The sequence below is a fragment of the Corythoichthys intestinalis genome, chromosome 14, assembly GCF_030265065.1.
Source record: "Corythoichthys intestinalis isolate RoL2023-P3 chromosome 14, ASM3026506v1, whole genome shotgun sequence".
Lineage (NCBI taxonomy): Eukaryota > Metazoa > Chordata > Actinopteri > Syngnathiformes > Syngnathidae > Corythoichthys > Corythoichthys intestinalis.
Genome location: NC_080408.1, coordinates 23120361 through 23247500, shown reverse-complemented (window position 1 = coordinate 23247500; position 127140 = coordinate 23120361). Strand labels below are relative to the sequence as shown.

Genomic DNA, 127140 nt, shown 5'->3' with positions numbered 1-127140 from the left:
CTTGTAACAGAAAAGACTTAAAGCGCATCAATTTGCCTGAATTAAAAAATAAAAGTCACATCCAAACCGTAAAATTACACTCAAGGTACATTTTTTGACCATTTCATACTGAAAAATAAAATTTTATAAACTCAAGAAATAACTATAACTTCAGTTGTTTAGCAACATTACCTCATGAGGACAAGGGACTGTTTTTTTGCTGAAAGCTGTTTCAGCGTCTTTGCTATGGTGTGGGGTTATTTTGCATTGAGCAACTTGGCATGCCACCTTATATGATGCTAACAGTGGTCACTGGTTTACTGATGTAACACTGACAAAGCAGGACGATTGTTAGCAATATTGGGATAGTTTTCACTGAGAAAAATCAATCTTATCCAAGGGCGTAGGTTTGGTCTCAACATTGGTAGGGATAATGTAACAGCATAACCGTCATGTACACTTTTTGCTCGGGATGGGACATAAATAAGACCAAACAGACTAGGTGAACCGGGGTCAGGGCTACATTTCTCACGAATATGAACCAATTTAATTGATAGGATAAATCAGCTGTGCTCATTACGTCGATCACGATCGACCAGTCAATCGCAACTCCAATGTGGGTAGCTCGTGACATCAAGATTTTATTTTTATTTTTTAATGTACATAGGTAATTATGATTATGTTGTGTGTAAGTTTTGCAGGTTAGCGAGTTCACACAGTTTAATGTTATGCTAACTCTGACGCATGTTGGTGTAAGATATGCTTGATTGTATGACCATTATACTCTGCGGGTTACACAAGTTTGCTCTAAAGGTTGGACTTTCAGTAGTTTTGTGTTTCCCACCTTCACAACATTGGCGTCTTCTGAAATTACCGTATTGGCCCGAATATAAGACGGCCCTGATTAAAAAATGACTCCCTCTTTTTCAAGACTAAAGTTTGAAAAAAAACTTTTTGAACACCAAATTAATTTTTATACAGAAAATTACAGTACATCTGAAACAAATGATTATCACAATATATTTGAGAGAAAAAACATGTTATTTTGCCTCATTCAAATCTTAATATCTGAACATTTAAATATATAAACTAAAGTGCAATCACATTTGTAAATGAATGGTTTCTGGTTTTTGAAATGTAAATAAACCAATCTATTGTGATAAAACAAAAAAATTGCAATAACTGCATTAACCATCAAAGTGAAGTCTAACTGTAACTGTAGTCTTGAAACAAATCTGAATAAGGAAAACATTGCAATAAAATAATGCAAACTGCTGAGATCTGTCATGACAGAACATGGCTTCATTGATATCTGGCGCCATCTGGCGTCGTGAATGGGTATAATGTCTAGACCGCGAATATAAGACGACCCCCCCCCCCCCTACTTTTTCAGTCTTATTTCAATGCAAAAAAACAGTCTTATATTCGGGCCAATACGGCACTTACAATGGGTGCTGCTGGCTGAAAAAAAACTTCTAATTTCCCTCCTCTTTGAAGGGGCTGGGGCCGCATGTTGTCGACATAGGGGCTGTGCGAGTGCGAGCGTGCATGTGTGTCGGGGGCTGGTGAAGCCAATCAAACGTGTGTTTGGGGGGGGGCGGTGGACAGGCGCATTCAGCAAGTTAAAAGAGGTAAATGTAAGTTTTAACAAAATTAAAATAATTCACTTAATCATGGTAGGGTCCATTCTTTTCTTGCAACATATGGAATGACAATCTAAATTACCTTTATAACTGAACCCATTATATAATGCATATAGGTTTGCTTAAAAGTTGTTGGGGACAATTTGAGCATCCTGAAAAGTTGGTAGTTTTATTTCCCTACCATCCCACTGCAAACCTACGCCCTTGGGCTTATCAATGGATTGGGGTGTAATGTCTTTTAAGTTATGTCTTTAAATTACAGTTGTGTTCAAAAGTTTACATACACTTGTGAAGAACAATGTCATGGCTCTCTTGAGTTTCCAGTTATTGAAGGTAATCCTCCTTCTTCATTATCCCATTTACTCTCTGTAAAGCACCAGTTCCATTGGCAACAAAACAGCCCCACAGCATAATACTACCACCACCGTGCTCGACAGTAGGCATGGTGTACTTGGGGTTAAAGGCCTCACCTTTTCTCTTCCAAACATATTGCTGGGCATTGTGGCCAAACAGCTCGATTTTTGTTTCGTCTGACCACAGAACTTTCCTCCAGAAGGTCTTATCTTTGTCCATGTGATCAGCAGCAAACTTCAGTCGAGCCTTAAGGTGCCGCTTTTGGAGCAAGGGCTTCCTTCTTGCACGGCAGCCTCTCAGTCCATGGAGATGCAAAACACGCTTGACTGTGGACACTGACACCTGTGTTCCAGCAGCTTCTAATTCTTGGCAGATCTGCTTTTTGGTGATTCTCGGTTGAATCTTCACCCTTCTGACCAATTTTCTCTCAGCAGCAGGAGATAGCTTGCGTTTTCTTCCTGATCGTGGCAGTGACAAAACAGTGCCATGCACTTTATACTTACAATTGTTTGCACTGTTGCTCTTGGGACCTGCAGCTGCTTTGAAATGGCTCCAAGTGACTTTCCTGACTTGTTCAAGTCAATGATTGTTCAAGTCAATAATCACTCACAAGAAATTGCTAATTCATGTATTTTTGACCCAGCAGATTTGATCACTTTTTGTGTCAACCCATAATAAAGTCATAAAAGAACCAAACTTCATGAATGTTTTTTGTGACAAAGAAGTATCTGTTCCAATCACTCTATCGGAGAAAAATCAGAGTTCTGTAGACTGGCTAGGTCACTCCAGGACCTTGAAATGCTTCTTACGAAGCCACTCCTTTGTTGCCCTGGCTGTGTGTTTTGGATCATTGTCATGCTGAAAGACCCAGCCACGTCTCATCTTCAATGCCCTTGCTGATAGAAGGTTTTCACTCAAAATCTCTCGATTCAATGGATTCTTTCCTTTACACAGATCAGTCGTCCTGGTCCCTTTACAAAAAAACAGCCCCAAAGCATGATGTTTCCACCCCCATGCTTCACAGTGGGTATGGTGTTCTTCGAATGCACTTCAGTATGTGTTTCGACCAAAAAGTTCTATTTTGGTTTCATCTGACCATAACACATTCTCCCAGTCCTCTTCTGGATCATCCAAATGCTCTCCAGCGAACTGCAGACGGGCTTGGACGTGTACTTTCTTCAGCAGGGGGACACGTCTGGCAGTGCAGGATTTGAGTCCCTGGCGGCGCATCGTGTTACTGATAGTAGCCTTTGTTACTGTGGTCCCAGCTCTCTGTAGGTCATTCACTAGGTCCCTCCGTGTGGTTCTGGGATTTTTGCGCACTGTTCTTGTTATCATTTTTACGCCACGGGGTGAGATCTTGCATGGAGCCCCAGATCGAGGGAGATTATCAGTGGTCTTGTACGTCCTCCATTTTCTAATAATTGCTCCCACAGTTGATTTCTTTTCACCAAGCGTTTTACCTATTGCAGATTCATTCTTCCCAGCCTGGTGCAGGTCTACAATTTTGTCTCTGGTGTCCTTCGACAGCTCTGTGGTCTTGGCCATAGTGGAGTTTGGAGTGTGACTCACTCCAGCCTGGTGCAGGTCTACAATTTTGTCTCTGGTGTCCTTTGACAGCTCTTTGGTCTTGGCCATAGAGGAGTTTTGAGTTTGACATACTGAGGTTGTGGACAGGTGTCTTTTATACCGATAATGAGTTAAAACAGGTGCCATTAACACAGGTAACGAGTGGAGCCTCGTTAGACCTCGTTAGAAGAAGTTAGACCTCTTTGAGATCCAGAAATCTTGCTTGTTTGTAGGTGACCAAATACTTATTTTCCACTCTAATTTGGAAACAAATTCTTTAAAAATCAAACGATGTGATTTTCTGTTTTTTTTTTTTTTCAGATTCTGTCTCTCATGGTTGAGGTTTAGCCATGTTGACAATTACAGGCCTCTCTAATCTTTTCAAGTAGATGTTTAAAATTTTAATGGATTTGTATTTTAATGAGATAATCACACATTTAATGACACTTTTATTTAACCATTCTGTCCTATTTAGTCCTCCACAGTTGCTTCTCCTTTTGACACTTATCAATGGAAATATTTTACCAAGAATGCACTTCGAATCGACTCTGGAAACTATTGACAAACATGTATTTTTAGTGTTTAATCATGAACGAATATACTGTTACTGATTCATTATTGTGTTTGTTGAAATGAAAACAATGCAATAGTTTGAACATTTTCTAAGAAGAACTACATCTCCCATGATGCTTATCAATGAAACCGCATTATTTCTGCAGTGTGTGTCCCACTGTTGATTTTTTTTCTGGTCATTTCAAATATAGATTGGGTTGTAAGAGGGGAAACATCTTTAACACGAGGTTGTAATTTGCACAGAAGTAGAAGAGCTCTGACCTTGAAAGTCCCATTTAACAGATGTCTTCTTATAACTGTACTTAAGTGCGTTGGCACACTCCAGCCTAAAGTGATACGGGCCGACGTCCTTTGACGACTTTGGTTCCATGATGGTGCTACAGTTTTTTTCCTGGGAAGAGAGAGGACAAAAAGCACAAAATTTGCTTCAAAGCTTTTTGGTGCACTATTTCATAAAATAAAATTTTCTTACCAGCACGTTCCCAACAACATTTCCCTGCAGTAAGTTTAACCTGGCATTCTCCGTCTTCGTGCGCCTAGAGTCGAACACTTTAGGTCCGGCTTTGGGATACCAAATGACTGCGCAGGTGTCGTCCAGTTTTTTGTCCATATCCAGTTGTATAGTGAATGTGCACGGAACATAAACGCATGAGCCGGTCAGGATCTGCACGGACGAAGGCATGCTCGCCCAATTTTGCTGGCAAAAGATGCCTGGAAAAAGGAAATAAAAAGCATTCCAAAACTAAAATATAAGCAGCTATATTAACATAAATAATAATTATCTGGGTCTTTGCCTAGGCAAAGGCCAGATAGTGTTGTTCTTGTCTGCAACTTTATTCTTCTTCTTAAACATCTTATTCTCCGTGTTTTTCCACGCGCCGCACAGCCCGAACCGTTTGACCGATCGGCACTGTTTGAATATCGAAACGACCAAAAAATTAGCGCAACGCAGGCTTTTTTTCAAACAGCCACGAAAAGTTTTCCGTTCGCCCGTTAACACGGATTTTTTATACATTTATTATGCGCGTTTGGCGCGCCACGCAGCCCGAACCGTTTGACCGATTGGCACCGTTCAAGAACTTTCACACGACGATGGGGTTTTTTTCAAACGGACCCAAAAAAATTTTTCGTTCGTCCATTAACGGCAATTTTTTGAAAAATTCTAAAATGTATCTAGTCCTACAATTTTTGACCAAATCACATAATTTGGGCATCGAAAATTCCGAGACTGTGATGGGCATAAAAGTTGTATACAGAATTTGGGGGAAAAAATTACGGTATCCCGGAAATTTGCCATAAACTTTCCCATTCATTTTAAATGGGAAATATCCCATTCACTTCCAATGGAATTTCCAATGGGAGTTTGAATTGCATTGATGCCATTGACGGCCATGTATGTCGAATCTATTGATGCCAATGTACTTGGATTAAGTCGATGCCATTGACGGCCATGGACGTCCAAATTTTTCCCCATTCATTTTCAATGGGAAAAAAACTGTCCCCAAATCAACAAGAAATGACCAGATATCAATGGGACGTGTCCCCCAAACGTCCCCAATTCCACTGACACATATGGAGGGTTCTGCCATTGACAGCCATGGACATCCAAATTTCTGCATCATTTCTAATGGCATTTAATTTGTTTAATGCCATTGACTGGCATGTTTGTCCATTCTATTGATAGCGTTGGGCGGGGATAAGAGCTGTATAGCCACACAGCAAAGACCCAGAGTAATTTCTCCAGAAATGGCAGTTTCTAGTTACTACAAGACCTAATAGATATAGATTATAGGGAAAAAAATGGGATGCCATCTTTGATGCAACTTTTGTTTGAAAATCCCTATCCTCCGCACAAGGAACGAAAATATTTTTTTGAAATACTTACAGTGCCAGAGGCGGAACAAACCTAGGGGGATGCTGGGAGTGCGACCCCTCCTGGGCCTCTAAGGAGTTTGGTTTGCGGGTGTAAAGGGAGCTTGGTTGTACGAGGGGAGGGTCAAACAAAAAGGTAAGATGACGTGTGGAGCTGTAATACTGTGTTAAAATATCTCTGCCAGCCGCTTGGCCGGTTGTCATTTGGGGCACGCAAAAACATTTCCATTCGCACCCTACACACACACAAACCAAGGACAAAAATTCTCAGAAAAAACGTTTAACCCTTGTGGGAAAAACGTCCCATTTTGGGACTTTTGTGTTTTAGCAAGATTTACATCAAAGAGTGAGCACATGAAAAAGCCATTGAGAATCGCTGTAATGGTATCCATTTGTCCAAAACATGTTAAAAGTTTTTTCAAGCATGTCAAAATGTCAAAATTATTGTCATAATTATATGTGGGAATACATTTTATAATCACGCACAGGAAAAACAGTCCCTTTCATGGACTCTATAAACACCCATTATAAATGCTAATTTTCCATGTATTTTTGATGCACTGTACCCCTGATGTGTTACAGTGCATTTCCCGCAATTACCCAATGCATACCTTCACAGGCGGTTGAACTACATGTGAAAATTTTTTGAGTTATAAACGCCATAATACACCAGATGGCGCTAGAGACCATTTTCCCATAAACACCCATTATAAACACTAATTTTACATGTATTTTTGATGCACTGTACTTCTGATGTGTTACAGCGCATTTCCCGCAATTACCCAATCCATCCCTTCACAGGCGGTTGAACGACATGTGAAAACTATTTTTTTTTTACTTGAGTCATAAATGCCATAATACACTAGATGCCGCTAGAGAGCTATTTATCATTTTTGATTGCGCTGACGTATGTGCTGTAATATGACACCATTCTGATACCAAAGCAATAAAGCATGGTTGGATCGAAAGGTCAGGCCTGCTGGCGTGCGTGAACGCAATACCAGTGACGTGCATGTGAGTATGAGTATGTGATGAGTGTACGCGCATGTATGCGAGAAAGATTTGACAATAGGTCTTTTACTAAGATAGTAATACTATGTGTTTGTGTGTGGGTATGACCATATTCAGGGTGTCCGCGCGTGCATTTGTGTCTGCCAGAGCGCGCGCGTATCTGAGTGATCAATCATAAATCTTTTGGAGTGTGCGCGCAACTTCAATAGGCACATCAAAGCAGCGGTTTGGGAGATATCCTCAGGATGGCTTTCGGAACTCATTTTGAGGAGTGCGCACAAACCAAATGTCCCAGAGCCAAATTTCAAAATGTAATTACTACAATATGGCACAATTCAACATTTAGCAAAGTTTGGCTCACTTCTGCGCAGCGGTTTTGGAGATATCATCAAAATTAAATTTCTCTTCCAAAGTGCACTGATCTCATGCTAAAGAGGTGAGTATGGCATTTGGAACTCATTTTGAGGAATGCGCACAAACCAAATGTCCTGGAACCAAATTTCCAAATGTAATTACTAGAATTTGACATAATTCAACATTTGGTGAGCTATGGTTCAATTCTGCGTAGCGGTTTGGGAGATATCATCAAAAAAAAATTCCTACATGTCCCAAAGAATTTGAAAATGCCATTGTTAAAAATGTTGTGTTCCCAAAAAAAATTGTTATGATTTATTAACATATTGAAGGCTCTAACTTCTCCATATTGAATAATCCAATTTGAATGTGTTTTTTATATTTATGCAGATGACAGTTACTTTTACCCATAACACAATACTGCTTTTTATTGCTTTTATTGTCCATAGAGGGCATCAAAAATAAATAAAAACTATATGTATGGATAGGTCTGATGCCACTGAACATTTTGAGTGGTCGCATGTAAAACAAATATTCAGAAATGACTTAAATAATACACGTCAAAGCAACGTCCCATTTTGGAGCCTTTTTTCCTACGTGTCGCAAACAATATGATAATGCCATTGTAAAAAAATTGTGTTCCAAAAAAATTTTTATGTTATGATTTATTAACATATTGAAGGCTCTAACTTGTCCATATTGAATATTCCAATTTGAATGTGTTTATATATATGCAGATAACAGTTACTTTTGCTCTTAGCACAATATTGATTTTCTATAGAGGGCATAAAAAAATAAAAAAATAAATAAAAACTATATAGGTATGGATAGGTCTGATGCCACTGAACATTTTGAGTGGTCGCAAGTAAAAAAAATCAGAAATGACTTTGATATTACACTTCAAAGCAACGTTCCAAAATGGAACGTTTTTTTCCTGTGTGTTGCAAAAAATTATATGTTGCGTTCCAAAAAAATTCTAATGTTATGATTTATTAACATATCGAAGGCTCTAATTTGTGCATATTGAATATTCCAATTTGAATGTGTTTTTTATATATATGCAGATGAGAGTTACTTTTGATCTTAGCACAATATTGATTTTCTATAGAGGGCATAAAAAAATAAATAAATAAATAAAAACTATATAGGTATGGATAGGTCTGATGCCACTGAACATTTTGAGTGGTCGCAAGTAAAAAAATATTCGAAAATTACTTTGATATTAACACTTCAAAGCAACGTTCCAAAATGGAAAGTTTTTTTCCTATGTGTCGCAAAAAAGTTAAAAATGTTGCGTTCCAAAAAAATTTTTATGATTTATTCACATATCAAAGGCTCTAATTTGTCCATATTGAATATTCCAATTTGAATGTGTTTTTTATATATATGCAGATAACAGTTACTTTTGCTCTTAGCACAATATTGCTTTTATTATCCATAGAGGGCATCAAAAATAAATAAATAAAAACATATATGTATGGATAGGTCTGATGCCACTGAACATTTTGAGTGGTCGCAAGTAAAAAAATATTCAGAAATGACTTTGATATTACACTTCAAAGCAACGTTCCAAAATGGAACATTTTTTTCTATGTGAAATATAGTGATAAAGAAAAAATCAGCACACAAGGGTTAGTAAGCCATGTAACTTATTATGATCCAGGGTTTGAACAGGCATGTGTGCCCAAGGGTACACATCTGATGTTGCTCACCGTGGTCCGCAGTGTGCTCAGGGAGCTTGTGTGTCTGGTCAGACACATGAAAAATTAGAGGGAACATTGGTTGACACCAACAGCACAACCTTAAAGAGAAAGTAAAATCTCTCCCGCACTTTTCTGTCACATCAGCCCCGCGGTGCGTTCAGGTACAGCACGCAAAACACGTCCAGCACATTAGTACGTACTAGCACTCAAGAAAAACAAAACCATGACAACAACACATTTGAATCAAATATTGAAAAAAAATATTTAGGACTCCCATCTTTTTTGTTAAAATTTATTTTTGAAAAATTATAAACTCACCTTGAGCCAGACCATAAAGCAGAAAAATCTTCATAGCCCAGTGTGTCATTTTTCACTTTTTGTCGGCACGGCTCAACAAAAAGCAGAAATTCTCTTGAAAACTGAAAAAAATAACACTCTGACATTAAACCACAATAATATTTGGATATTTCTTTGTGTGTAAAACTTACCTTCAAGTGGACAACGACGCATAAGATGTGGATGGTTTGAAATCCTAAAAAGAAATGAGCGTTCAGCTGTGAGGAAGTGAGGAACATCGTTTTTTGGGGCTTTGATATTCAGTCTTTGAAACTTAAACCTTTTCAGGGATAGTGGTCACTACATTGGCTATCTTTATAAAAGCTCTCATTAGCTTAACTCATTCACTGCCAGGCACCAGCCCAGTTCACAGTATGAGTATGTTTGGTGGTATTTAAGAGGGGAATTAATATTGAAAGCACCTATTGACCGAAATAGACGTCCAATCCATTTCCGCCTCTCTTCTTTTTAGACGGTTTAACGACTAAAGACACTTTTAGGAAAGGGGCTAGCTCAATGTTGTATCATATATTAAAGTGCCACTCTCCTGAAAATTCAAAGGACAAAATGAGGGCATGGATTCATAATTTGGATTGCGATACACCAGAAAGGGAATGGGGAAAGTTGTGTGTAAACGCCAAGGGCGTAGGATTGGTCTCAACATTGGTAGGGACGATATTACAGCATAACCTGCATGTACACTTCTTGCTGAGGACGGCACATTCATAAGAACAAATAAATTGGGTGAACGGGGGTCATGGCTACATTTCTTACGAATATGAATTCGAATATCTAATTATTTGATAGGTTAAATGATCAATGCAAAATAAATCTCCATTGAATTATGTTAACTTTCATGTGTATTGGTTCAGGTGATACAACGTTCGATTCAAACCTTTGTTTACAAAAACTACTTAAACATTTTGAACTGCAAGTCCCTTTATTAAAAACCAGGGAGCTATCGAAAAATGGGTCCGATTCTGGGAGACGCTGGAGTACCCCTAAACTCAAACTAAACAATAGTAATGTTAAAGTGATTTGGAAAAAAATAATGAAAAAAATGTCTGAGATAACCAAGGACTGATCTACATCTGAGGCATACTACCAAGACTCAAAACAAAGTACTCTCATGTAATTCTGATGCAAACAATGATCCAAATGACGGACGCCTAGCTTGACTTCATTGTTCCTTGTGGACGCTGTTCCGTTGTAGTTTTGCTGGTTAGCAAGTTAACACAGACTAATGCTATGCTAACTCTGATGCAGGTTGGACTTTTAGTCGCAAAATAAGTGGTGTTTCCCCCACTTCCACAACATTGATGTCTTTTGACATTACTAACAGTGGCTTGTGCTGGCCAAAAAAAACAAAAAAAACTTCTAATATCCCTCTTCTTCGAAGGGGGTGGAGGAGGGGGCATGTTTTATTTCTGTCAGCGGGGTTGTGTGAGTGTGAGTGTGCGTCCGTGTGGCGGGAGGTCAAGCCATCAGCCAATCAAACGTGGGTTTGAGGGGGGATGGACCAGCACATTCAGTATGTGAAAAGGGATAAATGTAAGTCTGAACATAATGAAAATAATTGACTTTATAATGGTAGGGTCTATTCTATACTTACAGCATATGGGAAGACAATCTAAATTACCCATATAACTGAAGTCATAATATAATGCAAATAAGGGGGCTTAAAAGTTGGTGGGGACAATTTGAGCATCCTGAAAAGTTGGAAAAATCTACTTGGTTTCATTGTGTATGGCAATGTGGAGAAGTAAAGAAGTTTTGGGATGAGGCAGTGCCACGTAAAAAGAGAGTTAGGGTTTAGGTTTAGGGTTTACAATCCCGTAGAGATCCATCATACGATTTTATTTCCGGGTAATGGCGCCTCGAATAGTTACAAACATCTCTTCGACAAGGGTGGACCCCATTCATTTTAATGGCTGGCTGTCAAGTATATTTGTATGGAGGACCAAAGCTGCCAAAATTAAAAAATAAATAAATAAAAGTGAAAATAACAACTATTTACTTCCATATTTATTTTTGTATTTATTTTCAAGTTTTGTATCTTATTTCTTAGTTTTGTATATATAGTCGCTTTTATTTTGCCTTTTATTGATTTATTTAATTTTATTATTACTTTTATTTTTAATTTTGGCAGCTTTGGTCCTCAGTCAATGGTAGCCAATGAGATAAATGAGTCACCTGTAAGCAGTGTTGTTTTCATCAACGATGACGATAGCGAGCGAAAATATTTCATCGACAAAACATTTTTTTCATGACAATGACATGACGAGCTAAAAAAACGTGTCTTGGGAGACTAAAACATAACAAGATGAAGGCCAGTTTTTGTCTGACACGACGAGAATGAGTTGAAAATTCGCACACACAATATATGACATTTTCTTATCGTATGTGTAGTTAGCACGACATAGCAGACAGTGTTTGGTTGTGTCACTCATGTGCCGTGCTGCCCCCCCCCCCCCCCCCACTCCGCCCCACACACATGCTGACTCACCGGTGTCCTCTCGAGGCTCCAGACTTGTCTTTTGTGAAAAACATGACAGGTGCCGCTTGGTAAGTTTTGTTTTCTTATCTTGGCTGGATTTGCCATGTTACTAAAGCCAATAAAGATCTGTGCTGAGTGATCATCGCACACTAAATGAAACTTGTAGCGTTAGCATAGCGTTCGCTTTAGCATTAGCATTTAGCGTGGTGAGTGTCGTCGTAAACGCTTGAAAACTTTCTATGTACAGTTCATGGCAAGCAGATGAGTTTAATCCATTGAAAGTAATGTACTGTTTTCCTGCTGAGTGTGTATTATCACCAAGTTGGCATTGTACTCCTTGTAGACGCTACAATATGTGCTTGTTTGTCAATTCGAAATTGCTGGAAACCTTTGATTGATTGATTGATTGATTGATTGATTGATTGATTGATTGATTGATTGATTGATTGATTGATTGATTGATTGATTGATTTTTTAATTCATGGACTAAAACTAAACAAAATTTGTCTGACTTTTCATAGACTAAAATTACATCAGTGCTTCTCAGTTATTTTCTGCTTACCATTGAAATGAAGATGGAAACCATAGGAAAATTTCAGCGTGGTGTCGGCGTCCATGAACTAGCTAGGCAATACAGCCATAGAATGCCTACGATGTCTTTGACTCCATTTACTCATGTTAAACCGTAATAAAATTACTTTTTTTATTTTGGAATGGTATTTCTTCAGAGGGCCGCACATCCCAAACCGTTTGACCGACCGTCACCGTTCAAATATCAAAATGACCGGAATTTTCACACGATGCAGGGAATTTTTTGAATGAACCTCAAAAAAATTATGTTCGCTCATAAACGTGGATTTTTGAAAAAAATTTCTAAACGCTACTTGTCCTACAATTTTTGACAAAATCGCACAACTTACACATAAAAAATTCCAGGACGGTAAGAGGCATAAAAGTTGTTTACAGAAATTAACAAAAATGTACAGTTCCCCCAAAATTCGCCAAAACTGTTATATTCATTTCTAATGGGATGCCATTGACAGCCATGTATGTCCAAATTTCCCATTCATTTTCAATAGCAGGAAAACATAGTTTCATGTGATTTTTGCCCATTTACCATGATAGCCCATTGACATTTTGTGACCTGATATCAACAGGACGTGTCCCCCAAATGTCTGTAAATTTAAAGAAAGTGACCTAATATCAACAGGACGTGTCCCCGAAATGTCCCCAAATCAACAGGAAGTGATCTGATATCAAGAGAACGTGTCCCATAGATATCTCCAAATCAACAGGAAGTTACCTGATAGATCTGTATCACCACAGCAAAGCCTTGTCGTAATTTCTTCAGAAATTGCAGTTTCTAGTTAAATATACTGCACAGAAAGTAATTTTGGAGCATTTTTGGTTTGTGGTGTGCCGCGAGATTTTTTTTCCAATGTAAAAACGTGCCGTGACTCAGAAAAAGTTTGAAAAACACTGATAAAGATCACGTAGACGTGTTATGAGCAGGGGTGAAAGTGGGCCAGAACGGTCAGGAACTCAGTTCCGGTATAATTTTCAAGGCCGGAATTCTGTTCCGGTACACGGTGCTTTGATTCTGAAAATATGACAGCAACTGTTAAAACGCTATGTAGAAAAACAAATGCTAAGCTGCCACACATGCACACCTGTCAAGTTGTACGGATTCGGCGTAATTTGTACAAGTGAGCGCTGATTTTTAAATGTGTACGCCGTACGTCCAAAATCTGTACGTTTTTCGTGCATTACGTTTTTTTTTCTCTGTTCGTATTTTGTCACCGTTTCGGCAACAAGACAATGTGCATTACTATGTTGGTTGAATGACGCGAGAAAAGTCAGAAACGGAGAGAGAGCAGGAGTGGGAAGGAGGGAAGAGTGTTGTGACGCTGTTGCAAATGCGATGCTAGGCTAGGTGGCTCCAATATTTCCTGACTGTAGCTGACGGCCTACGATCTACGCCCACTTGATGCTACACTAGATATCACATGTACTTGCGAAATGACAGACTTGGCGGCGTTAGTAAACAGCCGCCATTTTAAAGGAGTAGACTTCTCAGAAAGGCTCTTGTAGTGAACCTTTCTAGCGAACCTAAGTAACTTATCTAAAATACTCCTAAATCGGCAAAATCTTGACTTGAATCTATCTTTAGATGATGAAACAATTTTAAAACTTTCACATGTCGAAGGTAGACAGAAGGGAAATAATGCAACGACTGGAGCAATTTTAACAACTTTAACAGTTGATTCACAACATTAAATGACTTCCAAACATTGCAAAGGTTACTATGATTTTTTTTTTTTTTTTAACTTCTTCTTTTAACTAATTACTCTTACAATCCGATACCTGAGCTTCTAACTCAATTACTTTTTGGGAGAAGTAATTAGTAATTAGTTACTTTATAAAAGTAAGATTAACAACACTGGTCATTAAAATGAAGTCTGCAGAATGAAAAGTGATGAAAGCGGAGATTTTATTCTGCCAATTTGTCGCCGAACACAATTTGCCTATTGCTGATCGCTTCTCAGAATTAGCTAAAGAAATGTTCCCCGACTCAAAGATTGCATCGGTAAGTTTATTTTATCAATTGACCTTTTTAATTTATAATTGGACACACTAACGAACTACCTTCAAGTCAAACTGAATTACGAAGTGCCACGAAGTGCAGCCCTCAAAAGACATGATAGAAATTGCTACATAAAATTATAAAAAGTCCTGTTAAATTTTAGTAATCATGATGCAGCTGAAGATATTGATTCTTCTTTGATTGCACCAGGTTATATGTTACAACATTACCAATAAATTCATATTATTTTAAAATTTTAGTTTTATTTTTGTTTCATATTGCACGCTATATACAATGTTGTAAGATTAGTCACCAATTTGTAAGGACATACGTCACTATTTGTAAGATTGCCACTTTCACCCCTGGTTATGGGTGGTGAACAGTTCGATTCTACGTCTTGTATATCTATGTGCTGGCGGCCGTGGAGCTTTCTGCGTCACTTGCGCATTCAAAAACTTTATTGCTCAAACACGGAAGACAAAAACGGGAGACGTGTCAGGCTCCATCTTAAATGGGCGACAGCAAGCTAGCATAAGTTGACGCTTTATTAGATTCGTACATTTTACGTGCAATAAGAGTGATAGTTTACTTAAAATATATAGTTAAAAGAGAATCGTACGCAGATTCGCGTTGGACATGTTGACAAAGTTTGAAACCAAGTCGGCCCGTGTTAAAGGTAAGTGTTGGTCAGTTGTAGCTAGCTTGAGAGGCTACTGTTAAGAACAGTCCAGTGAAGTGATGCAGAATCTATCTGTCTCTAGAATGTATACTGATAAACATTGTTTAATCATGTGTTTTTTGTTGTTGTTGTTTTAAAATCAATTAGGTATTTTCATGTATTGATTGCTTCAAAGAGCGATACATTTTAAGTATACAATTCATGTCGTGATACCCCAAAGCTAATGGCTACCCTACTTTTAACATAGATCGTCAAGAGTAATACGATCTGCTCGTCTCATTCCTTGTCTGCATTTTTTCCACTTTCTATAATGGTTATTTCATTATACGTGTTACGTTTCAGGCCTCAGTTTCCACCCGAAAAGGCCGTGGGTTCTTGCGAGTTTGCATAATGGGGTCATCCAGCTGTGGGACTATCGCATGTGCACGCTCATTGACAAGTTTGATGAGCATGATGGTGAGAAAAAATAATTTATAATTCTGTCCTCAACACCCCCACAATGGACTTGAAGGTTGTCCGCATTCATGCCTAATGCTTAGCAGTCCAATTCAGCCTAGAATACGTACATCACCGGATGCGTGAAACTCTTGTAAATACATTCTGCTGTTTTACGACTGCCAGAGATTCTAAATGCAAATAGCACACTTTTCTCCTTGTTTGCACATTTAAAATGAGCACAAAACTCCTGAATTGCACATTCAAAATGAGCACAAAACTCCTAAACTGTTCACTTTAATTGTCTATAAAATCTTCTGTATTTTATTACGCCAATAATAATTAACAAACATGACTGTAGACAGAAAGAGGGGGCTGAATGTGTAACTAGAATGGTTATTTCACACAATAGACAAGTTTCCTGAGCAAAACATGGGCGATGCAGATCTTTGACATTTTCTGCCACCGTTTTAGACAGAAATACATGAAGTGCGGTTGAAGTAAGCAGTGTGTAGACAAAGGGGCCGTTTACATTGTGAGTCTCCGAGAAGACAAAAAATTTCATGTTTGCATCTATACGGTTCCGTCTCCATTCGACCAATGTCGCAAATTCATGCCAGGCCCTATGGGGCAGTGCGGATCTACAATGCGACAGCGAAAGATGAACTTTGACCCCAACAACCTCCTCAGCCCGGAAGACCACATGTTGCCCACTCCAAGCAATGGCTTTTTTTTGTTTTTTTTTGTTTTTTTTTTGTTTTTGTTTTTTTGTTGCTCCAAAAGGCAAAAAAATGGAAACATTGAACATATTTAAATTAAAAATATTATTTGTTTGTGCGAGTGCTGACGTTATCGGCACGGGAGCTTGCCATTGATATGGATGCAGAGCAAGCCCCCTCAAGCCCCCGCAATCGAATCCTTCCACTTTGGAGGCAGGATTCCAAGGTTTTCGTCTTTGCCTTCCGTCGACACCTTATGAACGCGAGGCTACTCCGCAACACAGTCATTGCATCTTTGCGTCCTAGAGTCACCATGTAAACTGCCCCAAAGTTAAAACTGCAAAATCAAACCAGAGGAACCCACGGAATTCAGCACGACCTAGATGAAGCTCCGGTACTGTCTGTGTCGTGCGTTTGTTCTTATCACTTCATTGATCAATCGTGGACAAAATTCTAACAATCTATGCAGCCTGTGTTAACAGGTGGTGTAGATTGATATACCGGTCACTTGAGTGACCAAAATGAGGCAAAATATACAAATAATAAAGTTGCTAAATTCAGAAGGGCTGACGCGGATTTTGTTGTCACAAGGAAATACTACAAGGTATTGTTCATCTGGTTAGATTATATACATGACAACACAAATGTAATATGTCAATAATAAAGTATGTAATTCTTTTGTATTGCAGATATGGATCGCAATAAAACTGTTGGACAACATAATTCCATTTCTTATTTAAAATTATTGGTGCGTGTGAAAACAGGCCAATAAATCACAATTTATAAAATTATTAGACAAATATTAATAAAGGTGGAGCATATGTCGAGCCTTCCATCATCAAAGTGGAATGCACGTAGTCTCAATATATGTCCATCAACGTACAGTAAGTGTTGGTGTGTGGCACATCAAGTTCTCTTCCCTTACCTAACAGCGATTTTCACCTGTAAACAAACGAACAAAAGCTTGTAACACTTGCATTTATGCATTTAGGGTAAGAAGCCCATGTATGACTTGTAGTAGATATGTGTTTTCCATTTCTTTATCGTTGTATAACTAGATTCAGCAAAGCTAATGATGTCTCAGCTGTGACGCAAAACACAGAATTGTAGTCAAATTGAACATAATTGTTCCTTCCTACACGTACTGATTAGCAACAGGTTAGTAGTAGATAGCATCTGTTGCAGCCACAGCAGTACAGTAGTTGTGGTAAATAATATTAAACATACAGTAATTACAATCGTCATCGTAATAACAATATCAAAGACAAGTCGTAGTCCAATGTGCAAGATTTTAGCTTTAGTATTATTGAAGTACTGGACACATGAAAATGCAGGGATAGGAAGACCATACCTTCCATAACGGTGGTCATGGTGAGTTTACCAAAGTCTCCCAAAACTTATGTATTCAAATTCTTCTAGTTTTAATATGGCAATATAACACATCGCAATATATCGGAAACCCCTCCAAAATCGTAATGATAGTTTTTTCCAGTATCAATCAGGCCTACTATATAAACACCCGGTCTTTTTAGTGGCACGGACTTGGTTCCACATCTGCCTTCATGAACATGTTGTCCTCCCATGTCGTGATGATGGCAGATGGATGCGGTTTTCCAAATTGCCTTTTTTTGAGGGATTTTGATGAGTGATGCCACTTCGACTGCACTGTTGTTTAGTTCGAGAAAGTGTAAAACGGAAATCGCGAGCAGAAATGCAGGAGTAAAGCAGATGTACCTCGGAAACTTGTCGATATCTGAAGTCAAAATTATAGAGCTCAGTACATGTTAGTCTGTGCATTGTGTTGTATATGTTGATCCACAGGTCCTGTTCGAGGAATTGATTTCCACAAACAGCAGCCACTGTTTGTGTCCGGAGGAGATGACTACAAAATCAAGGTAAATCTTTGTGTTTCATTATGTTGTGGTACTTTCTTCAAACTTGTTAACATATTATAGCTTTAAAAATATTTTTGTTTATTTAACAAGGTGTGGAACTACAAGCTGAGACGCTGCCTTTTCACATTACTAGGACACCTGGATTACATCAGGACCACCTTCTTTCATCATGTGAGTTCTAAGGCAGCTACTAGCAAACATCTGAAAGGCACCAGTAATTGAAATTTCCTATATACAATGTGTGAAAGCACCTTAATAACAATTAGTGCTTCCTGCTATTTTACGTGGCAAAAACAAAACAAGACATGTTTCCACAACCTATCTATTCATTTTCTTTTTCTTCCCAGGAGTACCCTTGGATCCTGAGCGCCTCCGACGACCAGACCATTCGCATCTGGAACTGGCAGTCCAGAACTTGTGTCTGGTAAATCAGATAACAGGCTCAACATGTAACAACAGTCTTCAAATGTGAAATCGTCATTGATTTTCTCACCGCTCCTTCAGTGTGCTGACGGGCCACAACCACTACGTCATGTGTGCCCAGTTCCATCCCTCAGAGGACCTGGTGGTGTCGGCCAGCCTGGACCAGACTGTGCGAGTGTGGGATATCTCCGGTGAGGGCTTTTAGGAGACGGCGGAGCGCAGGATGTTGGGCGAGAGTTAGAGGGTGGAGAGTGGGTATAGAAAGTGAACACATCACTGTTGAAGTGGATGGTTTTTCCCCTTGAAAAGCCTTTCTTATATATATAAATTGTGCTCCTTATCTGTACAGCAGAACTTATATATATACACACAAAGATGGTCACTATTCGGTCTTTTTGCAAAGTTGACCAGTAATCCTCAGAGAAGCAGAGATTCCAACTCCCAATTAAAAATATTTTTGAAGGATAAGCATAAATTGATCTAAATTAAAAAAAGAAAAATCCCCCAAAAACAGTATAGATGAGTAATCCGCATATATTAAGGAAATTACAAATATATATGATGGAAAAATAGTAGAATACTGAATGTATTCTATCAAAAAAATATTTGGATGATTAAAAATAGGGAAAAATATTTGTAAATACAATAATGAAGACAAATCCAAATAAATGGGACAAAATTTTTCATTTTACAAAATTAATGGGAAAAAAAACAAATTACAAAAAGAAAATGCTTATGGAAAAAAATGACGTAAAAGGAAGAAAATGCAAAATTAAAGAAATATGTACAAATATAAAACTTTGTAAACAGCTGAAAAATAATTTATGATGGCCTGATTTGATTTAAAAAAAAATACATGAGAAGACTCAATTCGACAAACTTGTGTTCATTTTCTATCTGACGAGAACGAGGCTGTGAAACTGGGCGTAAAATTCACGTGCCGAGCCTGCCTCTTCCTCGCCAACGTGTATAGACAAACTCTGCGGGCTGAATGCGCAAACACCTCTCCTTACTCATATGAATTGATCATTCTGACAATCATATGTGAGGGTCAAGGAGGTATTTGCGTGCCTCTGCATGCTTCTTGATATCAATACTGTCTGCTTGTCCCTTTTGGAACTCTCCATGAATCCCTCCCCCTCACTCATTGAATCCTCTTCTTTTGGACATTGTTTGCATTGTCATTGCTTTACTGCCCACTCACACATTCATACTCGCATGAAAGAATACTATAATTTTGTCTGAAGAGACCTCTCATTTGCAAACACGCAACCTCTGGGATTACTTCCTTTTCCGCAATACCTCCTGTCTGAAATTTTATGGCTTTTAGCATAATGTATACAGTATATCACATAAGGTTTATACCAACCTAACATTTTATTTTTGTGTTATTAACAGGTACATGCTAACCTGTAAATTTTAAAGTTTCACGTAACTAATCAAGCACGCAATGAGCAACTAAGTGAATTAACTTTACATTCTTCACATCCAAAGCCCCATCAAAGCACGTCTGTACAACGCCAACCACCACCAGCACCCACGCCCTCCCACTCCATGTGCCCCCTTATCCAATGCCCTTCCTGGAAACATCCACCCTTGCAAACGGGTTCCTAGTTCATCCCATTTTCCGTTCATTTCCTCTCACTGCTGAACGGGCGCTCGCCACGTTGTTTATTCAGGTGGGAATCATCATTACGCTAGCTTCACTTTCCAACCTAATCCTTACTTCCCTTCTAAGCCAATCAGACGCCGTGAAAAAGGAAAGCAAACGTTTGATTTTTCCAACCTGAGTGTGTGTCCGCCAGTCCAGCAGTCATCCAGATTAAGCTGTCGCTTCTTGTTGCCTCTTTATCAATTGTATTGGATTTTTTCACTTACTATTTTCTTTCCCCCCAAACAATATGCTCGCCCCGCTGTCGCACACGCGCCTCGGAATATCGGTTGCAGGTTTGCGAAAGAAGAACTTGTCGCCTGGCGCCGTGGAGACCGAGGTCCGCGGCATCTCCGGCGTCGACCTGTTTGGCGCCTCCGACGCAGTCGTCAAGCACGTGCTTGAGGTGAAATGCACTACATTAAGAAAACTTCGAAAAAGCTATGCCTAGTCTTAATTTAAGCAAGCACAACTAAAATTTTTGTCAGTAACGAATTTTCGGTATTCATAACCAAGGCTCCCGTGGGTCCTTAAGAGTCCTAAAATGTCTTAAATTCCAAGTCCAGATAATCAAGGTCTGAAATTTAATGGAAAATTGGTACTAAATTTCCAGACAATGTGTTTAATGCCACGGAAATCAGTGTAGTCCGCTGTAAAACTTCTAATGATGTTTATTTGTTTTATTCATGGCCATGCACTTAATCTGAGAGTTTGGGAACAATATATGTTATCCGGTATATTGTCCGCAATCTCAGCAACTTGAGTTATCACCATGACGCCATTTCCTGGTTATTCGCACTTGTAGAGGTGAGCAGGAAAATGAAGTGTAAATTTAATAAAAAATGGATGGAAGATTGTTTATTTAAGAGGTGGTTGACCTCTGGTGATAAATAACAGTGCCATGTGTGCAATGTCTTTCAAAAAGACTTTTTCGTTAGGGACAATGGGGACAGGGTCAAAGCCGTCGAGTCGCACATGAAGAGAAAAACACCAGCGGTCTGTGCTAGCAGTTCTTTGTTTACACTTTACAGTGAATTTTTTTTTTTTTTTTTAATAGAAATTTTTGCGACATGTTTTCGTCCCATTTTACATATTTTTTTAAGTTCTTAAAAATGTCTTAAAAAGCATAAAATTTGACTTAAATAGTGCAAGAGCCCTGGCTCATCTCATTAAGTTAACTACAATGGAGGAAGCCGTGCGTAAGTTAAGCCTGTCGCGACATGCAATAAGTACAATTATCGCACAGTAAATAAAAATGAGGGCGGTAATTTTCCCGACTGCGATTTATTGCAGCGTGCTTGCGTGCATACATATGTGCGTGCTTGTGCTGCGTGCACTCGGCACACGTGCGTGTTGATTACATATTAGATTCCAGTAGCTTTCACAGATTCTTATTGGCCATCAACACGCCGTGGAATTAAAGTTCAGACAACATAAGGAAACACTTCTATATTAAACATTGTAAAACGTTAGCATTGCTACATTGAGGCTAATGGAAAAAAGAAAATGTACTTACCACTTTAGGCTGCTATAAAACATCGAGTCTTCTCCACAATGCAAAATTGCGGGTAAAAGGTGACACATCAAACATGAATACTCGCTGGATTAAAGAATTTGCAAGCGATGCTAACAAAAGGAAAAAAATGTATTACTGATACGACATGCATGACGAAAGAGAAGTGCATTTTGTTTTTGTTTCTTTTTACTGAGTGTAAAGCTTGCGGTTAGTGGTTTAGCAAATGTACTTCCGGTGAACATTTCAAAATAAAAGCATGTCATGTTCAGATTTCTGGAAGCAATCGCATATACTTCAGATTCTACACTAAGAATAGATTTAAAATGACACCCGTTATGAAAAATCTGATTGGCAATGATAATATGATGTAATAAATTATAATAATTGGACTTCAGATTTCTTGCATGTGCACTTTGCAGGACCAGATGACAGTCATTTTGGATCATATTAACACTTTTAATGGGCTCTAATTGGCAGACAACAAAAATGACAGTGGGTTTCTCACCTATTTCATATTCTGCACGTTACTAGCTTTAAAATGACTCATTATGCATTGTTGTTTTTTTTTTTTTTATTTATACATTTTAAATTGTTTCATTTAAGAATGACAATTTATTGCATTTTAATAGGTGATTTATTAGGATGTATTGTCACCTTGTTCGTGGTTGAATAGGTGTTAGGTCTAAACTTAATACTTGAACTAAGAAAACAACAAAGACCTAGGAAAGGATGGAGGAAAGATCAGACTTGAGACGAAGATAATTTTTCACTGGCGGCCACCAGGGAGAGGGTCGAAAGCGCAGCACGCTTGCTCGCAGTGAGCCTCTCTCAGCCCCCTCCCTGAGGCTGCGTCTTTTATTGACAAGTGGGAGAGCATTCATTGCACATGCGTAAGTTTCGTTTAGCTGTTATGGTATCGTTTACTGAGAACAGAAACCAGAATGAAACATTATGGTGACGTTTACTGAAAACAGAAACCTTACTCTTTTCATTGTGTAAGCACTAAAGCACAAGCGAATAGACTGTTACATGAGAAAACATAATCATAACACCTAGTTTTAAACACACATAATTGGTTTAATTATTGTAAATACTGTTAGTGTGCAAAAGCATTAAAGCACATCTTACAAAAGGTTAAAAAAAAAAAAAAAAAAAAAAAGGCAATATCGCAATAATTTATGAGACAATATTTCGCCTCCCAAAATTTGTTATTGCGACAGGCCTAGCGTAAGTATAGATGAGTGAACGCCTGTGGTACGTTTTTTTTCCTCATTACACATTCAAGTTAAATTGATTACAGATCCCCTTTATTAAATAGAATATATTTTTGTCATTATCAAAGACCAAACAATCCTTCTGGGCCACTGATAGTCTGAAAGATGGAGATCGCATCAGTGGTAGTAAATTATGTACCTTAAAGTTGGGACAACACTAAAGGAATGAAACGTACATATAGTCTCTGTTGTGAGTAGCCATCCAAATGTTAACCGAAACAGCCAAGTAAATCTGTGTAAGCTGCCAATTTATGAATGTGAGTGAACAGTTTGGAATATTAAATGTGATGTCTCAATTATTTTCATTTTACATAATACCAGCCTTATGCCAAGTCACTCCACACACGACTCAACAGCTAGGCTGGACACCATTTTGAAGTAACTGCCAGACCGCATAACGTGCTACCAAAGAAAGAACATTCTGTTGAAACAGATTACCATTGGCTAACTGCATTTGATTTCACCCTCTCTGCCAGTGTTGCACTAATGGAATAAGTGTCTTTCACTAGCTTGGTAATAAAGTGCTACCTCCAAAATACAACCCACAGTTCTATTGTCTTTATGAGTGCTCACCGCTCATCACTGTGAAAGCTGCACAAAAGATTGGTAGTATTGGCTCAGTTGCATGAGACGGAACAGTCCCCTCACTGAGACCTGTGTCTTTTATCCAGGGTCATGACCGAGGGGTCAACTGGGCCGCTTTTCACCCCAGCATGCCTCTCATCGTGTCGGGCGCTGACGACAGGCAGGTCAAGATCTGGAGGATGAATGGTGAGAATGCAATAGAATATATTAGCTTCATTTCTATATGTACAAATACAGGGAAGAACGGACTCATCAACTTTAGGTAAAGTGCCTTGAGACAACTCCTATTCTCAAGGCATTGTGTTGGCTTATTTTCAGGGAAGAGAACGCGCTCACTTTGTTTTTAGAAGAAAAAGGCTTTCAGTCCAGAAGTCTTTTAAAAGTTTACTTATGATCACAAGGGGAACATCAATCACATTTTTAGAATAATGAAGCTTAAACTATACTCTGATCCCTCGTTTTTCGCGGTTAATGGGGACAAGAACACGCCGCGATAAGTGGAAAAACCGTGAAGTACCCCCCCCCCCCCCCCCCCACTCCCCAATTCAATGCATTTATTCAGATTTAGCATTGGAAAGGGATACATACATGTATAAGACAATGTTTTTAACTTATTTTCCCAAAGGATATTTAAAAAAAAAAAAAAAAAACTGTGTGTGTGTGTGTATATTTTTTTAATGAATGGTTTTTAAGCACTTCAAATGTAATAATTATGATAAGTTGTAAACATATTACTGTCCCACCGAATTGTTTTCAAATAAGAGTAGAAAAACTCTTGTCTTTATCAAATTCTTCACTGAGTGAGTCTGCTCAAGCTACTTACTTACACACAGAGTTGCCACAGCAACTGTTTAACAATTTAAACGATGAATGACGCATGCAGTGCGTTAAAGTTTTGGCTTCCAGGCATCTGTGGCAAGATCGAACTTTAATGTGTGTCGATCATCGTTAACTTTAATAAGCAACTCCAGTTCACTGCCTGACCAACAAAGAGCAGCAGGAAGCAAAGTGAGACTACGTGATCGGCTTGGGACATTTCATCAGAATTTTTTTTTTTTTTTTTTTTTTTTTTTTTTTTTAATTTAATTGAAAAAAATCCGCGATGTACTGAGGGCGTGAAGTTTGAAGCTTGAAGTAGCAAGGGATCACCGTATATCAACAACTGAGAAGCACATGTTGGGAAGCAATTCCTTGACACTTATTTTTAGAAGATATGCTTTTAGAGTTGGCATTTTTATGCACTACTGCATCACAAAAGGTGAATAATAGTTCTCCTTCCTCTTCCAGAGTCCAAAGCATGGGAGCTTGACACTTGCCGTGGCCACTACAACAACGTCTCCTGTGCCGTGTTCCACCCACGCCAGGAGCTCATCCTGTCCAACTCTGAGGACAAGAGTATTAGAGTGTGGGACATGTCCAAAAGGACCGGTGTGCAGACTTTCCGTCGGGACCACGACCGCTTCTGGGTGCTTGGTGCACACCCCAACCTCAACCTCTTTGCTGCGGGTATGTAGTCGACCTATTTGGAGCACAGTGTTGATGGGTTAATGTGTCACATATCTTCCAGGACATGACAGCGGCATGATTGTGTTCAAACTGGAGCGCGAGCGTCCTGCATACGCGGTCCATGGTAACATGCTCTATTATGTCAAGGAGCGCTTCCTGCGCCAGCTGGACTTTAACAGCAGCAAGGACACTGCCGTCATGCAGCTGCGCAGGTAGCCGATTTGAAGTGTCTTGTGCAAAATGGATATACGTAATGCCTTTTTCCCACAATAGCCTTTTTATTTTATAATGTCATTTTTCAGCACAATTTTAGATTTAAGACAAGATTTTACAAGATAAAGCTTTTTGTATAAAGTAATTTATTTCATAATGTGTTTTTCAACAATGGCCTTTTTATTTCATTGTGTCGTTTTTCAGGACAATGAATAGTCTTCTGACAATCAAATACATAAGGCGGAGTCAGGTAAGTGATTGGCTGGATCGTGGCGTCTGGTTAGCTCCGTTAGCATTTGTTAGCGTTACTTTTAGAGTTACTCAGAGAAGTTGCGAATCTGTGATAAAGTAATAAAAGACCTCAGCCTGAGTGTGGATATCAGCAGCAGTGTGTTTTTGATGAGATGCTTTCTGGGAGTTAACCTAGCAGTTCATTGACGCTACCAAATGCTAACCAGACTCCACGATCCAGCCAATCAATTAATTGACTCCACCTTATAAATTTGATGGACAGAAGACAATTCATTGAGCTGAAAAACTACATTATGAAAGAAAAAGGCCATTGTGGAAAAAGACTTTACAAAAAAATTGCGAAAAAACTTGTAAAATCTTTTTTTATAATATTACCTTATTTTACAATTTAAGGGCCATATCACACAATTAGTCTGTTATTTATCAAAAAGGTATTTATTTCAAAATGTTTTTATTTAATGTTGACCCTTTTGGGGTTTCATAGTGCAAGAGCTATTTTTGATAGTATATGAAAAAAAAAAAATCATAAATACCTGGCGTCCACATACGTAGTCATTACATTTTAAATCACGCAGGGCACAATATTAAATTTGGTATAAGAGAATGGCCTGCAAACACCAAAATTGAATTTCCACCCATGTAAACGACAGGTCTCGATCATAATTATATATACTGTGTATATGCTTAATAATAATTTTAATTTTTGTTAATAAATATATCAATTAACAAAATATAAATAAAAACAATTAATACAGATACAATTAATAAAAAAATACCTTTTTTTTCTTTAATACAACAGATGGATAAACATCCAATATTTAAACTGTGAGGAATGGCTATGAATTAAGCTGAATGATATTAGAAAAAACTGACATTGCGACTTTTGGAGGGGTTTGCGATATATATTGACATATTAAAACTAGAATTCTCACCAGATGACTTGAATAGTTCTGTTTGGGAAGAATCTGGTTGACTCACCATGACTACGCAGTACTCATATACCGTATTTGCCCGAATATAAGACGGTGTTTTTTGCACAATAGACTGAAAAAGAGGGGGTCTTCTTATATTCGCGGTCCAGACATTAACCCATTCACGACGCTAGATGGCACCAGATATAATTGAAGCGATGTTCTCTCATGACAGATCTCAGCTACTCTCAAGTTTAACCAGTTTGCATTAGTTTAGTTTATTGCAATGTTTTTCCTTATTCACATTCGTTTCAAGACTACAGTTACAGTTAGACTTCACTTTGATGGTTAATGCACTTATTGCAATTTTGTTGTTTTATCACAATAGATTGGTTTGTTTACATTTAAAAAACCAGAAGCCATTCATATTTAAATGTTCAGATATTAAGATTTGAATCAGACAAAATAACATGCTTTTTCTCTCAAATATATTGTTATAATCATTTGTTTCAGATGTACTGTAGTTATTTTCTGTATAAAAATTAATTTGGTGTTCAGAAAGTCTTTTTTTCAAACTTGAGTTTTGAAAAAGAGGGGGGTCGTCTTATAATCAGGGCCGTCTTATATTCGGGCCAATACGGTAATACTATTCAATCCAGGCTATGTGAATGATGAATGAAGATTACTGCATATATAAGGGATCCAGGGGCCATGTCTTTGCACACCTGCTGCTTTTATGATGCATAACAGAAGTTGACGTGTTTAAAAAAACGGTGTATCGGTGCCATTTACGTCCCTCGACATCCGATCCATTTTGGCTGGGAGATTGCAGCCAGCCTCTCAAAGTCAAAATGGATTGGACCTCCCGAACACTCAGTGGCAGCCAATGAGCTAAATGAGTGCCCATTAGGCATCATTAGGCCTCATATCGTGCACTTAAGCCTGAAAATGTCTTCTTCTTACAGTGGTTCCAAGTTTCCAGTGTTCAGCATGTCGTACAACCCCGCTGAGAATGCAGTGCTGCTCTGCACTGTGAGTATCATCACAAAATCTGGGGATGAAAAACAAAAGAGAAAAAGTAATGAAATGAAGAATAAATTAAGCAATGGCATTTGCTAATATGACAGGAAAATTTGACTTTGCAAGAAAGAACAAGGCGTATTTTGCACTCCTTGATTTCACTATAGTTTTTGCAGTGTAGTCTCTCACTTTGTGATTTGTCTTTCCCTTCTGTAGAGGGCGACCAACCTCGAGAACAGCACTTATGACCTGTATTCCATTCCCAAAGAGAGCGACTCTCAGAACCCTGATGGTATGGAAACCAGTGCGTGGAGTGACTCTTATTTCAAATAATGTAATGATCATTCTGTCCATTCCAGCGCCCGAAGGGAAGAGGTCCTCTGGTTTGACAGCCGTGTGGGTGGCAAGAAACAGATTTGCCGTCCTGGATCGCATGCACTCTGTAAGTACTCTAGTAATTTTACTTGGGAAAGCGAAAAAAGCTGCCAAGCTGAATTTACGTTATAGGGTGTTTTGTTTTGGTTTATTCTGCAATAGTGTTGCAACGATTAATCGATTAACTCGCGTGTTCGATAACAAAAAAAGATTCAAATTAAATTTTGCTGCTTCAAGTACTCTAATTAAAGTGGTGTTGTAATGGTTTGTTTTGAAAGTGTTTGCATTTAGTTGTATTGATTTGGGTGGATACACCGCCCTCTAGTCGGCCTCATTTCACATGGCTGAATCCAGCTGCTCCCTATTCAGACCAACATAAGCCAAGTTTTTGTTTGACCTAATGTTTTTTTTTTTTTTTTTTTTTTTTTACTGCATTTGTAATTTAGTTTATAGGTATATTTAGCCGTTTTTTGTGGGCATATGTGTTTGAACCATTTGTTAAGAGTATGAAGAAAAAAGTTAGCATTTTTATAGCATTTGAGCTAGCGGACTTTTGCTATGTAAGTTAGCCAATTGTTCTTTTGTTGTACATAGATCCTCATTCATTAATTTTTGTATACCGTTTGAGGCTCAGCTCAGGTATTTTAATATTTTATGTTCCTTATCGGATTCCTCGATTATTCGAACTAAGGAGTTCATCGATTAATCGACTTCTAAAATAATTGATAGCTGCAGCCCTATTTTGTATTGCTGCAGCAAATATGTATTTAGTCACTATTTTTGGCTTCAGGTTAATATTGTTGATGCCGGACTGATGAAAGCCCAACATACCCAATCAAGAATTCGAGTTTCAAATTCACTTCTCTAATTCATTCTCGTGTGTTTTGAATCTAAACTATAGCTAGATTTTGCACATCCCGGTGTGAATACAGTTATGGGGTTTAAATCCTAACTGACAACTTTTTTCAGCTAAATTGTATTCCCATTCACATCTTGTCTCCCACAGCTGCTGATTAAGAACCTGAAGAATGAGATTGTGAAGAAAGTGCAGGTGCCAAGCTGCGAGGAGATCTTTTACGCCGGCACTGGCTCGCTGCTGCTACGCGACGCCGACGGTGTGACGCTGTTCGACGTACAGCAGAAGCGCTCGCTGGCCACCGTCAAGATTGCTAAGGTCAAATATGTGGTGTGGAGTGCCGACACCAGTCACGTGGCGCTGTTGGCCAAGCACGGTAAGAATGCTGACTGCCGACGGACTTGGTATGTCTGTGAATGAGGATGCTAAAGTTTTCTCCCACCTGTTTGCTTTACAGCCATTATGATCTGCAACCGCAAGCTCGAGAGCCTCTGCAATATTCACGAGAACATCAGAGTAAAGAGCGGCGCCTGGGATGAGAGCGGCGTCTTCATTTACACCACATCCAACCACATCAAATACGCCCTCACCTCAGGGTACATGGACACACATCTGCTCGGTTTCTAAAGTATTTACTTAAGTGGTAAACGGGTTTCCTTCGTTACATTGTAATTCGTTGGCTCCCCTGCTGTATGGCACACGCGTTATACGAATTGTCAACACAACAACTTGCTCCATTACTGTGTCCAGTTTGGTCAAAATTTTGTCTACCAGACAAATTAGGATTTGCTATTGTAGATGACAATTAGAATTTTTAGCCACGGTTATTTTACAAGCAGATTGGGAAAGTTAAATTCTTCCGAATTTACCGCACTCCACACAATGATCACTTGTATTTTAATCATGCTTTTGCCACCTGTCATCAAAAGATTGGGGGAAAAAAAGATCGAAATATAGCCCAACTATGGGTACGTGATGTTTGCACAGCGTTGGCGGAATTGATATTCAACATGTATTTCTCCACATAGCGATCACGGCATCATCAGGACGCTGGATCTGCCCATTTACGTGACCCGTGTGCGAGGCAACAGCGTGTACTGTTTGGACAGAGAGTGCCGACCCCGCGTTCTCACCATCGATCCCACTGAGTACCGTTTTAAATTGGCCCTGGTTAACCGCAAATACGACGAGGTGCGTTTCCCAAGTGATTTCATGTGACCGCTGGTCATGCCAAAGCCAAACTCGTGGTCATGTTGTTGCATGCGCAACTTCAAATCCTTGGTTTAAATGGTTACGAATGGATTGTGTTAATGTTTCTCATTCGTAGCATGAGAAAGTATGTCAAAACCTTTGACTGGTCGTGCTACATGCTTAAATACTATTAATGTTGACCCTTTTTAGGTGCTTCACATGGTCCGTAACGCCAAGTTAGTGGGCCAGTCCATCATTGCCTATCTTCAGAAGAAGGGCTACCCCGAGGTGGCACTGCACTTTGTTAAAGACGAGAAGACTCGCTTTAGTTTGGCTTTAGAGTGTGGAAACATTGAGGTAATGTTCACACTCACAGAGTAGCTCCTCCCTTACGAATGGCTATGTTCATTACAGTGACTCGCTTGTCTTTTTCAAGGTGGCGCTTGAGGCGGCCAAGGCACTGGACGAGCGCAGCTGCTGGGAGCGTCTGGGCGAAGCGGCGCTGCTGCAGGGCCACCATCAGGTGGTGGAGATGTGCTACCAGAGGACCAAGAATTTTGACAAGCTCACATTCCTTTACCTTATCACCGGCAATCTAGCTAAGCTACGCAAGATGATGAAAATTGGTGGGAAGATCTTTTCAATTTGTGTGATTGGTATTCACCAGTGGCAAAATTGTGACTTCTTTCTCTGTAGCTGAGATTAGGAAAGACATGAGCGGCCATTACCAGGCAGCTCTCTACTTGGGAGATGTCAGCGAGAGAGTTCGCATCCTAAAGAACTGTGGGCAGAGTAAGTTAAAATGGCCCCTAAACCACATTTTGACTGAATGTACCAGGATAGAAAAAACATTGCTGTCTATTACGCCAGGGTGATAAAACTTAATTAACTTAAAAAAAACTAAACTTAAACTTAAAAAACTTAAATCGAGGATGTTTTTTTTAAATTATTAGTTTTTGTTGTTTTTTGCCAAAAAGAAAATATAGCAACAAGTTATTCAATAGATTATTCCGTGAATAAGACGATATTTAAATTTAATTGTAACCTTTTATAATGGAGCTGACCTTTTTAGTTATTAAAAAAAATAACCCAATAAAGACCTGGAGTCCACATATGTGGACATTTTGCATAATGTAGGCAACAACATTTGGTATACAATGGCTTGAATGAATGATTAAATATTATTTTTACATATTTTTTTTTAACTCATTCCCTCCCAGCCATTTTCACCGGAGCAGCCCCCTTCACTCCTGGCTGTTTTACTGAATTTCGACTGATTTTGCAAGGCCCACAGAAAATTCTGTTCTATTGCTATATAAACATGGAACCCACCAAAAGAAAGATTACACTCTTCTTTCAGCAGGGAAAAAAAGTTGGTTCATATCTTTTTCCATTCTTTAGTAATCAGCATTAGAAAATAGCTTAGTTTGAGCAATTTTCCAATTTCTGATGAAAAAACTGAAATTGAGCTTTTTGTAAAAGCATACATTTCAAACATAACTTTGACTTCAACACGGCTATTTTTTGCTTTTGTGACATCCCAAACATCTCAATAATGTTTTCCTTCTACAAAATAACATAAACAACAAGACAAATAGAGCTTTTGATTGCAAAGTAACAATTTCTTTACACATAACTAAACTATTGAACAGAGATGACCCTGTTGTGGCCGCTGCTGTATCGGCAGACGGGGTAAATTTTTCCCTCATCACTGCCTGTCCTCTCTCATCAAGATAGATTTTTTTTTAATCTTTTGTAGTGATCACTACCTCATAACAGAATTCACCTAGGGAACTTGTATGGGGCATGTGCCTTGTGTTTACATCGTTCTCCACATTTTTCTCACGCTTCTTACTTCTTCCTACTTCCGTTTCCTGAGTATTTCTCTTCATTCATTTCCTTTCATTGTCAGAGTTCTTACCAAATTCGCTACTTCCCTCCAGTCGCCAGTTTTATTGCTTTAAAATAGATTTTGAGCGTTGTGCTTTGGAGATAAGTTGCATCAGAACCTAGAGATGTCTCTTGGGGGGGGGGGGGGGGGGGGGGGTACGTAAAAGACATATAAATACTTTTTGGGGACACTGAAACAATTAAAAATGCTACGTTTTTGTTTTTTTAGGAGCAGATGAGTTAATGAATAAAATATACATTGATGAAAATGTCATTAAAAATTAAAACAGATATTTACTGTTTGTCACCTAATAACACTATTCTTTTATTATATAGTACAGTATTTAAGTAATTCCCTGCCATTGACAACAATAGATGTCCAATTCATTTGAACTGTAAGGACTGGCTGTAAATTCTCATCTGTCAACGCTATTGACAGCGCCAGATGTTCATTTTGACAGGGAGGTCTAGCAGTGATAATTCACTGCCAGCCTCTCCCAGTCCAACTGGATTGGATATCTAGAGCCGTCAATGTGTTAAATGAGTAGTTTTAAGCTTTCTCTCTTTTGTTCGTTCTTTTCTCTCTAAAAAAGTAGGTAGAAGAAAAAATATTTAGTTCCAACATTTTTATTTTCTCCCTCCACCCCAGAGTCCTTAGCATACCTCACTGCTGCCACACACGGACTGGATGAAGAAGCAGAGGCCCTCAAAGAGACGTTTGATCCGGAGAAGGAGACTGTAAGTTTTCAAAAGAACTCCGCATAGTCACATATCACCACTGTACTGTTTGGCAGTAAGACTTATAATTTCCTCTTACAGTTACCTGAAGTGGATGCCAATGCCCAGCTCCTGCAGCCACCACCACCCATCAACCCCCTTGACACTAACTGGCCCCTGCTCACTGTGTCTAAGGGCTTCTTTGAGGGAGCAATTGCAGCTAAAGGTAAAGGGGATCACGGGAGAAGGCTAGTCAAAGTTATTCACACGATGTCAAAATCAGTCACATGAAGTCAATGTGTGTGGCTTTTGTTTTTTCTTTTGTTAGGAAAGGCAGGTCAAATGGCCGCTGACCTGGATATGGACGCCACCGGAGCGGAGGGTTGGGGCGATGACGCCGAGCTTCAACTTGATGAGGGTAAGTAGTGTGAGACACACCAAGGTTCTCGACTGAATCTTAAAGTACAGTGGTGCCTCAACATGCTATCGCATCGACATAGGATCCTTTCGACGTCCGAAGTCAAATTTGACTCGTCATTTGTCTCGACACATGACGACATTCTCAAAATACGAGTATTTATGACAGTCGCAATTTCATTGTTTTCCCGCAAGACGGACGCACAGCGGATTATCTTGTGAGAAAAATCAACACGGGTCCCAAGAAGGTTAGTGCAGGTGGTGAAAAAAGGAAAAGGTGATGCTTACTATTAAAATTAAGAAGGAAGTGATAAAAAAATATGAGCGTGGTGTGCATGTGAGTGAACTGCCTATACAACGTGGCTCATCCTCACCCACTATACACATTTGTTAAATTAGAACACAGCCCAACGTATCCACATGCACCCGCCGTCTCCTCCGACCTCCAATAACCAGTCTCTATAAGTTAAGGTGACAGTATTTATTTATTTTTAATTTCCATTTATTATTCGATTTGTGTTTACAATTTTTGCTTTGCTATGTGTAATTGCTATTAGTAACTGTACCTGCAGTATTAAAGATTTAGTGTAGGTTTTTGGGCTGTGGAACGAATTCATAGAATCATAATGTATTTTTATGGTTAAAATCCTGCTGGACATACGACCATTTCGACTTACAAACTAGGTCCTGGAATGAATTCCGTTCATAAGTAGAGGTATCACTGTATTTACAGTTGGCCCACTTCTTTTTTCTAAATTGCCAACAAACAAAACAAATACAGGTAGTCCCCTGGTTACGAACGAGTTCAGTTTCTTGGCTGGCAATATAACCCGAATTTCCGCATAAGTCAACATTAACTCTTTAACCCTTAAATACAGTGGGGAGAGCAAGTATTTGATACATTGCCAAACCCATTGGCAGTGTATCAAATACTTGTTCTCCCCACTGTACCCGCAACATGAAGCAATAATCAGAGAATCCCAAAATTTGAAAAATAAGGTCCTAATTAGGGATGGGAATCGAAATCGGATTCCAATTCGGAACCGGTTCCGAGTGTTTCGAGGCCTCGACATCACAATGAAAAAGCCTTAACGATCCCTTTAACGATTCCTAAAGACGCGTATTGCGTCGTGACATGTCTTGTTGTCCAGACGCATCAAACTAGCATGGCGCCAAGAACCACTCGCTCCAAAGTTTGACTACACTTCACCAGGAAAGAGTGTGAAAATGAAAGGTTACGACGGGTAAGCACGAGCATTGCAGCCATAAACGTAACAATGACAGCACGTAGGTTCAAACGCTCGAAAGTGTGTCTTCACTTCACGAGGAAAAATTACAACAAAGCGACTTGCAGTCATTGCAAGGTGGAGGTAACTGCATCGGGAGGGAATACGACTGCGCTGTCCTCACAGAGAGGCTAAAGCTCAGTTCTGGCTATACAGCTAGCTAAACTCCCAAATGACGATGTAGAAGACGTTGGTATAATTTGCTGACTTTATTCAACCATCACTTGAAGAGTGAAACTAAGAATAGAAATGAAACAAATCAATTTCGTCCCCAATAACAAACAGGTTTGCATCAACGTAAATCAGCGATGATTAGCTGCTAATAACAGTATGGTTAGCATTCGTTCGCTAGCATTAGCACATCGTTCAAACCACTACACAACTGGATTTAAGTGTCCGATCGCGAGTGGAAACACAACAACAACACAAAAGATGATACATACAGGCGTTGCCTCTGTAGATATTAACATTAACAAAGAACGTAGGCTCGTAGAAGTGTTTCCCTCTCTCACTTCGCTCGCTCACTCGCTTGGATGCGGCATTTCTTCGGGTGCCCAAACTGCGGCCCGCGGCCCAAATACGGCCCCCTCCACATTTGGTCCAGCCATTTTGAATTTTTTTTTTTTTCCTCAATCGTGTTATTTATTTCCTGGCCTTTTTCCTTGAAGAATTCAGAGAGTGTTATTTGGTTATTATCTATTTAATTAATAGTGTGTTTATTATTAATTATTATTATTATATTATTATTTTTATTTTATTTACTTTCATTCCGTGAAGAATCCAGAAAGGGTTATTTGATTGTGGCTTTCTGAAACACAATAATTTTTTACATTTATGCACTTCTGCAATCGTCACACTTTTTCTGTAACAAACTGACCCCGGCCCCTCATCAGAGAAGGGAAAAGTTATGTGGCCCTCACAGGAAAAAGTTTGGGGACCCCTGCTTTAACACATATTGCCAAAGGCAGAACAACAACCTATCTGCCAATATATACCAATATTTTTTATTTCTATTAGATAAATGTTTCAGTAAAATGTTACACATTCTTGTGTATTTGCCACTTATTGCCACAGTTAACATTGAGGCTTTGGGCCTCTTTTGATTTCGTTGTGAGTTTGTAAGGTTGTGAGTTCTGATTAAACAAACTCGATGCCAATCAAAACGTTTGTTCTTTTTCCCTAAATTAGAATCGATAAGAGAATCGATAAAGAATCGAATCGTTCAGCAATATCGATAATGGAATCGTAATCGTAAAAATCTTATCAATTCCCATCCCTAGTCCTAATGAAACCTTTTTTTCAAATTTTTAAAAAGAAAAGTCAAAATGAATATGTGTAATAAGTGCGCTGATATCTATAACCCTTGCTAAATCCAGTTTGTTTTTCCTCATGGAACCTGCAGATGAATGTGTTGACTTGCATCCATTTTTTTTTTCAAAAAGAATTGTCAGAATTCTGAATTAGTCTCAAAATCATGAAATTTTAGGTGTATCAAATGTGATACATTTGGCAGTAAAGGGTTAAGTACTCAAAATAACTAAAAACCTGTATCATACTAATAAGATAAAGTAAGAAATAAGATACTGTGGTGTATGTTGTGTTAAATGCAGTGGATGGATTAACTATTCAGGCTTCAAAAAAAAACTATTCGGGCTTTCCTCGTAAATGAGTCGCCTTGCTGAGAGAAAGGGTGCTGTGGAAAGAGTAGGGAGGCGAGAGAGGGGGATATCATGGCCGAACAGGTCGCCAGCATCGCCTCTCTTAACGCGAGCCCGCCGTCCAAACTAAAACAAAACGGATCGGGACTCGCAAGAGGAGTCGACGCCATGGTAATAGCAGCAGCAACGTGAGAACAAGGAAGTGGGACCTGACGTTGTCAGGAGCTGCAAGATGGCGGCGATGCTGCTGGGGGAGGAGGGAATCCTGACATGACAAGAACTAGGTACTGTTTACGCAACATCAAAAAAAAAAAAAAAATGACTGGAGACAGAATGGCGGACAAGACTCTAGCGTCATAAAGTCGAAATCACGTAAGTCGGGTACATCGTAACCCGGGGGACTACCTGTATTATATCGAGATAAATTCAAGCTGCAATTAGGACCTTGCCTATTTTTTTCCGAGTGGATCCGAATGTCCCGCCCACATTTGATGGCATATCCCCATTTTTGTCACCCATCTTTTTAAGGAGGTATATATACTGTATGTGTGATTATGTGTGATTTGCTATAAAAGCTTCCAAAGCTCAAGTCATGTCATGATGTAAAATAATATTCATTTCCTCAGATGGCTTCATGGATGCCCAGGATGCCTTTGGAGAAGAGGGAGGTGCCAAAGAAGATGGAGGAGGTTGGGAAGTGGAGGAGGATCTGGACCTCCCACCAGAGCTGGTAGGACAACCTTGATGTCGTATCAACGCGTGCGGAACAGCTAAAGAACAGAGGGAGCGTTCTCCGTGTTGTGATCCGTGTGCCTTACTTTGCTCCCCCCTCGTGTAAACTAAATGTATGTTTTTTTTGTTTGTTTTTTGACCAATCGCAACCAGGAAGAATCTATACAGATTTAACTTGTCAAGTTACCCTCTATTTTCCCAGTAATCGGAACGTATTTACTTCAAATTCTGACAAAGATCACCCCCAGTCAACATGAATTGGACGTGTAGTGCTGTCAATGGCAGCCAAATGAGTTCAATATTTATATGGCTTGGCTGACATGAGGGCCCTCCGAGGGAAACCCTAACTAATTTGTGGCCCGTGACAAAGATGAGTTTGGGAACTCTAGTCTAAATCCTTAAATCTATCCCGCAGCCTAGCAGGGAGGAGTGTCTGGAAAGGAATTTGGCCTTTTTTAAAGAAAAGCTTGAGAACTTCCAAACTTCTACATAGTGGCTCTTTACTTGGCCGCCTTCAAAATATCTACCGGTAGTTTGTCAGATGACTCTGTTTTCTTAGTAATACTGTCTTTGCAAGCTTGTACTGACAATACGTGTGCGCCTGCCTCCTGTTTTTATACAACCTCTATTCTTTTCGGATCCCTGCACTTTTGAAGTTATCAAGATGTTTTTTTCAGTTTGTCCCAGGGTAAATCTCACATTTCTCTGGCTCTTTTGGGAGCCCACTTAACATGAAGTCTTATATAAAATGTACATTATGTTTTGTTCTCGACCATCAGGACTTGCCAGCCGGCGCAGGAGGATCGGCAGAGGACGGCTTCTTCGTACCGCCCACCAAGGGAATGAGTCCCACGCAGATGTGGTGCAACAACTCGCAGCTGCCAGTAGACCACATCCTAGCGGGCTCCTTTGAGACTGCAATGAGAGTACGTTGCCTATCAGAATGCGGTAGTGAACCACAGAGCTATTCTTAAATTCATTGCAACTTCACACAGCTCCTCCACGACCAAGTTGGAGTGGTCAACTTCGGCCCGTACAAGCCGCTCTTCATGCAGACCCTGTCCAGGGGCCGCACCTGTTACCTGGCCCTGCCCTCTTTGCCATGCCTGAGGGGAAACCCCCAGAGAAATTGGAAGGACTGCGGGGCCAAGCAGGGGCTACCGGCCGTGGGTCTCCGTTTAGCCGACCTCATTGCCCGCCTGCAACAATGTTACCAGTTGACCACCTCCGGGCGCTTTGAAGAGGCCGTGGAACGCTTCAGGGCCATCCTGTTGTCGGTGCCACTGCTGGTCGTTGACAACAAGCAGGAGATTGCTGAAGTGAGCATGCAGCCATGGGGTGTTTACAGGGTTCCCTTAGTGTCTTAAAAACATTTTCCTGGGAATTGGCATTCAATTTTGTTGCTACTTAATGAAACTTGCCAAAACCCTAATTATAGCCACAAATATTTTTTCTGCATTTTTTCTCTCAAAAAAGTATTACTACTTTTGCCGAGAAATGCAGTGCTGAAAATAGCACCAAAAATTTACAATTGACAACTATCTGAAGCGTATTAATACTTAAAAATGCAATTATACAAAGTAGGCATGGGCTTGGCAACTGACAATATAGTGATTGAAGCTCTAAAAAGTATTATTTGAATATATTATGATAAATAAATGGGAAACAATTTTTTTATTCATTGAAAAAAATGTTTAATTTGAAACAAAACCAAAATAATTGGTCCAGCAAACATATCAACAAATATAAAAAGAGTCCTACTAATTATCCAAGTTCACATCACAAAGCTTGTACAAGCAAGTTCCACCTGTTTTTTTTTTTTTTTTTTTTTTTTTTTTGTTTTTTTTTTGGGAGTTGTTCTTTTGTAGATGTTACTTTTTGAACGACTATGAAATGGGTAAGACAAAATACAGAAATACATGTGGTACTGCCTTCAATGTGATGTGAAATAACCAGTAACTGGCACATGACTGATACAAAGTAAAACATAAAACATGTCAACATCATTTCAAACTTGCCTCACGACATTGCGTTTTGTCCCGTTTTGTCGTTATTTATCATTCACTCTTCTACTCTACTGTGAAGAACCAAATGGATGTTTAAAAACGAAAGGAAAAAAAAAACAGTAGACGCACTAACATAGCAAGGCATTTCCACCAGCAATGTACGTGTTCGATTTAATTATAAATTCATCATGATGCCACCAGCACTGTACATGTTCAATTTGTTAGCTCATCATAATATTGTGTTGTAGGCTCAGCAGTTGATCACCATTTGCAAGGAGTACATAGTGGGTCTGACTATGGAGACAGAGAGGAAGAAGCTTCCCAAAGAGACACTGGACCAACAGAAGAGGCTCTGCGAGGTCAGGCTGAGATATCATGCAGCTTTTTGTTTTTTTCTATAGCAAGACATTTCCTAATTATTTGTTTGTCGTTCCACACAGATGGCTGCCTACTTCACCCACTGCAACCTCCAGCCCGTCCACATGGTGCTGGTGTTGCGCACCGCTCTCAATCTTTTCTTCAAGCTGCGCAACTTTAAGACAGCCGCCGGTTTTGCACGCCGCCTGCTCGAGCTCGGCCCCAAACCCGACGTTGCGCAGCAGGTTGCATGTCAAATTTTATTTACATTACATTGTGCTTGACTAAAATGATTTGCCTTTTAATATTCTTCCCCTTTTGAAACGCTGCGATTTCAATATTTTATCCACACTTAACAATTGAGCACCTCACACGGCTTCAACAATAAAGTCTTTATTGTCATTGTACAGAGTGCAATGAGATTTAATGCTTCGCCATAGCATAACTTAAAACAAAAGTACAATAAGGCTAACATCAAAACACTGGTTACAAGGTACACAGATTGGAAATAAAGTGAATAAGTGACTAGCAGCAAGCAGTGATGTGGTAATACAACAGTGCGTATATGACAATTTACAGTATTCAGACTAGGAGGCAGATAGTTGACTTGATATGATGGTGCAAATGACAGTTTGTGCATAGATGTAACCGTGCAAAAATGCTATGTCACTGTGCAAAGATTGCATATGCAGCACTCATATTGAGACAGATGTCTGACAATATATTTCTTGGTGAGATGCATATGACAATGTTGTGGCATTAGCAGTGCAATGACAGGGACATTTCAGTGTCATTCTACAGATATCATGATGTTAACATTATTCTCCCACCCAACTCAGACCCGGAAAATTATGGCAGCGTGTGAGAAGAACCTGACAGACACTCACCAGTTGAACTACGACCCTCACAATCCGTTCGACCTGTGCGCCGCCTCCTTCGTCCCCCTGTACCGCGGACGTCCCGTGGAGAAGTGCCCATTATCAGGGGCCTGCTACTGCCCCACGTATAAGGGCCAGGTGTGCAGGGTCACTCAGGTAGGATGATAAGAAAAAGCAAACCAGCACAATTTGATGCTCTTGGACACCATGTTAATGTTTCCTTTCACTTTTCAGGTGACCGAGATCGGCAAGGATGTGATTGGCCTGCGGGTTAGTCCACTTCAGTTTCGTTGAGAAGATGGATTGTGAAAAGTCCAATGGAAAATAAATAACAATGAATAGCAACTAATATGTTATGCCAACCTTGCAATGTAATCCTTTCTGCTAATTTGAGAAACTATCAAAGTTTTGTTTTTAGTCTCGGTCATGTCTTGTTCGCTTTCATTCTATGTCAAATAACAAATCACTGCTCTGTATCCTGGGGGAGAGGGAAATAAAGCACCTGTCAAGTATGAGACAAATGTGTTATGTTTTGGCTTCCAGTTAAAATGCAGATAAATAACTGACCATTTATACTGTTTTCCTAAAATAGTCAACACAAGGAGAGTCGGTTAAAAAAATCTTTAAAAAGTTGAGTACCCTCATCCTTTCTTCCACAATATCCCACAGATTCTCTATGGGGTTCAGGTCAGAGTTGGCAGGCCAATTGAGCACAGTAATGCCATGGTCAGTAAACCATTTATCAGTGGTTTTGGCACTGTGAGCTGGTGCCAGGTCGTGTTGAAATTTTCATCTCCATAAAGCTTTTCACCAGATGGAAGCATGAAGTGCTCAAAAATCTCCTGATAGCTAGCTGCATTGACCCTGCCCTTGATAAAACAGACCAACACAAGCAGCTGACATGGAACCCCAGACCATCACTGACTGTGGGTACTTGACACTGGACTTCAGGCATTTTGGCATTTCCTTCTCCCCAGTCTTCCTCCGAACTCAGGCACCTTGGTTTTCAAATGACATGCAAAATTTGCTTTCATCTGAAAAAAGTACTTTGGACCACTGAGCAACAGTCCAGTGCCCAGGTCAGGCGCTTCTGCCTCTGCTTCAGGTTCAAAAGTGGCTTGACCTGGGGAATGCGGCAACTGTAGCCCATTTCCAGCACACGCCTGTGCACGGTGGCTCTGGATGTTTCTACTCCAGACTCCGTCCACTGTTTCTGCAGGTCCCCCAAGGTCTGGAATCGGCCCTTCTCCACAATCTTTTTCAGGGTGCGGCCACCTCTTCTGGTTGTGCAGCCACACTTTTTCCTTCCCGCAGACTTCCCACTGAGGTGCCTTGATACAGCACTCTGGGAGCAGCCTATTCACTCAGAAAATTCTTTCCTTGTCTTAGCCTCTTGCTTGAGGGTGTCAATGATGGCCTTCCGGACAGCAGTCAGGTCGGCAGTCTTACCCATGATTGCGGTTTTGAGTAATGAACCAGGCATGGAGTTTTTAAAAGCCTCAGGAATCTTTTGCAGGAGTTTTGAGTTAATTTGTTAATTCAGATGATTAGGTTAGTAGCTTCTTTAGAGTACTTTTTCATGATATGCTAATTTTTTGAGATAGGGATTTTGTTTTTTTCTTGACTTTTTTGCCAAAATCATCAATATTAAAACAATAAAATGTTGAACTACAGTTGTGCGTAATGAATCTAAAATATATGAAAGTCTAACGTTTATCAGTACATTACAGAAAATAATGAACTTTATCACAATATGCTATTTTTTTTAAGAAGGATCAGTACATTATTTTCTTCCAACTCCTCCTTTTTCAGTCTGTCAATGCAGACCGGAAGTCAAACACAGGAACCAGGCCTTTTTGTGTCGCCACTTCCTGTTGTGTTGCTCTTCTTTCAAACCAGGAAGATGGAGTTACTGTCAAACAAATGGACTTTAAATTTTCTGCTTTGTTTGTGTTTCATCGGTAAGTTGTGACAAGGACCACTTTATTTTGGCGTCCCTCCTTGTTAATGTTAAGTGGGGTTGTGTTTCGGAGACAAGACAGAGCGCTTGTTACGACTTCTTTTGTGAGTCAGCTAGCTCTATGCTAGGCTAAAAACCAACCGACGTCCATTGAAGCTTTTATCTAGCTGAAATACCAGTCTCGAAGTTCTTCGTCATTATGAGTACGGGTGGTCGTCCTGTTAACGTCATGTCGATTGTTAAATAGCGCGAGTGTCAGTGTTAAAAGTCTGGAGGAGTACGTGAAATATGGGCGGCTGATCCTGAGCGTGACTACTCGTGATTTCCACCACTCGCCTGGAGCCCGAATACACCTTCCATTGAAATCTCACGTAGGGCTTATGTGGTTTAAAGCAACTTGTCCGTTTATTAGCACATAGTCGTTGGGGTGTGTGCATTAAGTCACATTTAACCAATTCCAGTCTCTGAGTCGTTCAGCGTGCAAGAAACTCGCATTTAAAGCGTTTTTGTTGACATTGACAAAGGTTTAGTGCTCAAGCTTTTTGCACTAAGTAGTAGTGCTGCAACGATTAATCGATTAACTCGAGTATTAGATGAGAAAAAGGATTCGAATTAAATTTTGCTGCTTCGAGTATTCGTTGAATTAAAGAGGCGTTGTAATGTTGTTTTTTTTAAGTGTTTGCATTTAGTTTTATTGATTTGGGTAGATACACTGCCCTCTAGTCTGCCTCATTTCACGTGGCTGAATCCAGCTTCTCCTTGTTGAGACCAACATAAGCTAAGTTTTTGTTTGAGCTAAAAAAAATTTTTTTATTTTTTTTATGCATTCATAATTTAGTTTATGGGCATATTCAGCCGTTTTTTGTGGGAATATGTGTCTGAACCATTTTTTAAGAGCATTGTTGAAAAAAAGAAAAGTTAGCATTTTATACCATTTAAGCCAGCGAACTTTTGCTATGTAAGTTGGCCAATTGTTCTTTTGTTGTACATAGATCCTCATTTATTTTTTATTTTATACCATTTGAGGCTCAGCTCAGGTATTTACATTTTTTATGTTCTTCATCCGATTACTCAATTATTCGAACTAACTAGTTCATCGATTAATCGACTACTAAAATAAGCGATAGCTGCAGCCCTACTATGTAGCACAGCAAAACCACTAATATTACAATTGGATGTCAAATGGGGGCTACAAAATATTTTCCCGCGGACTGCAAGTTTGAGAACCTTGTCTTACATGAATGTAATAAAAAACATTTTAGAGGAAAATTCATAATTCGTGCATGAGGTTGTACCAAGAAAACCTTAAAACAATTGTTTTTTTGACCACCAATCTGACATTACCTGGCATACACTCTGCAGAAACAAGTAACAAATATTTTCATCCACAGATCATTTGTAATTAAGTGCTTCCTTTTTTGGGGGGAAATTGTTTTTTTTTTTTTGGTGCCGTCAATCGTCATGAAATTATAGCAAAATAACTATCCATATTCCTTAACACTTATTCTTGCTCCAATTTGATATCATGATATGCCAAATATTTGTTGTCAAAGAGATGAACGATCAATCAAATTATGTGCTAACAGAGCATCACAAGCATAATTTTCCACATGGATTAATTTTACTCGAGTCAGACGCACCATTCTGTGTAGAAGTAGACTGATGTAATGGCAGCAAGCCAGGCGGAAAGAGTCCATAAAAGGGAGTGACCAAACTTCGAGATCAAATTCTTAACAAGGAAGATAACGTGCAATGTTTAACATAACCACATTTTTACGATCATCATCACAAAGTCTGTGTTAATTATGTGCGACCTACCTTCCAGTAATCAATTTTATCCCTAAGTTGATGGTACAGTCAATTCCCAAAAACATTCAGTAGGTTCACTTCAAATAATAACACACCCCATCGAGCATTCACACAGTATTAGTTTTGTGTAAGCCTTGTCTTTGCTGCATGTGGTGGCTCTACTACATGTTTCATGGAGACGAAACATGAGTTCAAGACGTGACACAATATCAAATCTTGGGTCAATGTTCTTGCAGGTGCTGGTTGTACTTCAGTGGAGAAAAAGATCTACGTTCACCTCAATTACACCGTCCCGTGTGTGCGGCTACTCAATGCCACGCATCAGATTGGCTGCCAGTGTGAGTAAAGCCAAAGTATGAATTAAAGAGTCCACGAACAGTTGCACATGAAAACTTAAAATTGTTTGTCCTCCAGCCTCCTTGTCCGGTAATGTGGGGGTGCTTCATGTGCTGGAGTCAGAGGAAAACCTTGACTTTGTTCTGAACACGGGTATCCATCCTCCTTATATGGTCATCCTAGAACACCAGCTTTTTACCAGGTACGTCCCCCTATTTATCAAAGACCCGAGACACATTTCTGCCAAACATGCGAATAAAAAAATATTAAAGTCGTTCATAAATCAATGTACAACTTAACTCATTGGTTGCCATTGACTGCAATAGACATCCAATCCATTTGAACTGGGAAGTTTGGGCATTCGTTCCTTCGCTGCCAACCCTCCCAATTCAAATGGATTTGACGTCTACTAGTGATAAACTAATTTAAATTCAGAGCAGAAGGATGTCAAGATCATCATCATGGCCACTGAAATAGTTCAAATCGACGCCAGCTCTATGCAGGGGCTAGAGGGATCAGCACCGTTAATGAGTTAAAACGGGTGCCATTAATACACGAAACGAATGGAGCCTCGTTAGACCTCGTTAGAAGAAGTTAGACCTCTTTGACAGCCAGAAATCTTGCTTGTTTGTAGGTGACCAAATACTTATTATCCACTCTAATTTGGAAATAAATTATTTAAAAATCAAACAATGTAATTTTCAGTTTTTTTTTTCCACATTCTGTCTCTCATGGTTCAGGTTTACCCATGTTGACAATTACAGGCCTCTGTAATTTTTTCAAGAAGAACTTGCACAATTGGTAGTTGACTAAATACTTATTTGCCCCACTGTAATGCTCCGGTAGATATCACATGTATATCGAACTAGATGCGAAATGACAGACTTGCCAGCGTAAGTAAGCAGCAGCGATCTAAAAGCAGTAGACTTCTCTAAAAGGCATGTGTAGCGAACCTTCCGAAGGAACCTAATTTTTATCTAAAATACTCCTAAATAGGCAAAATCTTGACTTGAATCTGTCTTTAAATGATGAAACAGTTTTAAAACTTGTCGAAAGTAGACAGAAGGGAAATTATGGAATAACGGGAGTAATTTTAACAACTTTAACGGTTGATTCACAACATTAAATTAATTGAATGTACCCGGTAGTTTAAAGTTGCTGATACAGAATGGGGACTTGAGTATTTTATTTACTGTTTTGAAGCGTTATCTTGATAGTTAAATACCGTAATAGTTTATTTAAGCCTGACAGGATTTTTGGTACAATTTTTGTAACTAATTTACGAAACATTAAAAGCAGCTAATAGATGAGCCGGGGGGGTTCATCAATAATCGATTTATAATCAAATTGTAGCCTCTGAATCGTAATCGAATTGTTAAGTGCACCAAGATTCCCATCTCTAGGTCTGAAGATAGAGGCCTGACTAAGTGCAAAATCAAATCGTAGCCTCTGAATTGTAATCGTAATCAAATTGTTAGGTGCCCCAAGATTGAAGGTAGATGCCTGACTAAGTGCAACCCATTTCTCTAGTTTGAGGTTGGACACAGCTAGCAACCCAATTCAATAAAATTGCTGTTACTATAAGTACGGGGGCGGGGGGTTGCTGCTGTATGATTCATACATATGATTTCCCCTTTACATTTCTGACTGCCCCTTCATACATGCCTGCCTACAATTGGCCCTGGTTCAAATATTACAATTTCCATAATTTTTCCCCTTTTAATAATCTGTGACCACTAGATCCATCATGATGAAACTGAAGAACAACTCTAGCAGGGTGGCAGGTGTTGCAGTCGTGGCACCAAACACCAACCCGGAGCAAGGCGTCTCCCCGCACACTACGTGTCCCAACGAGAACTCAGGTGATATTTTCTGTGTAACATGTTACAGCAATCCTCATGTCATTATTATTTGAGTACAAAGAAATATTGCTACTTTTTTTTCCAAACTTTTTTTTTTAATCAGGTTATGCCTGAAAAATATTTTCTCTGAAACTACTGTAAAGGTTTATCTCTAATAAATTGAGTTTTTCTTTAATCCTAATTCATGCGATTTTACATTTATCTGAAACATGATTGAATGAAGAAAACAGGTTCTTTTAGCCACTGTCCATTTTTGGGATGCAAAACAAGATTTTTTTTTTTTTTTTTTTTTTTAATATATAGCATGAATAACTGTGTCAATGTCATCAATGACAACATAAAGTACAGTGCTGGCCAAAAGTATTGGTACCCCTGCCATTCTGTCAGATAATACTCAATTCCTCCCAGAAAATGATTGCAATTACAAATGCTTTGGTAGTAATATCTTCATTTATTTTGCATGCAATTAAAAAAACACAAAAGAACATGAAATTTTTTTTTAAATCATTATCATTTTATACAAAACTCCAAAAATGGGCCAGACAAAAATATTGGCACCCTCTGACTAATACTTGGTAGTACAACCTTTAGACAAAATAACTGCGAACAACCGCTTCCAGTATCCATCAATGAGATTGGTCTAAAATTCCAGCAGAGAATTCTAACATTCTTCTTTGGCCAACTGCTCCAGGTCTCTGAGATTTGAACAGTGCCTTCTCCAAACTGCCATTTTCAGATCTTACCACAGGTGTTCGATGGGATTCAGGTCTGGACTCATTGCTTGGCACTTTAGAAGTCTCCAGTGCTTTCTCTCAAATCATTTTCAAGTGCTTTTTGAAGTGTGTTTTGGGTCATTGTCCTGCTGGAAGATGCATGACCTCTGAGAAAGACCCAGCTTACTCACACTGGGGCTTACATTATGCTGCAAAATTTGTTGGTAGTCTTCAGACTTTATAATGCCATGCACACGGTCGAGCAGTCCAGTTGCAGTGGAAGCATAGCAACCCCAAAACATCAGGGAACCTCCGCCATGTTTGACTGTGGGGACTGTGTTCTTTTCTTTGAAAGCCTCGTTTTTTTATCCTGTAAACTCTATGTTGATGCCTTTTCACAAAAAACTCTACTTTTGTCTTATCTGACCAGAGAACATTCTCCCAAAAGGTTTTTGGCTTCCTCAGGTATGTTTGGGCAAACTCCAGCCTGGCTTTTTTATGTCTCTGGGTCAGAAGTGGGGTCATCCTGGGTATCCTACCATAGAGGCCTTTTCATTCAGACGCGGACGGATAGTACGGGTTGACACTGTTGTACCCTCGGACTGCAGGACAGCTTGAACTTGTTTGGATGTTAGTCGTGCTTCTTTATCCACCATCCACACAATCTTTCCTTGAAATCTCTCGTCATTTTTTTCTTTTTTTTTTATTTTCTGTCCACATGTAGGGAGGTTAGCCACAGTGCCATGGGCTTTACACTTTTTGATGACACTGCGCAAGGTAGACATAGAAACATTCAGGTCTTTGGAGATGGACTCGTAGGCTTTAGATTGCCCATGCTTCCTCACAATTTTGCTTCTGAAGTCCTCAGACAGTTCTTTGGTCTTCTTTCTTTTCTCCATGCTCAATGTGGTACACACAAGGACACAGGACAGAGGTTGAGTCAACTTTAATCCATTTTTACTGGCTGCAAGTGTGATTTAGGTATTGCCACCACCTGTTATACGCCACAGGTAAGTAACAGGCACTGTTAATTACTCAAATTAGAGAAGCATCACATGATTTTTCAAAGGGTGCCAATACTTTTGTCCGGCCCATTTTTGGAGTTTTGTGTAAAATAATGATTTTGTTGTTTTTTTTTAATTTTCTTTTGGGGTTTTTTTCATTGCAAGCAAAATAAATATTATTACCAAAGCATCTGTAATTGCAATCACTTTCTGGGAGAAATTTGGCATTATCTGACAGAATTGCAGGGGTGCCAATACTTTTGGCCAGCACTATATGCGTCACTATATGCACTATATGCATTGTCCTGTTGGAAGATAAATCTCCGTCCCAGTCTCAGGTCTTGTGCAGATACCAACAGGACTTAATTTTTTATTTTTTCAGATTAATGTAGCAAAATTCATCCTTCCCCCAAAAATGTTTTCAAAGATTTGTATTCTTTTGAAATAAAATTACACTTTGATTGTCACTATCCAATAAAAACATGTAGAGTTGTGGTCAAAAGTTTACATACACTTGTAAAATACATAATGTGATGTCTCTCTTGAGTTTCAAGTTATTTCTCCAACTTTCATTTTTCAGTGATTGTGATTTGAATAGATATTTCATTCATTTTCCAAGCCGCTTATCCTCACAAGGCTGGCTGGGGGTGCTAGAGCCTATCCCAGCCAACAATGGGCAGTAGGTGGGGTACACCCTGAATCTGTGGCAAGTCAATCGCAGGGAACAAAGAGACTAACAACCACTCATGAGTAGAGGCGTGCGAAATTTCCGATTCCTAGATTATTCGCGATTCGGCCGTGGAAGATTCGAGAACAATTCACAAACATCCAAATTCCGATTATTGAATTATACCAGGTAAAGCAGAACTAAACACAGTCAGCGCGGTCTTCAGGGCGCAATGAGGAACGGACCGAGAGCAAATATCATGTTCAACTCATGCCGCTAGATCAAAAAACAAAAATACCTGACTGCGGCCGACAGCTGGTTCAAACAACGCCCAGTTGCTCGTTGCCACATACATACGGCCACATACGGCTATAGTGGATATCACATATATGCAGAACTAGATGCTAAATGACGCTCCACAATGGAAGGCCGAAGCCAGGATTGAACCCCTGATCTCAGAACTGTGAGGCCGACATGCAAAACGGTCGGCCACAGTGCCGCCAAAACAGATACAGTGCCCTCCATAATTATTGGCACCCCTGGTTAAGATGTGTTTTTTATCTTCTAATTTTTTTTTTTAATTCAAATAATATGGGACCTTAATGGAAAAAAAGAGAAAAATCCAACTTTCAATAAAAGTGCATTTATTCAGTGGGGAAAAAAATCCCTCAGAAAGAAATAATTATTTGACATCAAATAATGTGTGTCACAATTACTAGCACCCCTGGTGTTAATACTTTGTACAGCCCCCTCTTGCCAACAAAACAAGGTCTGGGGACTGAGATGGCCATGAGAGGAGCTTGATTTTGTGTCTGGTGAACCATTTCTGTGTAGATTTGGCCATATGTTTAGGGTCATTGTTCTGCTGAAAGACCCAGTATCGACCCATCTTCAGCTTTCGGGCAGAGGGCAATAGATTTTGATTTAAAATGTCCTGGTATTTCAAAGCATTCATGATGCCATGCACCCTAACAAGGTTCCCAGGGCCTTTGGAAGCGAAACAGCCCCACAGCATCACTGACCCACCCCCATACTTCACAGTGGGTATGAGGTGCTTTTCAGCATTCGCATCTTTCGTGGCACGGCAGACCCACTTAGAGTGTTTGTTGCCAAAAAGCTCAATCTTGGTCTTATCTGACCAAAGCACACGGTCCCAGGCTTCAACTGTTGGTTCAGTATTATACATACAGCAATGCTAATATTTGATGACATGTCCCCTGGTCATTTTTTACTTCACTTAGGCGCTTTTGGTTGCTATCCACAAGTTCTGGGTAAAACTTTGACCACTCCTCTTGATAGAAATGGTGCAGTCCAGTTACTTTACATTTGTTGGCTTTTTTGACATAGGCTTATTTCTTCAGCATTGTACTTCTCAATGGGGTTTAAGTCAGGACTTTGTGAAGGCAATTCTAAAGCCTTAATTCTAGCCTGATTTCGCCAAACCATTGCCACTTTTGATGTGTATGTGGGGTCATTGTCCTGTCGGAACAGCCAACTACGACCAAGACCCAGCCTTCGGGCTGATGATTTGCAGTTTGATCTTGAAGAACCTGAAAGTAATATCGCATGCTGCTGGGAGAAAATATATCAGGAGGATGAAGTCACTAGCGATTCACTAAAAAGTAGCTATGCCAACAATCAGAACTGGAACAGAAGTGTCAGTGTCCACAGACGCGCACGCTGTGTTTTGCATTGCCATTGATGAGAGGTTGCCATACAAGAATAAAGCCCTTGCTCCAAAAGTGACATCTTAAGTCACTAATCTATCGACTGAAGTTTGCTTCTGATCACATGGACAAAGATAAGACCTTCTGAAAGGAAGTTCTGTGGTCAGATGGAACAAAAATCGAACTGTGTTTGAGAAAAGAACCTCAAGAACACCATACCTACCGTCAATCGTGGTGGTGGTACAGTATTATGCTGTAGGGTGGTTCTGCTACCAATTGAGCTGTTTTACAGACAGTAAATGGAATAATAGATAATGAGAATAACCTTGATCTTGATGAATAAAAACTTTTTTTTTCTATTTTTTAATCCACACTATAAAGAAAACATTTCTTTCCAGATTTAAAACAAAATATAAACACTGATGCAGTTTGTTCTTCCCATCAGGCGTGTATTCCGAGAGCTACGACCCCACACTGGCTCACTGCAACAGAACCGTGTGGAATCCGCTGGGCAATGGACTGTCCTATGAGGAATTTGACTTCCCCATCTTTTCCCTTAAGGATGACAATGAAACACACCTTATCCGGCAGGTAGGTGGTGCGCATTAATTCGGTCAGTTGTGCGCGACCAATGCACATTTGATTTTTGCTACGGCTGTCAAAATTATCGCGTTAACGGGCATTAATTATTTTTTAAATTAATCACGTTAAAATATTTGACGCAATTAACGCAGATGTCCCGCTCAGACAGATTTAAATGACAGTACAGTGAAACGCTCACTTGTTGTTATGGAGTTTTTTCGCCCTCTGCTGGCTCTTGGGTGCGACTGATTTTATAGGTTTCAGCACCCATGAGCATTGTGTAAGTAATTATTGACATCAACAATGGTGGGCTACTAGTTTATTTTTTGATTGAAAATTGTACAAATTTTATTAAAACGAAAACATTAAGAGGGGTTTTAATATAAAATTTCTATAACTTGTACTAACATTTTTCTTTTAAGAACTACAAGTCTTTCTATCCATGGATTGCTTTAACAGAATTAATAATAGTTAATAATTTATTGTTATAATAAACAAATACAGTCCTTATGTACCGTATGTTGAATGTATATATCCATCTTGTGTCTTATCTTTCCATTCCAACAATAATTTACAGAAAAATATGGCATATTTGATAGATGGTTTGAATTGCGATTAATTAATTTTTAAGCTGTAATTAACTCGATTAAAAATTTTAATCATTTGACAGCCCTAATTTTTGCGGCTTCCGTCTTGGCAGTGCTACCTAGACCATAACCGTGTGGTGAATGGCAGCGCCCCCGTGTACCCGCTGTGCGCAATGCAGCTCTACTCGCACATGTCGGCAGTCACCAACACGGCCACCTGCATGAGGAGGAACAATATTTTCAGCATCACGCCGGGTACTTTGATTTGAAATTACTCGTGGCTTGGCGTGTTCGGAAAAAAATGTACCAATAACAGTATGTCTCTTCATAGAGTATGTGTGCGACCCGCTGGGCGACTTCAACATTTGGGCCAGTACCAGGCCGCTCAACAACACAGCCAAAGGACACAAGATGGGGGAGAATGTCGTCATCGCTGCTGCTCGAGTGAGTTACTGACACAGGAGTCATTACTTTGATTTTATGCAACAAAGAACAAAAACTCACGCATGAAAAGTTTTTAGTTTCTTTATTTCCAAATTTGTTTATTCAAATAATGACGCAAAACATTTTTTGCTTTCCAATCAAAAAGGTTGTTGCTGTGCAACAAAAAAAAAAAAATTGTGGGGGGGTGCATTTTGTCAAACACAAAACGTAGATTTTTGGATAGTAGCAAAAACTTGTATCATCACCGTTCAACAACAACAAAAACATGTTTCTCGACTTTCTTATATATGAAAAGTGAAACGCGTTTCTCACCCTAAAATGTATTTTAATCCAAATTTAAAACATGGAGAAAATAGTTTGGATTTCAAAATGCATATCACTACGACCTTAGAAAAACAAATAATTGCAATTTTTCTGGCTGATATGTGATCCTTATGCTCAAGCTTCAGTGTAAAATTCACAATGTAGTCATATTTAAAAACATGACATAAAATGGCATCATTGGCAACTCTAATATGCAATGTGAGGACACTAAAGTGATTTTGTGCAAGTTTTTTATTTTTTTTATTTTTTTTTTAAAGTTTTTAAAAATGGTTCCACAAAGCAACAAGTGTTACTTGTTTTCTTACATGTATGACTATGTAATTATGTGTCATACCCTGGACTAAATACACATTTTAACCATAACACAGGGGTCCCCAACCTTTTTTGCACCACGGACCGGTGTTATTTGGGTCTTTTTTTTCACGGACCGGTGTTCTGACAAATTTTGCAACCCATCAAAAATTGCAACGATGCGGTTCTGCGCATGCGCGTAAAATTAAACATAGCCGCAAAATGCGCAAATGAGGCGATTCCAAAGTAAACACTACAAACTTTCTTGAAAGAAAGGAATATTGACTTATGTTTGATCATGGAAGGACTTGTAGAAAAGTTCTCCTCAGATTCATCCTGCCATGTAAGCTGCACACAACAACTGCGCACTGCGCTCACCATTAACGACTTCGCCTTGTCATTAAACATTAATTAAGAAGCCCAAAGATATGATGTTGGAAATTGTAGCAAGGTTTTCAGTGGTCTTGTCGCGATATCAGGATATTCCAGAATGACTTTAATCCAGAAGCTCGGTAGAGTTGTTGTCTCAAATGTACGTTTAATAAGGTCGCCGTCATTTGCGATCTCTACAACTTGATCATCCTGTTGCACAGACATGCTCGAATCACTCTGTTTATTCACAAACGGGTCACGAATCCACTCCTTCGCAGTTCGTGGGTCTTCGAGGTTGTAGGCTCGACAGGTGCCCTTTTCGCCATAAAAATATCATTTTCGCCGTAAAAATATCCCCAAAGACATCTGTTTTCCAGTTATCTTCGCTCGTGTTGGGGCTAATTATTTCCGGGAACAATTGTGCTGCGCCCGCGGCCTAGTAATACGTTATTATCGAGGACAAGCGCACATAGATATATTATATACACAAACAAGATGTACTGCTAGCAGTCCAATCAATGGACTTCTATGACGACATTGTAATCCATCCCGTAGTAGTATATCTAGAGTAGACAGAGATATTGATGTGTTAAGCAGGGGCACAGGGTTAATTCAGCCAGAATGCGGTCGTTATTAAATTATTATTTCTGTGTGGCCCGGTAGCAAATGCGCCACGGACCGGTACCATCTTCAGCTTTCGGGCAGAGGGCAACAGATTTTGATTTAAAATGTCCTGGTATTTCAAAGCATTCATGATGCCATGTACCCTAACAAGGTTCCCTGGGCCTTTGGAAGCGAAACAGCCCCACAGCATCACTGACCCACCCCCATACTTCACAGTGGGTATGAGGTGCTTTTCAGCATGCGCATCTTTCGTGGCACGCCAGACCCACTTAGAGTGTTTGTTGCCAAAAAGCTCAATCTTGGTCTTATCTGACCAAAGCACACGGTCCCAGGCTTCAACTGTTTTAACTTTTCCACTTATGTACAATAGCGATCATTTGCTGCCAGGCCCCCTCCCGCAGTCTAAATTAATTGGATGTCTATTAACTCATTTGCTCCCAAAAACGTATAAATACGTTCGATTTTGAATTGTTTCAGTGTCCCATAGACGTATACTTATACGTCTTTTACACATCTCTGGGTTCTGATTCAACTTAGCTTCAAAGCACAACGCTGAAAATCCATTTTAAAGCAATAAAACTGGCCACTGGAGGGCAGTAGCGCATTTGGTAAGACCCCCAACCCGATTCAATGGAACAAACAGCCGGGCCGCATGGCCGGGCTGCCGGCGGAAGACAACCGAATGGACGTCCGGGATGCCAGGCGGCATACGACCTAGCAGAACAACAGGGAAGACGCCCGGGATGCCGGGTACTGACCAAGCAGAACGTCCGGGACCACCAGTGCAGCGGACGATGCCGTTGAGTTTGTGGTGCTCGCCGAGCAGAGCCCACGCCGCTGTGCTCGGCCGCTCGCGTCCCCCGCACCCTCCAGTGTCCCGCACGGAAATGAGCACGGCCAAACCAGTTCCCCCCAGGAACACAAGTTCCTCAGGCGAACTCTGCCACAGGGCAGTGTTCACCACAAAAGAAAGACTTTTTAAAAATCCATCTTTATGAGACAGGCGGCAATGAGGGAAAAGTTTACCCCAGGCGGCCACAACAGCGTCATCTCTCAGTTAGTTATGTGTAAATAATGTGTTACTTTGCTATCAAAAGCTCTATTTGTCTTGTTGTTTGTTATTTTTAAAAGGAAAACATTATTCTGATGTTTGTGATGTCACTAAAGCAAAAAAAAACAGCTGTGTTAAAGTCAAAGTTTGAAATGTATGCTCTCACAAAAAGCTCAATTTGTTTTTTCATCAGAAACTGGAAAATTGCTCAAACTAAGCTATTTTCTAATGCTGATTTCTAAAGAATGGAAAAAAATATATGAACCAGCTTTTTTCCTGCCGAAAGAAGAGAGTCTAATCTTTCTTTTGGTGGGTTCCATGTTTATATAGCAATAGAACAGAATTTTCTGTGGGCCTTGCAAAATTAGTCAAAATCCAGTAAAATGGCCGGGAGCGAAGGGGGTTGCACCGGTGAAAATGGCTCGAAGTGAATGAGTTAAAGATAATGAGTCCTTTTAACATGAATATAAATTTTGCTTACTTCCACAACACACAGAATTCCAGATATAGATCTAAACAATCTCTCCCCCTGTGCAGCTGGACAGCCGATCCTTCTTCTTTGACATAGCTCCGGGAGCGCAGAGCGCCGCCTCGGGCTTCATCGCCCTGCTGGCAGCTGCCCACGCCCTGCGCAATGTCACCCAGGAGGCACCACCCAACCGCACCATACTGTACACCTTCTTCCAGGGGGTCTGTCCAATATTATTCCCCTTTGTGTATCTTTCTCTCTTTGAAATCAACTAGATAACACAATTTTACTGACCAACAGGAAACTTTTGACTACATTGGAAGCTCCAGGATGGTGTATGACATGGAGAATAAACAATTCGTGGTGGACCTTGACAACGTTCATTCTGTGATGGAAGTCGGACAGGTTTGTGAAAGTACAAAAAGTGGTTGAGGTCAATGCAAAAAATAACAACTGCAGTCACAAGGCCATCGAGCAGCACCCTCACCGTGGGCACACATGTAGTTTGAGGCACCTATTGTATGTAAAAGTCAGCCTTTCAAAGAGATACCCCTTCAATGGGTGCGCTTTTTTCTGTCATCCTGAATTTCGGAGATTAGTAAAGAGCGACCATTTTCCAGACCAAAACATTACAGCTGAATCCTATCAAAGTTCAGCATTAGCACTTATCAGTAGGGTTGGTTATGGTTCAGCTGAAGTAGTGTAAAGTATTGGGTATAAACTCAACATGCCTGATTTAAACCACAAAGGCTACGTTCATACTACAGGTCTTAATGCACAAATTCGATTTTTTGTCATATCTGTTTTTTTGGCATGCCCGTTCAGACTGCCTTTGTCCATTGAGACCATTCAAGTATTACACATGCGCAGTAATTCGCAGTCCGACACGCGCTGAGCAAGACGACCCGCATGCGCAGAAGCATCAAAACAAATGACCACACATGTTGGCTGCCATCCGTCATTCCAGGGATTATCATATTTTGCTCGTTAAAAAGAGGACACAAATAACAGACAGTAATAATCCACGTTTAGTTTTATTTTCAAAGTTTATATGGACTGATAGAACGCATACACGCACACACATAAGCCTTGACATGTGTGCGTGAAATGACGTGGGTGCGTCAGTTTGCCCCGACTCGACCATGTGTGCAATAATGAAATATTGCTCATTCGGCGCACAGAATTAAAATCGAAAATTGACAGGGTTATCCTTTTCTTCATTTTATTTTTTTATGATTGTGGTCAAGCCCGCTTCGTGCTTAAAAGCAGAGTTGAAGCTAGGCGCTAATGCCTGCATCGCTGCCGTCCTTCGTGCCTCTTGCTGTTTGCTGACGTAATTAGTGCATGAATTCCGATTCCGGAGACTGGACAGTACAGACCGCTGCGACAGCCTGGAAAAATGTGGCCCAGATCGGATTTGAACCACATACGAAAGTGACCCAGATCGGATTTGAAATGGTCCAGTTCTATGCGACTTGTCACGTTCAGACCGTCAAGTTAATGCCTCACTCGAGTCGGAAAAACACGAAAAAATCGGATTCGTGCGTTAAGACCTGTAGTATGAACGAAGCCAAATTGTCTCTTTTAACAAATTGCACTGGCACACAATCATTCTTTTTAAATGAGCAATTGAGTTGAGGCGCACAAAGTACTGTAGTTTTTATGAGGAGCGCATGCTAGAATATGTGTTTCAACAGTGTAAGTATCTCATCAGAATGGGTTTACCCAGGTGGGCCTGCGTACCGAATCCCGACTATGGCTCCACTCTGATCCCGTCTCACGGAGGAACGCCAGTATTGACCAGGAGGTTTGTCGAGCTCCCTTCCCAGCTTCACATTTCTCCCATATAATCGCCTTCATTTTAGTCCATCTCTTTTTGGCAGGTAAAGACGTTGGTAGAGAACATCCAGTCAGCCGCCACGGAGTTAAACGTCTCGGCGAGCGAGCCCGACTCATCACAGCCACTGCCACCTTCGTCCTTCCAGCGCTTCTTGCGCTCACGGCCCATCCCCGGGGTGGTTATCGAGGACCACCGGTCAGAATTCAGCAACAGGTGAATAAGTACCGTAATTGCTTGAGTATGATGTGCAGGTTTTGGCCAAAAATATCATGAATTGGGGGAATCGCATAATATATTGATGATGGACAACTATTTCTGTACAAGGCATTAACCTCTTATAAGGCAGTCATTGAACACATTGGCTGCCAGTGGCAGTGCTAGACAAATACAAATGATTGCTCATCTAGTCTAAATGAATTGGACGTCTAGCGCCAACAATGGCATTGACAGGTGAGCATTCACAGCCAGTCCTCCCAGTTTAAATGAAATGGATGTCTATTGTTAATGGCAGGCAATTGCTCAATAGTAAATATCCTATAATTTTTTTCAAAAATACATATTTTTAAAATGTTTTAAAATAAGGCACAGCACAGTGGGCGAGTGGTTCGCACGTCCGCCTCATAGTTCTGGGATCAAGGGTTCATCCCGGGCTCCGGCCTCCCTCCGTGGAGTTTGCATGTTCTCCCGTGCCTGCGTGGGTTTTCTGCGGTGACTCCTGTTTCCTACCACATCCCTAAAACATGCGTGGTAGGCTGATTGAACACTCCACATTTTCCGTAGGTATGAGTGTGAGCGTGAATGTTTGTCTCATGGTGCCCTGAGATTGGTTGGCAACCAATACAGGGAGTGCCCCACCTACTACCATTAGTTAGCTGGGATAGGCTCCAGCACCTCCGTGACCCTCGTGAGGATAAACGGCATGGAAAATGAATTAATGAATATTTAAATAAAAAAGGGGTGACGAAACGGTAAATATTATTATTATTTTTTTTTTTTTATTTTTTTTTTTTAAGAAAAAATTTATAAGTAATAATTCTCTTTATGTAATTTATAAAGTTTTTTTTTTTTTAATGTTATTAAAATTTAATTTTTTTAAATTTTATTTGTTATTACTGCTATTTTATTTATTAATTTTAAACTTGAGAGTGATACTGAGGCCTCTAATCGGATTTATTTCTGTTTTTATCAACATTTTATTGTAATTTTGTTTATTCATAAAAAAATTACAGTTCATAAAAAAAAAAAAATACTGATGGCTAATTAAAGGAAAAAAGTAATACTATAATAATAATTGAGACCTGGCATCCAAATTTGTACACATCACATTTTGGGTCATGTTCAGTGGGGCAAATAAGTATTTAATCAATCACTAATTGTGCTTCTCTCCCACTTGAAAATATTAGAGAGGCCTGTAATTGTCAACATGGTTAAACCTCAACCATGAGAGACAGAATGTGGAAAAATAAACAGAAAATCACATTGTTTGAACCCTAAGTATTTGGTCAATACCAAAAGTTCATCTCAATACTTTGTTATGTACCCTTTGTTGGCACTGACGAAGGCCAAACGTTTTCTGTAACTCTTCACAAGCTTTTCACACACGGTTGCTGGTATTTTGGCCCATTCCTCCATGCAGATCTCCTCTAGAGCAGTGATGTTTTGGGGCTGTCGTCGGGCAACACGGACTTTCAACTTCCTCCGCAGATTTTCTATGGGGTTGAGACCTGGAGACTGGCTAGGCCACTCCAGGACCTTGAAATGCTTCTTACGAAGCCACTCCTTTGTTGCCCTGGCTGTGTGTTTGGGATCATTGTCATGCTGAAAGACCCAGCCATGTCTCATCTTCAATGCCCTTGCTGATGGACAGAGATTTTCTCTCAAAATCTCTCGATACATGGCCCCATTCATTCTTTCCTTTACACAGATCAGTTGTCCTGGTCCCTTTGCAGAAAAACAGCCCCAAAGCATGATGTTTCCTTGCCTGGTACACCAGACTCACCGCTGCTCCAGCTATTGAGTCTGGCCACCATTCACGCAGGTACAATTTCCTGGGCGGAGCAAGCCACAGCAAACAGACAGCGGAGTGGACCAATCAGCGACGGGCAGACGTGACGTTAGTAAAATGACGAGGGACTTGCGCGCGGAAGTAAACATACGACGAGAGCGGAGTTTATTCAACATGGCTAGCACGAGACAGACTGTTGTCAATGACTCGTGTCGATGTGTTTTTGGTCATTTAAAACGGATTTTACCGTGGATTGGAACATATTCTCAGCTCTCCCGTTCACCATCTGTGTTAGAGACGACTTTCGACGCGCAAGAGTGACGTTGCTCGTTAAGAATACGTCACGCAAATAAACGAATCTGATTTGTCGATTGATTTTGTACTTGCTCGAGAGGCCGTTAATGGGCTGGTTCCCAGACTATACTCAGTGTTTGAAAAATACAGGGAGAATAGTCTGGCAGAGCCAGGCAAGATGTTTCCACCCCCATGCTTCACAGTGGGCATGGTGCAATTCAGTATTCTTTTTCCTCCAAACAAGAGAAGCTGTGTTTCTACCAAAAGTACTATTTTGGTTTCATCTGACCATAACACATTCTCCCAGTCCTCTTCTGGATCATCCAAATGCTCTCTAGCAAGCCGCAGACGGGCCTGGACGTGTACTGGCTTCAGCAGGGGGACACGTGTGGCAGTGCAGGATTTGAGTCCCTGGCTTGTGTTACTGATGGTAGCCTTTGTTACTGTGGTCCCAGCTCTCTGTAGGTCATTCACTAGGTCCCCCCGTGTGGTTCTGGGATTTTTGTTCCCCGTTCTTATCATTTTGACGCCACAGGGTGAGGAGGGAGTTGAAAGTCTGTGTTGCCCAACGACAGCCCCAAAACATCACTGCTCTAGAGGAGATCTGCATGGAGGAATGGGCCAAAATACCATCAACAGTGTGTGAAAAGCTTGTGAAGAGTTACTTAAAAAGTTTGGCCTCCGTTATTTTTTCCTACAAAGGGTACATAACAAAGTTTTGAGATGAACTTTTGGTATAGACCAAATACCTATTTTCCACCATGATTTGCAAATAAATTCTTTAAAAATCAAACAATGTGATTTTCTGTTTTTTTTCCCCACATTGTCTCTCATGGTTGAGGTTTACCCATGTTGACAATTACAGGCCTCTCTAATATTTTCAAGTGGGAGAACTTGCACAATTAGTGGTTGACTAAATACTTATTCGCCCCACTGTAGGTCACACTTGTTTAACAATACAGTATTCCGTTGGAGGGGGAAAAAAAAAAAAAAAACAATACAGTATTAATATTATGGCCTATGTGACCTAAACTGTGTACACTGCTGGCCAAAGGTATTGGCACCCCTGCAATTCTGTCAAATAATTATCATTCTCCCAGAAAATGATTGCAATTACAAATGCTTTGGTAGTAAGAGCTTCATCGATTTTCCTTGCAATGAGAAAGCACAAAAGAGAATGGGGGGAATCATTGTCATTTTACACAAAACTCCAAAAATGGGTCAGACAAAACTACTGGCACCCTTTGAAAAATCATGTGATGCTTCTCTAATTTGTGTTATTAACACATAACAGGTGGTGGCAATAACTAAATCACACTTGCAGCCAGTTAAAATGGATTAAAGTTGACTCAACCTGTGTCCTTGTGTGTACCACATTGAGCATGTAGAAAAGAAAGAAGACCAAAGAACTTTCTGAGGATTTGAGAATCAAAATTGTGAGGAAGCATGGGCAATCTCAAGGCTACAAGTCCATCTCCAAAAACCTGAATGTTCCTGTGTCTACCGTGCACAGTGTCATCAATAAGTGTAAAGCCCATGACACTGTGGCTAACCTCCCTAGATGTGGACGGAAATGAAAAATTGACGAGAGACTTCAACCAAAGATTGTGCGGAGAGTGGATAAAGAACCTCGACCAACATCCAAACAAGTTCAAGCTGTCCTGCAGTCCGAGGGTACAACAGTGTCAACCCGTACTATCCGTCGGCATCTGAATGAAAAGAGACTCTATGGTAGGATACCCAGGAAGACCCCACTTCTGACCCAGAGACAAAAAAGCCAGGTTGGAGTTTGCCAAAGCTTACCCGGTGAAGCCAAAAACGTTTTGGAAGAATGTTCTCTGGTCAGATTAGACAAAAGTAGAGCTTTTTGGGAAAAGGCATCAACATGGTGTTTACAGGGAAAAAACTAGGCCTTCAAAGAAAAGAATACGGTCCCCGCAGTCAAACATAGCGGAGGTTCCCTGATGTTTTGGGGTTGCTTTGCTACCTCTCGGACTGGACTGCTTGACCATGTGCATGGCATTATGAAGTCTGAAGACTACTAACAAATTTCGCAGCATAATGTAGGGCCCAGTGTGAGAAAGCTAGATCTCCTTCAGAGGTCATGGGTCTTCCAGCAGGGCAATGACCCCCAAAACACACTTCAAAAAGCACTAGAAAAGGGTTTGAGAGAAAGCACTGGAGATGTCTAAAGTTGCCAGAAATGAGTCCAGACCTGAATCCCATAGAAAACCTGTGGAGAGATCTGAAAATGGCAGTTTGGAGAAAGCACTCTTCAAATCTCAGAGACCTGGAGCAGTTGGCCAAGAAAGAATGGTCTAAAATTCCAGCAGAGCATTGTAAGAAACTCATTGATGGATAACAGAAGCGGTTGTTCGCAGTTTTTTGTCAAAAGGTTGTGCTATCAAGTATGAGGCTGAGGGTGCCAATATTTTGTTCGGCCCATTTTTGGAGTTTTGTGTAAAATGATAATGATTTTATTTTTTTTTCATTCTGTTTTGTGTTTTTTCATTGCAAGCAAAATAAATGAAGACATCACTACCAAAGCATTTGTAATTGCAAGCATTTTCTGGGAGAATACTTTTGGCCAGCAGTGTATGTATGTGGAAGCCATGTCTTCATGAGGCTTTTTTTAAATGACCATAAATACTCACTTTCCATATAAATGGTTAAAAGTCAACTTTTCCATTAAATGTTTGTCTTCTGTACAGGTTTTATGAGAGCATGTATGATAACGCAGAATACCTGAGTGTATCGTACCCGCAGAACATGACCCAAGAGGAGCAGCTGCAGTTTGTCACAGACACGGCCAAGGTTTGCCTTAGTTCCATTGGAAAAACACCATGTAGTACGACGTGAGATATTAAAGATTGTATTTTTTATAATCAGGCTCTGGCTGAGGTAGCCACAGTAGTGGCACGGGCTTTGTACAGGCAGGCAGGAGGGGAACAATCCCAGCTGACCAACATTAACGCCGATGCCCAAATAGTAAGATTTTTTTTATCTGTGTTTGTGTCTCAGTTATGTTCTTTGTGTGATTTTTGTAGTCCGAATCAGTTGTTAGTTGTGTTTGTAAGCGATGTGTTTTCTCTTTAAGGTGACCCAGATGCTTTACACTTTCCTCATCCGGTCAAATAACAGCTGGCTGCAGCAGATCGTTCCAGAAAAACTCGCAGGCCACTTGAGTGAGTTGGAATATTATTAACCCTTTACAGCAGGGGTCCCCATCTGCCGGGCCGCGGACCGGTACCGGTCCGTGGCGCATTTGCTACCAGGCCGCACAGAAATGATAATTTAATAACGGCCGCATTCTGGCCGAATTAACCCTGTGCCCCTGCTTAACACACCAATATCCCGGTCTACTCTAGATATAATACTACGGGATAGATTAGAATTCGTCATAGAAATCCATTGATTGGACTGCTAAGAGTACATCTTGTTTGTGTATATAATATATCTATGTGCGCTTGTCCTCGATAATAAAGTATTACTAGGCCGCAGGCGCAGCACATTTGTTCCCGGAAATCGGAAATAATTAGCCCCCACACGAGCGAAGATGACTGGAAAACAGACGTCTTTGGAAATATTTTTACGGCGAAAAGGGCACCCAACGAGCTTACAACCTCGAAGACCCACGAACTGCGAAGGAGTGGATTCGTGACCCGTTTGTGAATAAACCGAGTGATTCGAGCATGTCTGTGCAACAGGAGGATCAACTTGTAGAGATCGCAAATGACGGCGACCTTATTAAACGTACATTTGAGACAACAACGCTACCGAGGTTCTGGATTAAAGTCATTCCGGAATATCCTGACATCGCTACGAGAGCATTGAAAACCTTGCTACAATTTCCAACATCGTATCTTTGTGAAGCGGGCTTCTTAATTAATGCTTAACGACAAGGCAAAGTCGTTAATGGTGAGAGCGGTGTGCAGTTGTTGTGTGCAGCTAACATGGCAGAATGTGTCTGTGGAGAACTTTTGTACAAGTCCTTCAATGATCAAACGTAAGTTAATATTCATTTCTTTCAAGAAAGTTTGTAGTGTTTACTTTGGAATCGCTGCATTTTGCGGTTATGTTTAACGTTACGCGCATGTGCAGAACCACATTGTTGCAATTTTTGATAGGTTGCAAAATTTGTCAGAACACCAGTCCGTGAAAAAAAGACCCAAATAACACCGGTCCGTGGTGCAAAAAAGGTTGTGGACCCCTGCTTTACAGAAGTGACCATGCTTGGTAATTAAAAAAAAAAACAAAAAAAACTTGCATATAAAAACCTTCGTTAAGAAATATTATTGTTATATGTATTTTTCATGAATAAATAAAATTATAACATAGACTTCACTATCAGTTTTATGAGACAGCTCCTACAGACATTGCGTCAAGGCTTCCCGTAGGGGGCCGGGCCGGGCCAGGCCAGGCAGAGCATCTTGAGAGCCTTCACTGCGATAAACTCAAACACACGCTGCTTTTTTACGCCGGATTTAGGTGGAAACAGGACGAAAGTTTTAGTGCATACAAGCAGGCAGGAGTGTCTCATTAGAGTGATTTGGTCTAGGATTCAAAGTTATTATTATATAAAATAGCACCGAGCATTCACTTTGAAACGTTATGAAAAAAATCTATTGAAAAAATTAGCGTAACTTTAGCTTGAAATATTTACATAAAATGAATGATAAATGCCCAGTTTTTTGCTTTTAACCGAAAATCTAGACTAATTTACTATAGTATCTATCAGAGGTTGCGCTAGACATTTTCGTTGTCTGTCATTTTGACTGACAGGGTCATAAAAATCCGGTCTATTTTTACCCGTCACTTAAATTTTTAAAATGATAATGATGACATATTCAATAGTATTTAGTTTTCATTCATTTTTAATTAATATTGTAACACTTGCTTGGCGGCGAAAAATTAGACACGGAAGTCGTGGTATTTTTCTCCCTTTTTACTCTGCTTACCGCCAACAACTCCGCCCCCAAAGAAAAAGAGGCAACGATATAGACCCCAATCACCAACGTCACACAATCATCTTAATTGTGGTTGTCAGCCCAAAATCTTCTAAATATATATTAAATGCATCTTACCAGATATAAAATGACTACTACATAGTCTGTGGTGATCGTTTGGTGCCCAGATTTCTTGTCGAATTACAGCAGTCCATCTCGCTCTCATCTTCGGGTCTCTCAGAATACGGTAGAACTTCAAGTCTCTCCGTCTATCTTCTCTGTTACAGCAACCAACCGCCACACACGCCTTCACCATTTTGATTATTAATATTAACGAGCAGAAAAACACGCCGTAATAGGAGGCATGTATGTAGCGGTAATGTGTAAACATGACGAGCTGACACACAATATGGCGGCTCCAGTCAGGGGGGCAGAGTTGTGACGTCATGTGACGCTGGCACACCGGGTGCACCAATAAGAACCTCGCGTTGATGTGTCAATCACGTTGCCGCCGCCAGACCCCGGTGACGCTACAATATTCTGACAGAAGAGCCAATGACGTCATGCATTAAGAGAGACAATCGCTAATTAATATGCTAACTCGCCACCCTGTGGTCTGGGGTGTGAATTGCAACCTGTCAAAATGACGGACGGTCTTCAGTTTTTTCCGTCACCGTTTTAAAAAACCGGTCAACGACGGAAAATATCCGGTTAACGCGATCCCTGGTATCTATAGAAATTCTGGGATTTACGCATATTTACAAGAATTTTCAACTTAAAAAGTTCTTTGTTTCGTGATGGCAGCTATGTTGGATTTTGTATCAATACACAATTGCGTAACTTTACATTCAAATAGGTAATTTTCGGCCAACTGCCCATTTTTGGGCGAAAAAAAAAACGATAATTTAGACATTTCTACGTGATTACTAAATCTGCATTTACGTGTTTTATGTAACATTTCAATCTAAAAATGACGAGGGCCAGATAGCCAGTAAGACGTGCTGAGGCAATAGTGACATCGGAATTCAACCTAAATAAGTTGTGATTGTATTTTTTTTTTTTTAATTCAAAAGATTCTGCATGCTTTTTTCAAGTATTAAGTTTCTGATGGGAAAATTGCGGGATTTATTAGCTGTTGAAAACATGTCAAAATTGCACTAAATAAAAAAAATTGAGTCGCTTTTTCGGGCAAAAATCAATATAATGTTAAATATTGTTATTGATTCTGAAAATATAGTTGATTATCTCTGAATTTGGGTATTTTTGTACATCTAGCGTAAAATCTGATAATTTTATAGCCGTTTTAAGTTCATTTATACTTATATATAAAAGGATTAATCGGGATTTTATTGGGGAACGACTGAATGTTTTGATGCCGCTGCTCATGGACACTTATATATGCCTGAGGGAGGTGCCTGTTTTGGTTTTAGGTCACTAGCGGCTTTGGCTTTGAAAATATTAGAATTTTAATTTTTTGAACATAGGCCCCCTATGGAGCGGCCCCGCACCCTTTTCCCGTCAACTGATAGTGAAGTCTATGACAGTGTTTTTCAGCCTTTTCTGAGTCACGGAACATTTTTACATTGGCAAAAATCTCGTGGCACACTACAAACAAAAAATGTCCCAAAATTACTTTCTGTACAGTATATTTAATTATAAAATAATTTCTCAATATTTATATTGACTCAGTGTGAAACTTGGGCCTGTTTAGATGAACACAAAGCTGGATAGCTGCTCGTGTCACTTTCAAGAACTGTTCGGATTCCTAGCCATCAGCCACCTTGCGGTCCTCGACAATGTATTTTTTTAAAAAAACACAGGGGGAGGATTGACAGTCGTCACATATGGATAAAATGGAAAGGACAATTTCGTGTATATCGAGACTTGACGATTATAATCAAATGATGTACAGTACACGTGCTGGGGTCCACATTGTCACGGACAGCCAGGTGGCTTAATGCTAGAAATCCGAGCGGTTCTTAAACACAAGCAATATCCGCTCGTCTGCACACAGCCGCAACCTTCGACCTCCTCCTTCGTTCCGAGTGCAACTACTCCCAATGATATAAAAAAAAAAAAAAGAGATATTGAATAATTTCTCACACCTGACAATCTCACGGCACACTGGTGGAAAAACACTGGTCTATGATTATAAATTAGAGATGTCTCGATCCGATCACGTGATCAGAAATCGGGCCGATCAGGGCATTTTTCATAGGATCAGAAACGGGTGAAAAGGATTGGGTTTTTAATTTATGCCATATATAATATTAAAAAAACTATTGTGCTGGTTAGTCGCCATGGATTAGAGACAGTTAAAATTTTACAGTACGTTTAATCAAAAAAAAAAAAGAAAAGAAAACATTTACTATTAACTCATTACCTGCCAATGACATCAATAGATTCTAGGGCTGCAGCTATTGAATATTTTAGTAGTCGATTAATCGATGGACTAGTTAATTCGAATAATCGAGTAATTGGATAAGCAACATGAAAAATTAAAATACCTGGGCTGAGCCTCAAACGGTGTATTTTTTTTTATTTTTTTTTTTAATATGGATCTATGTACAACAAAAGATCAGTTGGCTAACTTACATAGAAAAAGTTTAAATTCTATAAGATTTTTTTTTAAAAACTTCACGGCTCTTAAATGGTTCAGACACATATTCCCACAAAAAACTAAAATATAACTAACCAAATATACAGTGCCTTGCAAAAGTATTCGGCCCCCTTGAATCTTGCAACCTTTCGCCACATTTCAGGCTTCAAACATAAAGATATGAAATTTATTTTTTTTGTCAAGAATCAACAACAAGTGGGACACAATTGTGAAGTGGAACAACATTTATTGGATAATTTAAACTTTTTTAACAAATAAAAAACTGAAAAGTGGGGCATGCAATATTATTCGGCCCCTTTACTTTCAGTGCAGCAAACTCACTCCAGAAGTTCAGTGAGGATCTCTGAATGATCCAATGTTGTCCTAAATGACCGATAATGATAAATAGAATCCACCTGTGTGTAATCAAGTCTCCGTATAAATGCACCTGCTCTGTGATAGTCTCAGGGTTCTGTTTAAAGTGCAGAGAGCATTATGAAAACCAAGGAACACACCAGGCAGGTCCGAGATACTGTTGTGGAGAAGTTTAAAGCCGGATTTGGATACAAAAAGATTTCCCAAGCTTTAAACATCTCAAGGAGCAATGTGCAAGCCATCATATTGAAATGGAAGGAGCATCAGACCACTGCAAATCTACCAAGACCCGGCCGTCCTTCCAAACTTTCTTCTCAAACAAGGAGAAAACTGATCAGAGATGCAGCCAAGAGGCCCATGATCACTCTGGATGAACTGCAGAGATCTACAGCTGAGGTGGGAGAGTCTGTCCATAGGACAACAATCAGTCGTACACTGCACAAATCTGGCCTTTATAGAAGAGTGGCAAGAAGAAAGCCATTTCTCAAAGATATCCATAAAAAGTCTCGTTTAAAGTTTGCCACAAGCCATCTGGGAGACACACCAAACATGTGGAAGAAGGTGCTCTGGTCAGATGAAACCAAAATTGAACTTTTTGGCCACAATGCAAAACGATATGTTTGGCGTAAAAGCAACACAGCTCATCACCCTGAACACACCATCCCCACTGTCAAACATGGTGGTGGCAGCATCATGGTTTGGGCCTGCTTTTCTTCAGCAGGGACAGGGAAGATGGTTAAAATTGACGGGAAGATGGATGCAGCCAAATACAGGAACATTCTGGAAGAAAACCTGTTGGTATCTGCACAAGACCTGAGACTGGGATGGAGATTCATCTTCCAACAGGACAATGATCCAAAACGTAAAGCCAAATCTACTATGGAATGGTTAAAAAATAAACGTATCCAGGTGTTAGAATGGCCAAGTCAAAGTCCAGACCTCAATCCAATCGAGAATCTGTGGAAAGAGCTGAAGACTGCTGTTCACAAACACTCTCCATCCAACCTCACTGAGCTCGAGCTGTTTTGCAAGGAAGAATGGGCAATAATGTCAGTCTCTCGATGTGCAAAACTGATAGAAACATACCCCAAGCGACTTGCAGCTGTAATTGGAGCAAAAGGTGGCGCTACAAAGTATTAACGCAAGGGGGCCGAATAATATTGCACGCCCCACTTTTCAGTTTTTTTATTTGTTAAAAAAGTTTAAATTATCCAATAAATTTTGTTCCACTTCACGATTGTGCCCCACTTGTTGTTGATTCTTGACAAAAAATTAAAATTTTATATCTTTATGTTTGAAGCCTGAAATGTGGCGATAGGTTGCAAGGTTCAAGGGGGCCGAATACTTATGCAAGGCACTGTACCTATAAACTAATTTATGAATGCTTTAAAAAAACATTAGCTCAAACAAAAACTTAGCTTATGTTGGTCTTACCAGGAAGCAGTTGGATTCAGCCATGTGAAAAGCAGGCAGACCAGAGGGCAGTGTATCCACCCTAATCAATGAAACTAAACGAAAACACTTTCAAAATAAACCATTACAACGCCACTTTAATTAAACGAATACTCGAAGCAACAAAATTCGAATACTTTTTTCTAATCGAATACTCGAGTTAATCGATTAATCGTTGCAGCACTAATAGATTTAAATTTTTTAAATGGGTGCACTTGCAGTGAATGCTCATCTTTCAATGCCATTGACGGCACAAGACCTCCAGTTCATTTGGGGGAGGGCTGACAGCTATCATTCGCTGTCAGCCCTCCCGTCAAGATGGATTTGACTTCTTGCGCTGTCAGTTGCAGCCCACAAGTGAAATAATTGCCCTACAAGGTTAGGTTATAATACCTTCTCTCTATAAAGAGGACACAGCCACCAACTTCTACGTGGGCGTAGTAGCCCAGCAGAAGATAAATGAGCCCACGTACCTGGTGCAGCACCTGCTTGCCAGCCTGACGGGCAGTGTGATCAACGTCACCCAACAGGATTGTGATAACAAGCGGACCAACGAGAGCGACACCGAGAGCAAACATGTGAGTGGATTTCAAGGCAATGAGTGTCCCCCCTCGGTCAAAAACCTGAACTGTTTTCCCTCTAATTAGATGTACGAATACACATGGGTGCAAGGCGCGATACCGCCCAATGCCACAGAGAGGCAGAGTTATTGCATCCGCTCCACAGTGCGCATCTCAAAGGCGGTGTCACCCGCCTTTGACCCACTGCAAGAGTTCACTTCTGAGGACTATTCCACTTGGACAGAGTCTCGCTGGAAGACCATCAAGGGCCGAATCTTTCTGGTGGCCAGTCATGAGCTGGAGGTATGTGCCTAACATATATGTACACCTGCTGTACCATTTAACATTCTACAACTCTGCTGCAGCATATGTGAAATTTTATGCAACTCCAACAAAGCACATTTACTGTTGTGTTGGCAATAGATGTCCATCCTTTTTAACTGGGAGGGCCGTAAGTGACTGATCATTTTTTATTACCGTTGACATCAATAGACGTCCAATCTATTCGGACTGGGAGTAGCTGCTTAAGAGCTATTTCACAATCTATGGCTGCCAGTGAGTTGAGTCCCATAGAAAGGGTTAAACCCAAAACAGGCTAATTTTGTTCAAACATCATGTCATGATTAGGCATGTGCCGGAATGAGATTTTGACGGTATGATAACCTTTACCAAAAATACCGCGGTTTTACGGTATTGCAATTATAGCTCTAAAATGTCTTATTTTGAGATGCATGGGTTTAAAAAAAAAAAAAAAACTTTTTTCCGTTGAACTGGATTTTTTAAAATTTTTTGCAACATATCTGCAAATTGGAACATCAACATGAATATAATGTTAAAATTAGGGCTGCAGCTATCGATTATTTTAGTAGTTGATTAATCGATGAACTAGTTGGTTCAAATAATCGAGTAATCGGATAAGGAACATAAAAAATTAAAATACCTTTGCTGAGCCTCAAACGGTATAAAAAATAAACAAGAATCTAGGTACAACAAAAGAACAATTGGCTAACTTACATAGTAACAGTCCGCTTGCTTCAATGCTATAAAATACTAACGTTTTTTATTTTATTTATACAATGCTCTTAACAAATGGTTCAGACACATCTTCCTACAAAAATTGGCTAAAAATGCCAATTACGAATGCATTAAAAAATACATTAGCTCAAACAAAAACTCAGCTTATGTTGGTCTTAACAGGGAGTAGATGGATTCAGCCATGTGAATGAGGCAGATTAGTGAGCAGTGTATCTACACAAATCAATAAAACTAAAGGCAAACACTTGCAAAACAAACCATTACAACGCCACTTTAATTAAACGAATACTCGAAGCAGCAAAATTTGATTCGAAGTTTTTTTTCTAATCGAATACAGTGGTACCTCTACATACGATCACTTCGACACACGATCTTTTCGACATCCGACGTAAAATTTGAGCCGCCATTTGTTTCTACATCCGACGAGTTGCTCGAAATACGACGACATGACAGCACTGCAAACGAACGCACGGTGGATTTTCTTGTGTGAGAAATCAACACAGTTTTCAAAAAAAGTTGATACAGTTGGAGAAACAATGAAAAAAGTGATGCTTACCTTTGAAATGAAGATGCAAGTTATAGAAAAATATGAGCTTGGTGTGCGCGTCCCTGAACTGGCTCAACAATACAGCTCCATGGTCCTCTTCCGACCACCGTTCGCCACTATTTATAAGTTAAGGTGACAATTATTATTGTGGTAACATTGCCAAGGAAATCGCCAGCTTCGTCACGTTTTTATCATTTATTTAAGAACTTATCCAACACAAAACGCCCATTGTCTTAAGCAGTTGACTGCTCTCAAGAAAACGAAAGTATTATCTCTACCGCACCGACCTATCTCACCGTGACGTCAGCTTCGCGGTGCGTTCAGGGACAGTAAAAAGTGTCCGCCATATTAGAATCCAATTCGTTACATTATTTACAGGAATAATTATTAATTCTTCTTATTATTATTATATTATTCTGACTTATTTATTTATAACTTATTTGTTTTTCTATGTTTAATTGCCATTTGTAACAGTGCCAGCAGTATTTATTAAGAATTTAGTGTATGTTTTTAGGCTTTGGAACGAATTAATGGAATTATAATGTATTCCTATGGGAAAATCCTGCTAGACATACGACCATTTCGACTTACAAACAAGGTCCTGGAACGAATTAAATTCGTATGTAGAGGTACCACTGTACTTGAATTAATCGATTAATCGTTGCAGCACTAGTTAAATAAATAAAATGACCAAAAAGAACTGAAATATTTTAAATAAAAGATCATATATTTACGTAAAACACATAGCACTAGTACTATTAATGTTAATTCGTTGAGTATTAATGAAGCGAGAGGAAGTGACAGAGCGTGTATGACTCGTATCATTATTTACACATTATACACCCACACCTACCCATCCTCTCTGAAGTCACCAGAGAGAAAAAAACACCACAGGCTATATAATGAAAATGTTATTTTGAACAGATGTTTAAAATGCAGGAAGACTTTACAAAAGTAGGGTAATGGTAGAGAGGAAACTAGTTAGCCATCTTGGCATGCTTACTATCCACGCTATTCTGATTGAGATTCAGATTTTCTTCATTGCCATTGCGCACAAAAAGACACAACAGTGAGATTTACGGCCTCGTTAACAAGCTAACGTTGGAGCATTTGTTTTACAATCTTTAGACACACTAAACCAGCTGGAGTGAACTCCCGTAGCTGGTGGGATACGTTCATGACAGCTTTTACTTACTTTAATTTTGTGTAAAGGGATAAATGATGGCCACGTAAATGTAAAATCATGTTGGAGGTCCTGCTGTCCTTCCTCCTCTAAACTGCGGCCGTCTGTTTCTTTTCGTTAGCTGAAGTACTCCAATACTAGCGACTTTTTTGAGGGGGGTAAAAGCTCAGGTGTACTTTCAACACCTTCATCCATTGTGTCTATTCTACAGCACAGCGACAGACACGGGACAGAGCATAAACCGGAGGGGGAGGGGTGAGCGCAAGCAACGGATTTCTCTCTGCATTTTTGGGACATAAAAAATAGTTAATAGCATACTGCGGTGTGACGGAAAATTTTAGTGGTTTTGAAACAGTGACGTTTTCATACCACGGTAAACCTTTAAACCGGTTACCAGCACATGCCTAGTCATGATCATGAACCGGTTTTCGGATCAAACATCTCATCAATCCAACCCTTCCAAACAAAAAATCTGGTTTTCATTTTTTTTTTCTTTTTTCCACTGACTAGATGGTGACTCTGGGTGTGGGCGTGGGCGTGCTGTTCACCTCCCTGCTGCTCACATACGTGCTGAGCTCCAAGGCTGACATCCTGTTCAGCTCGCAGAGGGAGCCCACCAACGCCACCTACTGATCACAAGTACTGCAACGACAAATACCGTACTACTACTACATGTACCCACCCGCCTGCAGACCCGGACTATGTTGCTCCAATCCAAAACACACAAGCGGGTACTCGTGCCTCTTGAAGGTTGTTTTAGACCTCAAAACAGTGGCACGTAAGGGTCCCAAAACGTCTGGTCAGGTACCAGTAGCAGGCCTTGGAAACGATGTTCATATTTCTCTTAAATTAACGATTTGCTTTTTATTTTGGTTTGTGTGAACAATGGCAAGTATGTGTTTGAATGAGTTCTATAGTTGATTGTGAAAACAGGGGCAATGGTAAATGTGTGAGTGAGATTGATGTGTGCAATGCTGTAATCTTTACTGTAAATAAGTGTAATTCTTTCCAATGTTAAGAAACCACTTTTGTCTTGAGGTGCGTCGAACAAAAGAGCAGCACTCAAAGTTGTCATGTATTCGAGAACAACAATGTGTTTTGCACTGCTTACTTCCATTTGAGTTGGACTTCTTTCTTTAGTCACAGAATCATAATTTCCTAAATGTCGACATCATTGACTGACGGCGATCTACGATATGCCGTGATGCTTTGAGGAGTAAATAAACACTGCTTTTACACATGGTACTTTTCTTCAATGTAGAAAGTAGGCAAGATAACATGCTATTTTCTACTCTATTATTGTAATGGGGCATATTTCATGTCTACACCCAATGTACCATATCTAATGTTCTATACAACTCTAATAGACCTTATGTAATTAATCTATACAACTCTATTGTACCATATTTAATGTTCTTTAAAACTAACGGACCATAATGTTCTATACAATTATAATAGAGCAAATGTAACGGTAATATATCCCAACAAACTTAAAATTTTCACTATAAAAAGATACATTTAGGTTGTAAAAAATAAGTTGGCTCTATTAGATTTTTTTTTGTCTGCATTTTATGGTTAAAAATTTCAAAGATAATTGTCGTTTTATTACATGAACACATTTTTACGTGTGGTGGTGAAACCTTTACAATATTTTACTTGTTTGAATTTTGTGTTTAATTTTAGTTTTTTTTTCTCATTTAAATACTCAGGAATGTAGTAAGTTTAATGTGTAAAAATGGTTTTGTGATCAGTTTTACTGAATTTTTCATCTTTTAAATTAAAGATAAAGATTTGAGACGTTTTGTATAAATAAATTTATACTAAATTCAAAAAAAAAAAAAAAAGTGTAATTATTAGTTTTTAATTTAACAATTGCACTTGTATTATTTAAGATCACATTTTTGTGATAGAAAAATTGACAAGCGATGATAGTATATAAATATTGTGTGTACATTTGTAATTTCTTGCGATTTGTCCATAGCATAATGCAAATCTACTTAGCCCATGTTTCAATGTAATTGGTGCCATCATTGCCAGTCCCTCCCAGTCGAAATTGATTGGGCGTCTATCCCCATCAATGGTAGCCAGAATTAGTTTACAAAATAACACCAGCCAATGGAACAGTGGGAAAGTTATTGATGTATTTTCTAAGTTTGACTGTAAAAAGTGGTTATATGTCAAAGTAAAAACGGTTCATTTTTCTAGCAACTCTTGTTTGTCTATCATTGTCAATGGCAGCCAAAGAGTTAATGCATAATGCTGTAGTTTTAAGTTTAACAAGTAGAAATGCAATGATACAGTATTTTTCAAAATAGAGTGATCCCTCGTTACTTTGCGCTTCAAACGTCGCGCCCTCAGTCCATCGCGGATTATTTTTTTCAATTAAAAAATGAATAAATAAATGTATTTCAAAGAGCTGTCCCCATCTGTTCACCTAGTCTCTCACTCTCGCTCCTGCCGCTTTTCTTGGTCAGGTAGTGCACTGGAGTTTCTAATTAAAGTTAACGATGATTGACAGACGTTAAGGTTTGATCTCGCCAGGGACGCTTGGAAGCCGAAACTTCAAAGCTCCGCATGCGTCAATCATCGTTTAACGTGTTAAAAAGTTGCTGTGGCACGTGGCAACTCACTGTAAGTGAGCAGCTTGAGCGGATTTGAGTGGACTCAATAAATGAAGAATTTGATAAAGCATTTTTCTACTTTATTCTTGTCTAAAAATAATTTGTTGGGACCGTAAAATGTTTAAAACTTCTCATAATTATTACATTTGAAGTGCTTTAAAAACTATTTTTTAAATAAATTATACTTTGGGGGAAAAAAGTGAAAAAAACATGTCTTTTATGTATCTTTCTAATGCCAAATCTAAATAAATACATTGAACCAAAAAAAAAGGAGGGGGCGCTACTTCGCAGTTTTTCACTTATCGCGGCGGGTTGTGGTCCCCCATTAACCGCAAAAACGAGGGATCACTAGTTTGTTTTGCCCCCCCCCCCCCCCCCCCATGTAGTTCCTATTTTTACCCTCATTAACTTAATTTCTATTGAAAATAAGTTTTTCCCCATTTCCAAGCCTAAATTTTATTCTTTCAAACTGTTTAAAATGCGTGTAGTTCAAAAATATATATATGGCGGAAAACACTCAGGTGACTTGAAGTTCCGCTCTGAGACCTTGAGAATCTTTTTATGGCTGGGTTGAAACAAAAGCGGTTGCGCGATGTCTGTAAACGGGAGTCTCCAGGGTAAAACGGACAAATTGAAAATAGTTCGGGGGCTTTAAGTCACTCAGGTGACGTGACGTTCCAGCTCTGAGACCTCCAATTTGGCCAAATTTCAAAATTGTCCTATATGGTAATGGTAATGGTGTTATACTTATATAGCGCTTTTCCACCTTTCAAGGAGCTCAAAGCCCTTTACACTACATGCATGTGTCATACATCATTGGAAAGCTTAAAATCTCAATTTTCTGGGGGATGAAATTTTTTTAACAGGAGGGCATTTTAAAATATATATATGTATATATGTATATGTATACAGTGGTACCTCTACATACGAAGTTAATCCGTTCCAGGACCTTGTTTGTAAGTCGAAATGGTCGTATGTCGAGCAGGATTTTCCCATAGGAATACATTATAATTCCATTAATTCGTTCCACAGCCCAAAAACCTTCACTAAATCCTTAAAAAATACTGCTGGTACTATTACAAATGGCAATTACACATAGCAAAACAAATAAATTATAAATCAAAATCGGAATAATAATAATAATAATTCCTGTATTAATGTAACGAATCGGGTTCTAATGTGGCGGACGTTTTTTGCTGACCCTGAACGCACAGCGGGGCTGACGTGCCAGAGACAGACCGGTGAGCTTGAGTTTCACTTTCACTTTGAATGTTTTCTTGAGAACACCGTCAATTGCGGCAGACAGAAGGTGTTTTTGTTTTGAATAAGTTGTGAAATAAATAATAAAAACGTGGCGAAGTTGGCGGTTTCTCTGGAGATGTTACCACAATAAGAATTGTCAGCTTAATTTATAAAGACTGGCGAACGATGGTCGGAGGAGGACCGTGGAGATGTATTGTTGAGCCATTTCACGGATGCCCACCCTACGCTCATATTTTTCTGTCATTTGCATCTTCATTTAGAAGGTAAGCGTCAACTTTTTCCTTGTTTCACCACCTGTACCAACCTTTTCTGAAACCAGTGTTGATTTGTCACACAAGAAAATCCGCCGTGCATTCGTCTGCGGTGCTGCCATTGTCGTCGGATGTAGAAACAAATGGCAAGTCAAATTTTACGTCGGATGTCGAAAAGTTCGTGTGTCGAAGCGATCGTATGTAGAGGTACCACTGTATATATATATATATATATATATATATATATATATATATATATATATATATATATATAGCAAAGCCCTAACTGGAGGTGAGCGCCACAGCTGGATTTTTGGGGGATTTGAGTGGTCGAGATTTTTTTCATATATTTACCCTTTAAACTTTTTTTTTTTCAATTTTTCTTTGTTTGGATCGATTATTTATCTAAAATATCGGAGAAAATGCGACAGTAACAAAAAATATACAATTAAGCGATAGTTATGAGGTAGATATCCATGACTTATTTACAGACACCAATTTTTTCATTGTGATGGAATTTGTTTAAAATATGTGAGAATAATTTTTTAAAGTCGTTTAAAAAAAAACAAAAACAAAAAACTAAGTATTAGACATCGATTACTGATTCTAAGCTAAAAATGACAGACATTTTGAATAATATTTTTATGGCTGGGTTAAAACAAAAGCGGTTGCGCGGTGTCTGTAAATGGGGGTCTCCAGGGTAAAATGGACAAATTAAAAATAGTTCAGGGGCTTAATGCGCCATGAATCTGCTATGGCAGCATATAGACATATGCTTCTATCAAACACAACAGTTCTTTTGGCTTTGGCAGAAACAGCTTCTTCAGCCTTGTCTGTGTTTTCCGCCATTTACTAGTATATTTATTTTGTACCCGACACGGGCGTAGGTTTGGTCTAAATATTGGTAGGGACGATATAACAGCGTAACCTGCATGTACACTTTTTGCTGGGAACGGAACATTAATAAGACCAAACATATTTGGTGAATGTGGGTCAGGGCTCCATTTCTCACCAATATGAACCAAATTAATTGATAAGCTGAATGATTAATGCAAAATAAATCTGTAGTGACCTATACTAACTTTCACACTGCAAATTTATAACGTCTTAATCTGATAATTTTGTTAAATCCAGTCTTAAGTAAATATTACTATTTGTTCCGATTGAGCCCATACATCTACAAGTTGTTCATTTTTCACCTAAATCAAGAAAAAAATTATTTCAAATAATGTTTTGAACAATTGTCTTGAATTGACGTCTTTTTACATTACTTACAGTGGCTGCTGCTGGCAGAAAAAAGTTAATATCTAATATCCCTCGTCTTTGAAGGGGGAGGCGGCATGTTGCATTTATGTTGGGCTGTGAATGGGTGTGGGGGGGGTCAAGTCATCAGCCAATCAAACGTGTGTTTTAGGGGGGGAAAAATGGACTAGCACATTCAGTGAGTGAAAAGGAGTCAGTGTAAGTCTGAACATAAAGTCCTGTAATTCACTTAATAATGGTAGGATCAATTCTATCCTTACAGCATATAGGAAGACAATCTAAATGACCTACAGTGGGACAAATAAGTATTTAGTCAACCACTAATTGTGCAAGTTCTCCCACTTGAAAATATTAGAGAGGCCTGTAATTGTCAACATGGGTAAACCTCAACCATGAGAGACAGAATGTGGTGGGGAAAAAAAAAAAGAAAATCACATTGTTTGATTTTTGAAGAATTTATTTGCAAATCCTGGTGGAAAATAAGAATTTGGTCAAAACCAAAAGTTTCAGCTCAATACTTTGTTATGTACCCTTTGTTGGCAATAACTGAGGCCAAACGTTTTCTGTAACTCTTCACAAGCTTTTCACACACTGTTGCTGGTATTTTGGCCCATTCCTCCATGGAGATCTCCTCTAGAGCAGTGATGTTTTGGGGCTGTCGTTGGGCAACACGGACTTTCAACTCCCTCTACAGATTTTCTATGGGGTTGACATCTGGAGACTGGCTAGGCCACTCCAGGACCTTGAAATGCTTCTTACGAAGCCACTCCTTTGCTGCCCTGGCTGTGTGTTTGGGGTCATTGTCATGCTGAAAGACCCAACCACGTCTCATCTTCAATGCCCTTGCTGATGGAAGGAGATTTTCCCCTTAAAATCTCTCGATACATGGCCCCATTCGTTCTTTCCTTACACAGATCAGTCGTCCTGGTCCCTTTGCAGAAAAACAGCCCCAAAGCATGATGTTTCCACCCCCATGCTTCACAGTGGGTATGGTGTTCTTCGGATGCAATTCAGTATTCTTTCTCATCCAAACACGAGAACCTGTGCTTCTACCAAAAAGTTCTGTTTTGGTTTCATCTGACCATAACACATTCTCCCAGTCCTCTTCTGGATCATCCAAATCCAAGGAGTTTTTGGAGTTTTTCCTTGGAGGGTTTTAAGGATAGGGGATACCCAGGACTTGAACTGTATCTATTCATCTTTGTTGCTTCATTTCTAATTGTGTATCATATTGCCTCTGTAAAGCCCTTTGAGACTTCTGTTGTGATTGAGGGCTATACAAATAAAATTGAATTGAATTGAATTGAATTAAATGCTCTCTAGTGAACCGCAGGCGGGCCTGGACATGTACTTTCTTCAGTAGAGGGACACGTCTGGCAGTGGATGATTTGAGTCCCTGGCGGCGCATTGTGTTACTGATAGTAGCCTTTGTTACTGTGGTCCCAGCTCTCTGTAGGTCATTCACTTGGTTCACCCGTGTGGTTCTGGGATTTTTGCTCACCGTTCTTGTTATCATTTTGACGCCACGGGGTGAGCTCTTGCATGGAGCCCCAGATCGAGGGACATTATGAGTGGTCTTGTGTGTCTTCCATTTTCTAATAATTGCTCCCACAGTTGTTTTCTTTGCACCAAGTGTTTTACCTATTGCAGATTTAGTCTTCCCAGCCTAGTGCAGGTCTATAATTTTGTCTCTGGTGTCCTTCGACAGCCCTTTGGTCTTGGCCATAGTGGAGTTCGGAGTGTGACTGACTGAGGTTGAGGACAGGTGTCTTTTATACCAATAATGAGTTAAAACAGGTGCCATTAATACAGGTAATGAGTGGAGCCTCGTTAGACATCGTTAGAAGAAGTTAGACCTCTTTGACAGCCAGAAATCTTGCTTGTTTGTAGGTGACCAAATACTTATTTTCCACTGTAATTTGGAAATAAATTCTTTAAAAATCAAACAATGTGATTTTCTGGGTTTTTTTCCACATTCTGTCTCTCATGGTTGAGGTTTACCCATGTTGACAATTACAGGCCTCTCTAATCTTTTCAAGTAGGAGAACTTGCACAATTGGTGGTTGACTAAATACTTATTTGCCCCACTGTATATAACTGAAGTCATTATTTGGTTGTGTTATGTCCCTACCGTCCCTATGCAAACCTACGCTCTTGGTAACCGACATCGTCCGGTTGATGTTTAAACGCTGAGCGAAGCCCCGCCTTTTCCGCCGAAATTCTCAGCGGGCAGGCAGGCGATGGGCGGGGCAAGGGGAGTGGGGGGGCTTTCACGGCCAAGCGGAAAGAAAGTGGAAAGTGAGACAAATAGCTGCATGGACACTCTGCCATAAGTAAGTACTCGTTTCACCTTTCAAATGTCTTCAAACGCGAACGGCGGGGTCGTGTGAGCGAGATGTCGGCTATGGTGGCCTGGGCTTGCTGGAAAAGCGTTTAGAAGAGGAGAGAATGAGAAAGGGGCAGGTTAGCTTCGTCGTGGATGGTCTTCAACAAACAATGGTGGAGAGGACGCGATGGTCGCCTCCTTTCTTTTTTCATTTCTCCCCCCGTTCTGTTTTAAACTTCATCCAAGCAAGTTCAGGGGGGATCGTTGTTGTCCACACACATTTGGGCCACGTAAGCTTCTACTTTTTAGCCGGTAATGAAGCGACAAAGACTGAGGGGGGAGGCGATGAAGTCAAAATTGGTCCGACGCCGGAGGACAGTTTACCCGTGGAAGTCATTCATTTATCGGGGAGGGGAGCAAACATTTCGGGGTGTGCGGTCCATTGTCCTTTTACTACAAAAGAAATGCACTTTACTATTTCTCTGAACTGTCTTATCTCCCCTGCGTCTCCGAGCTAACGTTTCTTTGCCAAAATGCATGGAAGAAGCCGTAAAACGTTCAAATGTTGGCCTACCGACATGTACAGTAAAGTGTCTCCAGTGGTGTTGAACGACTCCCAAATTCCGCAATACTGTATTCCGCATTTTATGACTTTTACACATGCTGTAAAGTGTGTTTGCTATTTCTCGAAAGAAAGAAGGGCCTCTAGGCAGAAATATTCAATTGCGCTTGAGGAGCGATTAAATGGAAACCAGTTGCAGCTCCCCACAGAATGTTTTGTGATACATTTCAAGTTTTGTTTCCCCCCTCCACAATTTTTTAAAAACCTTTTTTCACTGAAAGCAACACAAGGTAACTTTTCAACCTTGATAAAATTTCATAATTCGTGATGATATGTCGACTGACAACTAGTTGAATGACACTTCTTTTATATCTCGATGTGGTGTGAATTAGAGGTGTGCAAAATTTCCGATTCTTAGATTATTCGCGTTTCGGCCGTGGAAGATTCGAGAACGATTTGCAAACATACAAATTCCGATTATTGAAATATGTCAAGTAAAGCGAAACTAAAACACATCGCGGTCGATGTTGTTAATCTTACTTAAAAAAAAGTAATTAATTACAGTTACAAATTACTTCTCCCAAAAAGTATTGCATTACTAACTCAATTACCTGAATATAAGAGTAATTAGTTACTTGGCAAAGTAACTGGTGATAATGTTCATGTTTTTTTTTCCTCACAAAAAAAAAAAAAAAAAAACATAGGTCACACTATGTGAAGTTTAAAAAGTTTTTGGGACAATTGGCACTAGCCAAATTCTTTACCCTAATTTACCCTTTACCCTGAATCAACTGTTAAAAGTTGTTAAAATTGCTCACATTATTGCATTAGTTCCCCTCTGTCTACTTTTGACATGTGTAAGTTTTAAAACTGTCAAGATTTTGCCGATTTAGGAGTATTTTAGATAAAAAGTTACTTAGGTTCGCCAGGAAGGTTCTCTACAACAGAGCCTTCCTAAGAAGTCTACTGCTTTAAGATGGCTGTTTACTAACACATCTAGCTTAGGAGTGCACGATATCCATTTTTTGAAATCGATAACTTCCTGCTCCTCAAAGCCGATATTGATGACCGATAATAAATATATAATTTTTTAAATGTATAACCTGAGTTTTTGAACGCCTGGAGGTTTAAAAAAAAAAAAAAAAAAAAAAAAAAAAAAAAGAAAAACCTAGTGGTGGATTCAACATAGATTGCCTTTGATCTCACCACATTTTTCATAATGACATGAACAAAACAGTGCGTTTCACTTCTGCACTGGCCGACAGCCAACTAAGAACGAATGCACTTCCATAAACCACAAGGGTTGGTCTTTTCTTGCATTTCTGGGAAGACACTTGTCTTAATATTGTGAAAGTACAACAGATATATACACATATTCAATACTCAATATTCAACAAACTGCACAATACACTTATATACACAACTATTATACGTAGAGCATAGCACACTAGCTTGAGCTACTAGAGCATTGGCTGGCTTCTATAACACAACAACTTATGAAGTTCTGTACATATTACCCTTCACCACAGTAGTAAACATATATTGCACATCCCTATGTTATAGTAAACATAGAATACTTACCGACATATATTTCTAAGGCGGAAACATAACAAAGCATTCACGGTTGCCAATGCTACCGCTAGACATGCAATGTGTAAGTGAATGAACCAAACTACAGTAACAAAAAATAGATGCAGTGAATTATTCTGACCAGCAAGTGGCAGCAATGCCGCACAAATGGTCAACTGATTCCCCATACTAGTGTGTAAACTGTAAAGCCAGCACAGTAATATTATTGGCCCTATTAATAATGTTATTGGATTTATCAGGATGACGTCATAATTCCTATCATCGGACCAATAATTATCGTGCACCAGTAATCTAGTTCTATACATGTTGCTAATGCAGCCCTGTCTGTCATTTCGCATCTAGTTCTATATATATGTGATATCTACCATGTCTACCATATCATGTGGGCGTAGTTTGTAGGCTATCGGCTACAGTCAGGTATTATCGGAGCCACCTCGCATCGCGTTTGCTCGGTGTCACAATCTTTTTTGCCTCCTCCCCACTCCTGCTCTGCTCTGTCGTCTCAGTGAGTCTGTCTCCCTCACTTTTCTCGCGTCATTCAACCAATATAGTAACGCACGCCTTTCCATTCCTCAGTAACGGTAACGGCTTTGGCAAGATGAGAAAAGTAATTAATTAGATGACTGATTACTAAAAAAAATAACGCCGTTATATTGTAACGCCGTTATTAACAAGTAACAACACTAATCGCGGTCTTCGGGACGCTAGGGCGAGCGGACCAAGAGTAAACATCATGCTTGTCATTACCCAGTTAATGAAAATGCTCAACTCACGGCTCTGGCTCAACTCAACTAAAAAAAAACAAAAAACAATCATACCCGACTGCTGCCGACAGCTGCTACAAACTACGCACAATGCTACGGTAGATATCACATGTATAAAGAACTAGATGTCAATTGACAGACTCGGCGTTAGCAGCACATGTGTAGAAAACTAGATGCAAAATGAACGACTTTCCGGCGTTCGTAAACAGCCGCCATCTTAAAGCAGTAGACTTCCCTGGAAGGCTGTTGCAGCGAACCTTCCAAGCATACCTAATTAACTTTTTATCTAAAATACTCCTAAATAGGCAAAATTTTGACTTGAATCTATCTTTAAAACAGTTTTAAAACTTTGACATGTCCAAAGTAGACAGAAGGGAAATTATGGAAAAACGGGAGCAATTTTAGCAACTTTTACGGTTGATTCACAACATTAAATTAATTGAATGTAGTTTAAAGCTGCTGTTACAGAATGGGGACTTGAGTATTTTATTTACTGTTTTGAACTGTTAACTTGATACTGAAATAGTCGTTTATTTAAACCTGAGAACATTTTGGCATTATAATCATTGACTATAATTGTTAAAGAAAGGCATGAGCGACACTCTAATAAAGTTGAACATCTCATACAGCCGGCACAATCCCCAGACCTCAACATTATTGAGCATTTATGGTCAATTTTAGAGATTCAATTAAGACTTCGATTTCCACCGCCATCGTCTCTAAAAGAGTTAGAGCAGGGGTGCCCAATCCCGGTCCTCGAAAGCCCCTATCCAGCTTGTTTTCCGTGTCTCCCTCGTTTAACACACCTGAATCAAATGATCATCTCATCAGCAAGCTCTGCAGCAGCCTGATAACGATCCTGATTAGTTGATTCAGGTGTGTTGGAGGAGGGAGACATGGAAAACAAGCTGGATAGGGGCTCTCGAGGACCGGGATTGGGCACCCCTGAGTTAGAGGGTAATCTAAGTGAAGAATGGCTTAAAATTCCTTTGGAAACAATTCACAAGTTGTATGAATCAATACTTCGGGGAATTGAGGCTGTAATTGCCGCGAAAGGCGGACCTACATCATATTAAATTTGTTTTTGTTGATTTTTTTTAAGGGGTTCCCATTATTTTGTCCAACCCCTGTATATGGACATCACATTTTGGTCATTTAGGCCAAAATGTGACACATTTGGTATCCAACTGTGGCCCACAAAATGGAATGTTCATATATGTGGATGCCAGGTCTCAATCATAATATTATTTTTGTATTATTAATCATTATTTTTGATATATTCTTTATGTGTAATTATAAATTAACAAAATATTTTAAATGATTAAAAATTCATATACAGTGCTGTTTATGGGCCTTGATCACACTCTAAAGCCCCCTCCCCTTTTTTTTTTAATTTTTATTTTTACTTTGTGTTTAAGTCATTGCCTGCCATTGACAAGGATAAACATCTAAATCATTTAAACTTAGGGTCAGTTTACATGGCGACTCTGCGACACGAAGACGCAATGACTGTGTTGCGGAGTTGCCTCGCGTGCATATGGTGTCGGCGAAGACGAAAGATTCTGAATCCTGCCTCCAAAGTGGAAGAATTCGATTGCGGGTGATTGAGGGGGGCTATCTCCGCATGCATATCAAAGGCTCCCGCGGCGCAACACCGCGCCGATAACGTCAGCGCTCGTACACGTCACACTGGCCGTGCGCAGCGGTGTTACTAAACATTAAAAACAGCAAATATGGCGGAATGTCGGCTTTAATTTACTGTTTTAAATATTTTTGCATTAAATATGTTGAATGTTTCCATTTTTGTGCCTTTTTGAACAAAAGAAAAATGCCATCGCTTCGAGTGGGCGGGCATATGTTTTTCTGGGCCGAGGAACTTTGGTGGGGTCAAAGTGCATCATTCGCTGTCGCCTTGTAAATCTGCACTGCCCCCTAGGGTCTGGCATGAATACTACATCGTTTTCATGCGGAATTGCAACATTGTTCGAATGGAGACGGGCCCATATAAATGCAAACATGAAATTTTTCGTTTTAACGGAGAGTCACCATGTAAACGGCCCCTTAGAGGACCAGCTGTGAATGCTAACGTTTGAGTGCCTTTGATCACGCTAGACGCCCAATCTGTTTTGACTGGGAAAGGTTGGCATTGAGTGATCATTCAAATGGATTGGACGTCAAGAGCCATCAATGGCAGCCCTATAAGGTGTTTCAACACTTTGTATGCAATGTGCTCTTCATATACAGCATAGTTGATAGTTGGGCATAATCAAATAATTTGGCGGGGGTGAATTTGATTGGCTTTGACATTTTAGTTTTAACAGTATGCCTTAGTTTTTTTTTGTATGGTTATTTTCTGTACTTGTTTTCTGTTTTTGTCCAAAAATATCGAATTTAATGGCTTTGCTGTTTATAAAATGTTTTCACTTTACAAAGTTGTTACATATTAAAATGCTTTGTTGGAAATTTGACTTTTTGTTTAGTTCTAAGTGTTATTGTTTAGTTCTAAGTGTTACTGTTTGCAGTTTTATCCCATTACATATTTTAGCATACCTGTAGTGTATTTTAGTGATGTCCCAATCTTTCTCTCTTTCAAATGTCGGCGCCAGGTATGGCTATTTTTGGAGTATTTGATTTTTTTTTTTTTAGCACCAGCACCATCGTGCTTTTCGGCTGCTGTAAATCAAACCACTAGGCCAGTACTTCTCAAATGGTGGGGCGCGCCCCCCCAGGGGGGCGCAGAGCGATGCCAGGGGGGGCGCGAGTGACCTCGGGGAACATGCTTTTTTTTTTTTTTTTTTTTGCCGTACTAGAATAAAGTGTACTTGCACATCCACTCCGTGGGTGGCAGTGGCGCTCTCATTTTCAAAGTGCGTGCAGTATTTTTGAAGTAAGCAAGAGCACACGGAAGAGACTCATGCAGAGCTGGACTCACGCAGCGACCCACTGTCTTTCTCACGTGTCCGGCCGAGAAGTGCCGTTTTCGGCTTGGGATCGTCACGACCACCGCCCTCACCTACGGTTCTCCCTCGGCCGCCGAGAATGCGCTTTTTTCGGGCCGTTTGCCTTTGACTTTTAATATAGTGGGAAATGAGGAAAGACCACTGTTTACTGAGTCTAAAAATGATTATAGCGGAGAAGCCAAATCAGTTAAGACGCCACTTAAAGACATTAGACCTCAATCTCATTGACAAGCCGCTTGATTGTTTTTCAGCGAAAATGTGCCGAATATTGCCAATTGTCACAATCGTCCCGCTTTGTCAGTGTTATATCAGTAAACCAGTGAGCACTGTGGTGAATCAGCGAAAATAAAAACTTTCCTTCTGTCCAGAGACCTTTTTCCCCCCTTCTATTCAGTTTTGTTTTTTTTTTCGGTCAAATTTTTTGGCATGTTGTCCTGAAGAGGAAATGTTTCTAATCAATTTGAATTTGTTATTATTTACTGATTTTATTACATTTTATTTTTCAGTTTCAAATGGTCAAAAATGTACCTTGAGTGTATTTTTACAGTTTGGATGTGACTTTTTTTTTTTTTTTTTTTTTTTTTTTTAACTTCAGGCAAATTGATGCGCATTAAGTCTTTTCTGTTACAAGCAACACAATGTTAAAAAAGTTATACTTTATTATAAGTTGATCTATGTTACTTTTTTTCCTTAATAGAAAAAAAAGGACACAATGTTAGGCTGAGGCGTACTTATAATAGTAATATAGACGAATGATACTATTTACAGTGGCGGCAGAGAGTTGGGGGGGGGGGCGCGAAACATTTACGTCTTCCTTGGGGGGGCGTAACAGAAAATAATTGAGAAGCACTGCACTAGGCAAACATGTCCGCTGTGTGGAACTACATCTCATTAGGAAGAAATGATAGTAACAGAGCATCCTGTAATATTTGTAAAAGGAGCAGTTCTTGAAGAGGTAGAAGCAGGGCAGACATTAATACAAAATATGTGATTTGTCATTTATTGGTTGCGTTATTTTTACTGGACTAAAAATATGGGTATCAGATCAGCATTGGCTTGGTATCAAATCAGAAGTTAAAAAAAAAATCTACATTGGGACATCCTTTATGTATTTTACTTTTTTAATTAAGTTTTGCATTGAACATATTTGAACTTATACTAACTTTTACTAGTTTAAATGTTGATGTAGTAGGTTGGGTGGTTCTAGTTTTTACTTCAGCTTTATATTTTAATTTGATACAGTAAGTTTGACATCACGTACAGTATTCTTGATGTATTTTCCTGTTAAGTTGTTTCAAGCAGTTTTTCATCAGTTTATTTTTTCCCCAAAAATTGTCTTTTCTTTCTAACCATGATGGAAGTTCAGGTAACTGCTCTCATTCCATTTTGTTTAAATTGCTGCTAAAACTAAGTGCATAGCTCTCCAAATGCTGGTTCACTTCTGAAAGGCAAGCAACCAAACAAAAGCCAAACCAATGAAAACCTCTTTGGTGGAGGTAATAAAAATGGAGCGGTATGCGAGCTTGTGGATTGTTATTTACTGACACGTCTTTCAATAGAGCAGCAGTAACTGTTTACTGAACTGAAGTGTATACATCAATACCTTTGTGGTGGTCTACTCTAAAAGCCCTCCTACTTAATTCAAAGCATATTGTTATAGATATGATTGTTTGGTGTTAAAATATATGTATAATAATACATTGTTAGGAGAATATGAGGATGGCAACTCCAACTTTACCAGAACAGTAGCTGGACCTCACGTGCACATTTTGTTGTATAATAATGCAAAAATCAGTCTGGGATAATTTGTATGATTCCTACTTTTCGTAGCTTTGCTATGGAGGAATGGTACAGTTCACCCGAGTCCAAATGGCACCACAGTAACATTTCGCAAGGAGTGTGACTATATATATTGATATGGTGATATATCGCAATACTATGTATCCCAAAAGATATAAAGATGTTGACGTTTTATAAAGGAACCAACAGGTTGCTGCCAAAATTTTCCACTAAAATAGTGTCTGTGCTAACTAATTGGCTATCATTAACGTCAATGGCTTTCATTCATTCGCCCTTCAGTCTAAATGAACTGGACGTCTAGAGATGTCCGTGGCACTGAAAGATGAGGATTCACAGCCAGTCTTCCCTATTTCAATGAATTGAATGTCTATTGTTGTCAATGGCAGGCAGTTAAGAAGCACAAATTTGTTTTCAAGAATGTTGCAATTAGGCATGTGCCAGTAAAAAAAAAAAAAAAAAAATCTTTTTTCCACTCAACAGGATTTTTTTTTTCACAACATATTTTGCAAACTGGAATATCAACATGAATATAATGGCAAAATGAATAAATAAAATAACAAAAAATAAATAACGGCAATATTTTAAATATACTTGAAATAAATAGAACTTACAGAGTAAACCCATAGCCACAGCCCAAGTTGCTCAACATTAGAACAAGAACGCTTGGTCATATAGAACTGGACTGAAACAATATAGGATCAAATTGATTTTATGTAAAACACATACCACTACTACCATTAATATTAGTTGAAAATTAATGGAGTGCGAGAGCAAGAGACAGAGCATCTGTGTATGACTCGTATCATTTTTTACACACACACACAAACACACACATGCTCCCTCTCATCACAGAAAGTCGCCTGAGAGAAAAATACACCACATGCTGTATTATGAAAATGTTATTTTCGACAAATGTTTACATTGTTCAAAATATTTTTTTCATAATTTTTTAACAGATGTTTACAATGGGTGGCACGGTGGTCGAGTGGTTAGCATGTCTGCCTCACAGTTCTGAGATCAAGGGTTGAATCCCGGGCTCCGGCCTTCCTGTGTGGAGTTTGCATGTTCCTTCCGTGCCTGCGTGGGTTTCCCACATCCTAAAAACATCCATGGTAGGCTGATTGAACACACTAAATTGTCCATAGGTGTGAGTGTTTGTCTCCTTGTGGCCTGCGACTGGCTGGCAACTGATTCGGGGTGTACTCTGTCTACTGCCCATAGTTAGCTGGGATAGGCTCCAGTATCCCCTCGTGAGGATAAGCGACTTGGAAAATGAATGAATGAATCTTTACAATGGCGGGAGACTTTACAAAAGTAGGCTTATGGTAGAGAGGAAACTAGTTAGCCGTCTTGGCATGCTAACAAGCCACATTATCTGCCTTGTTAACAAGCTTACGTTATAGTATTTGTTTTATCATCGCTAGACACACTAAACATGCTGGAGTGAACTCTCGTAGCAGGGGTGAGCGCTGCCGCTCAAAGCCACAGATTTTTCGCTGCATTTTTGGGACATAAAAAAAATAGCTAATACCGAACAATAGACTTCATAATTGTATTGACAGGTCACACCCGTCAGCCACTGCGCAACGCCTTCACGTAGGGGGCCGTCCTACAGTCTGCTTCAGTTATTCGCAGTCGGCAGCGGTCCAAAGCCGGATTTAGGTTGAAAAAGTACGATACTCATACAAACGGGAAGGATTGTCTCAGGAGTGATTTGTTCGAGGATTCAAGGTAATTATTATTATTTTCGTACCATGCACGCATTTTGAAACGTGAAAAATTCACTGGGAGAAATTAACCGCCACGGACTAGCATCGTTCTTCGTAATATTTACGTAAAATAAACGCTGCCCGGTTTTTTGCTCTTTTAACAAAGAATCTAGACTGCTTTACGTTCATATCTAGAAAGAATTCAGGGATTTAAACATTTATTCACAATAATTTGCAACATAAAAAGCCCTTTGTTGTGATAAGGGGGCTGCCACTATTATCTTTCTTCGACATATTTACGTTAAATAAATGCTAACTGCACGTTTTTTTTTTTTTTGTTTGTTTTTTTTTTGCTTTTAACCAAGAATCGAGACTGTTTTACGTTCATATCTATAAAGAATTCAGGGATTTAAGCATTTATTAACAATTTTTACCGGAAAAGCTGTTTACATATGGCGGCCGCCACATTGACTAACAGATTAGCATCGTACTTCGACATATTTACGTGAAATAACTAACTGCACTGCTTTTAACCGAGAATCTAGAGACTGTTTTGTGTCCATGTCTGTAATGAATTCAGGGATTTAAGAATTTATTCACAAGAATTTTTAACGAAAAAAGCTCTTTGTCTGTGATTCCACTCAGTCAGCTTTGATGGCCACGCCAACAATGCAGGCCTCCTATTAATCGGCCCCGTCAGTATCATTATGAAGTCTATGACCGTACTACGGTATGACTGAGAATTTTAGTGGTTTTGAAACCGTGACGTTTTCATACTACGGTAAATCCTGATACCGGTAACCGGCACATGCCTAGTTGCAATGATATAGTGTTGCTGTATTTACTTGCAGAAATGTTGCACTGAAATATTCTCATCAGTCGTGAGGAAGACAAATGTTGTTTACAGATTGTCCGTGACAGAGAAAAAAAAAAACATCGTTTATTTTCCCATTTAGAAATGGCCTGTTTTTGTCGTTTTAATAGTTGTATTTTAGAATATCGTAGTTTGATTTCCTGACTCATGTATCTATAATTTTTGTACCGCCATATCGTGAGAGATTCTTTGACTTCTTGCATTAGTTAGCCCTTGGAGAAGGTTTGCGTGCCGGTTACTATTACATTAGCAACTGCAGATACCGCACTTAATGTTTTAACATGAAGGCTAAAAGACTTGGTGCAAAAAGAGGGTGCCTTTTAAAGTATCTTTACATTTAACACATTCACTCCCAGCCATTTTCACTGGAGCAAGACCCTTGGCTCCCGGCCGTTTTACTGGATTTTGACTGATTTTGCAAGGCCCACAGAAAATTCTGTTCTATGGCTATACAAACAAGAAACCCACCAAAAAAAAGAATAGACTCTCTTCTCTCAGCAGAAATAAGTTACTTCATATCGTTTTCCATTCTTTAGAAATCAGCATTAGAAAATAGCTTAGTTTGAGCAATTTTCCAATTTCTGATGAAAAAACAGAGAAATTGACATTTTTGTGAAAGCATACATTTCAAACATAACTTTGACTTATACACAGCTGTTTTTTGCTTTAGTTACAGCCCAAACATCTGAATAATGTTTTCCTTTTACATAATAACATAAAACAAGACAAATAGAGCTTTTGATAGCAAAGTAACAATTTATTTACACATAACTAACTGAAAGATGACGCTGTTCTGGCCGCGACAGCCGGTTAAACTTTTCCCTCATCGCTGTCTGTCTTTTAAAGATGAATTTTTTTGAGTCTCTGCGGGCTCTGCTCGCTAGCAGCATGGACTCAAAAGGCATCGTCCGCAGCACTAGTGGTCCCGGTCATTCTGCTCGGTCATCCAGTGCCTGGCATCCCGGGCGTCCTACCGGTTGTTCTGCTCGGTTGTCCGCCGCATACGTTTTTGGAAGCAAATGAGTTAAAGACATGTAAAACAAAATATATTACAGACAATATGTAAATTGTTACAAAATGAGAAGTTAAATCTGAAATTGTTTATTTGCTTGTTTGGTCATTTTGTTGTTTTTCATGTTTTTGGGTCCAAAACTTTAGCTTGTCTTGTAAAAGCTGATTGATGACTTCAGCGTACCTAATGAAGTGGCCATTTCATACTCGTACACCTGCTCCAGTTTGCTAGCCATGTGTGCAGGAGGATTTGCTGACAGTAGCAGTTGTCTTTCTTGGTTTACTGATGTCGTGGTAGGAAACGGTGGGTGGCGGTGGTCAACTGTTTGTGTGTGTGTGGACCCTTACTCAAGCGCGTGCACGTATTTACACAGTTGGTCTAGCAGAAGTCAAACGGGCGCTCAATCGACTCCTGGCGGAGGTATTCCCAGAATGCTTTGCAGTCCGGGCAGCTGCCGTCTCAAAATGTTTGATTCCTCTGCGGACGTGTCTTGTGACCGTGGACGAAACCTAATTGCACCAATTAGCATTCCATGCTATACTGGAAACTGATAGCTTCCCTAGTTAAAAGTCATGATGGGTATCTTGGCTTCTTTTTGCTGTGCATGGTAAGAAGTGGTGGAATTTATTTTGAGCTTTGAATCCATAAGAACATGTTGGGATTATTGAATTTATCTACGTATAATGATGTACTGTAATATTTACTTATTGTATCATTTAAAATGTCGAACATTTGACAGCGAGTCTAGTAGGGGTGTAACGCAGTACTTCTCAAATGGTGGGGCGCGCCCCCCCAGGGGGGCGCAGAGCGATGCCAGGGGGGGCGCGAGTGACCTCGGGGAACATGCTTTTTTTTTTTTTTTTTTTTTGCCGTACTAGAATAAAGTGTACTTGCACATCCACTCCGTGGGTGGCAGTGGCGCTCTCATTTTCAAAGTGCGTGCAGTATTTTTGAAGTAAGCAAGAGCACACGGAAGAGACTCATGCAGAGCTGGACTCACGCAGCGACCCACTGTCTTTCTCACGTGTCCGGCCGAGAAGTGCCGTTTTCGTCTTGGGATCGTCACGACCACCGCCCTCACCTACGGTTCTCCCTCGGCCGCCGAGAATGCGCTTTTTTCGGGCCGTTTGCCTTTGACTTTTAATATAGTGGGAAATGAGGAAAGACCACTGTTTACTGAGTCTAAAAATGATTATAGCGGAGAAGCCAAATCAGTTAAGACGCCACTTAAAGACATTAGACCTCAATCTCATTGACAAGCCGCTTGATTGTTTTTCAGCGAAAATGTGCCGAATATTGCCAATTGTCACAATCGTCCCGCTTTGTCAGTGTTATATCAGTAAACCAGTGAGCACTGTGGTGAATCAGCGAAAATAAAAACTTTCCTTCTGTCCAGAGACCTTTTTCCCCCCTTCTATTCAGTTTTGTTTTTTTTCGGTCAAATTTTTTGGCATGTTGTCCTGAAGAGTAAATGTTTCTAATCAATTTGAATTTGTTATTATTTACTGATTTTATTACATTTTATTTTTCAGTATCAAATGGTCAAAAATGTACCTTGAGTGTATTTTTACAGTTTGGATGTGACTTTTTTTTTTTTTTTTTTTTTAACTTCAGGCAAATTGATGCGCATTAAGTCTTTTCTGTTACAAGCAACACAATGTTAAAAAAGTTATACTTTATTATAAGTTGATCTATGTTACTTTTTTTCTTTAATAGAAAAAAAAGGACACAATGTTAGGCTGAGGCGTACTTATAATTGTAATATAGACGAATGATACTATTTACAGTGGCGGCAGAGAGTTGGGGGGGGCGCGAAACATTTACGTCTTCCTTGGGGGGGCGTAACAGAAAATAATTGAGAAGCACTGGTGTAACGGTACACAAAAATCTCGGTTCGGTACGCACCTCGATTTTGAGGTCACGGTTCGGTTCATTTTCGGTACAGTAAGAAAACAATGCAAAATATAAATGTGCTAGTTGTTTATTACACACTTTTGTGCTTTCAGCAATAGGAACAGTAGCCTATACAAAGCTAGAATTCTGCTCAAAAAGTAGCGGGTTTTTAAAGATAATAATCCAACAACAATTTGCCTTTCAGACCCCTCGTATTGGTCAGCTTTCTTTCTGAAAGACAGAAAAAAGTCCTGTGCTAAAGAGAAAAGCAATCCCAATGACAAAGATTTTAACATGTATTTTACAAATGAAATACCTCAATGATTTTTTTTTTCTTATGAACGGTTTTCAAAAGCTTTATTGGTGGATTTTCTCAAGTTAAAGCGCCACCCAGAAATTACTAAATTTAATCGTGTAAGCAGGATCTGTGTATTATTATTTAATTACAGGTGTTTTAGCTCATTTCAATTTATTTTATTTAAATTGGGTATTATTTATTTTGTTATGTGTTTGTCTTTTACAAATGTGATGTAGTATTCATTTATATTGTATATTTTATGTTGTATAACTTTAGTTCCTATGTGAATATTAGTTCCTACTTGTTTTGTTGTGGTAGGAGGGTTTTGTATTGAACGCGGGGCCGCGTAAATCAGCAAAGACAACAAAGACAAGTCAACTGTGCCCCAATCTACCACTCAAGAGATCTGTTGGACTCGAAAAGTGAGTTACGATTGCACATTAGTTTGAAAATCGACCGGATCCACCGTATTTTTACACGAGTGACTTCCGGTCTGCTAGCTAGTAGTACTGACACAGGAGGGCCGCGTCTCGCGTCAAATAATAAACTCTGCTGTTCTTTTCGCGTGCGTCGTGTTGAGCCGCTTCTGGGACGCGTCTAACATGCTGCCGCACTGCAACTGGTGTGCATTGGCTGATTGACTTTAACGCCCGCGTTTCACTGCGTTGTCGCGGCGGCCGCGTTGTCGCGCCATTGACGTTTCTTACTGTCCTAGCGTGTTGGTCCTCATTATAGCAGAGAAGATGGAGTAAATATAATCTACACAAAGAAACTGTAGCCCGATCGACTCACAGCCTTGAAAAGTAAGGGTTACATTACGTCAGAAACTCGTTCGGTACACCTCCGTTCCGAACCGAGCACCAAGTACCAAAATGGTTCAATACGAATACATGTACCGTTACACCCCGAGAGTCTAGTATTGTTTACAAAATTACCGTAATTTCCCGAATATAACGCACACTTTTTTTCCCCAAAATCAACTTGTAAACTTATGGTGCGCATTATAAACGGGTACATGGATGGAGACAGAAATATATATGTATTACATATATATATATAAACCGATTTTTTTTCATTGACACGGCCACGTTGTGTTGAAGAAACGTATGCGGCGACCCGTTGCCGACCATTACGGTACGTGACGTCACCATTTTGTTTCGGTAATACTTCACACTAATGATTTCGTCTGTGTTAAATTCTGCTTTTTTCACTCTTCATAAAGCACAGAATTTAGTTTCTTGAACTCATTTGAGTCGACGTTTATTGCAGCTCCACAATTCGGAGCATAACAAATGTAAGGACACACACTTCCTGTGTCCGTCAACTATATCAGTCCCTCGGGAAACTCAAACCCAAATAACAATAGTTCAGTAGTTTTACCGTATCAATCCATGGAAGAAACATTTATTCATCATGAGGAAACGAGCAAGTTATACAGCAGCCTTTAAAAGAAAAGTCACATCCGTTTTGTTTTCTCCTAGATTCTGGTAAGTTCGAGAAGTTGTCAAATCATATTATTACCGTAAATATTGTCAGTTTACGGTAATGTTTTGAACTACCAATGTGCTATGCTTGTGCTGTGTTTCACCAGTCAGTAAAATGACATCTCTGTATCTGTACACGAGCTCTGTTTTCTTGTATTCTTCTATTTATTGGTGCTAAAATTAGGGTGCGCGTTATAAACGGGTACAATATTTTTCCCCAAATTTTACAAGTAAATTTGGGGTGCGCATTATACACGGGTGCGCCTTATATTTGGGAAATTACGGCATGTCATTTTCATTTCAATTGTCAAAATTTTTTTTCCAAACACAGGACAATAAATTAGTTCAAAAAATGTTAAATATCTTTATATTTTATGGACCAAATAAGAACTACAGTATCTATTTAGAGTTCACAGAGAGTCCAATGACACACTGTCTATTATTTTACAGTAAACAGTGCGGTTGTGCTCTTAAAGAGCTTTTTTTTTCTCTGAAAGCACTTTTATGGGCATCGCTGTTACGTCCTTTGTAATAATTCATACGGTGCATTATTAGTGGCATGTCAGGAGACACTCTGTGGTGGTTTTGTCTGTGGGGTAAAGTTTCATCGTCCTGAGTGGGTTTTTATGATATGTTTGTGCCAGAACACTTAGCTTGAAAATAAACGTTCATGGAAGACCATTTGTTGAATCGCTCCTGGCTTTCAAGGATTGGAAGACGACTGCTTACCAGGCAGGGCACTGTGATGAATAGGCAACCTTATCCACACCATCACTCGACCACACCTGTTCGGATCAAATGTTCGGACACCTTCTCACTGACAGTCTTGTACAATAATGCCACAATAGTGTTTCCGTCATTGTTTTAACCTGTTTGCAGTCCAAAATGCGCTCATGTCTGGCTCAAATTACTGATGTGGTAGAGTAAAACGCAGGTGCATTGTATTTAGTACATAAGGCTATAACAGCTTGTATGTTTCAGTTGAAAAATTAAAACACTGGCCAATCCTGGTTTCTCATGCGTCACGAATTTTAGGTAATTGGTGTCTTTGTGTACATTTCAGGTGTCTTATATAAATGGTTGAGTTTAGGAGTGGGTACCTCTTGTTACCTCACGACACGATACGATTTCCAATACAAAGCTCGCGACAACGATGATCTGACAATATGGCGATACAACGATTATCGACACATTGGTCAGGAAATCATTCTAGGATATTCTACAACCAACTAATAAACAGAAAAACAAGCTTCTGCTGTGAATTTGAATGAGCTTATCACTAGTAGACGTCCAATCCATTTGAACTGGGAGGGTGGCAGCTGCCATCCCTCCCAGTTCAAACGGATTGAACGTCTCTGGCGGTCAGTGGCAGCCAATGCCAGGCAATGAGGTCATTTTGGGCCATTTAAGGTCGTTTACCTGTTGATTTTCGGTTACTTCCTGTTGATTTTGGGGTATTTCATGGGTCACTTCCTGTTTATTTTGAGTTACAGAACACAAAGTGACCTGGGAATCACCCAAATGAATAGGCAGTGACTCAAACTCAACAGGAAATGACCTGTAAATGAACAACAAGTAACCTGTAAATGCCACGAAAATCGGACAAAATGACTGCGAATGCTCTGGTTTCAAATGAACGAACGTTCCCAGTCTAAATGTATTGGGCGTCGTGCACCATCAGTGGCAGCCTTAGAGTTACCTGAGACACTATTATGGTGGAAGATTTTTGTAGCAACTTGTTAGTTCCTTTTTTTTTTTTTTTTTTTTTTTTTTCTCTCCATATATCGTGATAGAAAGTATCACGATATATCACCATTTCAATATTTTGTCACACCCCTAGTTGAGTTAATGTGCAAATAGTTGAGATCAGAAAAGATGGCTGATCTGATTCAAATTCGATTGAAGCACAGTCTGTATAAAATTTTGTTTGCATTTTAAGTCTAAATTTCAGTGCTAATCGGAATGATCGCGAAACGTGGTCAGCAATGTGGGATATTATTACATCAGGGTTTGCTATACTTTGGTTTGTTTTCTGTCAACACTATAATATACTAATAAAATGACACTAAGTTGAGGCAGAGGTAATCAAAGGAACATCTAACATCACCTTTTTGTTGAATACCCTTGTTGGCAAATGAGCGACAGCAAGGAGGAGCAAGAGAGAACAGCTAGTCTTTGGTTTTTGTTTAGACGGGGAATCCCCCCATTCCGATGCATTTTAGTACTCTTCTATGAGATTCATCCTTGAATCCTATCGTGTTTCTCGCCTTGGTTATCACTCTAAACTTTCTTGGGCCCCATACTACTGTCTTATCTTGGGTAGCGCTTAGTCCTTTTTGGTGGGAAAACTGAGCGACTGTATGAAAATGGACTACTATTCAATTGAAATGTCAGAAAACTGACTCATACTAAAGCAAGGGCTGATGAGAAAACTGTTTACATCATTTAAAATGTAAACATTTTGAACAAATGTACTGCGATCATATCTTTTTTCATAGAGTGCGAATTTTGATGGCTGTTATTGCAATACGTAACTGTATCTTTTATTACATTTTAACAATTTATCATTATTTGTTTGCTGAATGTATTTCTACACATTTCTCTACACTTTTGGCAGTACTGTGTTCTACACTGCTGGCCAAAAGTATTGCCACCCCTGCAATTCTGTCAGATAATGCTCAATTTCTCCCAGAAAATGATTGTGATTACAAATGCTTTGGTAGTAATATGTTCATTTATTTTGCTTGGAATGAAAAAACACAAAAGAAAATGGAAAAAAAAATTAATCATTATCAATTTACACAAAACTCCAAAAACGGGCCGGACAAAAGTATTGGCACCCTCAGCCTAATACTTGGTAGCACAACATTTAGTTTCATACAATACTCTGCTGGAATTTTAGACCATTCTTCTTTGGTCAACTGCTCCAGGTCTCTGAGATTTGAAGTGTGCCTTCTCCAAACTGCCATTTTCAGATCTCTTCACGGGTGTTCTATGGGATTCAGGTCTGGACTCATGCTGGCCACTTTAGAAGTCTCAGGTGCTTTCTCTCAAACCATTTTCTAGTGCTTTTTGAAGTATGTTTTGGGTCACTGTCCTGGTGGAGGACCCATGACCTCTGAGGGAGACACAGCTTTCTCACACTGGGCGCTACATTATGCTGCAAAATTTGTTGGTAGTCTTCAGACTTCATAATGCCATGCACACGGTCAAGCAGTCCAGTGCCAGAGGTAGCAAAGCAACCCCAAAACATCAGGGAACCTCTGCCATGTTTGACTGTGGGGACGGTATTCTTTTCTTTGAAGGCCTCGGTTTTTTTCCTGTAAACGCTATGTTGATGCCTTTTCCCAAAAAGCTCTACTTTTATCTCATCTGACCGGAGAACATTCTTCCAAAACGTTTTGGGCTTTCTTAGGTAAGTGTTTGCAAACTCCAACCTGGCTTTTTTATGTCTCTGGGTCAGAAGTGGGGTCTTCCTGGGTATCCTACCATAGAATCCCTTTTCATTCAGACGTCGACGGATAGTACGGTTTGACACTGTTGTACCCTCGGACTGCAGGACAGCTTGAACTTGTTTGGATGTTAGTCGAGGTTCTTTATCCACCACCCGTACAATCTTTCGTTGAAATCGCTCGTCAATTTTTCCTTTCTGTCCACATCTAGGTAGGTTAGCCACAGTGCCGTGGACTTTACACTTATTGATGACACTGCGCACAGTAGACACAGGAACATCCATGTCTTCGGAGATGGACTTGTAGCCTCGAGATTGCCCATGCTTCCTCACAACTTTGCTTCTCAAGTCCTCAGACAGTTCTTTGGTCTTCTTTCTTTTCTCCATGTTCAATGTGGTACACACAAGGACACAGGACAGATCTCGGGTCAACTTTCATCCATTTAACTGGCTGTAATTGTGATTTAGTTATTGCCACCACCTGTTATATGCCACAGGTAAGTAACAAGTGCTGGTAATTACACAAATTAGAGAAGCACCGCATGATTTTACAAAGGGTGCCAATACTTTCGTCCTGCCCATTTTTGGAATTTTGTGTAAAATAATAATGATTTTTTTCCCCCATTCTTTAGTGTTTTTTCATTGCAAGCAAAACAAATGAAGATATTTCTACCAAAGCATTTCTAATCATTCATAATCATGTCCAATCATTTCCTAGGAGAAATTGAGCATTATCTGACAGAATTGCAGGGGTGCCAATACTTTAGGCAAGCAGTGTATGTCAGAGATTCTCCTACAATATATACGTTTTTATGAACATTGTAAAGTCATCCTTATGCTGAGACATACGTATCCACAAATGTAGCATCTCTCAAGACCCCGTCTGGTAGCAGTCTAAATTTTGTTCATAGCAAGTAATTCCATAAGTCAAGCGCTTCTTAGATGAGCATGCCAGGAGATGTTACAACTATTGAGGTACTTCCTGCTGTCTCTTTATGTTTCCAATTTGGCGTACTGCCCGGACCTCGTCGCCGATGGCAGCCACATGCATTTCATTAGGTGCTGTAATGGCAGCGTGATGTCATGATTGCAAAAGTATGTGAACGGTTGTTTGAGAGGTCAGTGCAGAAATGCTAAACGTGAAATGTCTGGATTTAACTTGGGAAAGGCCAGATGAGCAGTCATGTGGAAATTGTTTTAAACTGGATGAATGCTCCGGAGTTAGAAAGCTTTTGTGTGGCGAACGATTCAATTGTCCGAGCTCACAAACATCACCTGATGCACTACAAATTGAATCAAGCCTCCTTGACATTGGGTATGTTTACATGGAGACTTTTAAAAGCCTGGTCGGAATAAAAATGCTTCATGTACACACCCAATTCGGAATATTTTAACCCGATTCAGCCGATTCCGATCAAGATTCTATTCTGAACAAGAGGGATGGTTTATGCCGATTGATAATCCGATCGGCGCGCATTTAAACACTCTATTCCAAAATTTTGGAACAGACCGACCTTAACTGTGGCGTCAGTATCTGCATTTTTTGTTGTTGTTGTTGTTGTTATTCCCGAAAGCTAGAAGCAGCGCAAGCCGAAAAAGGGTAGGCGCAACTTGCGCAAGACTAAACTAGTCTGTGTATGAAATGAACATGTTGCTGGACATATTATAAGATCTTAAAAATGTTGAAAGACTTGATGGTGGGAAAACGTGAAATAACGCTAACGTTTAATGTCTAAATGGACAGAACGATGCTTTGTTGACATGGGAGTCAGTATGGCTTACTCTTCTTCTGCTATTTTTTTCTGGTATTTTTGGTCATAACGTTGGAACGATGAACCTTACCACATTGGTAATTCAGAGTATGTCCGTTTTAAGAGTGGGTACCTCTTGGTACCTCACGATACGATACGATTTGCGATACAAAGCTCACGATAACGATGATCTGACGATATGGCGATACAACGATTATCGATACATTGGTCAGGAAATCATTCTAGGATATTCTACAAACGACTAATAAAAGGAAAAACAAGCTTCTGCTGTGAATTGGAATGAGTTTATCACTAATAGACTTCCAATCCATTTGAAGTGGGAGGGTGGCAGCGAATGAACATTCGTTCATTCACTGCCATCCCTCCCACTTCAAACAGATTGAACGTTTATTGGCTGTCAGTGGCAGGCAATGAGGTCATTTTGGGCCATTTAAGGTCATTTACCTGTTGATTTTCAGTTACTTCCTGTTGATTTTGGGGTATTTTATGGGTCACTTGCTGTTTGAGTTACAGAACAGGAAGTGACCTGGGAATCACCCAAATGAATAGGTAGTGACTCAAACTCTACAGGAAATGACCTGTAAATGAACAGCAAGTGACCTGTGAATGCCCCGAAAATTGGACAGAATGACAGCGAATGCTCTGGTTTCGAATGAATGAACGTTCCCAGTCTAAATGGACTGGGCGTCGAGCACCGTCAATGGCAGCCTTAGAGTTAACTGAGACACTATTATGGTGGAAGATTTTGGTAGCAACTTATTGGTCCCCCCCCCCCCCCCCTTTTTTTTTTTTTTTTTTTTTTTCCAAACATTGGCTCCTTTTAAAATGATATCTCGATTCTTCTCAGGAGCATATCGATAACCTTTCGGGATACAAAGTATCACGATATATCACCATTTCGATATTTTGTCACACCCCTAGTCCTTTTCGTGTGCTTTTGTGTCGTGGCAAAAAGACATAGCAGACATGGACGTCATTCTTGTTTGTTGCATGGGGAAAACACTGTTTTAGACCAATTAATTCATCTACAACAACAAGAAGGGAATGCATCGAAACGCAAACAGTAAGTTATAGTTTGTAACTGAAGATTTTAGGGAATCTGAGTGTCTATTTTTCTGAGCAATTTTAATGTATCACATCGGAGTACGATATACTCCCATTGTGATGATTATTCATTGTGTTTTGTTTATTGGGAGAAAGCAGCGAGCAGAAAGGGGTTATGAGGAGCCAGAAAGGGACTTAGAAAAGGAGAGAGAGAGGAAAAGAACAAACAACAACAAGAAATACATTCAACTCCTGCACTAACTATGAATATAGTAGCGCTATCATGAGCAATTATTTTTCCGGTTGACCCCATATGGGGTCCCTGATGACCAAGGAGAAAATAGAGGGGGGGGTCAGAAAGAGATGTGATAAGGTGGGGTGGAGCATACACAAATTGGTAATGTGAGGTGAGGTGTACAACCCAGTATTATGTGAATCCCTTATAAGTGTGGATATATTGACATCCTGCAGGACCGCTAATCCTGGAACAGATAGTTTCTCTACATGAGTGTGTCTAATTGCACCCAGTCATGCGTGAATCCCATCAGACATGTAATAGTCCTGTAGACAAGTGGAAATGCTGCCGCAAGGGCCGCCCCAGCCAGTCAGGGGGGTTGAGCCAGTGCGGCCCGACCGCTGTCATCCCCCCAGGACCCAGGGCGGTCTCCCGGACCATCCATGCCCGCATTGACCGGCCTTCAGGGAAGGGATGAGAAGACGCGCCACCGCCCACCACGCCCGCCCCTACCACAGCCCGGCCCTACCACTGCCCGCCTACCTGGCCCAATGCCACAAACCCCCAACCGACATGGCATGCCATGGGACCCCCACGGCTCACTAGACCCGGGGCAACATGGGGTCCCCACCCGGAGTGGGTGACACCCTGCTTGACCCTCTGGTGCCCGGCCAGCAACCCGTGCTGGAGCCCTAGGAAGATGCCCGGGCAGAAAAGAGAGGGGAAGTGCAGAAGCAGGAGAGCGCTGAGAAGCTGCCGCAGGGCAACGCTGGACCAGAGCACCGATAAACCCCCTCAACCAGGAGCCAGGCGAAGAGGGGGCCACGCCCCAGGAGCCACGCCATAGAGAAAAAGTGTGGGACCCACCCTATTACTGCGGCTGCCAGGTCCCCCACTACGTTATGCTGCCGTAAATAAGCAAATTGACAATAAATGTTCTTTTAAAAGCTAGGCCTCTTACCATAATTAACACACTACAAGAACGCAGCATCAATCTGCGCACATCAAAATAAATTATTCCTACCGACGTTCTGATGCATGAGCACCCAAGAACTAACCTCCAGAACTCAGCAGCACGCCTCATCACTCGGACCCCCGCAACACACCACATCACCCCCATCCTCCATCAACTTCACTGGCTTCCCGTCAAACAACGAATCAATTACAAGAACCTCATCATCACCTTCAAAACACTCCATGGCTTGGCCCCTCCCTACCTTTGCAAGCTACTCTGTTTAAACAATCCACCCCGTCAACTTCGCTCTTCCACGATCCTCCTAGCCTGGTACACCAGACTCACAGCTGTTCCAGCTATTGAGTCTGGCCACCATTCAGCGCATAAATTTCCAGGGCAGAGCAAGCCACAGCAAACAGACAGTGGAGTGGACCAATCAGCGATGGGCGGACGTGACGTTAGTAAAACGACGAGGGACTGGTGCGCGGAAGTAAACACACGAGGAGAGCGGAGTTTATCCAACATGGCTAGCACGAGACAGACTGTTGTCAATGACTTGTGTCGATTTTGTTTTTTGTAATTTAAAACTGATTTTACCGTGGATTGGAACATATTCTCGACTCTCCTGTTCACCATCTGTGTTGTTGTGGAGACGACTTCCGACGCGGAAAAGTGACGTTGCTCGTTAAGAATACGTCACGCAAATAAACGAATCTGATTGGACGGTTGATTTTGTTCTTGCTCGAGAGGCCGTTAATGGGCTGGGTCCCACACTTTTCTCACAGTGTTTGAAAAATACAGGGAGAACAGTCTGGCCGTGCCAGGCAACAATCCTCTCCTATTCCGTCCCCGTGTCTGCCTTTCCACCTTTGGTTCCAGAGCTTTTAGTCAATTTACCCCCCAGCTCTGGAACTCCCTACCCCCTGATCTTCGCAGTATATCTACCCTATCACTTTTCAAATCCAGACTCAAAACACACTGTTCACTCTTTCTTACCCACCATAAACCCCTAGCTCTGTTATATCTTTACTTCTCTTTATTGTGCTTTTAATCTTTTATCCTTTCGATATCTTTTTAATGGTTGTTTTGTTCTTGTTTTGTTTTGTGAAGCGTCTTTGTGTGGCTTGAAAAGCGCTCTAGAAATGTATTATTATTATTAATATTTACGATTCAATTTGCGTTTCGAAAGCAACTAAACTGCACCTCGTGTTGCTTGTGGCAAGCGTGCACCTTTTACTGCTCAGCTCTCAACTGTTTAAAAACAGCACAGTTTGGTCTTAGAATGAAACTCACAGAATAAAGAATATGCCTGTGATTAGTTTAATATCGTGTCTACATACGCTCTTGTACCGTTATAATATAGCGATATCTGAGCTAATTATTACCTCATTTAAGGTGTTTTTGGAGTCTTTTCTCATTAAACTAGTTGTGCGGTTGATATTGCAGATGTTTACCAATTAAACCAAAAATAATCATGCTTTAGTATTTGACTGGATGGGACAGGATTCACAGGAAGTGGATTTTTTCTTGGCAAATGTAAGATCAGGTCACCATCGGAGTGTCACGGTGGTGTTTCATTCGTCGTAGAAGTCCGATGGACAATACTCCGTGCCACGCCCACCTTTTATCCACTAACCAGCGTATGACAGCCTGCCATCCATCATGGCCGCACTTCTATTTTGGTCTGTTTTGTGAATGTGGTTGTGGGGCGGCGTAGCAGAGGGCGGTGTGAGGTCATGTCACCGCGGCAACTGTCAACCTCCGCCCCTCCTTCTTTCATCGCCATGGCAGCGGCGAGGCCTGGTTTCCACGGGGACAGGCGAAGCTGTGGAGGGAATGTGAGACGGCGTACGGGGAGGAAGGGAAAGAAGCCGAACGAGTTTTTTTGTGTGAAAACGCCGTAATCCAATATGGCTGCCTTTGTGTCAGCGCCGGTAGCAGCGTCGGGAGATGACTAAACGCCGCCAGGAGCGTTTTGGCAAGTAAGCCTCGCCAAAAAAGGAGGTTTTAGTTGGTTAATGTGCCACAACGCTCGCTTTGATTCCCACGCTGGGGGTGATGAGAGACTTCTGTTTCCTTCAACAATTCCACTTGGCAACCATTTTATACATCCTTATGCTATGGTCCACATGGTGGCGCCACTTTGCCCACCTGTGTCATCCCTAAGCATTTAGAATTCTGCTTCTTAGCTACAGTATGTCATCCCAGTTATACTTTCCTGACTCTATTATAGTTAGTTTTCTTGTTTCTCTCACGCAATATGGCGGTGTCTGTGTTCAGTATCAGTTAGTGGAAAGAGTAATCACGTTAATTGAGTTTAGAATTTTTTTTGGTGCTATTTCTTTTTTTTTTTTACTGTGGATTATTTCTAGTCCTTGTTCTTTTTCTTAAGTAGGGAAAAGAGCCAATAAATGTGCATAGGGCCCATCTTTTGTGGCTATCTGGATAATTTTCTGTCAGTGTCTTCATTTATTTTGTGGTCGATGGCTTTTTTCATGAATAGCTGACTGGTGAGCATTGTTTGTTATATTACATATACGTTGAATCAAGTCTGGCGTAGAAATTATTAGTGGATTACTTCCAATGTGCAAGGTAGCAATAGGTTTTGGAGCAAATGACCGCATTAATGATATGAAATGTAAATTGCATCCACACGTGACAGCATGCTTTTGACAAATTTTTTTCAACTCTATTGATTATTTTTGGTCACTACTCATTTTTCTTTTCAGGATGGATGTTAAGTTTGCTAAGTTATTCTTTTGAAAAGCGCTATATAAGTATAACACCATTTACCTTTTTGTCTTACAGATCACGGCCGCCTCTGCTTTCCCCACCACGACTCTCCTACCCGCCGTCCTCTCCCACCCCTCTCCTCCCCCGCTCCCCTCGCCCATCGCCTTCTCCCATTGCCCCCTCCTCGGCCTCCAAGATAGATTCCCTCAGGAGCAAGGTTGACCTGCTCAAGCTGCCGTTGGCCCTCTCCACCAAGTCAATCTCCGAACGCAAGAACCAGCTGGGCGGCGTCGGCAAGCCGTGCGGCACGGGCGGAGGAGGTGGAGGAAGCGGGGCTCGTAAAGCCCGCTCGCCACCCGCCCGAGACATGGATAACGAGTCGCAGTACTCGGGATACTCGTACAAGTCGTCGCACTCCCGGAGCTCCCGCAAGCACAGGTGGGAGGAGCCGTGCCGACAGTTTACCTTTGAAATAAACATCAACGTGAATATTGAACAGCATATTTGACAAAATCTATGAAAACAAATAGGGCTGCAGCTATCGATTTTTTTTTTTTTTTTTTAGTAATCGATTAATCTATGAAATTCCGGAGTGTTTCTTTTCTTTAAACTATGCAGAATTGCAGTTCGTTTAAAGATAAATTCAAATACCTGAGCTTGGCCTCAAACGGTATAAAAAAAATAAATGAGGATCAAAGTATAACAAAAGAACAAGTGGCTAACTTGCATAGCAAAAGTCCACAAGCTTAAATACTATAAAATGCTGACCTTTTTTATTTATTTATTTATTTATTTATTTTTCAAATTTGCTCTTAACAAATCGTTCAAACACATTCCCTCAAAACTGTCAAATATACAGATAAACTAAATTACAAATGCATAAAAAAATATTAGCTCAAACAAAAACTTTATGTTGGTCTTAACAGGGAGCAGCAGGATACAGCCATTTGAAATGAGTTATGCCATATTCACTGTTGCCACTAGAGGACAGTGTATGCACCCAAATCGATAAAACTAAATGCAAACACTTTCAAAACAAACCATTACGCCACACTAATTAAACAAATACTCGGAGCAGCAAGATTTGATTCAAAGCTTTTTTCTTATAGAATTACTCGAGTTAATCGATTCATCGCACCAAAACCAAACCACTTTTTGTCCATCTGTATTGGGATGTAACGTTGCAAGTTATCCCATTGTGCATTTCTTTGCGTTTGGAGTTATTCTGAAACTAAGCCTGTGTCATTTCCCATGGTTTGAGTAACCTGCTGCTTCGTATCTTGTAGGGATCGGAGGGATCGCCATCGCTCCAAAAGCAGAGATGGAAGCAGCCGCGGAGACAAGTCGGTGACTATTCAGACACCCGGAGAGCCGCTTCTCGACGCAGAATCAACACGTGGAGACGATCGGGTCAGTGTCAAAACTCTCGAGTATATCATACTCCCATGTGATACATTAAATTTGTTCAGACTAATAGGACACTCGGATTCCCATTCTCCGTGTCAAACAGTTGAACAGGACAGGTTTAAAAAAAAAAACAACAACAAAAACTCCAGAGTCTTTTCACAATGACCTCACATGTATATTCCGTAAATGTTGTCTATACGGTCAAGATCCAAATCAGCTTTAAATTCACATTAAATTTAATCTGTTCAGTTCGGGTGCAACGGTTCTCAAAAGTCACAGTTCTATGCTGTCCCTTGCTTTTATGTTCATGGCTCAGTACATATTTGTTGTAGCAACACACCGGTATTGACAATTGACAGCAACCTTCACACTGAAGGTTTTTAGTAGAGCTGAAACGAGTACTCGAGCAACTCGAGTAACTCGAGTTTAAAAACTGATCCAAGTAATTTTATTCACCTCGAGTAATCTTTTATTTTGACGGCTCTAAGCATCACATTTTGCTCGGACTACTTTTAATGCGGGGCAACGCGCTGTCACGTGCGGAGAGGAAGAAGGAAAAAAAAAAACTTACTGCAGCCGACAGCCACCACAAACGACGCCGACGTTGCTAAATACTAGCCCGCACGATGCTACGTTGGTACAGGTAGCGTCTGATGCGTCTCATTGAGATCACATGTATGTTGAACTAGATGCAAAATGACAGACTCGGCCGCGTCTGGGCAGCGCTAGTAAAAAGCCATCTTAAAGCAGTAGAGCGCTAAGCGCTAATAAAGAGCGCTAAACGCTAATAAGATTAACGTTACTGTCGCTACTAGCTCACGTAACATTAGCCCTGCGGAGGGCTAGGTTTCAATTAATTATGACCACTGTCGATGCATGGCTAACGTGTCTTACATACAGGCTTTAACATAACATAGCATTGTGGAGTGATGAGGGTGTAAAATAAAAACTTAATCATGCTAACTATCAATTTTAGCTCAGTAGTCATTGCTGGATAAAACACCAAGTAGCACTGGTCCCTAATGTGCTCCAATACAGCCTGTATCATACATTTATTTTGAACACTGCAAAAACTCAAAATCCTATCAGGACTTACAGTTTAGACTAACTTAAAACTTAAGTAGAACTTAAAAATGGCTTGACACAAAGAGAAATTCAATTGAAACATGTGGGAAAAAATCCAAACTTTTAAGTGATGTGTGTTATCAAGCATAACGGCATTTTTAGGTAAGATAGATATATATTTTTTTTTAAATAAGATCTAAAAGTTTTTTGAGTGAAAGCAGTGAATTTGTCTTTTTTTTTTTATTCTAGTTACATCTGAGATGCAATTGTTGGCTGTTTTGAACAATATACATCGAAAATAAAGACATTGATTGACTGAAAATGGTTCAAGATTAGATGAAATGTCTTGTTTTCTCATGTATATCTATAATTGCTCTTCATCTAAAAATATATTTGTTTTATCCGATTACTCGATTAATCGATAGAATTTTCAGTCGATTACTCGATTACTAAAATATTCGATAGCTGCAGCCCTAGTTTTTAGTAAAGCGTACATTATTATCACACCCTATTGTGCATTTTGCACATTTTTTGCAAGAATTTTGTTCAAAATATTTGTTGAAATTTAAGATTACTTTGAAAAAGTTACAGACTGGTCTTTTGGCTTTCAAATCTTTTCAAACAAAAATTTAAATCAAGGACAGAATGCTTTTTCGCTGTTCAGCCAAGTTAGGGCTTTTACATTTTACTTCGGCTTGTGTTGGTCATGGTTTTTCAACACCCAAAAGTCTTGGTCTCGAAAGCGTTGTCTTGAGGTCAACACTTACTGTACAGGCTAGATCAGGGGTGTCCAAACATTTTGCAAAGGGGGCCAGATTTGGTGTGGTAAAAATGTGGGGGGCCGACCTTGGCTGACGTCCTTTACATAGAACAATATATTTAAGCAAATTTTAGCAAGCCATTCCGTGTGTCACATTGGCTTTTTTTTTTTTTTTAATAATTTCAACAATCTCACAACTAGCCTTTGTGGTGTTCTCTTTCGACGCTCGGGCTCTTGCGAAATACTGCTGCTGTAAAATTAAACTAGCTTCAAGTTGCTTCAATTTCTCGCTACGTATCTTCCTTGTAATCTTGTCGTACATGTCAGCGTGTCTTGTTTGGTAATATCGCCTCACATTGAACTCTTTTAAAAACAGCGACTGTCTCTTTGCAAATGAGACGGACACAGTTGTTGCATATTTTAGTGAAGAAATAGTCCAATTTCCACCTATCCTTGAAACGTTGCAGTGAACTTTCTTTTTTTTTGTTGATTGTCGCCATTTTAGAAAATTGGGGGTAAAGGGTCACACGGGGTAATGTTGCTTAGAGTGCTGCTGCCTTTTAGTGGGTAAATGAGAAGCAGCATTTAGTATGTAAGCTACTTCATATGCTAGTAGCAGTACTGCTGACCAATTTATTAAGTGTGTGTGTGGGCCAGACGTTATTGATTTTATGACAGAGGCTGGGGGCCGGATGAAATTTGACCAAGGGTCGCATTTGGCCCCCGGGCCGGACTTTGGACAGGATTGGGCTAGATCCAATAGCACCGCTTTCCTGTAGAAGAAGCCAAATATTTAAGATCAAGTCAAAAAACATAACATGAAACTCTTCTTCCTGGCATTCTAGTCAGTTACACATACAGTACAGTTGTGAATGGATTCTGTTTAGGCAAGATCCAGGTTTGAAAAAAATGTGAAAAAATAAACTGGCTTTTAAAACAATGTAGGCAAAGGTTTAGTTAATGAATTGGTTCTTGTCTGACAGGATGACAACTGGGGCGAGACCACCACTGTGGTGACTGGTACGTCGGAGCACAGCATCTCCAATGAAGACTTGACCAGAGTTACGAAGGACTTGGAGGAGTCAACGCCTCTGGAGTGCAAGCGCTTCCTGGGCCCGGCTCTCGGCGGCCTCCTGAGCTTCTTCGCGCTAGTTACGCCGCTCGCCTTCCTGGTGCTGCCGCAGGCGCTGTGGCGCGATGACCTGGAGCCGTGCGGCACGCCTTGCGAAGGCCTCTATGTCTCACTGGCCTTTAAGCTGCTCGTGCTTCTCATCTCCTCGTGGGCTCTCTTCCTACGGCCGCCGAGAGCTACGCTGCCGCGCTTCTTCGTCTTCCGCTGCCTACTCATGGTGCTGGTCTTCCTCTTTGTGGCATCCTACTGGCTCTTCTACGGCGTGCGCGTGCTGGAGCCCCGCGAGCGAGACTACCGAGGCATCGTGGAGTACGCCGCCTCGCTGGTCGACGCGCTGCTCTTCATCCAGTACCTGGCGCTGGTGCTGCTGGAGGTGCGCCACCTACAGCCTGCTTTCTGCCTCAAGGTGGTGCGCAGCACAGATGGGGCTAGTCGCTTCTACAATGTGGGCCACCTCAGGTTAGTTTAACCATATATTAAATGAATTAAATAACTGGCAGCGATGATAGCTTTAAATATTTTTTTGACATTGGGGCTTCAACTAACAAATTTTTTTGTAATCGATTAGGGCTGCAGCTATTGAATATTTTAGTAATCGAGTATTTGACTGAAAATTATCGATTAGTCGAGTAATTGGATAAATCATATATTTTTTTAGGTAAAGAGCAATTAAAAATCTACATGAGAAAACAAGACATTTAACCTAAATTTTGAATAAAGGTTCTGACTATAAAACATAAAAAGTTCTCAGTACACAAATGAGACGAAAGCCCTGTTTATTAAATTTTTTTTTTTTTTAAAGTGATGCTGATTGACATTATCTTTCTTGTGAGCAAAGCACTAATATAAATTGTGTCAATGACTCATTTATTTTCTTTAAAGAAATTAAACAACAAAATCAAATAAGGAGGAGGCAGGCTGTAATGAATTCGTTTTCTTCATCAAACAGCTGTTCAAAAATACAATCTAAATCCAATTTCAAAACACACTCCCTTGTAAGATAATTTACGGTTTTAACATGTTGAAAGAAGACTTAGCTGTTATATGAATGAGTTTATCTGTGTGGTTTCTTTTTAAAAAGAAATTAGACAACTTTTCTATCAAACAATAACTCAAGCGCTAATGTGCTTTTTCGAAACAATACAAATGGACACTTAAGCTGATTGGCATAATCGCTAACTAGCATAGCACTCCGTACTAAGTCGTAATGCCTCATCAACAAATAACACAAACAGTCCAATTGGCTTCATTTACTCACCTCTGACAGAGGCACATTGGATCTCACAACACGTGTAAATATTATTGACCTGATTGTAGCAGTGAACTCTCTCTCTCTCTCTCGTGCTCTAATCACTGACGCGTGTGCGCACAGCCTCACGTTACACACAAACAAGGACCCAAACGGGACTGCTCATAGCTGCCGGCAAATTAGTTGGCAAGTAATTTATTAATCGATTAGTTGTTGAAGCATTAATTGACATTAATTCAAAACATTAGGATGCACTTGGTAACAAAATGAGTCCGAATTTTAAAAACACTTCATTCATTTCATTAAGCATTTCTCTCGTCAGCAGGTTCAGTTACTGTCACTTTTGTGTTTAGAGTCCTTTAAGACACACTGTTGGGTGAAAGAGCTGTCATGTATTTATTTCAATAATTTCATGGACCTGTACAAAAAAATTATAAAATTATATTATTTGGTACTGCTACCTCATGCAACACTAGCACAGGCTAAAGGATCACTTTGAGAGAGCAAGCCCCATCCTAAACAGCCAAATTCAAAATTACCAAGTTTTCCTGACTTTTGACCTCATTACCTCAAAATGTTACTGCTACCATTTTATCTTAAAAAACATATACAGCAAGTTTAATAACTCAAGAACGAATAAAGGATTATCCTGAAAACAGACAAACAGAAATATGGAACCGAATAATAACTTCGGCGCTCCGTAGGTTTCACCTACAGTACAAGCAGAAGTAACAAACAACCATTCACACCTACGGGCCATCTGAGTAAAGCTAACATCACCAATCTGCTACAATGTGTTCTAGTATCCAGCGGGCAGCCGTGTGGGTGTTGGACCACTATTACAATGACTTCCCTGTCTACAATCCCGCCTTGGTGAACCTGCCCAAGTCCATTCTGTCCAAGAAAATGACTGGCTTCAAAGTCTACTCACTGGACGGTAAACATGGCCGCCTCTTTCACCGTGAAAAAATTGATTTGCTGTATTGATTTTAGTGATGCACTTTTTGCATAAAAATATTTTGTGTGTATTTTTTGGGGTGGTGGAAATGATTAAAAATATATATATACAGAGTGGTACTTCTACTTATGAAATTAATTGGTTCTGGAAGTAGTTTCATAACTTGAAAATTCTGTAAGTAGAGGGACATTTTCCATGTAAATGTGGTAATCTGTTCCAAGCTCTCTAAAATTCAGACATAAATATTTTACAATGCATAAAAATGCATCAAAACATGTAATAAATATATGTTACAATTAGTTTTGGCACAATAAACTTTTCTATAGAGTTTTGTATAGTGTAAAAAGCAAGAATAAAGAAAAAAAGTTAATAAACTCATGTAAAGCTGTTTGAACATGAGGGGCGAATGAAGTGGACGCTGAGATACGCGTACAGTAGACGTCCCTCTTAGGCAGTTGGTTGCCAGGAATGTTAGGCAGTAGCCAATGCCAGAGCAGCTACAAGTATGTTACGTTCAGTAAACTCCTGGACCTGCGAGTACCAACCATACTGTATTTTTGTCTTTCGTATGCTGAAATTTCTTTCATAACAAGAGGCAATATTTTCCCATTGAGGCTAAGCCTGTCGCAATATGCAATAATTCCATTTATCGCAAAATAAATGAAAATTAAGGCGGTAAACTTCCCGCTGCGATTTATCGCCTCACGTGCATGCGTATGTGCGCGTGCGTGCAGCAGATGTGCAGCGGATGTGCTGTTAAAAGTTCGGCTTCCTTGTTACCAACAGCCCAATGTGCTGTGATGAGGATTCACTCTGTTTTATTGACTTCTGGGCATGTTCGTTTGATACATTTGAACCTAGCCTAAGGCTCCGTTCATACTACAGGTCTCAATGCATGAATCCGATTTTTTCGTGTTTTTCCGACTCGACTGAGGCATTAACCTGACGGCCTGAACGTGACAAGTCGCATAGAAGTGGACCATTTCAAATCCGATCTGGGTCACTTGCGTTTGTGGTCTAAATCCGATCTGGGTCACATTTTTCCAGAATGTGGCTGGAGGTCTGAACTTTCAAGTCTCCCGAATCGGAATTCATGCAGCAATAACATCAGCAAAGCGAAAGCGGCAGGCAGGACGGGAGCGATGTTGTTGTTGTTTATAGTCATCATCATCGGTATCAGTAGCCACGTTTACATGCTGACTTTTATTCATACCGATTCAAATCATTCCGAATGGAAATTTCACATCAGCTGTTTACATGTCACTTCATCTATTCCGATCCAGCGTTTACATGTGCCTTTATTCCGAAAGGACGTTTGACAACTGCCGTCTGACATGCGCAGATTAATCAAAACAAAGCGTCACGTTGCAAAACATGGAGCTCGATCGTCAGATCAGCTGCTGTTTTAACTTTTCGAGTGGAAACAAAACTTCAGAATGATACGCCGTTCATTTAAAAAGTTGTGTGGGTGCGCTGTGCGTGTGCTTGGAAGCCATGTTGCAAGTGACGTTACTTACGTCACCAAGTGACGTCACCACGTCAGTACGGAGCATGCGCAGAAAGAACGCAACCAGACACCATTCCGCTTCCCTGTTTACATGATATAATTTTACTTCTAATCGGTTTGGGAAAAGGAATATTCCACCCCTGTGAATCGGAATGAAATTCCATTCGGTTTGGGCCTGTTCATTCCGAATGAGGTGTTTATATGGAACACATTTATTCGGTTTGAACAAATATTCCGATTGTAATTGGAATATTTGGCTCCATGTAAACGTGGCAAGTGACAGTTACAAGATAGCATTGTGATAAGATTAATTAACCCCAAGAAAAGACCAGGGCTGACGTGAGAAGCCTGGGCTTATTAAATCCCGTCCACTCACAATGTAGGTGTGCATTAGCTTCTAGTTTGAACTCTGCCTTTATGCACGAAACGGGTTTGAACACGGTCATAAAAAAATTAATGAAGAAAAGCATAAGCCTGACAATTTTCTATTTTAATTCTATGCGCCGAAACGGGGATTATTAATGTCTTATTTGTGTCCTCTTTTTGGAAATCAAAATATGATCACCCTGGAATGACATACAGGTAGCATGTGTCATTTGTTTTGATGCTCTGCGTATGCGGTCACTTTGCTGAGCGCATCTCGGACTGCGAATTAGTGCGTATGCGTGATACTTGAAAGGGCTCCATGGACAAAGGCAGTCTGAACGGGCACGCCAAAAAACCAGACATGACAAAAAATCGGATTTGTGCATTAAGACCTGCAGTATGAACCTAGCCTGAGTGAAGCCAAATTTTTGTTACTGCTACTTAATCTATTTTTCTCTGTTGTTGTTGAAGTGCAATTGTTTGTGTTACTACAACTTTATACCTCTGTGCCTAAATGCTTAAGTTATTGAAGTGCAATTTTATCTTTCCTTGAAAAAGACATTTCATTTATTCTGTGTTTCTGTGCAGTATTGATATTAGAGGTGTGCAAAATTTCTGATTCTTAGATTATTCGCGATTCGGCCGTGGAAGATTCGAGAACGATTCACAAACATCCAAATTCCGATTATTGAAATATGCCAAGTAAAGCAGAAGTACGACACACTCAGCGCGCCGCGCGGTCTTCGGTACGCAATTAGGGACGGAGCGAGAGTAGTTAAACATCATGCTTCTCATTACCCGGCCCCTCGGGTAACGCCAATGCTCAACTCACGGCTCTAGCTCAACTCATGCCACGAGATTAAAAAAAAAAACAACAACAACGTACCTGTCTGCTGCCGAAAAGCTACTACAAGCCACATTATGTTACGGTAGATATCATTTATATAGGACTAGATGCATTATAGCTTCGGTATCGTTACCAGCACATCTACAAAAAACTAGATGCGGGCGTTAGTAACAGCCGCCATCTTAAAGCAGTACACTTCCCTGCAAGGCTGTTGTTGCGAACCTAATTAACTTTTTATCTAAAATACTCCTAAATCGGTAAAATATTGACTTGAATCTATCTTTAAAATAGTTTTAAAACTTTCACATGTTGAAAGTAGACAAAAGAGAAATTATGGAATAACAGGAGCAATTTTAACAACTTTAACGGTTGATTCACAACATTAAATTAATTGAAAGTAGTTTAAAGCTGCTGATATAGAATGGGGACTGGAGTTTTTTATTTACTGTTATTTTTGTATATTTGTTTACTGCTTTATGTTAACTTGATACTGAAATAGTAGTTTGGTTTAGCCTGAGAGGATTTTTGAACAATTTTGGAACTAATGTACAAAACAAATAAAAAAAATAAATAAATAAAATAAAATAATAAAAGGAGTGGGGTGCATCAATAATCGTTTTATAATCGAATCGGAGCCTCTGAATCGTAATCGTAATCGAATCGTTAGGTGCCCAAAGATTCCCAGCTCTAATTGATATTGTTGTCTTTTACTGAAAAGAGACATGGTCGATTGTTTTTAGTTGGGATTTCTTAAGTAGTTTTGAATTTAAGAGTAAACGTTTATTGTGTTTAAATGGGTGTACTTAATATTACTTAGTATTATTAATATATACTGTATTCTTAGTGTGTTATTGTAAATTGTTTAAAAAAAAAAATTGGGGGAGAGCGCAATAATATCGCAATAATTTATGAGAGAATTTATCGCCCAGTAAAGTTTGTTTTCGCGACAGGCCTAGTTGAGGCGTGTCTTAACCTGAAAATTCTGTATGTAAAGACGTTGGTAAGTAGAGGTACCACTGTAAAAAAATAATAATAATAAATTCCTGATAATCAAATGAGCGTTGAAAGAGTAGTAGCATTTTCAAACAAATGCACATTACTATCAGTCTCTGTTGTGTTTGGATAAATACAATCAAATGTTTAAAAAATAATAATAATAAAACTTTTACCTTTACAGAAAACCCTGCCAATAATTCTACGGGGCAGTCACGCGCAATGATTGCGGCCGCAGCCAGGAGGCGAGACAACTCCCACAATGAGTTCTACTATGAGGAGGCCGAGATGGACCGCAGAATCCGCAAACGAAAGGCCAGGTACGGCGACAGGCCCACAACTAAATTAGCCTTTTAGCGCATGAACCTGTTAGTCCTGTAGGGGGCATTGGCTTCACTTGGTGTCCAATCATAAGGCTATTTTCATCCTTCTACTGTAAATTTAGTTTGTCACTAGTAGATGTCCAATCCATATGAACTAGGAAGGCTGGCAGCCAACCCTCCCAGTTCAAATGGATTAGAGTTCTATCACTGTCAGTGTTTGTCAATGAGTTATGAGAAAAAAAATGAAAGTAAAAGTTCTCACTCCATTCTAGGCTGGTGGTGGCAGTAGAGGAGGCGTTTACACACATCAAACGCCTCCACGAAGAAGAGGCAGTGGCAACCTCGTCCCCAAAGCACCCTCGCGAGGTGATGGATCCCCGAGAGGCAGCGCAAGCCATTTTCGCCCCTATGGCAAGGGCCATGCAGAAGTACCTGAGGACAACGCGTCAGCAGGCCTTCCACAGCATGGAGAGCATCCTCACGCACCTGCAGTTCTGCATCACGCACAATATGACACCCAAGGTCAGAAAAACAATCCAGTGCATGCAACAGTCATCAACGGCATTAATGAAAAATTGTAAATCATAATGGCATCGTGGCATAATGGCATAGGTGACATTTTAAATTTCCATAAAAGGTCTGTTTACTAAAGGCGAGATTTTAATCAATCTATTTAGATCTTTAAAAGGAACCATGGACAGAAAGACTTGTAGTTCTTAAAAGATAAATGTCAGTATGAGTTATAATAATTTAATATTCAAACCCCTCTTCATGTTTTCGTTTTTATAAAATTTGAAAAATTAGTTTAACTACTAGTGGCTCGCAAATGCTGTTGAGGACGCAACGGACTCTGGGCGGTGACTTCCATGTCCACAGTGTCACTCATTAGCTACATAAACAGGTTGTCGGTTCTGCCCTTCCAATTTGAACCCGAGCGGAAAAGCACTGTCGATATTTCACAAAACGAGCAGAAAAAGCAATCAAATGAAGGTCTCCTGTGGGACTCAAACGCGCATTTCCCGTGCAACAGACGAGTGTGTTGACCACAGAACTATACTTCCATGTCACATTAGTCATGATTTTCCTTATAAACCAATCACAACCCAAATGCGATGTCTGTAGGGTTGGGCATCGTTTAAATTTGAACAACGAAGGGATATACAAACTGTCAAATGGCAGCAAGTTAATATCTCGGCAAGCCGCCTAGGATCAGCTTAAAGACACTGCTGTTTAGCTGGAATTGGATGCGGTTGTGGGGTTGTGAACTCATCCCATATCTCTGTAACAAAACAATCTGACCAGCAGCAGAATGTGACAAAATCATGCCAGTCGTCATACTAGCTTCGCTTGCTAGCTAGCACAGCTATTCTCTCAGTCCAGCCCAACCGTGTTATCATTCCCAGCGTGCATTGCGCGTATAAAACATGACGCCCTCCGTAAGTCAAAATATTTACTAAATATTATAGATTTTTAAATCAATGACAATAATATATGTTTCTAATAACATATTTTAGTAAAAGAGAACAATTGTGGCTTATTAGAGCATACAAGTCTTCAAGTCCGAGGTTCCCTTTCACAAATAGTATTGTTAGATTAAAATGCAATTAATCGAAATTATTTAATTTTTAAGTCGCTTGCTAATTAAAGGGTACCACGGATAGAAAGACATAGTTCTTAAAAGATAAATGTTAGTACGAGTTATAATAACTTGATATTAAAATCTCTATAAATGTTTTCGTTTTAATAAAATTTGTAATGTTATTTCAACTAATAGGTCGCCATTGTTGCTGACGTCACTGGGCGGTGATGTCACATGGGCACGCTGCCGGACTTCCACCGTGTCACTCTTTAACTACATTAACATGTCCTCGGTCCTGCCCTTCCAATTTGAACCCAAGTGGAATAATAATGTGAAGGACAGCAAAACTGATAAGTCAAGTAGCGTTTATATGTCAAGTTCGCTAGTGACAGCACTCCCCGAGCAGGACAGTGTTTGATGTCAAAAACTGCGGGTCTTCATGGTAAACTATTGTGTGATCTAATTTACAGTGGGGCAAATAAGTATTTAGTCAACCACTAATTGTGCAAGTTCTCCCACTTGGAAATATTAGAGAGGCCTGTAACTGTCAACATGGGTAAACCTCAACCATGAGAAACAGAAGGGGGGGGGGGGCAGAAAATCACATAGTTTGATTTGTAAGGAATTTATTTGCAAAACATGGTGGAAAATAAGTATTTGGTCAATACCAAAAGTTCATCTCAATACTTTGTTATGTACCCTTTCTCGGCAATAACGGAGGCCAAATGTTTTCTGTAACTCTTCACAAGCTTTTCACACTCTGTTGCTGGTTTTTTGGCCCATTCCTCCATGCAGATCTCCTCTAGAGCAGTAATGTTTTAGGGCTGTCGTTGGGCAACATGATCTTTTAACGCCCTCCACAGATTTTCAATGGGGTTGAGATCTGGAGACGGGCTAGGCCACTCCAGGACCTTGAAATGCTTCTTACGAAGCCACTCCTTTGTTGCCCTGACTGTGTGTTAGGGATCATTGTCATGCTGAAAGACCCAGCCACATCTCATCTTCAATGTGCTTGCTGATGGAAGGAGATTTTCACTCAAAATCTCTCGATACATGGCCTCATTCATTCTTTCCTTTACACAGATCAGTCGTCCTGGTCCCTTTGCAGAAAAACAGCCCCAAAGCATGATGTTTCCACCCCCATGCTTCACAGTGGGTATGGGGTCCTTCGGATGCAATTCAGTATTATTTCTCCTCCAAACACGAGAACTTGTGTTTCTACCAAAAAGTTCTATTTTGGTTTCATCTGGGCGTGTACTGGCTTCAGCAGGGGGACACGTCTGGCGGTGCAGGATTTGAGTCCCTGGTGGCACATTGTGTTACTGATAGTAACCTTCGTTACTGTGGTCCCAGCTCTCTGTAGGTCATTCACTAGGTCCCCCCTTGTGGTTCTGGGATTTTTGCTCACCATTCATGTGATCTTGCATGGAGCCCCAGATCGAGGGAGATTATCAGTGGTCTTGTATGTCTTCCATTTTCTAATAATTGCTCCCACACTTGATTTCTTTACACCAAGTGTTTTACCTATTGCAGATTAAGTCTTCCCAGTTTGATGCGGGTCTACAATTTTGTCTCTGATGTCCTTCGACAGCTCTTTGGTCTTGGCCATTGTGGAGTTTGGAGTGTGACTGACTGAGGTTGTGGACAGGGGTGTTTTATACCGATAATGAGTTAAAACAGGTGCCATTAATACAGGTAACGAGTGGACCCTCGTTAGAAGAAGTTTGACCTCTTTGACAGCCAGAAATCTTGCTTGTTTGTAGGTGACCAAATACTTATTTTCCACTCTAATTTGGAAATAAATTCTTTAAAAATGATGTCTAATGACGTCTTACCTCATTTTTGTCACGTGAAAGCAGATGTCCATATTGTTGATCATACTGCTGGTTGCTTCCCAGTGAATAAGCGAACGTAACATGAATAAATGTATTAATGCCCAACAGATTATTATGACGCCTTATTTTGCACATTGAGATCTAAGAGGCAGAGAAAGGCAAGTGGACATAGTCGTTCATTGGACCGCACCGTTTATTGGCATAAGCTTCGGCAAATCCTTCACAACAAACATTAAGTATATTATAGTAAAAATACAACTAAAAAATTATATATCTCAACACAAAAAGAAAAGCGCTTCAATCTGTATTAATGAGGCCCTATTCTAATACGGTTAAACAACAATGCAAAGAGAAGTGGCATTCACAGTCAAGATATGCAAAATACACATAAACTTACTCAGACTTTGGTAAAACTCTAAACATTTTAGAAACTCGTTTAGCTCAACAAATACACTGGATGGCAATATTTAGGCATAACATACAAGCTATGATGCTGGGAGCCATTATCAGTAGTCTTGTACTTTGTGAAGCCCACACTTAAATGAACGTACGGTACAATGAACCCAGAAACTACAGCGTCAGTCGAGGGACAAAACGCACTCGTTGGCGATCTCTAATTAATTTAAAATTCGCCATTGATACCTTGTGGTGTATTTAAATCACTACCTTAGATAGTAAGAGTGACACTGTGGAAGTAAGGCAGGGAGTCCATGTGACGTCACCTTCTGTGATGTTGACAACAATGGCAAGCTATAAGTTTATTTTTTTATTTCAAATTTTACAAATTCTATTCAAACGAAAACATTAAGAGGGTTTTTAATATCAAATTATTATAACTCGTACTAATATTTATTTTTTAAGAACTACAGTTGAGAGAACAAGTATTTGACACACTGCCAATGATTGGCAGTGTATCAAATACTTGTTCTCCCCACTGTACATGTCTTTCTATCCGTGGTACCCTTTAAGTTTTTTAAATTACATATCTGACTGCTGTGCCCAATTACTGAGTTCATCTGAAGTCTCTTAAATGCAACGTTCCTTGCTCTTTTTTTTCTTCAAAACAATGAAGGCGACCTGGAAGTTGTTTTTTGTTTGCTTCTTTCTGACTTATGGTAACAATTCCACCATTGAGACAATTGTTTTGTGACCAGCTTGTGAAACGCTTCAAAGACATCAGTTGCTGACTCCATTAGATGACATCACTGAGCAAGGATTGTCTCATTTTTTATAAATATATGAACCTCCTAACCTAGCTGATCTCTTCGAGGGAATTTGTGGTGGGAGGGGCTAGCATGCAAACGGAGGAGCAAAGAACTAGGAAGTTGTCGTTAGAAACATGAGATGAACCTCTTTTATGTGTTGTCCCTTCAGGCCTTCCTGGAGCGTTATCTGAGCCCGGGGCCTACCATGCAGTACCAGCAGCACAACGGCGGAGGGCGCCAGTGGACGCTGGTGAGCGAGGAGCCGGTGACCTCGGCCCTGCGCCAAGGCCTGGTCTTCTCCGTGCGCCGCCTCGACTTCTCGTTGGTAGTCACCGTCACGCCGTTGCCCTTTCTGCGCCTCGGCGAGGAGTTTGTGGACCCCAAGAGCCACAAGTTCGTCATGCGGCTCCAGTCCGAGACGTCCGTGTGAAGAAGGCCCGCGCTCTCCCGGACAACGTGAAAACACGTTCAATCAGCTCTCGATGCCTTGGACTTGTCGTTCCCGTGTTGTTGCAACACGTGGTTTTTTACGAAGGCGCCTTTTTTTATTTCTGTTTTTAACCACTGAACTACGAATACGACTACGGTGTTGCTTCTTGTCTCTAAAACTGTGACAGCAAAGTATCGCCGCTTTCCTTCACAACTGCTTCCTGACTGTTTCCGTACATCTTTTTTTCTTCTTCTTAATAATTTTTGTACTCATTTAAGGCCACGCCGACATAAAAATAACCCAAAACGCCGCCTAGCATACTTGCCTAAGTAAATTTAGCATCTCCAGAACAAGAACAAACGAGACCAATTCAACATACATAAGGAGTCCAATTGCAAATTAGTATGACCCAAATGGCAAAAGAATCTACAGGGAAGCATCAGATTTTTAGATGTAACAAAATGATATTCAAAATAACTTTTAGCAATTATGCTATCACGCTACTGATATATTACGATAACAAAAAAGTGTTTTACCAAAAAAATGAAACTGAAGCTTGCAATAATGATAACTGCCGTAAAGTTACATCTTGGGTTAAGGGAAGTCACGTTTTGGTGATGTACATTTTTCAGTAATATGTGACTTCCCTATATTTAGTCCCTCATCAAATGACCCAAAAAAACAATAACAACAAAATTGCGCCCTCCCCCCCACACACACTTTTCCCCCTTTATTAAAAAAATGTACCTCAGTCTTGAAAAAAGAATTACCGAAATTTTCGCACCATATGGCGCTCCTGACTATAAGCCGCCACCCACCAAATACGACACAAAAAAGGCATTTGTTAATAGATAAGCCGCAGCTGTCATCACTGTATTATGGGATATTTACACCAAAAGATGTCAACCGCTAACACTTTCTTTGACAGTGGCATCATAAGACCAAATGAACCACCATGGGGTAGACAGTCAACCTCTGCTACCACCTACTGTCAACACTGTTTTCGTCCAGCATGCCTCCTAGCATACATTGCTGTGCTACAGATGTAAATAACAAATCAAAATTCATGTTCTGTGCGAATTATTTCTTCAGTTACTGTTCTAGTTGTTTCATTAATTTCTAGTTATGGAATTTGGTAGCACTTTGACAGTGTCGCCAAATTATCTCCATTTTAAAATGATGTAAAAGATCCGAGGTGGACATAAATGGAGTTAGTGACATAATTTGCCGGATGACACTTATGACATCAGTCATAAGCATTCATTAATACCCATGATAATGTCATGTTATAATTATGACGGTGTTATGGCAGTCTTATGATGCCGCTGTTAAAGTGTTACTTATTAACACAAATCAACAAATAAGCCGCAATGGACTATAAGCCGCAGGATTCAAAATGACCTTTCTTCCCAAATGATGACTTTTTTTCCCCCCTCTAAGAGATTTTTTTTACCCCCCAACACACTAAAATATAAACGCCTTGTCTTTAGATTTTACTTTTTTTTTTTCCCTCAATGCTGGAAAAATGTAACTTTTGAATAATATGCTACATCAATTCATGAAAAGATGTGACTATGATTTTTAATTGGGGGGGAAAAATGAATTTTTGAAACATTTCAGTTTTGGAAAAGCTTGGATTATTAAATATATTTTTTAATGGCTCGGCTTGCAAAAAAAAATCTGAATATTCTTAAAATATGCGATTTGATCTTTGAAATATGCAAATTGATTGTAGTTCTTGGAACTATGTGATTTTATCCTTGCAAAAATCCTTATAAGAATTCACTTTCTTTTTCTAATGCAACTATTTTTAGGATTTTTTTCCCCTCCTAGTGAGCCCCTATCCTTGTTGGTACGCACAGCAGAATGTAGCATCTACGAATACAGTTCTAATAGTGCTTTGTGATGATGTCATTGGTTCTCTTTAAATTCCGTGTTTGCGGATCGCGTCAACATTTCACTTTAACACATAAAAACGACACCTTAACACTAAAACATTATTTTGCCTCCAGTCTGTATAGCTTTAACAACAGATGACAACATAACACTCATGTAGTTAGTACGTGGATTTTATGCTTTCATTTAGTATCAACTGACAATGTTTTAACAGCTTGTGTGCATTTAAAAAAATGCATAGTTCAGCTAATTTATTTTCCTTTAACCGTCAACATTTTAGCGTGGAGAATACCTATCACAGCCTCATGTACCCTCTTGATACTTAGGTTTTTGGATGTTTGAACAGACTGCATATCAGCAAAATGAAAGCAACCTTAAGCCTTAACTGCTGCGGCGTTGCACACGGCACATTTCTTGAAAAAAAAAAAAAAACATTCAAACAGAACTCCTCACCAGATTTCTTGAGGGCTGCAAAATTTTACATTTTTACATTTAATATCTTTTTTTTTAAGGTGCCTAAGTTATGATGCAATTTTTTCCTGAATGTTTTACGAGTGGCCTGTAAAAAAAATACAAAACAAGTGATGGTAATGTAGAATTGTTTTTGTCTTTGCATTTTTTTTTTCTTTACTGTTGTTAGCAATGTATAGTGTGCTAGTATTTTTCCAACATTAAACCATCTTATTCCGAACTAAATGTTGCCTGCCTTCATCAGTGGTCATCAGGCATTTATTCCAAAATTTTGCTTCCAGGTCTTTATATGATTTTTTTACAGTTCTTTTTTTTCGTCTTTATATGATTTTTTACACTGGGAAAAAACTGACTTTAAATCAAGGGCGTAGGTTTGCATAGGGACGGTAGGGACATAACTCTACCAACTTTTCAGGATGCTCAAATTCAGGGCTGTCAACAGACTTGCAGGTGCCCTGGGACGAGAGACCTTTATAGGGCCCCCCACCCTACCCCTGCCACCGCCTTGTCAAGACAACATACGCAGTACTTTTAACGCTTTGCAAGCAATGAAAGTGTACATTTTCAAATTATTTGAGATGGACAGTTAAATTTAACAGACCGTAATGTGATGTGACACAATCTAAACAATTTCCATCTATTGTCCCACGTAGGCTACAATACAATACAACTGAGAGTGCTATGTCTGCCTGCTAAGCAACAAAACAGTATAAGGGGCAGTTTACATGGCGACTCTGCGACACAAAGACGCAATAACTGAGTAGCGGACTCGCCTCGCGTGCATATGGTGTCTGCGAAGACGGAAGGCGAAGCGAAAAATTCTGAATCCTGCCTCCAAAGTGGAAGAATCCGATTGCGGGGAATTGAGGGGGGTTTCCTCGGCATGCATATCAAAGGCTACCGCGGCCGCGAGACCACGCCGTTGACGTCAGCACTCGTACACGTCACATTGGGTGTGCTCAGCGGTGCTAGTAAACATTAAAAACGGCAAATGGGGTGGAATTGCGGCTTTAATTTACTGTTTTATATACTGTATGTATATACAGTGCCTTGCAAAAGTATTCGGCCCCCGTGAACCTTGCAACCTTTCGCCACATTTCAGGCTTCAAACATAAAGATATAAAATTTTAATTTTTTGTCAAAAATCAACAAGTGGGACACAATCGTGAAGTGGAACAAAATTTATTGGATAATTTAAACTTTTTTAACAAAAAACTGAAAAGTGGGGCGTGCAATATTATTCGGCCCCCTTGCGTTAATACTTTATAGCGCCACCTTTTGCTCCAATTACAGCTGCAAGTCGCTTTGGGTATGTTTCCATCAGTTTTGCACATCGAGAGACTGACATTCTTGCCCATTCTTCCTTGCAAAACAGCTCGAGCTCAGTGAGGTTGGATGGAGAGTGTTTGCGAACAGCAGTCTTCAGCTCTTTCCACAGATTCTTGATTGGATTCAGGTCTGGACTTTGACTTGGCCATTCTAACACCTGGATACGTTTATTTTTGAACCATTCCATTGTAGATTTGGCTTTATGTTTTGGATCATTGTCCTGTTGTAAGATAAATCTCTGTCCCAGTCTCAGGTCTTGTGCAGATACCAACAGGTTTTCTTCCAGAATGTTCCTGTATTTGGCTGCATCCATCTTCCCGTCAATTTTAACCATCTTCCCTGTCCCTGCTGAAGAAAAGCAGGCCCAAACCATGATGCTGCCACCACCATGTTTGACAGTGGGGATGGTGTGTTCAGCTGTGTTGCTTTTACGCCAAACATATCGTTTTGCATTGTGGCCAAAAAGTTCAATTTTGGTTTCATCTGACCAGAGCACCTTTTTCCACATGTTTGGTGTGTCTCCCAGGTGGCTTGTGGCAAACTTTAAACGAGACTTTTTATGGATATCTTTGAGAAATGGCTTTCTTCTTGCCACTCTTCCATAAAGGCCAGATTTGTGCAGTGTACGACTGATTGTTGTCCTATGGACAGACTCTCCCACCTCAGCTGTAGATCTCTGCAGTTCATCCAGAGTGATCATGGGCCTCTTGGCTGCATCTCTGATCAGTTTTCTCCTTGTTTGAGAAGAAAGTTTGGAAGGACGGCCGGATCTTGGTAGATTTGCAGTGGTCTGAAGCTCCTTCCATTTCAATATGATGGCTTGCACAGTGCTCCTTGAGATGTTTAAAGCTTGGGAAATCTTTTTGTATCCAAATCCGGCTTTAAACTTCTCCACAACAGTATCTCGGACCTGCCTGGTGTGTTCCTTGGTTTTCATAATGCTCTCTGCACTTTAAACAGAACCCTGAGACTATCACAGAGCAGGTGCATTTATACTGAGACTTGATTACACACAGGTGGATTCTATTTATCATCATCGGTCATTTAGGACAACATTGGATCATTCAGAGATCCTCACTGAACTTCTGGAGTGAGTTTGCTGCACTGAAAGTAAAGGAGCCGAATAATATTGCACGCCCCACTTTTCAGTTTTTTATTTGTTAAAAAAGTTTAAATTATCCAATAAATGTTGTTCCACTTCACGATTGTGTCCCACTTGTTGTTGATTCTTGACAAAAAAATGAAATTTCATATCTTTATGTTTGAAGCCTGAAATGTGGCGAAAGGATGCAAGATTCAAGGGGGCCGAATACTTTTGCAAGGCACTGTATATATATATATATATATATATATATATATATATTAGGGCTGTCAAACGATTAAATTTTTTAATCGAGTTAATTACAGCTTAAAAATTAATTAATCGTAATTAATCGCAATTCAAACTATCTATAAAATATGCCATATTTTTCTGTAAATTATATATATATTCTGTAAAATAAATTGTTGGAATGGAAAGATAAGACACAAGATGGATATATACGTTTCACTCTACTGTCATTTAAATCTGTTTATGCTGTCCTCACTCCGAAGCGTCTACTTTTTCCAAAGCTAGACAGCTAGTGAACGACGCCTTAATAATCAGACTTCTTCCTTTTTCATCTGATTTATTAATAAAATGGCCTCAAACCATTGTCCTCTTTAGACCGTCATAAAACTACAAAAAAAAAAGTACACAAGCATTGCATTAGCAACAACGTTAGCTTAGCACGCTATACAGGTTCACTAAACATAAACAAAAAGCGTCTCATACAAAAAATATAAAATTTCGCTTACTAACATAATATGTACATTCTTTACAACAACCATACTTACGGACAAATCTTGTCCAAGGATCATATAAGCACAACATTACAACGTAGGCGTCAGCCCGAGACGTCGTGCAGCCATATTGAACTGGCAAGAAAACAATAAACCATGTCGCAAAGCGACCACAAGAGTTCGCTGTTAGACAGCACAAAAAGCTTTGCTGTAAATGTGCGTTAATTGCGTCAAATATTTTAACGTGATTAATTTAAAAAATTAATTACCACGCGTTAACGCGATAATTTTGCCCTAATATATATAATATATATATATACACATATATATATATAACATTTTGAATGTTTCGATTTTTGTGCCTTTTTGAGCAAAAGAAAAATGACATTGCTTCGAGTGGGTGGGCATATTTTTTTCCGGGCTGAGGGTGCTTGGTGGGGTCAGAGTGCATTATTCGCTGTCGCCCTGTAAATCTGCACTGCCCCCTAGGGCCTGGCATGAATACTGCATCGTTTTCATGCGGAATTGCGACATTGTTTGAATGGAGACGCAAATGCAAATTTGAAATTTTTCGTATACTCGGAGAGTCACCATGTAAACGGCCCCTTAACTAAACATAGTGTGCCTGCCCCCCTCCACATCAGACACATCAATATTTAATATGTCAAAGTTTTTGAGTATGTATCGAGTAGAACATAATATTTAATCAGACAATGATTTAAATAAAATAAGTAAAACAATTAAAGAGTCATTCAGGGGCCCCTACTGTCCTGAGGCCGGGGACAACATACATACTGGTGTTAAGCTGGTCTTTTGGACGCCCGCGCAAGTTGATCCATTTTTCACATTTTTTCCTCCGAGTTTTTGGTTTCGGGAAACGTATGAAGAAAACATATGTTGGAATGCGTACAGTTGTTTCTTAAAGTTCCATAGCAGCAGTGTTTGATCGGCATGATCTTTTTTGAAAGATTACCAGAGAAAACAAGAAGAATTAACATAGATTGTATGCGAGGGCGTGTCTATAATGTCCCACTTCCACGTTACGATGACGACGTCACGGTCTAAAAATAGTATTGGTGCAGTACTCTATTGACCCTACCATTATTAAGTGAATTGTATTCATTATGTTCAAATTTACATATAGCCCTTTTCTCTTGTTGAATGTGCCTGTCAATTTTTTCCCTTTCAAACGCACGTTTGATTGGCTGATGACTTGCATTTATTTAAAATATATTCATTTTCCACCTTATTAATTTAAAAAGTAAGGCTGTCCCGATCGCATATTTTTGCACCCGAGTCTGAGTCACCTGATTTAGAGAATCTGCTGATACCAAATCCCGATTCAATATCGAAAAAAAGTTTTTTTGTTTTTGTTTGTATGTTTGAACAAAAGTTCCAAAAATGTTACAGTACTGTACTGTTTACAATACTTCCTCTTCCGCGTTTTCCAAGAGTATGTTTCTTATGGCGATGCCGTAGTATTTCTGGATTATTTTGTTATTTATTAGCCCCTAAATTTTTTTTTTTTTTTTTTTGAAAATTTAATTTAAAAATTAAAACCCTGATCATTTTCACCCATTTCCGATCCTCTG

General features: G+C 39.8%; 4 protein-coding genes across 4 annotated transcripts in view; 3 read left to right on the top strand and 1 right to left on the bottom strand.

The window, feature by feature from the left end:
- The window catches only part of LOC130930503 (myelin-associated glycoprotein-like), a 24001-nt gene extending 14329 nt beyond the window's left edge, over positions 1–9672 (bottom strand). The window contains exons 1-4 of the mRNA XM_057858488.1: positions 9547–9672; positions 9377–9477; positions 4591–4829; positions 4380–4509 (exon numbers count right to left, since the gene is read on the bottom strand). Of these exons, the coding sequence (XP_057714471.1) occupies positions 4380–4509; positions 4591–4829; positions 9377–9425 (418 nt within the window). The 5' untranslated portion in view covers positions 9426–9477; positions 9547–9672. The remainder of the gene's footprint in view (positions 1–4379; positions 4510–4590; positions 4830–9376; positions 9478–9546) is intronic.
- Positions 9673–14932: 5260 nt separating this feature from the next.
- Positions 14933–40438, top strand: copa (COPI coat complex subunit alpha). The gene is made up of 29 exons (XM_057857302.1): positions 14933–15151; positions 15497–15610; positions 18130–18203; positions 18294–18374; positions 18551–18627; positions 18708–18817; positions 20574–20683; positions 23739–23838; positions 24940–25158; positions 25220–25370; positions 27500–27566; positions 27771–27846; positions 27914–27996; positions 28936–29161; positions 29243–29381; positions 29814–29976; positions 30187–30333; positions 30413–30602; positions 30673–30768; positions 32516–32604; positions 32686–32809; positions 32912–33001; positions 36571–36674; positions 37456–37602; positions 37672–37995; positions 38931–39041; positions 39123–39284; positions 39879–40073; positions 40152–40438. Exons 1-29 carry the CDS (start codon positions 15112–15114, stop codon positions 40209–40211), a joined length of 3669 nt encoding a protein of 1222 aa, XP_057713285.1. The 5' UTR covers positions 14933–15111; the 3' UTR covers positions 40212–40438.
- A 1311-nt stretch (positions 40439–41749) lies between these two features.
- ncstn (nicastrin) lies at positions 41750–72755 on the top strand. The gene is made up of 17 exons (XM_057857303.1): positions 41750–41878; positions 43923–44024; positions 44101–44224; positions 45763–45884; positions 50381–50526; positions 51218–51359; positions 51436–51548; positions 54748–54900; positions 54980–55084; positions 56409–56486; positions 56563–56732; positions 61530–61632; positions 61708–61806; positions 61916–62003; positions 68599–68768; positions 68838–69053; positions 72026–72755. Exons 1-17 carry the CDS (start codon positions 41821–41823, stop codon positions 72146–72148), a joined length of 2112 nt encoding a protein of 703 aa, XP_057713286.1. The 5' UTR covers positions 41750–41820; the 3' UTR covers positions 72149–72755.
- A 6398-nt stretch (positions 72756–79153) lies between these two features.
- On the top strand, positions 79154–122613 carry vangl2 (VANGL planar cell polarity protein 2). Its single transcript, XM_057858209.1, has 8 exons — positions 79154–79246; positions 104451–104813; positions 105662–105785; positions 108591–109198; positions 110792–110925; positions 114844–114979; positions 115255–115504; positions 119771–122613. Exons 2-8 carry the CDS (start codon positions 104743–104745, stop codon positions 120029–120031), a joined length of 1584 nt encoding a protein of 527 aa, XP_057714192.1. The 5' UTR covers positions 79154–79246; positions 104451–104742; the 3' UTR covers positions 120032–122613.
- The last annotated feature ends 4527 nt before the right edge of the window (positions 122614–127140 follow it).

What these genes read in the sequence shown, in the direction of transcription:
- copa (XM_057857302.1), top strand. Translation starts at nt 15,112, where the DNA reads ATGTTGACAAAGTTTGAAACCAAGTCGGCCCGTGTTAAAG. An exon ending in GGGAGCAATTGCAGCTAAAG is followed by an intron (nt 32,810 to 32,911) that starts GTAAAGGGGATC and finishes TTCTTTTGTTAG; the next exon opens with GAAAGGCAGGTCAAATGGCC. An exon ending in CCTTTGAGACTGCAATGAGA is followed by an intron (nt 37,603 to 37,671) that starts GTACGTTGCCTA and finishes AACTTCACACAG; the next exon opens with CTCCTCCACGACCAAGTTGG.
- ncstn (XM_057857303.1), top strand. Translation starts at nt 41,821, where the DNA reads ATGGAGTTACTGTCAAACAAATGGACTTTAAATTTTCTGCTTTGTTTG. An exon ending in GCTTTGTTTGTGTTTCATCG is followed by an intron (nt 41,879 to 43,922) that starts GTAAGTTGTGAC and finishes ATGTTCTTGCAG; the next exon opens with GTGCTGGTTGTACTTCAGTG. An exon ending in TTAACGCCGATGCCCAAATA is followed by an intron (nt 61,807 to 61,915) that starts GTAAGATTTTTT and finishes TTTCTCTTTAAG; the next exon opens with GTGACCCAGATGCTTTACAC.
- vangl2 (XM_057858209.1), top strand. Translation starts at nt 104,743, where the DNA reads ATGGATAACGAGTCGCAGTACTCGGGATACTCGTACAAGTCGTCGCAC. An exon ending in CGGAGCTCCCGCAAGCACAG is followed by an intron (nt 104,814 to 105,661) that starts GTGGGAGGAGCC and finishes CGTATCTTGTAG; the next exon opens with GGATCGGAGGGATCGCCATC. An exon ending in CAAAGTCTACTCACTGGACG is followed by an intron (nt 110,926 to 114,843) that starts GTAAACATGGCC and finishes TTACCTTTACAG; the next exon opens with AAAACCCTGCCAATAATTCT.